This window comes from Apus apus, chromosome 10 (assembly GCF_020740795.1).
Source record: "Apus apus isolate bApuApu2 chromosome 10, bApuApu2.pri.cur, whole genome shotgun sequence".
NCBI classification, from domain to species: domain Eukaryota; kingdom Metazoa; phylum Chordata; class Aves; order Apodiformes; family Apodidae; genus Apus; species Apus apus.
In genome coordinates this window covers 5,454,649-5,576,544 of record NC_067291.1, presented here as the reverse complement: position 1 = coordinate 5,576,544, position 121,896 = coordinate 5,454,649, and the positions used below count along the sequence as shown (strand labels likewise).

General features: G+C 38.6%; 2 protein-coding genes and 1 long non-coding RNA gene across 8 annotated transcripts; 1 reads left to right on the top strand and 2 right to left on the bottom strand.

Annotated features, from left to right (window-relative positions):
- Window positions 1-4,480: 4,480 nt before the first annotated feature.
- GTF2A2 (general transcription factor IIA subunit 2) lies at window positions 4,481-9,351 on the bottom strand. Its single transcript, XM_051628355.1, has 5 exons — window positions 9,247-9,351; window positions 8,693-8,817; window positions 8,063-8,167; window positions 6,484-6,610; window positions 4,481-4,816 (listed from the first exon to the last, which is right to left on the bottom strand). The coding sequence occupies exons 2-5, from the start codon at window positions 8,762-8,764 to the stop codon at window positions 4,791-4,793; spliced, it is 330 nt and encodes a 109-aa protein (XP_051484315.1). The 5' UTR covers window positions 8,765-8,817; window positions 9,247-9,351; the 3' UTR covers window positions 4,481-4,790.
- A 334-nt stretch (window positions 9,352-9,685) lies between these two features.
- BNIP2 (BCL2 interacting protein 2) lies at window positions 9,686-27,608 on the bottom strand. 5 transcript variants are annotated; one of them, XM_051628350.1, is made up of 13 exons: window positions 27,554-27,608; window positions 26,266-26,328; window positions 25,288-25,425; window positions 24,667-24,797; window positions 23,853-23,920; window positions 22,629-22,796; window positions 20,570-20,746; window positions 19,840-19,942; window positions 19,415-19,546; window positions 18,736-18,822; window positions 18,498-18,596; window positions 17,020-17,055; window positions 9,686-14,492 (listed from the first exon to the last, which is right to left on the bottom strand). In XM_051628350.1, the coding sequence occupies exons 4-13, from the start codon at window positions 24,714-24,716 to the stop codon at window positions 14,444-14,446; spliced, it is 969 nt and encodes a 322-aa protein (XP_051484310.1). In that variant the 5' UTR covers window positions 24,717-24,797; window positions 25,288-25,425; window positions 26,266-26,328; window positions 27,554-27,608; the 3' UTR covers window positions 9,686-14,443. The 5 variants fall into 5 exon arrangements, with proteins under 5 accessions (XP_051484310.1, XP_051484308.1, XP_051484311.1 ...); XM_051628348.1 differs by having other exon boundaries at window positions 27,473-27,556; XM_051628351.1 differs by lacking the exon at window positions 27,554-27,608 and adding an exon at window positions 27,032-27,186.
- A 165-nt stretch (window positions 27,609-27,773) lies between these two features.
- Window positions 27,774-97,610, top strand: LOC127388636 (uncharacterized). Of its 2 annotated transcripts, XR_007890421.1 has the most exons (4): window positions 27,774-28,109; window positions 28,234-28,626; window positions 45,818-45,883; window positions 97,408-97,610. It is a non-coding gene; the product is annotated as an uncharacterized LOC127388636 (long non-coding RNA). The 2 variants fall into 2 exon arrangements; XR_007890420.1 differs by having other exon boundaries at window positions 27,774-28,626.
- Window positions 97,611-121,896: the final 24,286 nt, after the last annotated feature.

Sequence of the window (121,896 nt, the reverse complement as noted above, 5' to 3'; positions counted from 1 at the left end):
ATATCCTGTAATAAAGAGTAATTAAGAGATTAATCAATTAAAATAAATTCAGAGGAAACCAAGTAATAAATTCTCAAAAAACTAGAATCATACATGACCTATAGGAACAAAATTCAGTATTTACAGTCATTTGATTCCAGGTACAGAGTTAGGGTGTCCTTTTTCTTCTGATTGCAACAGCAGTGACCATTAAACACTAATTGGACTTTCAGTTATCTCTCTACCACTTCCTTGAAGGGTGCAGGGTTTTTTAGCACAAAGTGAAAACCAAAATACTAATATATCTGTCACTTACTTCCTGATAAGCCATAATGGCTAATTTAAACAGTAAATTTATCTCTGAGAAAAGCTATTTTCCTAACAAAGCTCACCCTCTAAGTTACAGTGAAGGAAACAGCCACAATTCCCAGTACAGTCTTATTAAAGTTAAAACACTTTTTACCATAATCCTACTTTTCTCTCTTTATTTTACCCCAGGAACTTCTAAAGAACAGAAAAGCAAAACCAAGTCAGTAGTACTTAAACTGAAACACTGCCTCTTAAGCTGCTGAGGTCCTTAAAAGCAAAGTTTGGAGTAACTCTCATCTACCTTATTCAACCTGGTCATTGCGTAATACATAATGATCCTGATTAAACTTTTATTCCAGGATTTCCTTGTAAGTTCTTCCTGCTCTGCACTTTAATTTCTGTCTCTCTGATAGCACTTAAAGTCAGGTATTGACAGCCCTGACTGTGCAAGCAGCTGACTTCAGATGACATCCTGTTCTGTGCTCTTAGGAATTTCACAAAATCCTTTCAGAAGCCACAAATAAACACAGGCAGTCACCCACAGCCAATTCTGTATTGGTGTTTATTCTTCCTTTTCTTCCCTTTATTTTAGTTAATTTACATTCTAAATAGAAATATCCATTCCAGCTCAAGGTCTAGGTGCAAAGGTATCTTGTACTTTGTGCTATTGATAGGTGGAAGCAACTGTGACCCTTGTGAAGAAAATCAGCAAAAAAACTAACAGATGCATCAGTCCGTAACACTAAAGGCAAGGCAGAGCCAAACAGGCAGCAGCAAGTATGCTGATGCTGCAGCAAGTGAGATGGTTTGTCTTCCACAGGGTATGAAAATAGCTTAGTATAGCAAAAATGCAGTTAACAGTTTCAGGTGCAAGTTCAACAATTCTTCCAAGATCACAAAGCACAATAATCATATTAACACGCAGGAATTAGATTAAATTCAAACACAAAAAAAGTAGCAAGGGGCAAGTTATGGAGAGTAAGGCAATAAAACCCCTTTATTCGTTTCTTCCATTTTGTTTGGCAACTTCTCTCTTCTGTTGATTGGTATGAAAGGCCTTCTCAGGCTTGAGGCTTGAGAGCAGAAAGGAATGTCAAGATTACAGAAGTGTATGTTATGACTGCCCACCTGTTCCTACTCATTTGCTTGGCCGTTTCACCTAAAATACTCCCTCCCCATTTGTGCTGCTTTCCAGACTTTTGCAGACTAAATGACGCGAATTCCCTTTGCTATCACTGTGCCCAGGAACTGGAGACTTCCTGTCCCCAACAATTCCAGTTGTTCTAAAGATCTTTAAAGTCTGTTGTGCATTTCTTTTAATATTACATTATTATTTGGAATTGGAAGAACCTAGTAGCAGTTCAAAAACATCCATAACATGTAATATATTACTAATCTGCATCACTTTTTGCCACTCACTTATCTCAGGCTAAACAACAAGCTTACCAAGAACATCAATTGCACCTAAGCATTTGCACATTTTTTCAGTACAGTAAGACTTTGGTTCAAGTATTTAAATTAATTTCAGAATGTCCATCTCCTTTTCAAATGCTTTCTTACAAGGCAAGACAATATTAAAATCTCAGTTTTCATGACCAACCCTCGGCATTCTATGATTCTATGACCAATAGCAACCACCGGATAAGTAGGATGTACAAATCAAAGTAGTACTGTTACTCATCAGCACAGGGAGTATTCCATCATCATTTGCTTCCAAAGGACCAAGTCTAAAGCTTCTATGGGACTATTGCTTTTTTTTTTTTAAAGAAGTCTGCAAAGTTGTCCTGAATTATAAACATTATAATTCTGATTCCTGCTCACACTGATGCAAATTTCACTGATTACTAAGAAGCAGACATCTTTGTCAAAATTATTTCTCATTTATAATTTTTCTTTGTATATTTATATTCATTACATTATTTTCTTTTTCAGTTAAATACTGTTTTTCCTTTCAATTAACAACTGCTGTAGCACTAAGCCTGGGAGTGCTGAAGTGCAACTGTTGAACAATGAAAATACAACTGTTAAAGGCAAGTTAAGTCTGACAGAGGAGTATCAGTGAATTGTGAACATAAATCCATTCCAGACAATAGCCTCACATTATCAGTATAATTATGCTTCTCTTATTAAATTTATTTTCAGTGGTAAAATGCTACAGTAAATATACTCATGTACACTTAATTGGAACAAAATCAGATATATAATTATTTGCATTAGGAGGAAGTCCAAAAGCTACAGAGAACTGGAGACTGAGAAGTTTCTGACCAGAGACAGAAGAGACTGCAAAGAGTTGGAGGTAGGAACAGAAAACCTTTATATTTGTAAGGGCTGAAATTCAGTTTGCCACATGATTCTTAGAGAACAAAACCTGTTTAAATCTAGAAGATTGAGTGATTTAGAAAAAGATAAAAACCATGGTATGGATTTACATTTCCACCCTCTAAGATAAATTATCTCAACAGATACTCACTGTGCTGTTCAAATGAGAACAGTCTGATCTACTTTCAAAAATGGTTACTTACCAGTGTGCAGCTTACAACAAATGACATTTAGCACGGATACAAGGAATAAAAGAAAAATTAACAGTCTAGCAAGTAAGTTCATGAACTACTTTCTCACTTACAGTGAGGGAAGCAGAAATTAGCCAAGGCCCAAATATCCAAAGGCAGAATTTAAAGAACTGTAACATCAGTCTGGAAAAGTATTAGAAGAGATACTAAAGCTTTTTTACTTTAATAGACTTGGCCATTGACACATAGCAAAAGGTTTCAACATGTAAATTGTGCTACAGTTTTGGCACAAATTGAATCCTAATAGAATCATGTAATGGTTTGGAAGGGACCTTAAAGATCATTTTATTCCAACCTCCCTGCATGGGCAGGGACACCTCCCACTAGACCCGGTTGCTCCAAGCCCCATCCAGTCTGCCCTTGAAAACTTCCAGGGATGGGGCTTCCACAGCTTCTCTGGGCAACCTGGGCCAGTGTCTCAGTACCCTCACAACGAAGAATGTCTTCCTAATGTCTAACATAAATCTCCCCTTTTCCAGTTTAAAACGATCACCCCTTGTCCTGTCACTCCCTGCTCTTGTCCAAAGTCCCTCCTCAGCTTTTCTGTAGTCCCTTCAGGTACTGGAAGGTGCTCCAAGGTCTCCCCTCCCTGGAGCCTTCTCCTCTCTGGGCTGAACAACCCCAACTCCTTCAGCCTGTCTCCATAGCAGAGCTTCTCCAGCCCTCAGATCACCTTCCCGGCCCTCCTCTGAGCTTCATGTCCTTCTTGTTTTGGCAGCTCAAGGCCTGAGAACAGCAGAGCAGAAGGGGAGAATCCCCTCCCTGGCCCTGCTGGCCTCACTGCTTTTGATGCAGCCCAGGACATGGTTGGTTTCTGGGCTGCCAGCCCACATTGCCAGCTCATGGTTGAGCTTCTCATCAACCAACAGTCCCAAGATTTAGACTGATCTGAAAACAGTGAGCCCCAACTTCTCTTCTGGACACTTTCCGGTTTTTAGTGGTTTGCAAGTAGCCTACTGTCAAAAATAAATGAATTTGACACTCCTGAGGCACCTAGAATTCCTATGACAATACTGCAACAGCCACTGCTGTAAAGTCAGACAAATGAGTCGTCAGTTCTATATTAATATTTCTAGTAAATAAAGTACTTTAAGGGTTTCTTGATGGAAGTTGAGTGGAATATGTAAGTCTAAGAAGAACCAAGTTAACCCTTTGATATCTCAGAATTTATAGTTCAACTCTTTCACTGAAATCCTGTTGGCCAGGTGTCCAATTAAATGTATTCCACATAAATACAAAAACCAATTAGAAAAAGACTAAAACCAGCAGCACTAAACATTTCTTGAGAATGTAGTGCAATCTTTCAAGACTCCATTTCATTATTTCACTTTGATTAGCTGTGCAATGACTTTAATACTTGGGTTAATGTATTATTAGAAGAGGGTACGAAACAGACAAATGTATAGACAAAAAGATGCAGTAACAAAGAGACAAGTATAGTGACCAGCATGAGCTGCTAAGTTTGTCCTTCTCCATCATTCTCAAACAGCCATTTCTTGCAGTACTAATCAGTGCAACCATATTCAGAACCTCTTAACTGAAAGACCTTTGCATTTGCAACATTACTCTAAACACACTTGGACAATCTTGGGAGAATATACTATATTAAGTTTTCCACTCACTTTTTAAGTTTTTAAATAAAAGTTTATTACAGAAATTATTTTGAAAAGGCAACAGTATCTGTCATAATTATTAAAAAAACAAAACCAAAGAAACAAACAAAAAAAAAGACATTGTATTCATGCCCTGTAAGATGAACTGAAGAAATTCTACAGATATTTCTTCCGCTGTCATTCTGTGACGCTTTCTGGTACAGATTAACTCACATTTCTGCATCACAAGAATTAAGTATGAACACAGTCCCTTTCCATGCTTCTCTCCAGAAAGTGCTGCATATTAACAGAAAACATTGCAGACAAACCACAGTCCTATTCATTCTGCAGTATTGGAACCAGTGTCTACGAAAGAAAAAAGAAAGTGTGAGTAATGCATAGCTCCACTACAGTTGAGTATAAATTAAAGAGAACCAATACCATTCTCTAATACCTTCCTCAACCTCAAAAGCATCCCCCAAGCATTTTAGAACATGTTATGTACCTACCCAATTCCCTCCACTGCTATCAGTGTGATGCATGAACTGCTCATGCTGTTTCACTTCAGTTAGCAACATTGAAAAGAGCCAGCACAAAACTTCAAGGTTGCAAACACACATCATTAAGGCTATAAAGGCATTAAAAATACAAGAATTTGCTCCAACTTGTAGTGATTCACAATTTCTTGAGGTCAGCCACAAGAACACCTGGCTAAATCACAGAACCTACTAAGGAGAAAGGGGTTTGCACATTCAGTAGCAGAAGCTCGTATGGAGTGTGGTCTATATACATTTTGAAATAGATGCAAGAATGAGCACGATCTTCATAAAATGGCCGAGAGCAATTCTCTGTTCTGATCTTTTCTTAGAAGCACCAATTAACACCAGTGCAATTTCTGGTATTACTACCAGAACTGCTTTCTTGTTCTTAGAGCTGTGGGAAAAATAGCTAACTTGGAAATGGAGAAAGCCCAGTCAGTGTTTACTACATTCCTTTAGCAAGTCAACTGCCCATGGGAAAAAAAGGCTGTAAAGCTAATAGCAACTTTAAGCCACCCAGTTATTTAAATCTTATCCGTATAGTTTATCAAAAGTGAAAACAGTATTTGGAAAGTAAGGTTCCCTTTTCTAGCTATAATAAGCACACAAAAAATAGAGTGAGATTATATGCGTAGTTAGTAAAAGAAGTTGAGCAAACAATTTGGAATTACAACTTGAAGTGACCACTGTAATCATGCTAGGATCAGGAAGCCATGAAGAACCTGTTTCACAGGTCTAAGATATATTTAAATAAAGCCTTTTCCATTCTCAGTTCTTTCTTTTAGTATCACTCCCCAGGGATGAACCAAGTGGCACAATATCACACATCTTTAGTGATATTCTGACACACTGATGGCTTTAAAAGTTATAAACCAGCTTGCCACAAAAGTCACTACATTACTCTTTCCAGTAAAGAATTTCAAGGAGCATTAACAGAAGTAATCCAGTCAGGCAGATATAGAACACAAACTCCTATAAGCAGTTTACATACAGTAGGCCTGGTGAGCAATATATAAATCATAAGAGTTGCAAATGCTAGCATAAGCTTTTCATGTGCTTGGGTCCCCTGCTAACAAATCCAGCAAACAACTGCTTTGATAGTTGTCTCAGACAGCTGCTTGCTCAGACTGATGAAGCACTCCTATAATTCAGTAACACAGGGTGCTATTCTAACAAACTTGTTAACACTAGAAAGATCACCACACAGAAAATCAATGAAGATTATTTCTGACTTTCCAATTGCCCTAGTAGTGTGTACTTCCCAACAAGGGGTGTACAGCAGTCTCTAATGCATTCCTGTTTCAATGCTAATGAGTTAGGGAAGCATCTAGCTTACTTTTGTTCCATTTCTCATAATATGTAAAAGGGAGTGCCAAGCCCTACTTTTGGCTGAATAATACAATCAATACAACTTTAATCAGACATTTGGTCAAAGCTTTCTACAGACTATCAGGTCTTGTGTTTCAGCTCATTTATATCATATTCCATACTTACTTTTTCCATCACATGCTACAATTTTCACTTTATCCACTTTCACAAGTTCAGTGACCTCCCTAAATTCAACATCATTCAGTACAAATGTCCATACGTTGTCACAGAACCTGTATGTATTCAGAGACCCCTTTAAAAAGACAAGAGACATTTTCTATAGGATGCATCATCCTAAAAGTAACAGAAAATATGATGTTGACTATCTACTGAGCTACATATCTTCTAAAACTAAGTTTGCCATAAAGCCAACTGTGAACCTGAATGCATACAAACTTGGCAACAAGCAATTCTAAGGAAAACTGTAGTTTAAATGCCCTCCAGTGGCTGAAATTTTTAAGACCATGTACTGACATCATAGGCTATCCAAGGGGAAGCTTCACAGGTATTCTAAGATGTTTTATAACTTTTCCAAAGGAAAAGCATTGGATTTCTTAAAACGTGCCATAAGAAAAATCAGTTTCAGCAGTTACCATCACAAGGTGTGAATTCTACAGCAGTTTTAATAGAAAATCATTACAAAACTGACCTATGTGACATAGAAATCTGCCCCTCATGTTAGCTGTATTACTGAGGATGTTGATAAGTAAACCTTTTGGCCTTTACCTTCACATATTTTAAACTGATATATTCTTGAACTTAAGCTCCAAGTAACTTTTTTTTTTAATCCATCCACTAAGCACATTCTGAATGGTTTTCTATATCACGTTACGTACACAAAACAAGTGTGCTAGAGAAAATAAGTTATGCTCTTTTTAATATACTTATATGGTTTAAAAATCTCAAATCTGAAGAGCTTACTTAATAGTTTCTGCATACACTGTAGAGGAAGTATTAAGACATAAGTTAACAGAGCAACTGTTTTCATTGGGTTGTTTGTTTTTTTTTCTCAAAATGACCATTGATTTCACATTTAACAATTTGCTGGCTGTCTGACATTAATATGGGTGAACAGATGGGAAAAAACCCCAAACTTATCTTTCTACAATATCTACAAGAAATAGCTACAAAACTGTCCATAAGTGACTTTACATAAGGGTAGATCTACAACTCTCTAGTCTCTCTTCAGGTTTTAGATGTGTCTGAAAATCTGGTTTCATCTCACTTCTACATCTGCAGAACACTGAGGACAGCAATTATACTGCTCAAAGCATCTCAAGGCCAGACTGGACAGGACTTGTAGCAACCTGGTCTAGTGGGAGGTGTCCCTGCCCATGCAGGGGGGGTTGGAACTAGATTATCTTTTAACGACCCTTCCAACCCAAACCATTCTATGAGTCTATTCTATGATTTCTCTCTTCCCTTTTAACCACCCACCAAATTTGTTTCTGATTCGTGCATTCTTTCAAAAGATCCCTGGCAGAATAAGAAGATAACAAGTCTTACAACTGCATACAGAATATACATGTAACAGCCATTACTTCAGCATGCAAACAGGCCTTCACAAGTTTTTGCTTAAGAGCATGCAGCTTTTAACAACATTCTGCACCAAAGTTTAGTTACTGTACCTCATGAAGAGCTTTTTTATATTGTTATCTTTATTGTTATATTTGTTTATATTGTTATATTTATATTGTTATCTTACCCTGAAATTGACTCTGTTCCTGACTCGTTGTGCCAGTGCTGAATTTATAGCTTTATCAAACTGAAGCAGCACCTGAAGGGCCAGCTGAGGTGTGATTTGCTGTGACTAAAATAGTTAAAAAAAAAAAAAAAGTGTGGAGTTGTTTCAAAGTAAACTCAACAACGCAGTAAAAATTAAAAACATCAAAACAAAGTTCACAGAAAGCAGAGATGTCTAGAAGAACCATTCACAGAAGCTTGACATTCCCGTGCATCCTCCCTTTTTCATGTTTATACTCAGAGAGAAGCAGTAATGTGCCACCAACATGATTTTTTGGTGCTACAACAGAGTTTTCTTCTGATAAATATTAATTGGAAACAACCAGAAAAGCAGGAAGTGGGTTTCAGTGCTGACTGCTCGTTTACTGGGCCACATCGCCAGGGATTACGCTACTTACATGACACGTTTTCCTTTGCCTAGAATGTTAAGGAAAAGGCTTCCCACGCCAACAGAAATACCGACGGCTGGTCATTTCAGTCACTAAGCTTTCCAGACGTTGCAACTAAGTACCCCGAGCATCCACGAAGGCGACTTAAGAACGAACTTTTCTCTTTACGAGCTAATTGCCCGGACCCTAAAGCCCCCACGCACCTGGATCAGCTCGTCCAGGCTCTCCTGGAGGCTGTTGCCCAGCGTGGTGTTCCGGTACAGCTGGTACGCCATGGCTCACCGCGGCCGGACCAGCCACGGCTCCCGGCGCCTGCTGGATCCTCGCTCTCATTTAAAGACAAACAAACATTAAAAAAAAATACATTTTAAAAAAAAAACCCAAAACAACCGCCTAGAAGGCGCACCGGAGCCCTCCCCGCGCAATGCGCAGCCAACGACGCGGAGGCCGTTCCGCAGGCCCTGCGGGGCTCCAGCCCGGGCCGGCACCCCCGGCCCTGCAGCCCCGAGGCGCGCCCGGGCTTTGTTCGCCGCCCACCCGGCTTCAAACGGGTCCCCGTTCCCCCGGGACCGCGCTCGGGAAAGCCTCCGGGGCCGCTCCAGCCCAGCGCCCCGGCCCCAGCGCGGCCACCGGGCCGCCCCGGCCCCACCGCCCCGGGGGCCGCCCCCCCCAGCCCCGGGCAGCCCCAGCCCCGGGCCGGAGCGCCAGGGCTCGCCAGGCCCCGCTCGGGCAGCCCCGGCAGCGGCCCCGGCCTCACCGAGCGGCGGCAGGAAGAGGCCCGGCCCCGCCGCGGCCGCCCTGCCCGGGAAGCGGAAGCGCGATGGCGGCGGCAGGGCCGGGCCTCCCTCCGCCCGCCCCCGGGCCCGGCCCGGGGCTCAGCAGGCGGGAACCAGCGCTGGGAGCGGCTGTGGCTGAGGGTTTATTACTTTATCTCCCGGAGTGACCGACATCCATGCCCTCCTCCAGCTAAGCGCTTACCCCCCCCCCGTCCTGGACCACTGTCCTGCAACCCGCAGCACCTGCCAAAAGCTCTGGAAATACTCAAAACTAGCCTCAAAAATCACTGTTACATTTCACTGCAACTAATAAACTGGCACCTACAATTTACTGGTTTTAAGAGGGAGGAGGTGGTGCATACAATCAAAACAGCCTCTCATATTATCCAGATATTCCTAAGCAGTAAAACAAGACATTCAGGCCTTTTCCAAAGGTATTTATTGCATATAGCATTTATTTATTTTTTTCTAATGGAAAAGTTTCCCTTAAATAGTAACAGCTAGCACATTCAGAAATGTGTGTCCCACATTACTCCATGACACCTTGGAACACAGAAAACAGAAGTATTAAGAAGTATCACGAGGTAGAGGAAGAGTAATTTTATATTAAATGGGCAAAGGAAAACAGTCACATTTGTGAAGAATACTAATAGGCCATTTAAGCCAGTTACATCCCCTATGATTCACAACCTGGTTTTGCCATGACTATTGCAGCTTCATTTTGTTGAACACTGCACATTTCCTGTATCACAAATATTAAAGTTTACTGATAGACAAGGTCTTAATTCTATCTACCCACAGAGCACCCTACTACCCGGGATTTTCTTTTAAATAAAAAGGTTTTGTTCACATCACTAAGAAACACTGCTGAACTGCAGAGCCACTGGGAAAATAAGCATCTGTCTGCCATAAATATTTTTTGTAATTACTAACCTGGAATTTAATGTAATAAATATTAACTAGCAGCTAAGCAAGCTAGAGTAAAAAGAATGGTAAGATAAGGACTTGACTTTCTGAAAACACTCCAGTAGCTTCTCCTCAGATTTTTTTCAATATTGAAAAAAAAAAAATCACTAAGTTTAAATCCAAGTAATCTGGGCAATCCAATTTGCAAAACTGAAAAAATATCTAGTTGAGCAAAGAATAGCTTTAATTTCACTGATTTCAGTTATGCTTAAAAGGGAATGATGAAAAAACTTCACAAATGCCCTTTTTCCCATTAGCTCAACACAGAGAACAGGATGTAATAATGGAAACAATTTAGTTCAACTTACAACTCTGAAGTTAGGAAAGCTGAGAAATGTGTCTTTCAGAATATTAATATTGAAATATTCCTTACATTTCAGAGTGCTACTCTGACTAAAACCAGGTATCCTTAAACAGTATAATTAAAGCATTTATTTCAAATATCGCTGAAACCAGTCAGTGAAACAAATCCTCTAGAGAATGACCTGCACCCACAAGGACTGAGTAAGAATTTTCACTGAAAGCTTTTTAAGACCTCTGTGGTTACAAAGTAATCCCTCTGCCCTCTGTTCCTCGTATGAGATTTTTTCTGAGACTGGAATGACCTGAGGAATCAAAGTCACCTCCAAAGACAAAAGCTTTTGCTAAGAGATGCATTCAAGCCATCCTTCACAGAATAAATACTGTGTAAACCCACAGGATACTCAGACAAAAATTCAACACTGGAAGAAACACTTTTCACCAATAAACATTTTTCTCTCCAGTGGGGTTAGTTGAGAAAGTGCCTGTTCACAATGCAGTTCCACTACTTGCTGTGAAGTACAGACATTTCAGTAGATGACATCAGTGAAGCTGAGGTATGACCAGGCACCACTGCCACCCTCTCCTCCCTGTAACACACTTGAAGGTAATTTGATAAAATATTCCATTACTACCAACATGTAATCTAACCTTGAAGTCTGATACAAACTGACTGTTGAAAGGTTTTAAGCTGCCATTAGAGCATTTAACTGTGTGATGCAAACTTGCTGAAACATGTTAACAAATACAGGCTATATACTAATTGTGTGCAACTGAGAGCAGAACTACTGTTTCTCAGCACAAAGTTTCTCACAGCAAGAAGTACTACTCCTTACTTGTTCACTGAAAATAAAGGGGGGGAAATATGCATTGTTATAAACAAGGTTACATACTATTCTACGCAGTTCTAAGCTTTTGGGAACAAAAAATTCTCCATTTTAACTTCTCAGAACCTCAAAATACTTCAGCTGCTTCGGCACTAAATCCTTTTTACATTCCTCTCCATTACTTTCCAACAGAACGTGACTTTTGCAAACTACAAAGAATGTCAGGACTATTCAAGCAATCTCGAGTCTACTCACATCAGTTTTTAATGACACTTTCTCCAAAATACCTTTTCCACTTCTGAACACTTACCCTGTTGTAGAAAACAATTTATAAAACATCACATCCACACACAGAGAGGCCACTGGCCCAAACGTCTCTATTTCAGTTGCACACAGTAATAACAAAAGATAATTAACAACTTATAACACATATATAAATAAACTAATGAGTCCTCCAAATTAAAGATAAATTAGTGAGTCACGGCATTATCTTTTCTTTACAAGGCTCAAGCTGTATTCTAGCAACCTAAGTTTTACTTTTAGAAAGAAGTGCAATTGAAAGGTGAATTCCCTACAACACTGTATCTTACTACAAAGTGATACAGGTTTTGAAATAGCTTTAATAAAAGGATGACATTTCAAATTTCCACATCCTTAAATAATAAAATATATTAAGTTATTTTATAGATTTTTTAAAAGTTAGGTTTGACAAAAAGTTACCCGTTTGTGTTCTGGATAACTTTGGGACCTTTTCTCTTTATGTAAACATCCACCTCACCATTAAAGGATGAGCTGCAAAAGGTCAGAGGGGAGTAATTCTTCAGTACACCTGCCTCTCAAGCTGCCTGTCTTCAGGGACAGAAGAACCGTTGTGCTGCAATTAATTCACAAGAACTTATACTAGAAAGATAAACCATTAGGTAAGCACATAAACATTTCCCAGAGAACAGTACTACTGCAGCATCAAACTGTAGAATTACTCAGCCACCAGGAATGACAACAGTAACAATCCCATCATGTGGTCACACAGTCTATACAGACTGGCTGCTCCACACTGCACTATACACATAGGAAACAACAGGACATAAAGAACTATAATCCTTCTGCTAAGAATATGATTTTACTGAGAATTTTTTTTAATTAGGAAAAATTTGAAATGAGATTATCAGAATGCTTAGTATCTAGCTTAGGACCCACACAGAATCACTAAATACCAGGAAGGTTTACAGGTTTGCATGTTCATACACACTGCACTGTCAAAGTATCACAAGGAGACAGGCTGGAAGTGTCCAGTTTGCTGACTGAACTCTACATTCATCTGGATCAACACCAAAATTGAAGCAGCAGATAAGACAGCCCCAAAGGAACTGTACACATTTGTGTTCTGCCTTCCAAGCAAGATCTAAATCTGATTAAATGGGTGCAAGGCAACTTGAAATCAGCACTGCCTGTTGAACAGAGAACATCCTGTGGATTCTCTTTGAACCTGTGATACTGAAGCTACTAGAACAAAAATACCTAGACCTTGAGATGAAAGTCCCTGAATTGCAGACTTAAAACTCCCAGAAACAAGGGCAATTTGCATGAATATGCTCTCAGAGCCTATTCATGTCATTAGAAACAGCAGGTGAACTGGTATTAAGTCTTGACCATGTAACTCAACTGCTATTTATCACTGTCAGCTAGTGAGTTGGTTGAACACAACCCTTTATTCTTTTTTAAATAAGAGAACTGTATAACACTAACTTTTTATATAATTGAGAAGTGATATTTTTGGCATTGAGACAAAACTGAGCACAGCAGAAACCAGGAGTGAAGACTCAATATCTGCTACAATACTATAGTGCTCAATTCCTGAACTTATTTGCACAAACCTGTCCTTACAGGGAAATAGCAAAGATCATCTATCAAAAGATGTTACAGACTTCTACAGCATATCAACCAGTGCATTACTGTTGCCCTCAAACATATGAACACTAGTTTTGTGACCAAGAACACGTCTTACAGACACAAGTTTACTACAGCTGAGGGAAAAAAAAAAAAACAACAAATCTTTAAGTCACTTTTTTTGTTAAATTAAATTAGTGCTGGTATCATGTGCCAAACTAAAGGCTTTAGAAATGGACATTTCATCTAGAATGACAAAGGTAGCATAAGACTCCCCATACCTCTGCAAACAATTGATATTTTGGGTAAATTATCTATGTAACTCCCAAGCTTTACTGAGTATGACCAGAGCTCCTACTGGTGACAACTGATATTCATCCAGGAAGAACTGCAATGAACTGATTTCCTACTGGTGGCTGAGATCACCATGATTTACAGAAGCAGAAAGTAAATCCAAAACTTAAAATAAGAAAGGTCTGATATCCTACTAGTCACTCAAATAGTTCACCTTCTGTTGTGGCTTAGGCTTCCATCCTTGGGCCAACAGCCTGGATTTTACAGAACTGCAGTCCTGCATTCTGAACAATGGACTAAATGACACCAAAGCTCAAGGTCAACCCAGTAAGGTAAATGAGTACTGCTTGTATTAGGTATGTGAACACAAATAAGGATCTCCACACTTCTGAAAGGCTACATTGTGTGATTGTTAATATTCAAACAAATTAAGGTTTCTGTGACAACAAAGAAATGCACTTGACCATTTACAGCAAAACAGATTTATACAATAACCTGTAACTTATGGCCTTGTCTACCTGCAAATGAATTCCTACATTCAGCAGGCACACACAATATATTGCTCAGTCATAAAAATATATATTATCTCTTTCCTTTAACATTTAGGTATATAAATATTTTACTGAAGAACATGCATCATTTAGATAAACAATTGCAAGAACATTCTCTGGCAACATAGGGTTCTTTGACATTTAGCAGTATAAAATGATTACATAAACATAGCTATTAAAGTCAAGACAAACCAATACAGCAGTAAGCAGTCCACTGAGTGCTAGTCCAAAGAAATTAAGCACCTTTTGCAACTGGCTATATAAAATATACACACACAGAGAATGCATTGTAAATGGAGCAAAATCAGCATCGTTCCATCTGCATATTCTTCAGTCTTGTTTGGACTGCAAACTTACTGTTCACTTTTCTGCTCTTGTTTTCCATTCAGCTCTTGGTCAACTCTAGTTAGCAAAGAGAGCAGTAAAATTAGAAATACATTAAAAACAGTGTAGTTTGATAGCTCATTTATCAAGCAAAAATTTTTAATCTTAACAGGAAAAAGTTTTAGTAAATAAATATTAAGATTTCTATTGAATGCAGTCCCAACAATGTTTTTTTTTTAAATAAATAAATCTCTCTTCCTACCTCCCCCTAGAAATTAATTAAAATGTTTAAGATATCGCTTAAATAACCAAAGGAAGCATTTGAAAAGAGCAATGAAGCCTGACTACAGAAGAAAAAAAAAGCAGACTCTGTGCTTTTATTAATGAATGCAAGCAGGAATAGAAGTTCACAGGTAACACAAAAATACAGTTGAACACTACCCCTTTGATGAATTCATACACTGTAGAATAAGCACAGAATTACCTTCAATGTTACAGTAAATAAGCCAAGAAATAACAGCACTAGTTGAATCAACAAAAGTTAAGTGGCTCCTTAACTGCAAAATCATTCCTATTAAGTTCTAAGACTCCTGTAATTACCCAGGAAAAATTCATCATCTTGCTGCTGAAACTGTTTGTGGAGTTTGGGGTTTTTGTTGTTGTTTTGGTTTGTTTTTTCCTACCTTGAGACCAGCAAATGTTGCTTTGCAGAAACAAGTGCATGGTTGACAGTGCTACACAAGACATACTTTTCCTCTTTACATTAAGAAAAATCTAGAGGCTTAACCATCTCTTCTAGAAAATAAGTTGTGCATGGAGGTAAATTACTTTTAAAACCAAAGCAGTTCTAAGGAGAGAGAGGCAAAGGTCATGTTGATCTAACAACCTACCTGTCCAGTCTCAAACTATATCCAGCCAGTTTTTCAAAATGATACAACAATGACAGCTCTTCTAAGCCATGACCCCTTAAGAAGGGGAGGCAAGTTCTGGGCTTTTTATGGCTGTTAAGAACTGAACCTAGTACGTAAGGATCCAATAGGTCAGGAGCAGTGTTGTCCAGAAGCAGCAGTCCTAGTGGAATACCCCTTCATCTGCATAGTATGCAGCTGCAATTCATGCCTCTCCTCCCTGTATCCTCTTAGGAAAGCACCTTTTGACATGACTTACAAGACTAATCACAGAAAATGTAAGAAAATATGGTAGGCTAATGCAAACAAGCCACACATAAATATACAGCAGACAATATAAATCCGTAAGTGTATTTTATTCTAAAGTGACTCAAACACATAGCCAAAAAAATCCTAGTGCTATCCTCAACAAAATTAGTAACTAAGCCTCAATATATCCCCTTTCTCCCTGTTATAAATTATGCCTAGAACTGCCTTCAACCTGATTAAAGTCTCAGTATCAACTAGTGCTTGTGATCTCTCCTAAACACACAAGTTTCACTTAGGAACACACTACTTTTACAGAAGTGGTATCAACAGGGACACTAAAATGTGCTTGTTGTACTGGAGATTTTTAAAAGGTTTTTACACTACAGTTTGAATGTCACAGGTTTGTACACTGAATATAATGGGCCTTGCAATAGAATTGGGCCAAATTAAGCAATCTGGGGAAAAAAAATAAAAATGGAGCAGAATAGTATGTATGTACTGAATATGTATTGAAAGGGTTTATTTCATTTGACAGGCTGAGTACTTCAGGTTACACACTGCAAGATTATCACTCGACTGGAATAATTCCTGGAGAATATTCAACACTTGTCTCTAGTTTTACCTGTTAGCTTTCAGAAATAATTTAAATTCCATTTATTTTAATCTCTCTGTGTTCCTCTCTATGTTCAATACCCACTTCAGACAATAAGCTTGCCTCAGTAGTTATGCACATACAAAAAGATTAATTTAAAAAAAGCAGTTAGTAGCAAAACTTTTAAGAACATTTGTTAGTGATAGTGAAAAAATAATATATCCATTAAAAAATTCAATCAGCTGCTGGAATAGCTTGAAAAGTTAGCAGGAGACTGAAAATTAACAAAATGAAAATCCAATGTTTATTAGCAAGGAACACAGGCACTGCAAATACAAACAGCACTAAAAATACTAACTGATATTGCATTTCTGCCAAGTTAATAACTAAACAGGTAGTGAACACCAAAATTACAAAACACGAGATTCAATATTAGAACTTCTAGAGTTGCATCACTGCTGATGCTTAGCTGAAGCTTAGCACCTAAAACCTGCTCTTCCTTCAGATATCACTTTTTAGAAACAGTGACACTTGATTTAATCAATTTATACAAAAGCACTACTTTTGCCTTTTGAAGATTCAGTTGAAAATCCATGTATCCCCTTAAAAGTGAGCATCTCATGTAGAAGAGTAATAGAGACTATTCACAAATAACTGTTTCAACATTCACGCTGAGTTCTTTTAGATTATACACTGTTTGCAGGCAGTACAGTTACTTTGATGCATAAAACCTTGGTCACTAGTGCCTGTTTATATTTACAAATGCTTATTCCTTTATGCAAGCCAATCAACTCCAAGTTAGTTGCAGTGCAAATTGTCTTATCTAGATGCAACCCTAATCAAAATATGAATATACCTTTTCTGTTTCTTTCTAAACTTTTCTTCTTCATACCTTGGTGAGGAAAAGTTTGATTTCATTAAATGTAACATATAAAGGCCAAATTCAACACAAGCTGCAAACTGATATCTGTGTCAATATAGTTTGTAGAAACAACATTTTGAAACTGATATAATTAAGGAAAAATACTGTATCTCCAACATTTATAAGTATTAAATAAGAAGCATTAAGATCTAGTTACTAAGACAACATGAATTCAATGCAACTTCTTTTACAGTATTAATATCCATTGCTAAAATTTAAAATCTGTATTCGTAAACAGTTTGAAGCCAGATATAATAATCCACAGAAGTCAGAATTAATAAACCAACCAACTTTAGCCTTTGTTGAATAGTTCAAGGCTCATTGATACAGAAAGGAGCGATTCAAGACTTGGAATGATGGTCTGAATATTCATAACACATCCTTCAAAAGCCCCAGTAAAAAAATAGGAAGACAGGACAAAGCTGCTTCAGCCTTGCCATATCTTTCCTCCCTGCCCCACAAAAAAAATGCATTTTCTCTATTTTATAAAAAGTTAAATTGTGCAGCTGATACCAGCTGAATGTTTACTGCAATAACCAGCCTGGGGCAGAGGGATTTGTGGACTTGTCCAACATGGATGTGCCCTTCTGTCTGCACAATGAGACCATGCCATCTCTCCACAGGGAGTTCCCAGTTTGAGGTCACTTACTGTGAGGGGTACTCTATCAGTTTTGTATGTTACACCCTCTAATAGGCTGATCAATTTATCAGACTTATTTGTATTTTCATCTGGCTTTTTAAAAACTAAAGTTCATGGTTTCTACTCTATGACTGCACCCACAAATGCTACTGACAAAAGTACCATTATCACATTTGAGAACAGAGCTGTGCTGATGTTAAAATGGCTATTTACAGCTGAAGGGAAGGAAGAGGAGAAAACCAAGAACACTGACGCTGCCTGCACCTCTTCACCAGAGTAGTTTTAGAACTGTTATGGGCAGGAATTCAGCATTTTCCCCCCACAAATCTTTAAATGAAATCCCAACCCAAGTCACATTTCATCACTTGTTCCATATTTTAGCATCAATACTGAAGATATTTATGATAACTTCAGTATCAACATGCCCAGAATTTCTCACTCACCAGCCAGTTCAGTGTATTAAGGGACAGAAGAGCTGGAATGAGGCCTTGCCTCTAGAAGACTAATTCACACACCATACCTTGGTAATTATATACTGCAACATCTGTGAAAATCCCTATACATTCACATTTTGACTATCCATATTACTGCATACCAGACTGCAGTAAGCAATGTGGTCAGATATGGATGCTCCTCCTGGAGATGACAATGATCTGAGTTAAATTAATTTTTAATAAATGCAAATTATTACAGTCAAACCACTACCTGAATACAATATATATTGGTTCTAAAACATGATCAGCATAGAACATGTTTGAATAAGAAAACGTACTGTTTTATGCATTCAGGGATGCCAACGTATTCCATGGGGATGAGCTCAGCTAGTTCTGCCAGGGTAAAGACATACCTAATTTTTTGGCTGAATTTTGAGCTGTGGAAGAACAAATGCAGGGCACAGTTACACATCAAACATTTTTCAGTAGGTCAATATTAAAACAGTTTCTGAATTTAAAGTCAACAGTTGTTAGGACTTCATTTTTTAAAAAAACAAATGGTTTCCAGAATATTACCTAATAAAAGGTTTTGTGATGGCCAGAAGTGTCCTGATGAACCAAGAAGGATGAACAATGATTAATGACTTCAGATTTTTCCTTAACCTGAAGAATTCAAACAGTGGACATAATTACTAGAACAAAAAGGCAGCATGACAGCAAGGGCTTTTTAATATATAAAAGGTATGGTGTTGCAAGCACAACTGTCACATAAATCTAGTATTCAGACATGCCTTTACTTTATTAGCAATTAACATCTGCCAGAAGAAAAAAATACCACACAACTGTACAGTCACAATTTACAGTTTTAGTTTGACAATAACAACCAGGAAATAACAATCCAGAGGGAAGTTTCTTTCAATCTTTTTACGCAACTAATGATGAAGTGGCTCACAAAGGACCACCCCCTATTACTTTATCATATTTACACATGAAGTTTTAAGGATATTCCATATGGTAACAGTAATCTAACACTATTATTTTCATTTTAAAAATGCCAACAACAAAACACCCAGCCATGCCTGTAGCATTATTCCACATTGTCAAGCCTAGGAAGAAGTTTTCAATGCACCAGGTAATGTGCCTAATTAAATCTTAACAAATGGGTACCAGGCACCACATTAAGCAGCAGCTTTTCCTAAATATGTCTATCGTTGAGCATGTGAACATTTTAAGAAAACACTGCAGAGCTTCTTACCTTCTATCTATCTGCTGGTAACATTTCCTAAGCCAGCCTAAACTTGGCATTTTTCTCCGTGTGGTTGCACCATTCAGGTAAACTATCATATAGTTCTCTGCTACTAACAGCTCTAAAGTGCCAATTACATACCTGCAGAGAAAAGCAAAGAAAATATCAAGTGACAATCTGTGAATATGAAAGTAATCCCTAGTAGTGCTCTAATATATTTAAAAGTTAGAAAATTGGCAACTGCCTTGAGCAACACCTAATGATTTTTTTTTCCTTCCCCTGGAGCAGATGTAGTTGTTTGTCTTTGCTACCTTTCCCTCACCTGAAATATAAAAAGCTTCATTACAAAGAGAGAAGTAATTGCCCTTAGATTCAAATGCTAAGCTTCACAATGTGAAATTTAAGACAGTATTCAGAGGCAGATGATGACTTACTTAAATAGATTGTCCATTAGGTATCTGTAGTTAGGCTGGCTGCTTTCAGGCATAAAGCAAACAGCAAACACAACAATTGCATTTAACCCATCACCATAATAACCTAAAAAGAAAGAAAAACAGGAGTAGTCACAAAGGTGATTATACCTTGACTACATTCACACAAAGTCAAGCACGTGTAGTAAGCTTTTTCATTATTTATCTTGAAGAGATTTACAAACATCTATTCTATATGGCTAGATTAATACAATTACAGAAAACATCATGAGGGGTTTTTTTTCCAGGTTTTCTACTTCTAAATAATTAGCTGAAGTTGATGTAAAAAACAACATCTCCATATAGAATCTCAGTATATTTGTTAACATTTTTTAAAGTGAACTTCAAACCTAAGCTCCACAGACTGTTGAGAGTCAAGAAATGGATTTATGCCTTAGCAGATCTACAGTTAATACCTTCAAAACTCTTAAAACAAAAACATATACTGGTAGCTCTGACACTGTAGAACAGATAAGTACATCTTATTACATATGTGCATATTAGTGGCTTCATCTGAATGTGTATATGTTTTGGAACTTTAATAGGGAAAAAGTATTAAATCAACCATATGTCTTAATACTGCAACAAATGAATCATCTGAGTCTTTATGCCAAAAGCAATTCTTTTGCCACCCCAACTCAGCTTACAGAAGTAGTTTCTCAACAGTTCACCTCAGCACATCATTAATCCTTACCACCATGACTGATAACTTTTTTATATGGTTCAATTGCCTTCATATCCACCCTATGGTCCTGTTCTCCAATCCTAAACATTCGCCAACGCCGACCATCATCCTTCTCCTCTGCTGCAGCGTACTCAGTAAGTGATCCTTTCCTAATTACATCAGTAGTTTTTGGTTTTGGAAGATCATCTGCCAAAGTTAAAACATGTTTGAGATGCTTTATGAATACTAGGTATAGTGACAATCATTTACAGCACAGGTTAACCACTTTGCTATCTGCATCTTTATTAATATTTTTAGCCAGTCAGACATATCAACTGACTTAGTTCCTTCAGTCGTTACAAAACAGGATCTCATGGATGTCATATTTTACCAAAATACTGTGTCAGCAGTTATCCCACTGACCAATTTTCTATGTTAAAGTACATGACAAATTTCCATTCATTCAGAGCCTATTTAATTGTAGGCTTTCAGAACAAAGATCTTGATGAATCTCACCAAAACAGACAAAGTGGTTAACTCCAATGATAATTGCACAGGTTGCTTGATCACAGATTTACATAGAAGCATGATTTAGAACATTGACAGTACCTTGCAAGCAGACATGCAGGCAAATCTACTAGAAATTAAATCTAATTCACATGTGCAATCAATAAACATGAAATTTATGCTGACAGCAATCTGTAAAACAATTTGCTCCAATTAAATTATGATTCTTAACTTTGTTGCACAGACCTTACCCAAAGCGAGAAAAACCTACTGCAAGTTAGTTGTCTGCTCCCAAGACAAAGCTGTTAATTGAAACTATCCTTCCAGGAAAATGAAGGCAGCAGCATTAAAGGAAGAAAAGACAGAAACCCTTTTCAGCCACTTTTAAAAACGAGGCACAAACATTGGGAACATTTCCTTTGTATCACTGCAAAACTAACGCTAAATACCAATTTTTCTTCACTAAAATGATGGAAATCTTTGCACAGGTAAACCCAGTCTCCATTTATGAAAACTTCACCTGCAATGTCTTTAGCCATTTAAAAAACCCACCTTATTCTAAAGGGTGTTTCCTTCTCCATTTATAAGCTATCTTGGAATGAAGAACAGGTAGTGTTTCATTCTTAACAATTAAAATCGAGCTTCCTGTTTACTCAAGAATGAAAATTATTTCCAGAATAAATAAAAAAAATAACTGGTTTTACATGCTTACGTATTAGAGACATCCTTAAGCCATGAAGTCTACAAAACTTAATGACTCCCAACTGTTTGACCAACACAACAGTTCTTGGTTTACACAAAAGGGCATTAAAACATAATTAAACTGCAGGTTTAAAACTTCTGCTTTAATTCCTACACAGAGTTGTTTTACCTCAAGTAAAATTTGTTAGAATCTCCCGGTTTTGCCTATAAGATGAAGCATCTATTCATTTATTTAAATTAAGATAATTGGAAGTTTGCTATAGCTACAGCTAAGTTCCTACCAAGTCATTTCAGATTTCCTTGATACAAAACAGGCTTTCTACCACTTCCAATCAATCCAGAAACATGAAAACTCCAAGGCTACTGATCTTTTCCCATTCTCAGCACAGTAACATACATGACCAGTGTTACTCAGTATTTTTTAAAATATCATTCAGTCCTCCCTAAATACAAAAGCTTGCTATTCATCAACTTGGACTAGCTCATCTATAATCGACATCACTTCATATGGTTCACCTCCATTTGAAACTGATCTATAACACATGTAAAATACCTTTAATTTTTTTTTCCCTATGTTGATTCTTAACACACCGTAACAGAAGAGGATTTTCCATAGCTTGGGAGTCTTGCAGGTGTTTAATGACAGTCACCTAAGTTTGTTTGCAGTTACAGTGATTATTCAGTCGACTGTTCAATAATCAGTCAAGGTCTGATTTGTTCTTTAAAAATTCGTATTTCCAACTCCTAATCTAATCACCTCCTTTATATTTTTCCTCTTGTAACACTGAGTCGTAGTTATTCCCACCTTTAAAACTGTTAACCTGCACATAAGAAGACAACAATATTTAAGGGCATCAGACAACAGAAACAAAATACTTACCTTCCCATTCAAACTCGTTGCTGTTCTCTGAAGGAGTATCTAAATCATCCAAGTCAATCTCTCCACTCTCATCCAAGTCGTCAGACATAATAGATTCCTCACTGTGATCCAAAGTTAAGCTGATATCTGGAGCCATTAGTTTCTTCTTCACTTTGGTTCCATTAGCCTCTATTTAAAAAAGCAAATTGTTTATTTTCAAAGCTAAAGCAAGTTTAGATACGCATACTAACAAAACAAAGAGCACAGTGCTTCCTCAGAGTGCATTGAAGAGTTAATGCCTATCATTTAAATTCTCACCTGTGAAATAAGAATTAAACACAGGGTGAAAAGAACAGAACTTGGAGGTCAAAGTTCTCAAGTCCTCAAGACTGTAAGTTACATACACACTATGAGCACAGTCATAGATGACCATACTCCACACACCAGAAAAACTCGAAGTGCTGCCACCACCTGAGCAACTATTGCCCATGCAAAACTACAGCAAACTGTGCCATGAGTTGTTCTACATATTTTACTACATAAATTCTGCAAACAATGCAATCTTCATGTCCCTAGCCCTTGTTTTTGTTGGGTATCAGTAACATGATGACCATCTTTGCTGAAATAAAAAAATAATATGCAAGCAGCAAAAAAAGAAGGCTGACAGACAACAGACAAGAAACTCTTAGCTGAATACCTGGCATGCTTTGAGACACAAGACAAATACTCGTATGATTTTGAAAACAAGGAATTAAATTACTCATCCTGCACTGGAAATGTCACAACTAAAGCAGACAGGCAAGAAAAAAAAAAAAAATGTAAAAATGTTAAAAACCCCTCATCTGTGTTATTTCCCTGTGACCATTCAGGCAGGCCAGGCAGGCCTGAAAGGCCGCAAAGGCCTGAAATTTGGAGCAGAACTAAGGCAGGCCCCTAGGCACAGAAGCCAGATAATGAACCAAGATTAAGACCAGTCAGGAAGTGAGTGCAGCATTTAATTTTTGTCCAGAAATTTCATTTCTAGACATGATGTTTATAGCATCCTTCCCATACAGAAATGTCATTTACAACGCTGCTTCCTCAAGCCTGACTAAAGAAAAAAACAACAAAAGAAAAACAAAACACACACAACCAAAAGAAACCACCACCAAAAAAATCTCCCCAGAACATCCTAAAACAAAAAGAGCTTTAAAACAGCCATCTAAATAGGAAGCAGTCAGCTTGACTGGAGTGGAATGTTCTTACCAGCTTCACTCTCTGTTCCAGCTGCAGCCAATATGTCTGACTCAACAGGATCATCCTCTGGCAGGGGCCTGGTGCACAAAGTAGAAAATACTGTTATAAAACTTTAATTTTCTTTTTTAAATAGCCAGCTAAAAGCCAACTATTTAGTCTTATGCACTGCTAAAACACGCCCTGTGGGACAGTACTGAATTATATTTACTTAGAGCTGAAGTTCAAGGTTTCAACAGACAAAGCACCAAAGTAGCAGAACACTCCTTTACATCATTCAAGCGACCATATGTTGATGTGGCAAATCCCAAAGCACTGGCTGCTACTGGTGTGTGCCATCCTTAAGAAGTTTCTCATATTCTCCCTTGAGTAGTTTCATCATGTTATTACAGAATGCCTCTGAAGTCAGCTGGTTTAGTGTCCCTGTAGGCCCAGCATCACTAGCAGCCTTTATTGTTAGAAGTTTTGCTCAGAAGTGTTGCTTAATGAAATATTTGAGCCTTCAGACTGGCAACACTAATATGCAAACATGCAAATGTAGTTGCAAGATGACCACAGAAAACAACCTGTAGTACTAAAGCTCAGTACTAACTTTAGTAACATTAGACAGTTCAGCAGTGGCATTACTTTGTTACTTAACTTACACACAAACACAGAGTGATCCCTTTTCAGACCATAAACATGCCACAGAACCTTTTCAAGATGACTATCTTAATAGAAATCAGCTCCAGATGGAAGTCTGAGCTCACCACAAAAATAATGCAGTAGCTTATTCTGGATGCTATGCATTTGATTTAAATTATTAAAAAAAAAAAAAAAGTAAAACCTTGGGAAATCTTCATCTTGCCATTCCTCCTTAAACTCAACACCTTCCATTCTCCAGCCAACTTGAAGTGCTAATAGAGACTCCTGATCACCCAGAACCTCTTGTCTTCAGAGCAGTGGGCTAAAGAGGAGCTGCAGGAACACAAGATACTAGTTCAATACTGTTGTAATCCCCACACTTGCAACACATCCTTTAATTTATCACCAAGTTGAGGCACTTATGCAAAAACAACCAAAATAAACCAACCACAAAACAAACACACAGAAAACATTTACTGTTTGTTTCCTTTTTTTCCCCATACAAAATTGTTTATGGAATGTTTGATAATACAATCATTTAGGGTAGAAGGGATTTCATGTAGTCCAATGCCCTGCTTAAGCAGGAGCAGCACTTCAGATAACAAACAAGGCCCTGAGCAACAAGATTATCCTGTAGGATTAACACCAGTTCACTCCAAACGACATGAAACCTGACAGCTCTCTAGATTCTATAGGAGATACTGAATAAGTATATATATTGAGGGGAAAAAACAATCAGATGGTCAGATCTGAAATATAACCCAGTTCTTAAAAAACAAACACTTTAAAGATAACTGCTTCAGAAAGTTTTCAGAGAACTCACCCTGTGATGTGCAAGTCAAGCTGTGTTTTTTCAGGCTCACCCATCACCAGCAACAAGGAATCCCCAATAATGGAACATAATAAACCATTCTGCTGACAGACAAGTCCAAGCCAGCTGAGACTCCTGGCTGCCTTGGCTCTAGATTGGCAGGAACAGGCAAACTTATCAATGAACGTATTAGAAAAATCAACACTAAACAAAATAGGAAACTGAGTTCTATTTTTAAATGGAAGAAAGAGTCAACACAGAACACCAGTAAGACTGGTGGACACAAAGTTTCAATGCAATCATACTGCTAATTAGGCCAGAGAGACAATTTATTTTTTACATGCCTAAAAAAATTAGTCACACTTACTGCACTGTAGGATCACCTTTCACAACAAATCTCAGTTTCTCTTCTGACCCGATTAAAACCACAGACTGATTTTAAAGCATCCTGCAATGCTTAAAGCCAACTATACAAACTGACTGACAGTTTAAAAAAGACTGTTTTTTTGTAAAAATGCAGTACCACAGACAAATTAAACACTAATGACCAAAACTTAAAACTTTTTTTACTGACATGTCCCTGCTTTCCTCACCCAGGAAACTGAAATGAAATTTCTAGAAGGTAGCAACCTATTTCCTCTGAAGGATCAGACTCTCCTTGTTTGAATTGTTCAGCTCCTGCACCTCTCAGCTGCTGACAGAATGTGCCTGTGTGCACAATCTCCAGGAAAGTGCCCCCAGCAATTGTCCTCCCAGCTCTCCCTCTTTATATTTGCCCTTTTTGACTAATATGCTCTATGAGGTAGTTTCTTGCTGCATGAATCATATGACTTTGCTCATGTAACACATCGTCTCTTTCATTAACTTGTTGATACTCTCAGAATGCAGCTTCTCCTGGCACTAACTTGCTGAGTGTTTGCAACAGTTCATTTTAAATATTTTCTTGGCAATAAGATCATATTTTCATCAATAGTAACAGTGAGTACGTACACAGCTCGTTAGGGATTTGTTTCAGGACACTGAGATGAAGCAGGAGAAGTTTCACAAGGTCCCCTACACAGTCAAGAGAATACAGTGGTTAAAGCCAGTATGGAACAGACCATCTGATGCAAATATGCAGTTCATTGTAAACAAACAAACACTAAACTTCAAATAAAACCTAAAATTATTACTTTATTCTTCAGGAACAGATGAAGAAATGAAGGAAGCATGGCAAAAAAAATAATCACCACACAAAGTAATCCCATCCCCGTGCTGGTGGCTCTAAGGTGCCACTCTTGAGCTTGCCTGCACTGCCCTCACAAGTCAGTTTAAACAGGTCAGCTTGACGTAGGGCTTTGAGCCAAGGCTTCCAACAGTCTCCTCACCACACTTCTGAAGATTGCCAACCGTCAAATAACATTTAGCAATTTCAGCTGTACAGCATTTCAGTGTAGAGCACTGAGATTCCTTCAGAAGTAAACATGAACTCATCAGACAACAGTCAAATGGGACTTAAAAGATTTTGAAATACCTAAATCTGCATGCAAACGAACCACAAACAAACAACTGCGACTTATCGGATCACGTTAGTAGCTGCAAAGGAGAAGGAAATCAATGAAGTAATTCTTAACTTCTGCGACACGGCTCTACACTGTGCGGCTGCCAAACCGACATGGGAATAAAGGCGGCCACGTAAAACCAAGGGGGATCAAAAAAAAAGCCTCTGCGAGTGAAGAAAACCCCCCAACCTCATGAGTAAAGACAAGGCCGAAACCTTCATTGCTCCCGTGTGACTGCTCTGCCAGGGCCGGGAAGGGAGTTCCACGCTTGACCCTTAGGGCTGGCAGCAATTCCCTCCCGCGGGGCCGGGAGCCGCGCAGGGCCGGGCAGGGCCCCGGGGAGCCGCGCAGGGCCGGGCAGGGCCCCGGGGAGCCGCGCAGGGCCCCGGGGAGCCGCGCAGGCCGGGCCAGGCGCAGGCAGCCCCGGCCGGGCGAAGCGGCAGCGCAGGCCCAGCCCGCTCCGCGCCCCGCGGGGCAGCAACCGCCCCGCAGCGGCTCCCGCAGCCGAGCGCTGCCCCGGCACGGCCCCCGGCGCTGTTCCCGGAGCCCCGCCGCCCCCCCGCGCACCGCGGGGCTACCAGGCCCCGGCCCCGCCCTCCGCCCGCACAGCCCGGCCGGGCCACAGCTCCCAGCTACCGCCCCCTCCGCGGCCGTACCGGGCAGGACGCGGGCGGCCCGGGGGAACGGGCGGGGGGACCGGGCCGGGCCTCGCCCGCTGCGCCGCGCGCTCCGCTCACCCGGAAGCGCATCCGCCGCCGCGCTCACGTGACAGCCGCGCCTGCCGAGCCGGGCGGGGCTTGGAGCGATCCCGCGCATGCGCAGAACGCATGCGCCGCGGCCGCCCCGCGCGCGAGAACGGGGCGGGAAGGGGGAGCGCGCGCCCAGGGCTGGAGCGTTGTCCCCTCGCGCGCGCGGGCGGGGCGGGCCCGCCCTCAGGCCGCGCCCCTGAGGCGCGGGGGAGCGGGAGCCCCGGGGGCGGCACCGGCACCGGCAGCGGCACCGGCAGCTCCTCCCCCGCCGCCCGGGGCAGCCGCGGGTCGCACGGGAGCGTCATCAGGCCGGGGGCCGAGTCCCGGGCCGCGGTAAACAGGACACGGAAGGGAAAGCAGGAAGCCTGCTCACCCAGCTCTGGGGGCTGACGCGGGGCGCTCGGGATGAGCCTGAGAGACAGGAGCGGGACCTTCTCCCTGAGGAAAAAGAGGGCCCCCCGTACCGGTGTTACATCCTGGGGAGGCCGCGGTAGCGGAATTACCGAGAAAAAAACCTGCATCTCCACATCACGTGCAACCACGGGTGCGTGCACAGGGCACCCAGGGCCTGCAGGGCCTCGCGGCGCAGCGCGGTGGTCACTGCGTGTGCACGGCGGAAGCACAGGGAGTTAAATCAGTCTCGTTTCCATCTTTATCCCATACCTAAGGATGGTAGTGGCAGTCAGCGCTGCTAGGAAGAAGGGGTCGAGCTGGAAGGAAGGCTTTGGCTAAGGGTTAGAGCTGAGCACCAGCACACGGATGCAGTCCACAGACAGCTGCTCACTCCATCGCAGCTCATCACTCGCAGCTGATCTGTTGCCCAAAGGTGAAGGATGCAACAATAAGCAGCAATGTTTGTTTTACTGTATGGTGCTGGAGGAACTTGGAATAAATGTGACAGATGTGGAGATAAAGTGTGGAAATAATTAAAAAGATATAAAAGGGGACACAAAACAGAGGAAACCATGAGAAAGAAAAATAGCACTAAAGAAGAACAGAAAGCACAGCCACTCCCAGCCATCAAACATTAAATCTACAAGTAACAGGGGAAAAATATTAAGGTAAATTAATCAAAGCATTATAAATGTATTTACAAAGAATTAGTATCGTGCATAGCAAACAGCCTGAGGCCTGAAGGCATTACTGTAATGTAAGTTTACCAGATAAACAGTTGGAATTTTTCCAGAATGAGCAGGGTCTAACGATTAAGTGTGTCTGGGATCCCTAGGGGGCACGTTGCATTAGAGGAAAGAGCAGTTTCCTTTTATGGGCTGCTCAGTAAACATGGATCAAAACGTATCTATGAGTTTGATGCCTGAACACCACTTACCAGCAAACTTAAGTTAACAAAGTGTCTGAATACAGAGTTTTAATCCCTAATGTTCTATTTGGTTTAGATAAAGCAGAAAGTAAGATAAAATTATGCTCTAGAGAGTACTTTTATTACCCAATAGATAATCTTTCAACTGAGCAGTGTTAAGTAAAGGGCCACCCTGACTTACTGAGCCAAAAGGTTAAAAACTTCCCGGCAAATTAATGGTTTAGGAAAAATTAAGCCTCGAATTACTTTAATGCTTTCCTAAATGTGTTTCCATTGTTGATAAACTCGAAACTGTCTTAAAAATGCACATACGACATCTGCAGGAAACCAAACACCAAACTCCTGTCACAATGGTCAGCGAAGTTGTGCGATTTCCCATCTCTTACACGGGGTGGCACAATACAGCTGGAAATCTGTCCGGTGTTCAAATGCAGCCTAGAAAACAAGCAAACAAGAGGTCAGAGCCAACTGCCAGGGAATGTTGAATAATTCTATCTTTAAACATCAGACAATTGCAAATATAAGCAGTTTCTCACATGAAAGCTTTACCAAAGAAAGAAGCTTGAAGGAAGAATTCTGTTACATGAATTTTGTCCTGTGCATGGGAAAAAAAATCAAGCATTACACAATTTTGGGTCTGACATAATTAACAATCTAAATAGAAAATAGTCATCAAATGCAACAGAATTTTAAAAACCCTTCCTTTGTGTATGGTCTTTTCCCATTTTACTTATTTGAAAAACATTTTCCAGTAATCTAAAAAACAACCCAATAACTAGATCAAAAATGCCCCTGTTCCAAGTTTTCCAAGCAACAGCTCAGAAATGTTGGCATTTTGAAACATTCATTTGAAAGTCTGTCTCTGTAGGGTTGGATGTAGAGACTGCTGTTGTATATAATTCCTCCTTGCTATTTCCTCTATACATAAAGAACACTGGTCTTTTTCCAACTTTATTTTGCCCTTTTTTTCATGATGAGGGCTTTGGGCTGTAGTTCACCTCTGCTTTTGTAGTCCATGCACCTAACTTAACTCCTGCTTTAGACACCTGTGATACCAAATGGCAAGAGCAACACGACAGAGTAGCAGCTTTCTGATATGTGGACAGGAAGTAGTGTGTAATATTTTGCCTCACTTCTGATACTCCCGTCAGGTACATCATCACCTCTTTAAAGCCATTCTATTGTAATCAGTTGGCATGCTGCTGTAGCTGGCTGAATTTCACAGCTGCATCTCTTTGCACCTCATGGGGTAAATTATTGATCGAAAAGTGACCCTCACCACAGTCTTTCTATGTCCCTGTGTACTTTCTCCCAAACCTCCTTGACTTACTTCAGATAAAACCCATGGTGCTGTAGTGGACTAGTTCTCTTTAGCAGACTTGCACTTCACATCTAGGACTCCTCCCTGATGTTTTGCCTTTTTCTGTATCTGAACACAAACCTCTGCTGAAAAGAAGTCAAGGTCTAAGTCAGGTCTAAGTGCAGGTCTTGTGTTTGGAATTCAGCTAGTGAAGTACAAAGATACAAAGAATGTGTGTCTTTCATAACTCTCAAACCAACCCCAGACCTACTTACAAAAGAAAATCTATTCTTCCTCTGCATGTATGGTTTTCATTTTTGTGAATGTTTGTCCTATCAGCACCAGAGTTTGTTGGGTACAAACAGCCATACCAGTGTAAGAGCAAGCAAGAGCCAGCTTCCTAGCCACGAGAGCCTTTATGTCTCCATTTATACATTGTGGGGGGGCATATAATGATTGTCTTATTTACAGATGTTCTTCATTAGTATTTAAATAGGATTTCTGTATCTGCAAGTGAAAGGTACTAAAGACATTGTTATTAATACCATATTTGCTAACTACTGTGCCCTCCAGAAAAATATATATTAATCCTAAATTTCACTTTGATCGAAAACTACAGGACCTATTTACTGTGGGAATAGTGTAGAAAAATAAAAGCAACAGAAGATCTCTTGCATATGCCTCTTCCAGACAAAATACCATTAGATAATTTCAGTGCATCAGCAGCTTTGCAGACAAACGTGTGGCTGTGTACTGCTAACTCAAATTCCTTACTTTGTACTAGGAAGTCTGCATATCTCAAATAAAGGAGACAGTTAGACATGGGTACAGATAACTTCTGTTTTCTGAGATTATTTTCTGCATAGGTACTTTTGACACGGTAAAATTAATATCTTACTGTGCTTCATAAAAAATGTCTGATCTTTGCCATTTGCAGTATCAGCTGAATGTCTACCGTAATGCTGAGATGATAATATAATTATTATATTGTGGTCTGACTCTGATATCAAGGGTAGATGTATCACACTAGGAAAATATGCATAATCAAAAAATCTGTGATTTTCTTAATATGAAACTGGATTTTTTTTGCAGTTCTGTGGGTTCTGATGGTCAGGCTGTTATTCATACTTGCATGCAGTATGAATTCAGTGATACTTGGTTTAGCACAGTTCTTACTGTATCTGAAAAAAACATGATGTACCCTGTTACATGGACAGAAGATATCTTTGCTGGTTGAGCTTGAGGGGAAAACTGGGTACAATTATATATTCTTTTAATTATTCATGACTTGGGTCTGAAGTGAATGTGTATACGTTTTTCCCTTATTCACTTTATAAAATTCAAAACTAAGCCCAGAAGCAGTTTTATTCTTGGCAGCATGACAAGTTTCCTTTCCTCAACAAACCAGTCAAAGGAATTGTTCCTCAGAGAGTTTGTCATCCTCACGTATCCCAGAGAGGCAGGAGGGGAGCTAGCATTCATTACAGCCCCCATCAGACATATGTGTGTGCACTCACTCCCTCCCTCTCTCTCTTTCTCCCTCTCTACTGTGACAACAAGCCCATCTCAGAGGACTGTGTTTTATCTAGCATGTGGTTTCATTTGTGTAGCTGATGTGCAGTTCATTAATCTAGAAAGCATTGCCCAATCCTGGTAAGGAAAACATATCCATCCATATCCTGCTTATTCCACCTCCTATCCCCGATGCAACACAGTTTAGAGAGAGGGAATTTGCTCTGCTTTGCAGAACAACCAGAGCAAAAGCAGCTCAGGAGCCAAAGCTGATGTAAACATACATTAGGAAATTGTTTTGATCTGGCCTGTCAGGCTTCTGGCAATGCACCGTGCTTCCTTGGGAGACATGCAAATTTATGGGACTCAACTTGACATGATTAAGGCAATGCATACGGAAGAGGTAATTGCCCTTTGGCAAGAGAATGATGTCAAGAACCAATGATTCTTTACGTTCTTGGCAGTGCAGGTAGGATCACGAAATTAGGAGCCACTTGCAGATTCATTATAATTTAGGACTTGGATATTTTTTTAAATATGTTTTTCCAGCTTTTATGGTTGTGTTACTATTAGTTGTTTGTCTTGCAGGGGAACCCAAGGACAACAGACAATTTGTAGTCTTCACATACTGAATCTTTATCTGCTGATAATTATCATAGTTTATGATAGCTTTTTGAGTCTGGAGACAACAACAACAAAAAAGAGAAGTTACAATAATGCCACAGGGAGGCATCAACTTCTGCTATTCAGTCACAGCAGTGGGGTTCTTCACTTTGAAATTTAATTATCAGAGTCACTGACACTCCTTGTTGACAGGCATGTGCTCAGAACTCATCCACATGCCTGAGTGGAGTCAGATTCATCTTGTGCCAGGGTTAATGAGAAATTACTGAAAACTACCTGGGAATTTGGGGGTAAGAACAGCTGAACTTAAGGTGAAAGACTCCATATCCTATTATTACTCCCCTGAGTCACCCTAGCAAATAGCTAACTGTAATATCTTAATTAACTATGTATTAGAATCAACCTTATTCTCCCTTGCAAGCTGTACACATTGCTAATTACATTAGGTAAGCACACAGGAGCACATAGGAAGCAGGCATTAGTGCTGTGGTGGGGCAGTTAGGTCTCCCACTGTACCATGTAGCAAGGCAAGTCTGGTGGCATTGGGGTGATGTTGAGATCACACCCTTTCATTTCATTTAATGGAATCACAAGGATAAAGGAAACCCTGCTCTTTTAACGTTGGAGAATGTTACCTTTCCAACATCCTGGACAAAACAAGCACGATAGACATAGGAGGCTGTATTTGCATTCCTTCCCCTTGTTAAGTTTGTGCTCTTCCTACTAGTTTCTTCTTTTGCCAAAGTGTGTAGCTCTGGAAGGTGTCACCTGGCACATGCCTGCTACACAGAGAGCCATGAGTGCTCCTGAGCCCACCTGTCAGTACAGCCTGGCTGTGCGGGTGCAGTGAGAGGGAAGGGAAGAGGGGCTGGAGTGTGTTGTGTTCTGGCTGTGCACAGCTGGCACATGAATCATCAGGGACTTGTACCATCTGTACAGATGAGAATCTACTGTGTTACAGAGAGTCTTTATCAGAAATAGGGGCTGGGAAGAACATCACAAAGCTATGACTATTCTGCTGGTGTGAATTTAACTTTTGAAAGACAAACCTCATATGGACAGCCTGACCACTTCCAACAATCACATTCTCCAGTTTGTCCAATGCATAGTTGATAAATACTTGATTTTCTAGATTCTGATAGTTGGATAAAACTTTAAAAAGTGTGTAACTTATTATGGTTTTTTAGATCTAACAAAACAGAGTTCCAAAGTCCTTCTCAGAGCTTCAGAATTGCTTTTTCCATCCCTCTTCATCAGTACTCAATTTCTTTGACATTTCCTGCATGGCACCTATCATGTTCTTTACATTCATTTTTGGTTCTCTGTTGCTTTGTGTATTAATTTTTTGAGGTAATTTCCATCTAAGCTTTCTCTGTCAGTCTCTGGCCCTTTCATCTGTAAGCATTTATTCAGTTAGAATACTTAGATTTTATCCTAGCCATTAATTTTCAAACTATTTTTTGAAGATTAGCTAAATTAAATGATTTTTGCAATTAGTGTCAAATTAATCTATAATGGAAGGTAGATAACAGCAGAGATGGAGTCTCTTAGATTTTGACAGATACCCTCATTGGGTTTAATGTTTTGTATAGTATCTCCTTAAGTGAGCAAAGAGCTTACCTTGATGACTTCCTCCTCTCACACCTAGGCTGCTGGCCACGTAGAAATAATCTCTCTGATTATGAGGAAAACTCTCTTTTTACACTCTGTGGAATTTTTCTGGATTCTGAGAGGGAGGAAGGGTTGTTAACTCTGATTATATTAAAAAACATGTTTTGCCATTTTCAAGCCTTATCTCTAGCACTTGAGAGTTAATGGTTGGTGAACTTCCATGGATTGTAACATATAAAGTCTACCACCAAAAAAAAAAAAAAAAAAAAAAAAAAAAAAAAAAAAAAAAGTAGAGTTGATTTTGTAGAGATAGGTGTGAAACAAACCAAATTATCAGTGTAATCAAGTGAAATCTGGAATAGTAATCTCAGTAGGCAGACAAGTGTAGAGAAGGAGGCTGGAAAGGGGATAGATAACAAGACAGCTATCTCAGGATCACTAGCTGGATCAACAAAAGTTTGGTCTAACATACCTTGATATCTTAGCACTTTGTCATTTAGGCTCATTAAAATAAAAGGAAACAAACACACTGGTACATCTATTAGGCTCATTGGCATGTTTGGCTATAGACAAATCTGTGCCCAAAGTGCTTTAATTTGAGGTACCCGATTCTGAGCAGACTTTCCGCTCTGACCTGTGATTGAACTCAGCTTGACTTTCTCTAGTGATTAAATGCTTAATAAGCAGGGACATGGCTTATTCTGGAATCACATGGCACCACTTAAAATTGATTGGGTTAAGACAAAACTTTTTGTGCCTGATCTGGCCCACCTGATCTCAGTAACAGTTTTGTTTAAAGTGATTCAGGAATAGATGAAGAATTTCTAAAAAGTGTATCTGAAGTTAGAGAACACAAGCTGTTCAGCTGTAGTAGACTTAAGTATTTCTTTTGGAGGAGCTTTCCTTGTGTACTCTGTAAACTTACTTTAGACTTGGTCATATCCCACCAGTCTGGCAAAATTCTTACAGAATGCTAGTAGAGCTAGTGAACAAAAAACAAAAAGCCCCAAGAAACCAAACCCCAACCCCTGCTCCAACTCTAAGCATTAGCTTAAGTCATCACAAGTAAACACATAAACTTTGAGATCCTAGGATTAAACACAGAGGATATGCATGGGTAAAGTTAAAGAACTGAAGTCCTTAAACTAGGGGTAGTGAAAACTTCAGCAAGCAAACAAGATCTTACCTTTCTGCATGTATAAGAGCCCCAATTTCTGATGCATTTTGGCTGCTGCTGCACTGGCTGTTCAAGTTACAAGCGTATCTGCACCCTTCTGGCAAAGGATAGCAAGCTGCAGAACAAAACATTCCCTGTTTATTTTCTACTACAGTTTTACAGCCTGTCTTACCACCACAAGTTGAAAGCTGTGGCAATTTAAACTGAAGAATTACATTATTAGGTTAATGAGTAAAGCCTCTTATTGGTGGCTCTACCATGGAACCAGCAACAGAAGCAGTGGTCCTGCTAATGATTCCTCAATTGGAGATAATTAATCAAAACCTTTTGGATGCCTTTGCAATCAAAACTGACATATAGAAAATGTGTGTTATTTTCAGTTCTGCAATTTTCACGACCTTGGCCAAGGAAGATCACAGTCTAAGGTGTGGTTCCTTATTAGTCCCATTCATAAACAAACGACTATAAATTCTTCTGAGCAAGGATGATATTAAGCTGTTAGTTTGCACAGTGAGGCCTTGGCTTTATCTGGAACTACTTAATGTTAGTGTAGTAGAAATCAACAATACCAAACTATCGATGTAGGGATCATTTAAATTCAGTGTTAATGATATTTGTTCAGCTATAGTCAGTGTATGAAGCTCACAAACGAGGCATAGTCCCAAGCCATTGAAACTCCTCTGAATATCCTCTGCAATATTTAAGCCTTTCAATTTACTTAATGTTGAGCTGAATGTGTGAGCTCTGCAACGATTAATGAGATCTCTGAGAATAGGGATCTCTCCCTCAAATACTGTTGCTTTGTCAAGTTTGCACCTAAATGCTTTCAGAGACCTAATTATCATTTGTGGGCATCAGTCTGTTCTCTCACACACTGTGGATCTCAAGTTCAGTAGAAACAGGGTAGATACAAGCACAGCATTTTGCAGCCAAGTGGTGACATATGAAATTAAATCAGACCTATTTGTTGGCTAGAACATTGGGAAGGACGAGATTTTTCCTGAAAATCATTTTCCATCACTACTATTCACCCTAGGTAAGCAGAAATCAATATGTATTTGGCTAGATATGGATTTTCTCAAAGGCATGGTCAAATAAAATGTGAAAAGCAATGTCACACATAAAAGTGTTGGGGCATCACAGGCACTGTAAGAAAATAAAGAGGCAGGAAGAGACATGTCCGTTGTGTCCCACGGTCTTCAGTTTATCCCCCAAGCATGCAAAAAACTAAGCAGCCAGACAGAGCCTTGTACAGTGGAGAAATCTAGAATATTGTCCTCAGTTTCCAGGGCGTTTACAAACTGCTATTACTAAATATGACTCATCAAGATTAAAAAAAGAAAAATAATGTAGTCAGAGCTGTTGTCAAGTCACTATTTAATGTTACTTTCTGTATTTGCTGTGATAAGCACTAAAATTTGCACACTCCTTGATAAATCATTGTTTAGCAGTGTCTAGAGGGTCCAGTAAATGGTTTGAAATTGCTACAATATAATAAATGGTTATTTGATAATGAATGAAATTGTTTGAAAATACTGTTAAAATGTCAAGTTTTAACATATAGAACATTAGTCAAAAGGAGTGCAAACATGGAAACCATAGTGACACTATAAATATACTGCAACAAATGCATTTATTTGTACAGGGCAAATAGTAGGTGCTGTATACAAACCAGTATAAATTGATATATTAAGTTAATTTCAATCTGTGAAAGTAATTGCATTGGTTTAACTTATTTAACTCTGCTTACAATAATATTTATAGCAGAGCAAGAAAGTAAAGAAATAAATTATGATAAATAGATAAAATACATAGGAAATGGGAATTGTTTTCCAGTTTAATTACGCTGTCACATAAAATTATCACAGAAATACACTACGCCAACAAGAAGAATACATTAAAATCCCATTATGCCACACAGAGTTGGCTAGCTTTTGTTGCTGTTTATTCTATAAACAGCTTTTAATCTTTCCAGCTATAATGAAAAGTTAAACTTTGTAAAAAAAATGTAGTGGTGAAAAAAGGAGAATACAGGCTGTGCCAGTTGATGGGTTACCCTGCAGGATGATGCTGGGAAGCGAGAGTGACATACTTTTCACTTCAAGAATAAATCTGGCCACATAGTAAAATGTAAAGGGAAAAAATGCCCACTCTGAATAAGTAATTGTCATTTTTTTTTTCCTCAGACAAAAATCTAACTGGTGAGTTTTTGTGTGGCTGTAGCCTCTACAGAACATGTTCACAGATTGTGGTGATGGGCCCTGCTATAAATATAGTAAGAGCAGGTGCAGCAAGCAGGCAAAATATTATAATAATTGAACTTTTTTTTTTTTTTTTCCAAGCCACATTTTTCTGGTTTCAAACTGCAGTTCATCTTATGATTTCTTTTATATGATGAAGAGCATGAATATGTGTGGAATCTGCTTTCAGTGTCTTGAGCTGAACATCAAATAACTGCCTCACCTGAGGAAGAAAGATGCGTGTATTTTTCTGAAGGGGACTTAATTTTTTTTCTTCTCTATTTTTTTTTTTCCAGAACAGTTGAGGTTTAGTTTGTTTGAAAATAGTAATCTGCTTAGAATACAGGTAAAGAACACTGTACTTAGTGCTAATAATATGGCTGCATTATTTCTTCTCAATTATATAATAAATTATGTTGTGGTTTTAAATTTGCAGCTTCTAAAGCTGTGTGACTAAGTAGGAGCTGGTGCTTTACTTAATTAAAAAAAAAAAAAATATTACTGTTTAGGGTTCTAGTAAAAATCTGGAGAATATAATTCTTCAGAGACTTCAAATTCACAGGAAAAAATTTAATATAGGCTTCATTAATTTTTATATTATTATTTTTAAACCTAGTTAACGAATCTTAACGAATCTTTAGCATCTCTTTGACAAGGTAAGATAAGCAATACACTGAATAGAAGGGAAAGCTCTAGAATATTAAATACCTGTGAAGAGAATACTATGTGCAAACTGAAATCCCTAAAGGTTCCAGCTTCCAGTGTAAGATGAGATTTAGGTCAACAAAGATATTCCTAGTACTTGTCATACCTGAACAAATTAAATGAATGGACTTGCTCCAAAACTTGATTCTAGCTCTTTAAAATTATGCGTATGCTGTAAGAATGATTTTTTAAAGCTGTCTATTGCTATAAAGAAACAGCTATAACTAAAGTAGGCTATCATTAGACTTTGGAAGGGATCGTTTATTATACTCCAAAATGGCCTGTTATTTACAGTTCTTATTAAAAAAATTGAACGTGGAATGCATTCAAGTTTCACCAAAGTTGTAATACTTTTAATGTGCCTTCTATCAGTAGCAAATGATTTTTTGGCTCACAGGAATGATTTATAGCCTTTATACTATCTCATGTGCACTTCAAAAGCACAAACACTGAAAACATAATAGGAATGTTTATGCAAATCAGAGACAACCACCTTAATTCTCTTTTTTTTGTCATGTTCTGATCTTAACCCATAGTATTTCCAGTGACGCATGTACAATTACCTTCCTTCGGGCTTTTTTTAAAGGGGCTGATGACTTTAGCAGTCAAAAATTTATCAGCTAAAGCCTGAATTTTATATATATATATAAAATCTAGCTATGCTGAAAGCTACTGCGCATTTTCAATAGCCCCAGACGTCCCCCTTGAAATATTTTCAGAACTGGAGACAAAAAGTATGACAGCTGTAACTATTTCTCATTAAAGATCTTTAGAATGAGCTGCTATAATTGTTGGAGTTTGCACACTATCATTATGAAGACGTATAAAGAGATATGGAAAATAAATACACCTACTCCTAATTAAAATTTATTTTAGGCTTTGCCCTTTATAAATTGCTCCACTATAATTTTTGCTTGGAGAGTTGCGTTTAAACAAATTCAAAATCAAATTTTACCAGAATCAAATCTCATCTATTTTTAGCAAGAGCCATTAACTTGGCTTTGATTTAGTTGTTGTCTGAGGTTTGCATTGTTGTAAACATTTCATGCAGCAGTACAGGTAATATCCATTCAAAGGGAAGAAAAGAAGAAAAAGCAAGCTAAGTGATCCTGACTTATGAAAAGACAGCCCAGAACTGAGTGATGTCATGAATTACTATTTTCATCTTATTAGTTGAAGTCATTTAATATCTTTGGAATATTATCTTTCTATGGAAGATGGAGGAAATTCAGAATCTTTGCATCAATAATTTCAGACTTGAGACTGATGCACATTCTTACGCACCTTTTCAGAATGAAGTACTGTTCAAGCTAACAATTGACAATAATTAAAATTAGAAGTATCACAGTAATAAACAAGTAACAGTGTTTATTACAAACACAGAGCGGGTAAAAAGAGAACTAATTACATCCATCAGATTCACTTACTGCTATTTTCCTTCATGCAGAATGTTTATCAACAAAACTGTGCAGAAATACTCCACAAAAATGTCCTAAATTCAGAGACATCCTGTAGGGTCGTTTGCACTTCCCCTTAATTATGGCTCCTTGGACTACAGTCTGTTCTCAGTCGAGTCAATAGAAACACAACATGAGCAGAATTCAGGCTCTTGGGCCACGGATGAGAGTCTGAAAGTCACTAAGTTTTGGAATTAAATGGAGGTTTCACTTGAAATTCCAGCAGTGGTGATTTTGTGCCTCTTCAATTGAGCATAACAGAAATAATGCATAACTTGAAAAGCATTTTCTGAGGTCTGCATTTGTCACCCTCATATGGCAGGGCATTAATGCATCTTTCCATCATATTTTAAGTGTTCATACTTTCACCAAGAGCATAGAGACCCTCAAACCAGGACACCCTCTTATCTGTGAACATACTCCTCAAAACACAAAGTACTAAACAGAGGTAAAAATCTGTTTCTCTTGCTAGTTCTTTCATTTTCTAGAAAATTAAACTACGTATGTACAGAATTGAGAATTCCTTAAAAGAAAGGCAGTGTGGGAGTTGGGATTTTTTTTTTGGTCTTGAAAAATCAGGAAATTATCAAATTACCAGGATCACTACAACAAGGGAAAAAAAATTAAATGTATCTTTTTACCTTCAGAAGACAGGGACAGAACTGAGTCTTTATAACTGAGGAACTTGTTCCTAAAACAAGCCTTCCACACTGTCACTGAAGTAGAATATGGAATTCCTGTATGTTTTTCCAGCATGTACCATAAGTTGTACTCAGATCTCCAGCGTTGTCTGTCCTGGACTTGAAAGTGTTTTTACCAAACCTAGGAGAAAACAAAAGAGCCAAGTGAGTCAAGACTGTGTACCAGTTAGTGTGCTGTAAAACTGAAGGGTTTTACTGCTGTTGCTGACTAATAATTTGGGACATCTCTTTGGTAAATGGGACCCAAAGTAGTCCCGTATAAAGGCCTCAACTCAATGTAATATTTAATTGAGAAATCCAGTCAGAAGCAGAAGGGCCATTGCTGTGCCTGGGTCTCCCAGGCTGTGGGCACCTTGCTGAGTTATGGCCAGCACAGTGAGTGACCTGAGTTACATGTGATGTTGTTGTGAAGCCTTTACAGGTTATGTCACTTGGGCTATGGCTGAGCATTTCCAGTCCTGGAAAAGTCTGTAAAGTCTATGGCTTCCTTTTGCCACAGGCTGAGAATATTGTGCCTGTGATACTGTCTTCTGATTTGTCAGCTGTGCATTGATTAAGATAGACATGAGCCATATGCTCCTGAACTAAGCTGTTAAATGGATTTTTGGGGAAGTTCAGCTGTGAGGAATTTTACAAGTGGCAGCTCAGATTTTCCTTTGAACTGCATTAGCCATAAATATGGATTATTCCTGTAGGTTCTATATATGAAGAATTTGATCTGCTTTAAAGGTTCAGCAGCAAAATATGAACATAAATATTTCCCAGCCAGATAAATGAGGAACTTCAGTAGAGACATTTTGATCATGTGACTTAATCAAAGTACACAAATAATTAAATATTTCCACCCGTCTGCTTGAAACTTTTACCATTATATAAATATATACATACATGTAGGTTTACATAATTATATACACCCAAAAAAATACTGCAAATTTTGACAGCTTAACTAGGTCATTTTGTTTGAATAGCAAAGCAGCAAACAGGTTCTTAAGCAAAAGGATAATCCAATTCCATTGCTAAAATCTAAAGTGAATGTAGTGTGCCCTACTATTTGTGAATAACATCTCTCTGAAAATATTAATTTATTAATATTATTGAGCAGGTGACCACTCAGTGCTTAATAGGAGCTAGCAATTAGTGTATGTAAATCAACTAAGACAGCAGCATCTAAATTGCAGTTCTGCATAGGGGAACAGTTAATTTGTAGGAATACATGTTTCCAGCCCAGATTTTAAAAAGTCACGTTTTCCACTGCTGAAAACCTCAATACCTATAATATTTGTTGCACATTTTATGATTATTTTTAATGCCCCTGCAAACACATGTAATAAAATGCTAACAAACCATCATCCATTATTTAATTATGTTTATCTAGACAGATAAAGTGGGGGGGCGGGGGGGAAGCCTGTGGTAAAAAATATTGTTTCCCATTTGGCAAACACAGACTAAATTTACAGCTTAATTATTCCTTGTATTGCTGTAGAAATATTTTCCTGTTAATCATACTCAGATCTAGAGTCAATTTTTATAAAAAATATGTTGTAGAATATTAAAAATATTTTTTGTAGTGAGGTTTAAAAAGTATGTTGACTCCCAATCAAATCAACTTCCCCTCCAGTAAGGGATTGAAGTATTTTCTGAGGTTTCATTGGGAACAACACAGGGAGTTTATCTGACAGTGATGAAACACCTCCTATAAGGCAAGACAAATATCTTGGACAATAATGTTGTAGTTGCCCTCAGAAACTTTGCCTATGGAAAATATCAGAATAATCCATCTTAATTAATAAAAACACCTCTATTTTTCAGCAACCAAGCACAAGAAAAATAGAGGTCATTTCCAGAAACCTTTATTCATGAGAATATCCCACTAAATTCCAAAAGAACACTTGTGTGCACGACATGCCCATGTGATTAAACACTGCAGTTTCTCTCTTGATGTGTTTTTCAATGCTCCATGAGATCTTTTTCATTTTAAATCCTTAAAAAGTGTTTTTTTCAGTACTGTTTTTTTAAACATTAAGAAAAAACTCCTCACTATGAGGGTGGTGAGACACTGGCCCAGGTTGCCCAGAGAAGCTCCAGATGCCTCATTCCTAGAAGTGTTCAAGAGCAGGTTGGATGGGGCTTTGAACAACTGGTATAGTGGGAGGTGTCCCTGCCATGCAGGGGGGTTGAATGTAGATGATCTTTAAAGTCCCTTTCAACCCAAGCCATTCTATGATTCTAAGCTGAATCTGTGCCAATCACCACAGAATCAACTAGAAATGAAAAGCAAAATCAGAAATTGCATCTTGTATCACACTTGACTCTTCTTGCAAAGATATCTTAGGAAGTGCTTACTGAGAAAAATCATCACCCATTCTTCATAGTATGTTCTTTGGCAGTAACTGAACAAAACCAGTTACACTGAACTTGCACAGTAACCCCATGAAAATACTGCCTTTTAATGCTGAAGCTTAGGGTCTTATAAGTTAAATTTGTGCATCAGTTAGCTGCATTTGAACTAGACAGGTTGTCAAAAGATTGTTTGGCATATCTGCCTTGGCTCTAGCCAGCTGTGATTTGATTAACTCCTGTGTTAAGCAGCTAATAAACTGCTTTCTGCTAAGTATTTAGAAGTATACCATGAAGATTTTCTAAATTCCATTTCTCCCAGACTACCTTCCAAACTTGGCACAAAGCCTGCTTTTGTTGCACAAACAAAAAAAACCCCAAAAAACAACCCACATCAACATTTTAAAGGGTGTCTGAATTCTGGATATGCATTAATGAAATACTTCTCTTGATTCTTTTTTTTTTTCCTGAATTTTTCATATTTTTTTCCTGACATGGGAATAAGCTGTAGGTTGTTAAGCACCAGTAAGAAAAATAAGAAAAAAATACTTTATTTAGAAGGGCTGAAAATCTGTTCAGTGATGACACACCATAAGTAGAAAAAGCTTAATCCAAAAAACTTTACACAGATATTGCCATGATCTCATTTATCAGCATCAGTAAAATGCTGAGTTAGTTGTTTTTTTGCATAGATTTGAATCTATACTACCAGGTCATTGATGTAAACTTAGAAATTTACTACTTTACTACTTGCCTTCCGTTTTTGGACATAAGTGTAGTTCTTGGGTAGCCTGTTATGAAATATGAAACAATTACCTATATTAGTAGTTCTTGAAGACATCTCTGTGTTGAAACAGATTATACTCGAAGAAAAACAGCTGAAAAATTTTTTGGTTTTTTCTTCACAAATTATCTGTAAGAAACAAAGCAAATACTTATTTCTATGGTTTTCTACAAATCATCATGTTACAATGAAGAATCTGTAACAGCACAGAAGTAATAATACTGAACAGTCACACCGATGTACTTAAAGAAAAAGGTGTTACTTGGGTTTTTTTCAAAGTTATTATGTCAGCAAAAATTTTGGCATACATGAAGATACAGTTTTTAAAAGGTGCTTTTAAGGACTTAGAAAGACTTGTGTTTCCTTCATGGGAATTAGCTGTATCAGTGTAAAAAAATTAATACTGATGCCTATCAACATGAAGGGCACTTTTTTTGCTTTTCATTAAATCATTATAAAGCAGCAGGAGCTTTTTAATTTATTTTTATTAAGGTAGAGACATGCCCTAAATGAGACCCACTTTTTACATCAGAATTGTTTTAATGCATTTTCTTAAATCTGCAGTAAAAATGGTATTTTATTTATTTTTTTAAATCTGAAAAGTGACCTTTCAGGAGAACTGCTTATATACTGGATGATAGGACACACAAAAAATGAGGAAACATTTGCATTAGGGATGCCATGTATAGACTTAAAGCTTTTGAAACTCAATACAATGTACACTACTGCAAAACACAGATGCCATTTCACAGCCTTAAAAGGATTACTAAAAGATAGCCAACTTTCAGCAAGACAAAAAATATCAAAGTCTTTACTGATCATATGTTCCCTTCAGAGGAAAGCTTTTCCAGACACTGATCAAATATTAAACAGAAGAACAGTCAGAATTGGCTGATAGTAAAATCTGCAATAGCAAAGTCAGAGACCTATAAAACTCAGTGCTTTTTAAACCTGGCCAGGAGGGGAAGAGGAGTTAAAAAGCAGCAGTCCCTGACAAGCTGTTAAAAAATAGCTAAAAATCTTTCTCCTTCTCTGAAGGAGTGAACTTAATATATTAAATGAGGACAATACAAACCTTTAATACATTAATTTGAAAAGCTGAATCTTTTCTCCCCAAGTTAAGTAGGTGTGCAGACATTGCAAACCTGATTTAAGTCATAAGAATGATAATTAGGGTCGCTCTACAGGAAAGCTCTTAATCACACGCTTACAGAAGTCGATCGCTTGAAATACCTGCCTAAGCACCTTCCTGAAATGGGTCTTCCTAGGCTTTAGTTAACTGAAGATGATCATATGAAAAGTATCTGAACAATTTCATGCCTATTTCTAAGTCTAGACAAACATGAACTCTCATTTTTTTACTTAGTTTTCACATGTAAAGGACTTCCTTTAACTGTGGATTTCCTGGTAATAGAATTTTTCAGCTGATGACATCTGCTGAAGCATCAAAAAGCTTATGAAACGTCATTCACTACATGTGATGTCTTAGAAAAGCTGTTTTAAAGGTGCCATGCAAGCCCAAAATACTAGAACATCACATTTAAATAAAAATTAGCTATCCGGAAAAAAAAAAAAATTAAATCCTCTTCTAGTGAATATTGACTAGTTAATAGCATCTAAGACTTAAAAAAGCTTCTTCGACATTTCAGAGTCTCATAAAAATTCTCCTGGCATATTTAAAAGGTAAAATCTGTTATGTTTACATTGATGATACAATTTTCTCTTATGACCCAGATCAGCATTTAGTGAATGTAACAGCTGTATTATGAGTATTGCAGTCTCTGAGCTTAACTCTAGATCTTAAAAATGAAAATGCTACAGAATATAGATTATGTAGCATATTGTGTCAAAAACAAATTTTGCTGTAGACCAGGTAAGTGGTCTTTGTTTGTGTATCTTCTGTGCCCTGAAATACGAAGCAAATCCAGCAGTCTTGGGTTTACAAATTGGTATCTTCTATATACTCTAGTTGTCTACCTTTGAAGAGCCTCTTACTAATGTTATGGGGCACAGGAAAAAAAACACATCAGATGGACAGATGAGCACTCTTTAAAACTATCAAATTAATAATCTTGTGAATAAGGCCTGCTTGTTCAACACCTACTTGGTAAATGCTACCAAAAGGGCATTATTCCACCAGGAAATGTTAGCTCAGTGAAACCACCGTGTTACATGCAGGTCAGCTCGAGCTCTGGCAGTGCAACTGCAGACCCCAAATCCTCCAACAGGCTATTTGAAATGCTGGTGGTCCAGATGCAGATGCTGAGGTGCAGCCAGGAAATAAGGATACGAGATGACCAGTTCATGACCAGTGATTCTACAAAATATATGACACATACAAAAAAATGTATGAAGCACATTTAAAAATACTCTCTAATGGTTCTGTTGGTTCTCAATGGAGTGGACACCAGCCAGGGGCAGGAGATCTGCAATATCCATACTACTATCTGCAGCTGCATGATAGTCTCTCTTCTCACCCACAGGTCAAGTCTGGTATGGAGGTTCTATTCAGATCGGGACGCTCACAAGAATCCAAACTACTGAGAAAGGTAAACATTTTATATTCTGGATCACTGGTTGAGTGCATGTTTTTATTAAGGTTTAGGATAAGACTATCTGCATAGACCCAGCGGTTCATCAAATGTTCTAGGTATCATTGGGTTTGTCAGGTAACTGTATGTGAGTAAACCTCCTGTACTACAGGACAGTCTTCCCACAAGAAATTTTGGTGAGATGGCTAGAGCTGGATTCATTTGGTGTATTGTATAAGTATCCTGTAGGAATATATTGTGTATTTCTTCAAAACTGGAAGTCCTTCACACTTAGAAGTACAATCTTGCTATTTAAGGGCTGTGCTGGAAGAAAAAGTCAAAAGTGGCAGAGAAAAAGGACCCTCACATCTTACTTTACTCCCTCGTTTATCTGGTTAACAGATGATGAAAGCAGATGTAAAAAACAAACAAAACAAATCAAAAAGCCAAACCACACCACAATCCCAGGGTAATGCCAGGAATGGAAAGAGCAGCAGCAGCATGGGCTACTGCTTCTTTCTCCCACTAGCAGTCAGATAACAGATTCATGATGTGTTTGAAAAATGTTACAAACAAATCCAGCTCCAGCCATCATAGGAAACAAAACCGAAAGAACATTTTTCTTTCCTAACCAATATCCCTTCTGGAATGTCTTGGAGAAAAAGGCAGGGTAAAGTCTTCCCTGAGCTGCCAAGGAACTAATGATTCCTGGAGTCTATTAATAACTGCCCTTCCATCCCCAGACTAAAGTTAGGTGCTAAGTTATGCAGATTTAGAATGAGGAAGCAGAATTAAACTGAACAGTGGATGTTGGAGCTTCCAAATTTTGTCCTTAGTAAGATTTGAAACAGGAATGACTGGAGAGACACAGGTATCAAGATGTTTCATGGAGTAGCTGTAGTCAGAATAGCTCAAGTTATTTAATCTGTTCAATTTATATGCTAATACAAATAGAACAGGATTATCCATTTCATAGCCATATTGCCAGTTATCAAAATAACCAATTTGTAAATAAAATGGAGTACATAATAGCAAAACACTTACACACCGACTTGAAACTAAACCACATTTTTAATAAAAATTTCCTTAGGGAAGAAATATGTCTTTTCACACTCTTATGAATGAATTTTTGCCCCTCTCCCATAAAGGTCAGGATTTCCAATGGAAAAAAAATTGCAAAGCTGCTCTGTGGTACTAATATGAATGCTTTGGAAAAAATGACATCTCTCCTTTACCAGTTGAGAGAACCATGACATAGCATGGATCAAAGCTTAATGTCCATTTACTGTATCTACAAATTAGATCACAAAAAATTATCTTTTTACATCCAATAAAGAATATTACTTTTCAAGCATGAATAATAAAAAGGGAAACTTCTTTCTCAAAGACAGAGGCAATGAACAACCTTTTTTCATCTTTCAGTAGTGTTGCATGTCATAAAATACAAGTAATAGGTTTCATGGACTGTTGGAAAGCTGTATTTTTTGCCTACGTTGTAGGTATATTTCCTTTTAATATTAATTTTAAAATATTTATATTACCTATATTTTTAATAAATAGTAGCATTTGGTATTTGAAACTTATCACTAGATGTGCAGGGGAACCTATGATATATTATTTTAAAAGCTGAGTAGTGCATCCTAGCTCTCAAATGCTGCTGAGAGACTTAGCAGAATTTACTGACTAATGTCAATCTACAGTAATGGAAGGCATGATCCAATATTTGCAAATAGATACAAATTCCTCAGCAGTAAGCTTAAGTAAACTTTAATATTATCAGAAAAAAATACAGAAAAAATGTGTCTGATTTTACAGTAAGATTTTAAAGTAAGATTTTAACGCACAGTGTTGTAAGTTCAGAATGTCTGTTTTGGTGTGGTCTTATCTCAGTCTGCTGCCTGGGAGACAGAGCTCACACATGAAAGACGGATTTTCCACTGCTTGGCAGAAGTTGGAATTCTGAGGTCTCCTTACCTTCAAATTTGATTGTTGTGTTCCTGTGAGCAGGATGGGTGAACAGCAGTGGTGTTAATAAGCTGGCATTTTGAACTTGCCAAGGCTCTACGCTGAAGACTGAATGTAATTGGTCACTTCAGGTAGTGATAAATTTAGAATCAAGGCAGGGGAAAAGAATCATCCGCATTTGAGTGATTTGCACAAAACCTAACAGAGAAAAAATGCCCCATCACTGCTGATGGAGTGAATATTCTATCAAAACTGCAGTCACATTCTGTTCTACTGAGATTAAATTTACTTGCTGAATGTTGTGAAATTTATTTCAGTGGCCTATGACCACCATACATCAGCATCCGACTCCTATCTGTATAAAACAATAAGCATGATCTTAAGGCTGTCTTAAAGGCTGTCTGAGAGATCTGTATTTACTGACATATAACCTGACTAAAGCCAAACATCATTACCCCTGTGACTGATTGGAGGGCAGTCATAACTTAACAGTTTTATTTCCCTTCTACAGCTGAGCTCCTTGACCATGCTAGCTGAGCTGACACGGCATTTCAAGTCTTGTTACCAGCTGAATGGTTCTCGTATATAAAAAAAGGAGGGGGAGGGGAAACTAGAGAAGATAAAGGCACCTCTTCATTTAGACTCTCCATCTTGATCATTGCTGATGGGCTATCAATAATTTCAACTTGGTTAAGCAGCTGGCTGAAGGTTAAATAAATTCTGCCTGGTTGTTTGCATGATCATACCTGAATTCAAGAATTTCAATTTGAAGCAGATTTTTTTTTTTGGCTGCTCCTTGGGAAGTTCTTATAGAGTCAAAGTTAGGCTAGAAAAGAAGTTAGTTTGGTGGAGAAGCACAAGAAAAACATTAAAGTCAATGGGACAAAGCAACCATGCTTTGAAATTTCTGAAAGGAAATCTAAAGGGACAGTACAGGCTTTGTATATGTGTATATTTATATACACACAGACACAGAGAACAATTAGATGAGGACAACATGAACAGAGGTCATTAGTAATCCTCCAGTCAGAATAATTTTGCCCAACTGCTCTAATAGATTGTTAAAACCTAAGAACAGTTATCCAGTGATTCATGAATGAATCATAATTTTAAAAGAAAATAAACTGGGTCATGCCATTTTGCCTGCAATGTGTTCAATTATCTTGCAACTACTATTTTGACATCCAGAGAATTATTTATAGTGCACAACTACCTATGTGTCTCAGCCAGTGTGTGTACCAGTACACTGCTAACAATGCATTCTGTGGACTCAGCATTCCTCCTCCTTGCATCAGCTTTATTGTTTACTTAAGTATTTATTCTTGGGAGTATTCCTGTTTTATTTCAGTACAAGAAACTCTCAGCTCAATATGAATCAAATACACATGCTTTCACATGAAGCTGTAGTAGGGTGATTTTGAAACAAACGGTACTTGTTACTGGGACACAAGGAAAATGCACACTGAAATTTGTCTAAAATAATCAGAATAGCTAGTGACTTACATAGCAGGTGGTGTCTTGTCAAAGGAGAAGGAGAATTATGGTTATGTTTTGAAGACTCATATAGCTGCTTAGCCTCCTAAGAGTCTACTTCTAAAAAGAAAACTCTTAACCCAGGAGGCATAAATCAGATTTACTGCAAGAAAACAGTATGTTTCTTCATCAAATTCCATTTTTCTGTAACAGTCTCTCACCTGTCAATTTTATAATGGCTGCTTGATTCTGCACTGACATTAACTGGGGACGACTCCTATTCCAATCTACATTATGTTTATCTGTTAATCTGATGACAGAATTTGTCTCCTTAGGCAACAAATTTGAGGACCAGAGTCTATCCACCAGCAGGTTTCATAACAGTGAAGGGTAAATTAAGGTGAATTTGTAATGTCTTTGTTTATCAAAAAAATTTAAGTACTTTGAAAGAACTTGAAAGGAGATTTAATTTAAGAGAAAAGGCCATTATAAAAACAGCATCAGATCTCATCCACATATGTCACATAAATATCATACTATCAAACAAGAAAGGTAAATTATCATACATACTCTATAATTGAAAAGTGTATTATACATTAGTGAAGTCACCCATTTATCTAATCATAATCAGTTCCAATAAAATCTCATTTAGGAAAGTTGAATGTAGTTCAGGGTGGATGGTTATGAGGGTATCAGTCATGTGAGTATGCACTGAAACAGTTTTGAAAGATAGTTCTTACACATAGAAATCCAATTATTGCATACCTCATATGAAAGAAATTTACACAGTTATATGGGCTGAAATTATGGCATTCAGAACTAGAAAAAAAAAACAACAACAACAACACCACAAGTATACTGAATAACTCTATTTTAAATAATGATTTAGTTTTGGTTTTTTACTCAAAGAAGATTTTACATTTGCAAGAAGTCATTGCAAGACTAGCATGGAGTTGAATGCTAAGAGTTAGTTCAAAATCAGGTGAAAAATTCTGATATATCATTTGATGGTTCTGATGATGTACAGCTTGGATCCAAACCTCCCATGCTTGGTTTTAGGAATCTTGCCTTTCAGGAGGAGAAATTGTGATTGACCAAAGGTATGCAAGTCTGTTACTAAAGGAGGAAAAGTGCAACCATTTTCTATCACTGCTGCCCTTCTACTGTAGCATTTTCATTAAAATAGCCTCCAGACATGAACAATAAGTGGTTTATGCTGAGCTTGTTGACATAAAAAGACATGAAACAGACTAATTTTGCTACTCATACAGTACATCCTTCCACATGAATTGCAGGAACATATACTGTCTTAGTTTCAACAAAAAATGTCAGTAACTTAATCCAACAACAGAGTAACAAAATCTATAACATGACTACAGCTGAAGAAGCGGTTCATGATGAATACTTAATTTGGTAACACTGGCCTCTTCTAAAATGATCATTAATGATTTTTTCTTCTGTTCCTCCATCTACTGTGCACAGCTGCTCACCTAATCACTTGTATAAACTTACCTTAACTATGGATTATTTATTCTATGTCCATCACTCTTCCAGCAGCAGAAACCTGAGCTATACTGATTTTATCTCTTCTACATGTTCCACAATCTTAACATTTATATTGAGAGTCCCCATTCTATTGTGAGTACATGAGTTCATATGTACTGATGGCATTATTTACATGCAGATACAGTCAAATCACTCTTGAATCCTTCAATAGCATGGAGAATAACAATTCAAACTTCTAAATGTTCATCAAAATGGGGTACAAGAAGTGAGAAAACAAGCTTCACAAAAAGAATACCCATGCTCCCTCTTTAAATTTTTTGGTACTTAAGAAGCTCTAGGTGTAATCCTCCATTGTCCCATATGGTTTTAGGATGGCAGACTGGAGTGTATGTACACACAAAGCAGAACTTTGTTATAAATTATAATAATTATGTGATTGGGCTAAAGGACATAAATCAGAATATCTACTACAATGTAGTTGACAATGTAAGTGCTATATCAACTACTTATTAATTGGCATTTACTAGACCTAGAACAATAACCAATGCAATATTTTAAAGCAGTATGTTAGAGCAGTATCTTAAAGACAGCTTAATTATTAAATAGGGATTGATGTTACTTACCCTACCCAGTGACCCTGGGGTAGCTCCATTTCTCTCAGCCTCTGCGGAGTAGCTGTTCAAGGGGTGTCTCTGCTCAAGAGGAAAATATCAAACACATCCTATTTCTCCAAATTGTTTTCATTTCTAGTGCCTCTTAAATTTGATGAGAAGACAACTCCACATGCAACTCTGTAAGAAGCCACTGTACATTCATTCATTTCCATTCTCAGAAGGGTTGTATTGGACTGAATCACTTTGGTCAAACCTCCCTGTGGTTCTCACATCCCAGCCTTCAGAATAGCTAGTGGCTGACACTTCTGGGAGATGACCTTCGCAGCGCTAAGTCTGCAATCAAACCAAAGGAAAGCTAAGAAACACTACATGTTTCTATCTGACTTCAGACATCCCTCTTCTACTTCTGTCATGATGTGTTTGTGGTTCTACTTGCTATTTTCCTTTTCAAACTATAGAAATGCAGACCATGAGTGGAGGCTTGACATGCCCAGCATTTACTAATACTGCCTACAAAACCTCTGAATCTAAGCCACAGCATTCCATGCTGCTGGAGTTAGCTCAGTGAAGATGCACTCAAAAGACACGTACACTGGGGAAAACTATCCCTCATCAGTTCCACTGCACAGGAACAGCATTTAAACATCTCAATAAACATCACATCATTCTAGTCACAAAACAGTGCAAAAAGGAGATCCAGCTGAGTTCTGTAGAAGATACGCTACTGTTACAGAAAGGTCAAAAAGCATAAAGAGCCAGATGGGCTCATGGCAAGAATTTAAGAGAAGATCAAATACTTCAAGTGCAAAGACTTTTACTGCTGGAGAAGTGTGTCTAAAGAGATCAAGAGGTGACAAGGTGCAAGGAGGAATACCACACCCAATATTCTGTAACTAGAATTTAATTCCATTTTCTGACTCTCTCAACTACTTTAAGATATTTTCTTCTTCATCTCAGCCTGTAAAATTTTATAGCTAATATATTGGTGTGAGGATCAACTCTTATAACAATATTCTGAAATCCCACTGTTTAGTATTTTGGTCATGATTCTGGAAGATGCAGCTTGACAAAGACTATGAAAGACCTCACTTAAAATCTGTGGATACTGTTCACTATGAGAACTCTTGACACCCTCACACCCCACAGAGAACATTTATTTGCCATCCCAGCAGAACATGTGAACTTTAAAGTATTTCATTTTGGAAAAATAATTCTATAGTAGAAAACCCTTCTGTGAAGTTACACAGAAGCTAAAACCTGCTTACTGTTCTTCTCTACCAGTTCATACCATCTAACTTAAACTAGCAGTGAAAAAATTTGACATATGCTGGGTTTTAGCCAGCAGTTTAAATGATTATAAGTGATTTAGTTCATATTTCCAGGCCTCTTTATTAAATACCTCCCAGTTCCATCTTTCCTAATATTTGATCCAGCAAATTTAATGACCATTCCTTCATTAAACATTACAAGCTTTTTAAGACCTTGGCAGTGCTGCATTTCATTCAATAACCTAGTGCTGCTACAAAGTCAACACTGAGTGCCAAGTTAATCCCTCGTGTCCACTAATTATGTCCAGTGCTGCAGCTTCTTGGGTGAGCCTGAATCACTGGGGAAGTGCAGGATTTCCAGGCCAATGGATTCAGCGCTCCAGCTATATCTCATGTCTTGACACTAGATGTCAGCGAAGGGTAATTGTTGTCTCAATTTAGAGGCCAGCCCAGGTAGCTCCTAGCAACCTCTGTTAATGTTTTATAGCAAAGGTGAAGTATAGCTTAATACAAGCATCTGACATATATTACAATAAAAAAGGATATAGTTGTCTAGTGTTTTTAAAGTCAGTCGTAAAAGATGAATAATGACACAGTTTAAAACTAAAAGACAGCTGCCAAGCTGAATGGCTGTGATGGATGTCTAAACACCCAGTGTAGAGAAAACCTGCTCCCCAGAGACCACCATCCAAAAAATTAATTACTACGATTCAGCATCTTTAAATGTGCCACTTAATATACTGCCACCATAATTAAATTTCCAGCCCTGTGACCTTGAGACCATTTCCTGAGATAATAAATGAGATCAAGGTTTAATCGAGGCAGATGTAAGTAGAAACTGTTCAAGGAAGCACAAAACCATCACGATGTAGTCAAGGTCAGGAAACAAAAACCAAGTGAAGCTGCGAATCAACACTAATTGCTTTCTTATGATAAAATATGTTTATTTTAATTTGCTTTATTTGCAAACAACTGTTCCATAGCATACTCCCTGACAGCAGCTTTTAAACTCTAGCCACAGACTAAGTCAGCAGAGGGCATATTTGCCTCCTCGTAGGTATCACTTTTTGTAGCAAATGAAGCCATATTCAGTAGTATACTGAGATCTGATAACCAAGCTCATCACACATCAAACAATACAAAGACAAGAAACAACTGACTGCTTCAGGTACACTCCTTCCTCTCTAATGCAAGAAAAAAAAAAAAAAAAAAGGACAGGCTTTGGGTAGAGATACAGGGATGTGAAGGCTATTTTATATCCTTCTGAAGTCTGAATGATGCAAAGGGTATGGTCTGACTTCCACTGTTGTACTTTACTATAAGCAAAATCAGACACCATCTATATGTATGTGTCTGATAAATACATAAAAAAACAAATAGATAACACCACCATCAATACATAACACCACCTAACAGAGGACCTACTATTTCAACAGAAGTAGTTTTTGGGGTTGTCATGCACAATTCAATGAGTTGAAGTGAAAGAGTCTCTGCAGCTAAGTGAAGACTCCTTAATTATATGCTGTCAGAGAAATTAGAACTAGGTGAAAGTAAAGGCACAGTGTGTGTTTCAAAAAAATTAAGATTTTATACCTTTTTGAGACCAACCTTGTGTAGAAGTAGGTGTCCTTTCATTCCAAGAAGCCTGGAGGGAAAAAACCCCATGTGTTCTGATGCTTAAAACCTCAGAATGAAAAGCACAGAAGCCATCAGGAAGAGGACAGAGAAATGAAACTGTGAAACAATGTAGACAATAGATCTTTAAATAATAGTACTTGGACATACTGTTTTGTAAAATAGGTATTAAACAACAATCTCCATCAATCCTGTCAACATCAAATAGGTTAAATTGTGAACCACTACAAATTCCAAGGTTAAAATGCAACTGATATAATAGAAATAACAGCTGTATCTGAAGTAAATCAAGGAGGCTGGGCTGATATACAGAACCCCAGTGTCAGAAAATCTACAATCCTTGTAGAGAGCTCTGAAATCACTCCAGACCAGTAAGATCAAAGTACAAAAATATGTACCAAAACAGAACAAAATAGAACAGTCCACTAAACATCAAGGATTTGAGACTTCCAATGCCAAAGGAGCTCAGAAGACATGGGGTAGGGGCAGGGGGTGTGAGTGGAAATACCTAGGCTGCTACGAAGCAACATTCACTTCACTGAAAGTTTCCAGATGTAACAATCACAGGGCACGTTTTCTGAACATGAGAGTCTCAGGCCTGTGCCACATACACATTTAACATTCATGATAATCCTGGATGCAGACATGTAAAACGTGAAGACACAGTGAGGATGATTAAGACAATTATTTCATGGTCAAAAACTACCAACTACCCTTAAGAAAGGGAAAATACTAGCAAAACAGCTATTAGTAAAATCACCTTGAGGACTCAATCGAGCTGTAGCTCTGAAAGACAGGCAGTAGTAATCTGGAAAAACAAACAAAGAAACCAGAACCCCAAGGTAATACTGTCTCAGAAGAAAGTCTTCTGGGGGATAAACAGTAGAATGTGACTTGACTTCGGCTGAGACAATACTATACTGGAAATTAAAAGCAACATTTGTTGAAACTTACAGCTGGTCTGCCTTCACTCTAACACAGATCAAGTTGGATTAAAAAAATCTACTTAACACTTTAAAACTTCCATAGACTTTTGGCTATATTATTGTGTTTGTAGGTAAGCTGGGAAATCCACACCCCCGGACACAAAACTTTTCCTCCTGTAATTCCATGTGTACCAGTAAAACCTTTAGAGAATGAAAGTAAGGGGAAGCAAAGTCTTTACTCTTATCTGACAGGCTAGTGCTGCAAATAATGCACTGTTCTAACACTGTTCTTAGTAAGTCTCATTGCATGACAAATGCCACAGACTGCCAAGACTGGTAGTTCCCATCCTTTCTTAATGAAAGATCCATTCAGATGCATCAAGACAACCTGAAGGCTACTTCTGAAAGAACAATGGGCAGTTTCAAAGGAGAAGAGGCAACATTTCAATTACAAATTTTTATTTTACATTTTTAGCCTAATTTGGTCTCTTTGTGATAAACAAGATGTTTTACATATGCCTAGTAGGAATAATTGATAGTTTGTGCTTCTGTGTGTTATACTTGTTAAAATATTTGCATTTAAAAGCAAAGTTGGACTTCTAGCTCTAGGGTACTTATGTGTCTTTCCTAAGGAGTCTCAACTAGAAGAAGCATTTTGAATTATAATTGTCTTCCAAATATCAAATTAAGAGAGATGGAACACTGTTAACCCTTCACTTAGATGACTTATCCATGTGAAAACAAATTGTGATTTAGGAAAGTTGAGTAGAGACCTAGCAGACAGGCTGCAGTCACTTGAGTCCTCCTGTATTTAACCAGTAAGATTAGACAGATGAGTGAAGATCAGTTACACTGTCAGTGCCTGGAAGATCAGGCCGTAGGTAATTACAGCATTAGAAGATTGTACTTTATGAAGAGATCAGTTTTACAGTTAAAAGCATTATAGCTTGATTCAGAAAAGCAAATTCCTTGAAATTTTGCAGAAAATAGCAACAGATTAGGAAAGAAGTCATCCTGTGTTCAAAACTCTTGTTGAAAACCTCACACAAGCATTTATTACCTTAAAAAAGGATGTGTTGTATAGGATGCATCCTGTGCTGGACTTTAGAACATATGCACTGCAGATATATGGAATATGGATATACAAATAGAGTGATTTTAAATGAGGAATCTGTAAGATAGAATGACACATTTGAAGGCTAAGATTTTCCAAAGTGACTTCTTACTTTTCCATGTCCCTCATGGGTGATGTGCAAGTGAAAACAGCAAAAATACTCCTTCTCAAGGGGCTGAGGAGACAGAAACAATCAGTTTTTCTGCTTGCAGACTCTTCTAAAATATTTAGAGCTCTGCACCACAAAACTGTAGTATAAAATTATTAGTTCCTTTTCAACACACAACCAATTTTTTTTTTTCATTTGAGCTTCTTGATAGCAGTGAACAAATATGCAAAGTGTCAGAAAAAATGCACAGCTTAACTCATAATTTACATAGCTTTATAATGAAGATGCTCATTGTATATAAAGTCACATCTTACTGTAGCAACCTTTATTTTAAGCATACATATGTGGGCACGTATTGTCTTTGTGTACGACAGAGGTTGTGAACTGCTGAGAAATCTGCACAGTGCTGAGCATGACTTGTCATCCCCAGCTTGGTGGCAGCTGGCTGCATTCCTCACAGCCACATTCCACCCCAGCACTGTTTGTTAAACCTGATTGAACTTGGCTGCAGAGCTGCCCCTCCCCATTCCTTCCCACACTTATGCCATCCTGCAATAAATTTTGTGCCAAATCCCAGCTATATTCATCTCTCCTGTTTCACTGTTTCTTGCTCTAGTGAAAAATAAAAAAAGAGAAGAAGGTGGGGAAACTGGCTAGGGTATTGTCTTCTTCCTAAAGGAACCACCTGCAGAGACAGAGCAGAGGTAACTGTCACATGTTGCAGTTCTGGAGTAGTGGATGCCTTGGGCTGACCATATTCAGCTTCACTATCAGCTGCATATGAGTTTTTATGTCAATCTAGTTAGAGCATACAACCAGCCTCAGTGTTGGAGAAAGTGCATCTAAGGCCAAGGAAAGACAGAGACTTTAATGTCATTCAGTCTTGTCATTTATTTTGTGAATGCAGAGGGATTTACCTCACTAGTTCATATTTTCATTTTTACTAGAACACTCCTGTTATTACTGTGAGATTGCAAATGAAGCCTCTGAGATTAAAAATAATGTAAAGTAAGAGCAGAGTCCAATAGAGTTGGTAAATACATCACCTACAGAAATATAACAGAATGAAGTAATAGCTTGATAGCAGCAATGTCTCAATTCCTTACTTCTGTAGTCATAGAAGTATTTTGTAAGATCATTTTGGGGTACACTGGGGAAAACAGAGTAGATTAAATAGTTTGTAATGTTAGTCTTTGGTCAAGCAAAAAGGTATCATTATATGTATAAGGTATTGTATCCAACTGAGGGACTTGCCCACAGCATCCCAACCAGAAAATGAAGTTTTAATTAGCTTTGAAATGCTTAACTGTCCTTGGCAAATATGAACACCAACATATTTTGTTGGAATTAGAGACTTTTTATTAATAGATTCCTGCTCCATGTTCTACAGTGAAGATGAGAGAACTAAGTGCTTACAGTGAAACAGTAGGGAGGCTTATTAAATCAATACACATCTGTTAGATAATGGGCTCTAAGTCAAGAATGTTATTCTGAAAACCTCTCAGCAAAATGTTGCTTGTTTGGCACTGTTTTCCTACAGCTATTCCCTTGTTGAAGAATCCCCTCCAGAGCTGACCATTCGTTTTGTACTGTTCAGTTCCTAACAAGCGTATCCAAATATCTCTGCCAAATGGAAAGGATTCTCCAAAAATCTCAAATAATATTCTCAAGTATGCCAGCAAGCAACAGCTAGATGCTGTCTAGTTTAAATCTCTTCATCCCATAACAGAAGATTAAGGCCTTAAGAACACTAAGGTAATGGAAGCCAAAAAATCCCTTATACTAGTTGCAGTGTACTAATAACAATTTGTCACAACATCTTGAAGCATCTGCAGAATTATACACAGATACATATCTACACATAAATATAAAAAATAACACTGTATTAAAGCATATCATAAAATGGTTTGAGTTGGAAGAGACCTTAAATATCATCCCTGCATGGACAGGGACACCTCCCACTAGACCATGTTGTTCAGAGCCCCATCCATCCTGGCTGTGAACACTTCTAGGGATGGGGCTTCCACAGCTTCCCTGGGCGACCTGTTCCAGTGTCTATTTTATTTTATGACATATATATAAGACTGTTAGGACTTGTAGCCCTTTCTTGTGTAAGATAGAGTGGTCTCACAGCTCAGCCAGCAGACATGGCATCTCCCTTATAAAGTCACTCTAAGTAAGTCACTTCCTAGTCTGTGTGCACTAAACTTTTGTCTATCTTGATTATTTTTGCTACAAATTGAGTGAGGCAAAAGTTCCCTCTTGTAGTATTTGTGATATGTTCAGCAATTTCAATCTGAGCCCCTGGGTACTACTGTAATAAACATGACTAAGATAATATTTACCTAGTTAGATATGGGTAAATATTTTACCTTTACCACCTTAAACTAAACACATAGCTGGATTCTTAATTATATTCACTCAGAATGTAACAATAAAAAAAGTTTAAAATGAACATAGGTTTAAATAGATGTAATTCTAATAAATAGGAGCCTATGCAAATAAAAAATGGCAGGGAATGCAGAAAGATCAGCTTGTTTTTATGAAACTTCACTTGCCCCTGCTATTTCCATGATATGGAACTGTTTGGTTACTTCTGTAATATTTGAATTCACTCTTTATGGACAAGCAAATGTTTTCTTCTGCAGTGAAAAACGTAAGTGAGAAATGTATATATAAGGCTGTCATCTACTGACTCACAATGGTAATTCCTGATGCAGTGGTTTTCAGCAATAACTCTGAGTATGTGCAGAATAAAAATAAAGGATGGCTGATGTTTGCACACAGTGTGAATCATAACATGGTATCAATATTAATCTATCTCTCATAAAATCTTAAGATCCCTTCATCTAATGACTAAGATGCTGCACAACAATATAATCTGTACTTTTCCAAATTAGCCACAAACCATCTGGTTTCTCTGCAATTACTTGATTTTTTTTTTCTTCTGTATTTCTAAATGTTACTGACCTAAAAAAGATTTCATCAAAGGCTGTTGGAATCTTAACCCCTCCAGCAACTATTAAATTGGTCCACTCCATGTCCTGTGCTGACAAATCTTTATACTCCAGAGCCTTACAATCCATGGTAGTATCTCAATTAGAGATAAAGATGAAGCAACAGTGTTCCACATTCATCCATCCATCTAAATATTACTTCATTCTTAAATAAAATAGAAAAATCTATATAGTGAACTCTAGTCAGTCATGGCTAAGTTCACTGGCAACAAAATACTGTTTCTGCAGGAAGCTAATCAAGTGGTTTCAAATCAACAGTTTAAAGATGTAAAGTGTCCTGCTCAAGTTAAACAGCAGACTCTTCCTTCTTTCTTATGTTTTTTCCCAATTTGCAGCAAGCAAACTGGATTTGTGCACAGCTTTTAATTTAGAGTTTGCCTTGACAAGTACTCTGCTTAATCAGTGAAGACTGGCTCACAGAGGAAACGTACTGAGATTCAGGGTATCCAGAAGATTATACTGAACTGACTGAAAAGTAGATCTGATGAATTGTGTTAATTTGTTAAGTTTTATTAACTGATCGTCCTACTGCAGAGACAAGAGCTCAGCCCTTCCATATGCAATGCTAAAGCTATTCCCAAACATATCATAAGGACCACAGAATTTATTACCTTTGGCACTAAAACACCAATACCATGCACCAGCAGTCCAAGAGATTTCAAGTAAGCATTTAAACGAAATTATATTTTTCTTTTAATAGGCAAATATTATACATCTGACTGACCCACACAGTCATAAGCTGATCAAGAATGACCCAAACAGTAGTAACTTCTCTCCTTCTTATGGACCTTTTAAGTTCTAAATTTCAGTAGACTGAGAGTAGGCTCTCATGTCAGCAGAAGCTACTCTGAAGGAACAGAGCCCTGTTTATGCCATTTCTGTAATGCTGCTTTTTAAACTGTATAAATCCAGTCTATTAAAGGCAGCAGGCACTAAAAGTCAGGAATTACTCTAGCCTCAATTAAGAAAAATAAGCAAGCCCATTTCTTCTCAGAACAGCACTTGAGTTGAATTTTTAATTAAAAAATAAAAATAATAATAAAAAAGAGCACCATTTAACCAGTGGGACCTGTAACCAAGTAATCTCTGTGGAGTTATAATGATCACTGCCAACCTACTACAGATTTTCTAGTATGTTGTGTCACTGGTACAATAGTTTTTTTTCCTTGTGGAACAATCTAGAGGCTGTTAAATACAGCTGTATTTCATTACTACATCATTTGGTGCATACTGGAACCTTCAGGAAACTATCTGGCTATTCTTTTTGTACTCCTTGTTATTAGAGCATGAGACCTTGGAGTACAACTTCTCCTTTAGGCAACAGATTCTAATTTGTCTGTGTATTTGGAATACTGGAAGTCAGGCAATGGAAAGCTATCTCACAATGGCAGCTTCTGCACATGGTTTGGGCATCCTCATCCCCTAATTGACTACTCTAAAATAATCACTATTTTAAGCACAAAGTGGCTCCCTGTATGCGTTCCATAGGCAACTAGACACCCTAACTCCCAGGGTACTCTAAACCTGTTGAGAGGCCCAGTATACTTTGCCAGACTTAGACTCTGTTTTAGATTTTACATCATCCTGAGATCAAATGCTTACAATAAAGTCGTTAATTCGTCTATTTCTTCTTACAGATACCTCAATGAAAGCATGTCTATTGCAAATTAAATTTGAAATAGTCTGTCACTGCTTATGTTTTACCACTGTCTTCAATTTGGTTGTCAATTTTTTGTTTTAACAAACTTAGTGGATGCCACACACACAGTGACTTCACTAGCAAAGTGCTGACCTAATTACTAACTAATCTGATCTAATTACTGACAAGCTGCTGATCTAGGAAGGTTAGTTAACTGTAGGTTAGTTATTTCCACTAGTTCTATCCTTCTGAAATATGAGAGGTTGATGGAAGGTTACCTTTAGATCAGATTCCAATATCAGAATGTAACTAGTTGTCTATATAATCCATCCAGTGGGCCATTTTATGTAGCTGCTAGACAAACATTAAACAATTAATGTCACTGTTTCAAAGTAAAGTAAAATGAGTACAGTAATCACTGAATCATAGAATGGGAGGTTGGAAGGGACCTCAAGGACCATCTGGTCCAACCTTTCTAGTTACTACTATAGTTTATATGAGACAGCTCAGCACCCCGTCATGCTGAGACTTAGAAGTGTCCAATATGGGGGAATCCACCACACCTCTTGGGAGACTATTCCAGTGTTTGATTGTCCTCGTGAAAAATTTACGTTGTGTCCAATCAGAATCTCCCCAGGAGCAACTTGTGTCCATTACCCCTCGTCTTTTCCATGTGATTCCTTGTAAATAGGGAGTCTCCATCTTCTTTGTAGCCACCCTTTAAGTACTGGAACACTGTAATAAGGTCTCCCTGAAGCCTTCTTCTCTCATGGCTGAACAAACCCAGTTTTCTCAGCCTCTCCTCATATGGCAGGTCCTCCAGCCCTCTGATCATCCTCATGGCCCTTCTCTGGATCCTCTCCAGCCTGTCCCCACCCTTTTTGTAGAGCAGGGACCAAAACTGAACACAATACTCCAGGTATGGTCTGACAAGCACCAAGCAGAGCGGGATGATGATGTCTTTATCTCTGCTGGTGATGGCCTTCTTGATGCAGCCCAGCATCCTGTTGGCTTTCTTTGCCACTGCAGTGCACTGTTCAGTCACGATAAGCCTGTTATCCACCAAGACCCTCAGGTCCCTTTCCACAGGGCTACTCTCCTGCCAGGTGGATCCCAGTCTGAACTGCAGTCCTGGGTTACATGTTCCCAGCTGCAAGACCTTACACTTCTCCCCAATGAACTTCATAAGGTTCCTGCTAGCCCACTCCTCCAGCTTGTCTAGGTCATCCTGGAGAGTAGCTTTCCATTTTGGAGTGTCAACCTCTCCACTCATCTTGGTGTCATCGGCAAACTTCATCAGGGTGCTCTTGATCCCAACATCCAGGTCACTTATGAAGATGTTAAACAGGATTGGGCCCAGTATCAATCCCTGGCGGACCCCTTGTCATGACTGGTTGCCAGTTTGAGGAGGAACTATTTACTACCACCTTCTGGGAATAGTCTGCCAGCCAGTTCCTCACCCACTGCAGAGACCACTTATCAAGACCATAACAAGTCAGTTTTTCCAGGAGGCAGCTGTGGAGACCATATCAAAAGCCTTGGAGAAGTCCAGGTAGTAATGCTGACAATTCATCCATTTGGGACAGTGTAGCTTTCATGGTTTACCTCCATCTTTGCCTTTATCTTCAGATGAGATTCCTGTCTGTGGTCTTTATTTGTTCTCTGACAAGGAACAATATAGTTTTAGAACTGGATTTTTTCTTTTATTCTGAATAAGCTTTTCTGAGTCAATGCAGTATCCTATGTATCAAGGGGTCATATTTCATACTGAATTTTAAGTTACCTTCCTGGTAGACATGCACAGTGAAATGCCACATTGGATTCTGGTGCTACGTAACAGGAAGTCTTAGAAGACAGCTGGTCTTCTTTGGATATGGTTTTTTGATTGTAAGACCATTATGCAAATTTTCCCCCTCTGGAGATCAGACTTAGTTGATCTAGTAACACAGTGTTTTGCTGCTATCAGTGTGGGACCAGTGAGTATTTACATTGTAAAATTTTATTGTGAACACACTTCTCTGGCATAACAACTCATCAGCTTCAAAGGCCTTTGGAACAAGTCCTGCTTCTGACTACAAAATTAATTTGAATTCCATCACTGTCTGTAAAGGAACAGCATGATACCTACTGTGAAATCAATATTCCTACCATATCAATCTTTTTTAAATTTAGTATCTTAGTATGACCCATGACTTAAGTCACCTTTTGTACCACTTTCTGTTTGATTATAATTTTATCTATTAATCATGTTAATCCAATAGAATCTGCCTTAATCAAATGCAGGTCAATTACCCACTTTGTCAAATTATATTTTTAATGAAAGACATTTTTTAATATTGAATACCAAGTAGGGACATGTTTAGGGAAGTACGGCTAGCTCTAGACCATGGGAACACGTGGCTCTCCACTGAGAAGGTAGTTTTCATATCCACTTTTAGGTCAAGTAGTTTGAAGAACACTTCTGAGCAGACACTGAACTCACAGCAGACAGTCATTACCTGTGCACTTAGACACTGTCTCACCAAAAAAAAAATCTGCCTGCCTGCTGTCAGAGGGAGGGACTAGGCTAGGTAGACTTTAAAGGACAGATCATGACTTGCCACGTGAGAATTAAAACGAAGGCTACACTAGCTAATGGTTGTAAACCTGGGCTATGACAGTCCAATATACCAGCCCTAAAAAAGCCTTCTTGATATTCAGATCCCTGACCCACAAAGGCTTACTCAGAAAAGGTTCCCTGACCGTAACCAAATATTCGATCCTTTTCCTTCCCCTGCAGTTAAACCTTAGAAGAGCAACCTCTCTATTTCACAAGTTCATTTCTGTCCCCATTGAGCAACTTCCATTAAATCCAAAACTGAAATTCAAGATATAGAACATCATGCAAAAATCAGACATGCTTTCTTTTTGTTTTACCATACGATCACACCTGAAAATGAAGTGATTGATCTGACAGAGGAAAAATGCTACCTGATCAACCTAGTGAATCCAACCTTCTAAATCCAGTGTGTGTAAAGATCTTCACCTCTCTTTGCTTTTTATTCCCACCTCTTCAGTTCTCATTTGCTTGGGTGTCCTGCAGCCTCACATTCCAGACTGGCTTCCCTGACAGCTCCAAGGAATCTTTCTGAGAGCAATGACTTAAATTGCAGGCAGGACCACACACCAGCCTTTTCAGTAGTGTACAATCTGGTCATTCACCCCAATATACCTTTCCACGGCATTTAGGGAGTACAAAATAGTCTACTAAATAAGACACCTCTATTTTAAGTTTCATTTATATTACACCGAGGTCCTAATGGTACCATTATACAAAAGTTCTGCAGGGGAGAAGGGATGATGAATGTTAAAAGACAGACACACAGAAATGCAACATGTGTACATGAACATTCATTGGCAATAACATCACAGATTCGTAAAGCTAACTGAAACAAAGACCAAGTAAGACAATGTTCTGTAGATACTTACACTTATACACGAAGCACATCTAGCATAAGGTAACCTGAGTTTGTTCCCTCAGAAAGAAGGATGGTGCACTCTTAGCATGTATGTCGTTCCTTTAGAGTTGCAAAAGTCTACACAAAGCGCACATTTATCAGTGTATAATCGAGTTTATAATTGAGAAACTGGAAGGAATAAAGGTAAACAGACTTACTTGGTGATACAAACCAAACGAATGTCAGGGAACCTGTCAGACTGATGAGAGAATCCAACCACTTCTGTATTCTAAACAGACTGATGTAGAGCTTGTAGCAATCCCAGTCATGGAGGAATTTTTCATTCACACTGACTGGGTTAGTTTTTTTGAGGAGCAGAAGTGATGAAAACACAACGACCTCTATCGGCAGTTCTTTTTCCCATGTTCTAAAACAGCAGACATAATTCCTTAACAAAAGCTGTCATCACCCTCTCTTGGTGACCTTCACCTCTCCTTTAAGGGACTGTCATCCCTGCAGATCAGAAATATGACTGCAGCTTATCTAAGCACACCTGGACAACTTAATAGACTCACAGAACACCAGGTTGGAAGGGACGTCAAGGATCATCTGGTCCAACCTTCCTTGGCAAAAGCACAGTCTAGACAAGACGGCCGGGCACCCTGGCCAGGTGGATTGTTCTCATTGTGAAAAATTTTCCTCATGATCAACAACAGATCAACTTCACTAGACCTTAAATTAGCCAATGGCCATGATCAAACCTTTTAGGCTCTAAGAAAAATAGCATGGTTGACTGCAGGAGAACCAGGGTTTGCATAAAGACAGACCATCTTGACAGTTGTTCCTCTTTTCTATAAACTTCCTTTCTCCTTCTTACTGGGTGTGTCAAGCTGATCCTTGGTCCTGCCTTAAAATATTTTGGTTTTCAAGGCAAACATTTGTTATACAATGCAATTATTCTGATGTCTAAAGGTGTCACATAACAAAGGTCATTCAACAGCTTTTGAAGGGCATTTTATAAGTCCTAAGACAGTAGGTGCTTTCTTTCTAGGGTGCATTTTAAATCTCTCAGCTTCAATATTTATGCTATTCAGCAGATCAGAAAGGAATCCTATTTGAGAGTGGGGCTGCTTATATCCCTTTAATTACATACAGTGGACTTGGAAGGCAACGGCTTTTCAAAATTTGAATGTACATAGCAAAACAAACACTGAGAATGGAAGTGACTTGGTCTAGTGTGGTAGAATGCTGAATAAAGTAAGGCACAAAATACATTTTGTCTGTAGATACACTGTACATACAAAGAGGAATATTTCAAAGAAACTAACCCTTTTAAATTAAATTTAATCTGTTGCATTTTTACTGACAAATACCTTACTAAAGGAGTAATCTTAAAATATATTATCAATCTCCAATTTGGATTAAGTTCACATTCGTTGGGTATGGCTTTCCTGCATCGACTTTTTAATACAGTAATTTTGTTAATCATCATGTCAATTTAATTATATTATTAGAATTACAACAATGTGAGTTTTAAAACTGTTTTAATGTTCTAAATTCTTTTGCCTAAAAAATGTCATAGTTTTAATTTGCTGTTAATTTAATCAAAATAAATATTAAGCAGCAGAGACATTCAGGGCTTTTGAGAGAAATTATGCTAGTCAGCCAAAGCTCAGGTTTACCCACTGAACTGATTGATGGCATGTGACATAGTAAATAATCTATTTTCTAGCTCCTAACAGCTACATAATGTCCTTGTTTCCTAAAGTAACTGGATTGCCAATACAATATTGACAAAGCATCACCAGGCTGCAGCCAAGCTGACCTCCTATCACCATTTTTCTTTCTGGACAGGTAACATGGCACTGCACTGCTCTGAGAACCAGCATGCCCAGACTTGCAGTTTTCAGAAGCACAAAGATCTCACAGTAGCTTGCTAAATCAAACTTGTGTTGACTGGATAAACAATTGAAAATTCACTTAACAATGAGACTGTTTTGTATCCTTGTTTAGGTGCCAGAAAGACTGTGAGAGCCAGGTATTCTCCTGGTATCCTGCACATACTTTTCTGGATTTGGACTAGAGCTGCACAAGATGTTGGTTACCAAAGCACTCCCAGGCACCATTTGCCAACTCTTGGGCATTGTGGGAGGAATCATAAAGCTTTGCAAGCTTTGCAAAATTTCTAAACAAAAATATTTGCTTTGTCAAAGTTCCAAACAGTAAAAAAAAAAAAAATTAAAAAAATATTACTGCTGAAGACAAATCCTGGTTAATACAAAGCAGGATGAAATAAAGCCATCTTGAACAACTGCAATTCTGTAGAATCTAAATATCCTGAATGTCTTTTGATGAGGTTGCATGAACTTATCCTCTGAAAATCTTCAGATAAAAAGAAATTAAAACTGCTCTGGATACATGAACTCACTGAATTATGCTGTTTTGGAGAAAGCTGTTCTGTACAGCAAAGTCTCACAGAGCTTCCCTTCAAATAAAGTTGAATTTGTAAATATTCTTCAGCTCATTGTGACAGCAATTTCTGTTTATTTTTCAAGTATACATTACATTGAGTGGCTTCATCCTCTATCAGAACTACTGATTGTTCAAGCAGAATAACATTTTTGAAGCAGTAACTAGTGATATATCTGAATTTATATTTTGACATGAAAGATATGGAACAGATGTGTATAGAAAATAAAGACTATTACAGTATATAATTAACACAAAAATATTCTCAGGGTTTAACTGTCCAATACAATGACTAAGCAATATATTTGTCTTTTAATTAGCCATGGTGGTGCTGGTAAAATTAGGTGCAAATTTTTCTAGGATGATCACATACCAAACGAAGGCTGAAATCCAGCTTTCCTATCAGTTTTTAATTTCTAACCAATATTCCACCCCCATGTCCTAATTCCACCCCCCACGTTCTTCACAAGTATTTTGTTCTATCTGAAAGCCTTTTTCTCAGTCAGTTACAATAAGTGAAGAGTGCTGGCACCTGTCTGTGCTCTTGCAACTTATTAGTAGGTTTGGGACACAGCAATTTTATTACTCAGTGCTGCAAAACTTCTAGCCATATTTTTCCTCCTTCTACTCATCTATTACCCTGAATTTTTCACAGGATACAGTTCTAACCTAGTTCCAGTCTTTACAGCTCTGATATTTTCCCCACCACTCCTTTGTTTTGGGGATGGGCAGCCAGTTGATATTACAGGTAGGCATGAAAAATTAGTCTACTTGAATCTTACCTATTAGATTATAAACTACAAACATAATGGAAAATGACAAAACAATACTATGTTTTTATAATGTACTAAATTAAATTTAGGACTGTTAGCAATGTGACATTTTCCTTTAATTTCTACAGAGGACTATCTTTATCCAGCAAATGCGTGTGGTGGAGGCAGACTGAGAGGGAGGGACAAGGAAGAAAATGCAGGGCTAATAATGATATACAGAGATTAAGACTTGAAGGAGTCAGGTCAATTTTCAACCTGATTGATCATAATAAAATACAGTAATTGTCAGCTAAAACATCACTCCAAGAGGTCTCAGTGCTGTAAGCCAGCATCAGAAAAGCTCAGCTTCAGCCATCATCCCAACTGATACTAACAGGGCTACTTCCATAAGCTAAGGCATTGCAAGAAAGGGTCCTAAATCATGAGCAAACAATATGGAAATGGAGAATTACTTCATTAGAACAATCCTGCACCTTACAGCCTGACACTTTTCTGATAGTCCCCATCACTGAGTACTGAGGTTTACCTTTAGTAAGCCCTTATTAAAAGGTGCTGGTGCTTCTTCACAGTTCCTGTGAGCCTGATTGCCTGGCACAAGACTTCCACCTTTGATGTGACAAAACTTTATTGGCTGCACGTCAGTTGCTGTTCTGGCAGTTTTTATACTGGCATTCGAAAATGATCAAATGAGTAGCTCAAGGAAGGAAGGAGAAAGTTGCACCTGTTTCTTTTCAGATTCCTTTTTTTTTGCCAATAGTAGTAAACATATAGCTGGAAATTCAGAACATTTCAGATCTTCACTTCAGATATCCTTACAGATTTTAGGAGAGTCTTGGTGGAACCATAAACAAAATGATAGTTATTGATTGCTGACATTTAAATTCAACTTTTGCCTATTGATCTGCTACACCAATGCCACATAAAATAGTTCAAGTTAGTAACGGTTCATCAGGAAGAAGAAAACCCTCTCTGGTGCATTACCAAGACTTAACAAGTGGAATTTTTTTAGAACAGCAATGCAATTCATCAGTTCAGCACACACGGTACCTGAATGGTGAAGGTACGTGTTTATGATATATTGACATCTATGCAATAAATACCATCATAAATAGTGCCTGATATTCAGTGATTACCAAATACGTACTTCAGAATCACAATTCTAAAATCAATTCCAAACAGTAGTTATTTTTTCATTTGCCTAACTCATATTCAACTTTTTATAAAATCCATTATAATACTTTAAATGTTTTTCTATTTTTATGTTTTGACAATGAAAAATCCGGTATTTCTAATTATTAGATGAAAATGTAAAAATAATTACAGATGTTAATTCATAGTTAGGTATCCATAATTATATCTGTAGCTAAGCATCCCTGTGTGTAGCTAAAAGACCCAAGAAAATGAGCAATGTATAGTTTATCTATACACATAATAACTGCAAAATAAATACAGGGTAGTCATTTTATATTATCCTTTTGATCTACAGGCTACCAGTGGAAGACAATCTTTTGTTTATATTATGTGAGGTAAAATTTTGAAACAGGATTTTCTCTATCTTCCTGCTCACTTCATAATTAAGCCTGTAGGGCTCCATGGTTTATTTTTTAATGCTGTACTTGTCAATTTGTGTTATCACTAATTTAAAGTTCACAGCTCCATATATCATAAAAATATGAGGGCAAAACAATTTATATAAAAAACGTTCTGAGTTGAGGGGATGGCTAAGTTTTCCTGCGTGCTCTTGAAGATTTCATTTCAAACAGTGCTGAATTACAAAGCCAGAAAGAGAGTACAAAGCTCTTGTGCACTTTCCTCTACACCTCCGTATCTTCCCCTGCCATCTTTCACCCTTTATATATATGTATACACACACACACAAATGAGATAATTTTTTCACCTTCATTAGTATGTTAGCCTGTTTAATCTAGCTCCAAACTTGCTAACACAATCAGTCCTACCAAGATCAACTATGACACTCACTATGAAGAAAAGCATCTCTTATTTTACACAAAACATTACAAGGTCAGATCAGTGTCTTTCATCTCTTCCCACCTTCACCAGATTGAACAATAGGCAGCAATAATCCTGTGATATCCACAACTAATTTATCCAACAAGAAGACAGGTAGCACTCTGAACCGCACTGCTGCCTGAATAGGTGCAGTAAATAAGCAGCTTAATGGTAGCCTTTCAGGCAGGAGGGCAACATATCACAGCATGGCATTTTTATAATCTTCTTGGCATGCCTACAGCCAAGAGCACATAGCTGAGCGTATGTTCCCTCTTCTGTCGGGCTTAGGATGCATGTAATCGTTAGATTGTGACACATTGTGCCTTTAAGCAAGTTTAACTGTTTTATAACCCCTCTGATCTACAGCTTTGTACATCTGTTAAGTTGCCTCTTAAACTTCAGTCAGCACATCTATGGATCTGATCTTTCTGAAGTTCATTGCATGGCTTAGGTTTTGCACGGTGCTTCTTTGTATCTGTCCAGTGTTTATTTGCAAGGAATACCTTTTGTATTAGTGTTCTTGCTGAGCTAAAGCAAAAGACCAGAGTTATATCTAAATGGGACATCTTCATCTGACAAAGAATTGAATGGGGCACCAGGAACTCATTCCAATAATTTGAATTATAAATTGGTGGAGTAGGTCCTTTTCTTTATGTCTGAGCAGAAGGAACATCTTCTCCGCACCCAAGAGATATTTTGCTCTAGAGGCATAAAGGAGCCAATTACTGAACTTCTCCCACTAAGTCCCCTAGGAACACTGATGAAATAGCCCCAATTATGGATAGATGCACTAATTTGCGCGTGCACCGACTACCCTCTTAACCTCCTACTGATGCTGGCCAGATTTCAGGTACTTATTACATGTGGACTAGTCTCTCAACATTTTGTCCTCTGGCACAAAGCGGCCCTGTACCCACCAGCAATCCCCAAAACTATGGCACAGCACCTGATTAAAGCAGTGCGGGGTAGAGGATTGAGGCAGCAAAGCAGAAACCCCCTCTGCCTCCTAGAATTACTTGCAGAAGTCCTCCACAAAGGACAAGCCATCACCCATAATGGCAGCCTGAAGATCTCTGCAGGAAGGTAGATAATAAATTTATTTAATAGCACTATTTTGTTGTGTTACACTATGCATTGAAAGCCTTTGTAGAAATTACAGGCATATGGGAAGAACATCCAAATGCTCCCTAGTATAGCAGGACTGAATAATGCAGAGACTGGGCAATGACATTTAAAGATCCCTGTAAGTATAAAAACTCAAAGTCAAAAGGGCCTCAAAGCTTCTACCATGCAGCCACCAAAATGCAGAGATGCTACAGTAAACCTTAGGATAAAATAGTTACCTTTGCACATACTTGCCAGCTTGCTTTCTGCATTATTTTCTTGGGGAGCTTTTCCAAGTATTGGAGGAAATAATGGAAATAAATAATGCAGACAGTTTTGAATCCTTAGATTTATTCCTACATTGTATTGAAAACTGTGAACTATAACTTTGTCAGTGAAAAGTTATAAACCGCTGCCTATAAACTGCTAATTAAATAGAAGCCCATGACAGCCAACAATATCAGTGTATGTGAGTGCAGTTCTTGTCCCACCCAGTGGTCAGTACAGCTCAGCCTCCTCTGACCCTCAGTTCCAGAGAGCACAGCAGAGCTCTCACACCAGCAGAGCGGAGGCTTCCCCAGCCAAAACTACCATGGGCAAAATCTTGCCTACACTGATGTCAAGGACAAAAATTCCCAATTACCTTTTTAGTAAGTTAAGAGAAATTTAGGTATTAAATATCTGCTTTACTGCAATAGAGTTTCTTTAGAGATACTACCCAGATATGGGTACTGTTTTTAGTTACTTTTCTGCCAAAACATCAGTAGAGATCACATATCTATTCACTTAAAAAAAAACCTCCGGAAAACTATGCGAAGCTACAGGAACTGCTTTTTGATTATTCTCACAGCTGGGATTTCACCCACTCTTATAAAAATATCTCCACTTCAAACCTAGAGGCCCTAGAACTGAAATAGAAGCCTTCAGGTTAGGCAAGATCAAACAAGACCAAAAGCAAGTCTACGAGGAAGTTTGTGTTTCTTAGAATTACTCTGATGCAACAGTTCATTGTCTAAAGGTGGAGTGTGCTGCTGGACAGAGTGCTAAAGGACAGGAGAGGCTTCTGCCCAGCTCTCCCCCCTACAATCATTTCATACACTGGCATCCTGATGAATATGAACAATTGATTTGCCAGTCTTACAGGATTACTAAGGGATGTTAAGACTATTTTCTCCCAACACAGGCACTCAGCTGCCAAGTTTGTGTCTTTAAGCAACTCTTACACTGTTGTAATACTTTGTTGCTTGCATGAGTTCCCTCTCTTCCCAGGTGACACTTTACACGCTCTACCTAAACTGATACCCTCTGTTCAAATATGATGAATTTTCCAGAACAGTGAGAACAGACTTCTTAGTGCAGCATCATTACCCCTTTGTTTGGCAGAGAAGTAGAAAAGAGCTTGTCTAAGCTGGCAACCATGGAGCTTTACAGTCTAACAAGTTCCACTACTATAATGAAAATCCAAAGACCTGGAAACAATATATAGAGCTTCCCTGACTAATTTTATTATGCAGACACCCTTAATAGCTCCTGTTACAATCACATTTATAGCAGGAAAACAGTATTGGATTGTGACTATCACACTAAATCGACATGGATTATCAGTCATTAAAAAGGAACAAAATTAGCAGCAAGCAGTAATATTTTACACTTATCAAATCTACAGCTGGTCAAGGTTCATTACAATACTGTGCAATAAAGTCAGGAAGCATTGGCTCATTCTACAGAACATTTAAATCTCTATTGTATTTGTGTAGGATATAATTTCTGATAGCAATAAAGCCTAATAAAAGTTACACCCCGATGAATAAAGTGTTAATAAATTGACCCAAGACATTTAAATGGCTAATTATATTTGAGATAAAGGAGGATTCACTTGTTTCTGTAGATTGTTTGAAGCTGTACTCTAACCAGCTAACTAACTAACTACAAGATTATTTTATATAAATATATCTCTGTGATATAAAATATTAATATTTCTAGCTCCTTTTCCAATAGATTAATAATTAATCAGAATTTCCTAACACATTTCCTATTCATCAAAAGACTCATACCTCTCTTTAAAATGTCCAAGCTTTGCATAACTTAACTTTAACTATTCCCTAGATTTTATTTAAAAGTATTTACACCAACTATGCTTAGCTTTTCCATAGGCCCTTCTAGTAATAAAAGGGGGTACTTCATAATAAAATAATAGTACCTTATTACAATACTAATAATGGTATTACAAAATGCATGTAAAAAGACAGGCCAAACAAGCACACTGACCATGTCAGGATGTTCATGCAGGGTAATTCCTGTGATGGGTCTCCTAAGATCCTGGGCCTGAGTCTAAAAAGCCCTCATCCTTTAAGACTGAATCAAGAGTTACAGTAGACAATACATAGTTCTTTCAACTCATTCCCTATATAAAAATGCCATATACATTTAGGAAAATTTCCATCATCTCCCACCATCATATTATGCAAATGCTCAAATACATCTAAGCCCCACTCCCCAGCCTTTAGGAGGGTTCAGAGCTCAGCTCCACAGATGACACCTGCTTGCACAGGCATCCCGAGAGGCGTGGGGATCAGGAATGATCTGGATAGCATTTAAGTCCACCAAAAAGATTTATGAACAGAAGTTAATGAGCAGTAGGGACCTGGCAGATTCTTGATCTGGTTTACTGCATGACTGCACAAACACATGAGGGACAAAACCAATCTCTTTCTTTCTTTCTGTTCCCTAACCCCTAGGATTGAACTGACTTAAAATTGAAAGGTGCTCCAAGGCACCTTGAAAAACATAAGAAAAAATATTGATTACATATTTTCAAATATTGTAGTTAAGGCTCTGTACTTTGTGTGACATCATAACTACCAGACATAAAATGTAATAACAATATTTGAGTCAAGTCATAAAAAATAACTTCATGTGGACTCCTTACAGAGCTGGTAAATTCTCTCAATGTCCTGCAGTGGTATGAAAGCCCATCTTTGTGATTCTGTTGTGTCCATGTTCTAATACACAGTATTGGCCAGAATACCATCTGTCTGTGTACTGCATCTCTACTGCATGGAAAAATCAGCTCATGTGGAAGCATTCATATATTGAAGGAAAATAACATTAGGTAAACTCACTAAGACCCAAGAAGGCCACTTACCTCAAGAAAACTGCTTTCTTCATTGAAAACCTGTAAAAAAAATCCCTATGTTATTAACCTTGTCTAATTCTGTTAGTAGATACATCAAATCTTTTACTAGTGATCAGGATGAAAAATAGCTGATAAAATTTATCCTAAAAAGATTCTGCATATTTTTCAAAAGTAAACATATAAATCACAGGCAGGTAAAGCTTAATTTGTTACATTGCACTTATACAAACACGTAGAAGTATGAGAACTTCACAAAAAGCATAAGGGACTCTAAGCCTAAGTCAACTTACCAGCTAATGATTGGAGCATCTTGAGTTCCTAGGTCCTACAGTTCTTGTGTAACTGAAGGTTTAACATCTAGGTAAAGGCGAACATTCTGGAACTATAGTTACTGCTGCTGAGATGAGACCAACTTTCCTACATTTTCTACAGTTCAATGCAAAAAGTCTGACTTTACGTTCAAGAACAAACGCTTATCTTGCTAAGGAAATCACACCATGAAACATCTAGCTGATACTGCTGTTGTTAAGTGGAATTTGAAGTGTCAATAGCTGCAAAACCAGTATTTACTTTTCCCCCTTTGATGTTTTTTCAAAATTCTGTACTAAAATCCCAAAAGCCTAAGGGTGTTTGTTCTTATTCAAAATAGCTTCAGTCTCATCAATGTGCTACCTTAAATCTTTGCATGCTCTATTTGCTTCTTAAAAGATATCTACATTGTGTGTTTTTGAAATGGATTACCAAGCAGGTGTTAGATTTGAAAAGCAAGGCAAAGCAGAAGCCAGCAAGAGTAAGGTCCCTGGTGACATCCTGTCTGCTGGGAATGCCTTGGCAGGCAGAGAGGCGGGTTCCTCTCTGGAACCTGCAGGGATGTCTCAGATGTCTCCTCCTCAGTGCTGAACACAAATAGTAGGTTTTAACATAGTTGCCATTACATCCCCTTGATGGTCTGCCTCTGAACCTCAGTATCCCCCATCTGTTTTATAGGTGTGTTATTCCTCAAGAAAAAGAATTTGGGGAGGTCACTAAAAGGGTTTGGGACTTTTTGAGTTCTATATAACTACCTTCTAGAGACAGAGTGGACAAATATTTCCACTTTCCCTCAGGCCATGTAGACATGAAAATTGCACTGTGCCAAGTACCCTGCAGTACCCACCTCATATGGGAAGCCTGAGGGGGTTAGAAAACTGTCTTCTCTACCTTTTGGGAACTTCTCCAGCAGCATTAAACTGTTTGACTTCTAAAGTGCATTACAGATGTTTGATATTATCCAGGTTCATCCCACCTACACATTAAGTATCTCCATTTTCTCATAGAATCCTGTGTAAGTAAGCAGCACCAGATCCTATAATTACTTCAAATCACATGCAGAATCACACAATCTTAAGGGTTGGAAGGAACCTCAAAAGGTCATCTAGTCCAACCCCTCTGACAGCAGGATCGCCTAGAGCACATCACACAGGGACATGTCCAGGCGGGTGTCTTTCACTCTGTTTTCCTTAAGCAGTGGTAGGGTTTCACAGGTTACTCCACTTCCCTAGTGGGGAGGAGGAGTGGAGGTGTATTTATTTCTGTCACATTGACCTAGCTCAAGAAAGTGTAATTTTAGGACTATAAACAGCATTTAAAACATACAAACTTACAAACTCTTGAACAAGCAACTCACTGGGACTGTTCCTAAAGTTTGGAAAAAATGGTTGCACAATGTGTCCTTTTTTTATTGTGCCATTTATAGCCATCAGAGTACAGTGTAAGGGTTAAAAAAAAATTCATGTTCTTGAAGCACAACCCATGAACATGAAGGCAGAGTCCCACAAGAGGTGGATGAATCATCTCTGGGAAGACAGATCATTTCAGTCCTTGAAAGGCAAAATGCAGTAACATTTGTTCAAACAAGACTTTGATCTTTTTGGTTGAAGTTGTGAAGTTTCCCATTTTTTTCCTGAATGTAAAAAGACTCATTGCAGCCTGGTTCCTTGAACATGGAGACTACTGAGAACTCCAGCTTACAAAGACCTGTGGGTACTGAAATTTCAAACCATTCATTTGCACTTAAGTCAATCTCTGGCAAAATCCAGGAGTTTTGCATGCTCAATTCATGCTTAGCCTTATTTATTTATTGTAGCTAGCATTTCTCAGCAAGTCTACTGTGAGAAACACTTGTACTGCTAATAACATAGGCTCAGACAGATTCCTCAGTAAAGCACATTTTATTTACATTTTATATGTTTTAGTGCTGCACAGCTATACCATCAGAATCAAATATGTCCTTCTTAACACCAGTTATTACACACAGCACACTGTAGAATGCTGTGATGTACCTCCATCACCAGTAGTCAAGTCATAAGAGACCTAGAACTACTTATGGGCCTTTAAATTACAGGTTGTTAGGGATGGCCATTAATTTGATGCCAGCTGGGGCTGAAGACACATTATTTCTTTCTAACTTGCTTCAACTCTGGGGAATCATAAGTTGTAGTTGAGAAATACAGAAACAAAAAAAAACAGCAGCAACAAACAGATTAGTGGAAAAGAAAAGGCTCACAAATCAGAAAAATGTGTAACACCTCAGTGGCCTGGTAAGGAGTAAAATGAGAAGAGGTAAAAGAAACATCATGAATCAAACATGCACCAACCAGACAAAAATCACCTTCAAATTAAGCAAATAGATAAGGTACAAAATAAAGGTTTAAATAAAGGTTTAAAAGCAGATGAACTGTTGCAACAGCAAGATTCCATCAGTTGCACCCATCCCATCTCTCCTGTGTTCCATAACACCATATTGGGATTGAAACACTGCCTTGCACAGATCTGTCATGGATACACTACAGGTGCATACTGTAAGAATATACCAGACTTTAGTGACAGTTTTGAGACACATTATTCTTGCAGGTCACTGCTGTGAAATGAAAAAAAAAAAAAAGTTTGCAATTATTCTAATAGTGGCAGAGTATTTGTAATAGCAGAAAGTCTAGCTGAGACGGGGTGATTCTGCATTGGAAAGTTTGCTGTTTCTGACACAGCCTTTCAGTAAGGAAGCAAAAGTTGACGTTTTCTAGGGCACACAGCATATGGCTGTTTGCTCTGTCTGGCCTCTGGGTATAACTAACTAAAAGCTAACTAAAAGTATGTTATAACTAACAAAGCTATCTAAAAGCATGCGTGAGGAACTGGCAGAGCAGCATTGGTACTCCTTGCCATGCTGCTCTGCAAAGACCGAAACAGTGCATTGGAAACATGTACAATGTTTCATCAGCAAGTCTTCAAGTTCAATCACTGTTCAAATACTTTCTTTCCTAATTCATCTAAACCTCAGTAAAAGCAAGACTCGCTCAGTCTCTCTTCAGCATCCCTACTTGCATTTTTCCTTGGGCCTCTGAGCAGGAATCAGACTGTGCAGAGATACAGAAGTAGTTTACTGAATTCTCAAGGACAGACCATTCTCCCAGATTAAACAATATTCATTCTCTGTCAAAATCACAGCTTCAAAACTGCCAAAGCATGAGGAGGAGGAGGTGCTGCTTAGACCTTTCTATGCACGACAGGATAAAACACAAGACTTCTCTGCCTAAAGGAATCCAGATAATGAAATCATCTTTAATCTTTGTCCCTTCAAGGCACTCTCAACACCTGTTATCCTTGATACTGTCACAGGCAAAGAAAGTGTGTGAATTTATCTCAAGGCTGGTAATTATTTCAGCTAATTACTCATTTGGATGTCGGGTGATTACCAATGCTACTTCAGGTGCTACACTGGTCACTTTTCCTCTAGCTGATGCTTCACAAAGCAGGAGAGCTGCAGTTCTCACCTTCTCTGTTCTTTCAGAAAGATCAACTCCCAGGCTATTTAAAACCTGCACTGCAGTGAAACAGCCTGGCCAAGGGGTTAAAAATCGAATCTTCAGCAATTCATTTTGCAGTCAAACATTACTGACTTCATTCAACCTTATTACATGCAGCAATATCTCAGTGTTCAGTTCTTCTGGATGAGGATTTTTATTGCACCCCATTCCCAACCTACCCTTTTCTTAAGCCAGAATCACCTTCACCTCTAGATATACGAACCAGATATCTAACTCATGTCTTGTGATTTGACTTTTTTCTTCCTAAATCACTGGTAGTTGAAAACAACAAATCCTTGTGATGAACAGACAGCAAATACTTGCTGGAATCAGGCATGTTGGTGCAGCTCTGCTACAGCACAAAATGTGGGCAGTTCAGTTTTATGAGCCAAAGATACCAAAACAGTGCCTTTTCTTTGTTAACTTCAAAACTCTTTTTAGACAAAAACTGCTTTCCAGGCTTTTCTTGGGACCATATGCTAAAACCAGCCCCAGCTGTTTCCTTGTTCTGATGAAGAGCTCAGACTTCTCCTCTACTACAAGCTGTCTTCAGTAAGTGCTTTACCTCTAACCAACCCACACAAATACTGAGCAAATGGTTCTCACCCTTCAGCCAGGGAGAAAGTACAGAGCTGTTTTAGTGGGGAGACTGCTCGTTTGTCTCAGCTACTAGTTTCCAATTTGCAGCACTTCAGATGAGTCAGTGGTTGTTATACCCACACCCAAATAGAGGTCAGTCCAACCACAGCAGTATTTATGAGGACTACTACTCATTTCTGAAAGGCCTTGTTTGGTACAGGTCTTGATGGAAGATTTTCTTTTTCCAGTTCTTAAATTCTAGCAGACACAACATTGAATCCAGACTCTGAAATGTAAGAGGAAGAGCACAAGAGTCTTCCCAATTTTCAGACTCTCTGATACTGTAGGACAATTCACAGATCCACCCATGCAACCACAGCAAAAGAGGATCCTCTTCCCTCACCTCATTGCCATGGAACAAAGAATCCTCTCTCTTCCCTCCCTGTGTCCGGGCAGGGCTGTGGAATCTCCAACTCTAGAGATATCCAAAACTTTACCAGACAAGGCCATGAGCAACCTTATCAAGCTCTTAAATCCCCCTTGCTTCCAATGGTTCCTCTCAACTTGAATTATTCAGCACTCTGTTGTGTTTATTGGAGGTATTGGTATTACCAGAGGTACACCTGCCTTTTCTTGAAGCATGGGTATAAATAAGCTACTCAGTTGAAGGTCACTAGCCTCTTTTTCCAGAGCATAATTGCTGGGGGCAGAAGGGACCCGGCCCAAGCAGGGCAACTACCCAACAACCAGCTGTTATTCAGTGAGAACACAGCTAGCATTCAAGAAAGGAAGGCAACAGCAACAGTGGTTCTGCTCGGCTTGAATTTCCATTCATGTGTGTGGACAGCACAGCAGCACAGGTCCTTCAGCATTGCTTCTCTCCACAGTAGGCCACGCTTTTCAAAATTCATACCTCATAAAGAGAAATAAAGGAATAGTATATTCCCCACTTCTGAGAGGAATCACCTTAAAGACTTTTTCAAAATAATAATAAAAATATTTTTAGGTGGAAAGAACAACTTGGAAATAGGAGAAAAGAGACTATTTTTATTTAATTGTCTTTAGTTTTCTAAATGTTAAATTACATAAAAACACAGTACCATAAACCAATCATTTTAATGCACAATACAGCACATTGCTTTGATTTTCCTTTTTAACACTCACCGCTCAGAGACTGCTTCAGGTTCTTAAATAATTGGGAAGACAACTGCAGCCTCTCAGAATCCAGTGGTCATTAGCAGCTAAAGAGTCTAAAGAGCTGCACTGCTCCAAGCAGCAGAGTGGTTGTATACTCTTAAAGAGGCAATTAATACTTCTGTATTGTTTTGTTCTCATCAGTTGGAGAATTGTCTGTGCTTTGGCAGAGGGCATTATTTATGGTCTAGTTTGCTATCAACTGGGATTCTTTGCTGGCTGATGGGTGTCTTCTGACATGTCTCATACAGAAGGGGTACAATATAGGAAAAAGAAAAGTAGAAAATAGTCTGTAGGCTCTAGTTCTGCTCCCCCTAGAAGAAAAAACTCCTTTGAGAGTCATCAATCAGTACCACATTCCCTCATCATTAGCATCAGTGTTACATTCTCTACAGCACCGAGTTTTGCCTGGAAGATAAGTGTACAAGGGTGGGATTCTTTATACTAAATTTAGGCAATTAATACACTTATATTACCACATGGCTCTTCAGGATATGATCTAAAAAATAATCTCTGCTCTCCCCATACTTCCAGCTCATATTCTGACAACACCACAGGAATTCCTCTTTTTTTCCTGCTTACTTTCTACAGTATAGATTCACTGCCTTTTGATCCTCTGGCTAATCTTTCCATAATGCTAAACACATTCATCTCATGGCTTCTAATGGTTCTGATCTTGGTTCTTCATGTTAGCTGGTCAAACTGGAGTGATTTGTGGCCACTGCCATCAGTTTCTGATCCTTTCCTCGGGAAATTCTCTCCAACCTACTAGTGTCTAGAGTATTCCTTAGGGACCCCTAACCTCTTCCTTTCATTGTTATCCTTATTCTGGTCTACTTTCTGCTTATCTGCCCCCTGAAGAAGTATCTTGGTATGTAAAAAGGAAAAGCCTATTTATTCCTTGCCAGGAAACCTGCTTTCTCTTTTCAAATCTCACAACTACAGACATCACAGGCTTGCAGTTCCAGTGCCTTACTGCCTATTCCTTGCTTTCAATTTTTATTAATGACCTGGGAGGATTTTCTGGAATCCAGTCTCCCAGTATAAAGCTTGTATTTTCTCTGTATCACTTCAGATATTGTCCCATTTGTCTTCTTCAGCTATCAAAAGATTTGGTTGGTGTCCTCAGGATTCTTTAACCTGGTCTTTCTTCAGAAGTTACCTACTCTTATTTGGTCAGAGTATTAATCAGATAGCATACTTATCAAAAAAGTAAGGAATCCTTCTCTCTGAATAGGAAGAAGCAGCAGGAACCACCAGCCTGTGAACTGACTCTAAACCCCATCCCCTTGTGCTGCTGGGGAGAAGGAGGGAGAGAAACAGGGAACAAAGTAATTTGGGCCCAGGAAGAAGGGAGGGGTGGGGGTAATGGTGGATAGCACTGCTCTGTTATGTCTGTGTCCTGTGTGCATTTGATTAGTGTGAAATTATTATTTTTCCCCAAGTAGAGTCTGTTTTGCCCATGACCTTTATCCGTGAAGAACCCTCCTTGCCCTTTGTCTCAACCCATAAGCTTCTAGTTGGCCTCTGTCCTGTCCATCCTAATGGGGGGTGGAGGGGGGCAGGCAGAGGAGTGTTGAGTGAGCAGCCACATGTCTGGTTCTTCATTGTCATGTTAGGTCCAAACCACAACACACCTTCCTTGTGTGATATGAAGACAAGGCTAAAGTGAGTCCTATGGGCACAGGGAAGATGGAAGCAAATGTACAATGCTAATCTATAAGATGTCTCAAACAGAGAGTCAGTTCTCTGCTCTATAATCAACAGTATTTCCCAACTGCTGTGTGCAGAAGCACTTGAGCACTGTACTTCAGCTGGAAATATCCCAATTTCCAAATTAATATTCTTCACTGACTGAGTGTCAGAGTCCTTACTACATTAGTTCTCCAACTGCATGGTCACAGGTCCTTATACATCACACAGAAAGATGCCAAGCAAAGTATCAACAGGGGATGAGCCAGATGTGGAAAATAGATATGGTTCAATTGAAGATACAGTTCTATATATTAAAATCTGAATAGTGTGCACATATAAACACATTTTCCTTAGTTGGATTTGATATTATATGAGGATGATAAAATTCTGCTTTGGGTTTATTTTCTGAATAATGGAAGCCAATCTTGAAGAAGGAAAAAAAAAACCATCAAAACTTATTCTAGACTACTACACAAGATCTCAGGTAAAAACTGCAATATTCAACCTGCTAACTAATGCTATTTGTGCTATAGGTTTAAAATGATGAGATTTTACAGAACTGCTTTACTAATTTCCAAATTATTACAGTAGCAGTAAAGTATCAGTATTAGATCAAGCTGATACATGTAAAAATATTAACAGCTACTGGTATTTGCTATTACCAAAGAAATTATATGACAAGTATAAAAGCCCTAATATACAAGTTATAATCCCACAGTCTCTTGAGATGACCTATAACATGCAGGTGCACAAGGTACACTCTTATCAGATGGTACCTGCAATCAGTTGACTTAAATATACAGAAAACACTGCAGCAATATTGCCTGAATATCTCAAGACAACTTTAAAAAGTAGGTATTCTCCATTTCTTGAGTTTAGTAACAACATATTCCTTTTCTACCTATAGTGCTGCTCCTCAGCAGCACTCTGTATCCTTTAACATCAATCAAATACTACCCCCCTCAGGATATTACCTTTAGCACTTAAGTGGAATTTTACTTTCTCTTTCCAGAACTCTCTTCTTGGCTCACTTTTTCAGTCCATTTCTACTCCATTTCAACTGCAATTTAGCAAAAGGGATGGATGAGAAAAAAAACAGGGGTTTAAAAACAAGGATAATTTTTAACTTCCTGCTTAGGACTCAAAATTGTTGATTCCAGTTGTATCACTCAAAATTAAAAGGAATCTTTAAGATATTAATGAAAACTATTGATAAAGTTTTCTCCCCATAAGCCAAGAACCTATAAGTACAAAATGAGTGAAAGCAAAGGTTTTGGCTTCTTTTTAAAATGCACCACTATTCTAATGGCCAAGTGTATCTAACCAGGCCCGTTCTCCTAACACAGCAAAAGGCGTTCTTGGGATCAGGTGTATTTTCAAATGAGTAAAATGAGGTTTTTGACTCATTTTTTGGCTCATAAAAGGCTCTCAAAATCTTGAGAGCACAAGACTGCAAGAAGAAAATGACACTCATCTCAAACAGATCTTTACTTTGGAAGGTGATCCCAGTATCCCACAGTTAAAGGCAGCTGTAAACCCTTGACAGCCCCAGAGCACTGGCACATGAGGACTGCAAGCAAACACCATCATCTCTTTGCTCTTACAGCAAAGTCATAACCATACACTCATGATACCACAGAAATGGCTTAAACAACAGATATTCTACTTTTCTGCCCTCTCTAGTTCTTAGGGAGACAGAGATATAATGTGATGGTGTTAATATTTCAAAACTCTTACACTAACAAGCATAGTAAGATGATTTAAGCAGATATTTTCACAAATTTAATGGGGCATTTTTTACTCAACCTGTCACACTCTCATTATTCAACTTGCAGCTTGCTTAACCTGGGTACCTTTTTTCTTTTCATATATCAAGATGGCCTTTCTGTCCCTGGATATCTCCATTTGTTTTCCTCTCAATCTTTCACTTGAATCCCTTTTTCTGACCAGCATATGAGCAAAAATACCGAGATGCTGATTAGCAATGAGACAACCTATATTACTTTGCTTCTTTTTATTGAATTACTTGAACATGTGGACAAATCTAAGATCATAATTACATAGCAGCACCAGTAAAATAGGCAGTGCCTGATCTGAGTGTATTAATTCAACTAGATAAATGATGTATCTAATTTAGTAATAATTTGAAGGCAAAGTTTACTTTGACTGCCAAACTCATAATCCAGAAGAAAACTGCCCATTTAAAAACATCCATGTCTGATACTTTTGTAAGGCAGAATACTGAAAACCTCATGTACTGCAACTTGTTAATGTGGTGCACTGGTATTACAGATAGAAAATACTTTGACAACTTTAATGTGCCCTTTCCCAGTGTAATGGCTTGGTATATAAAAATGAATGTTTTTCTCCAACATGATCCCTCAGCTCCTTACTGAAGATTTCAACTCATTTTACAACACATGATAAAGCATCTTCCTTGTTATAATGTGACAATGGCACTACTGAGCACAACAATTTGAGTCTGAATGTGCCACTGCAAGACAGAAAAAAATCTGAAGAGGCAATTCCACCTAGAACTGTACAGAAAATGCATAAGAAAGGGGAAGAAGAATGATTAAACATGCATTAGCACAGTCTGAAAAACAATGCTCTCAACAGAAGAACCCTTGGTACCTCTGGTAAAAGGGGAACAGCACCGTGATTAGCTGAATGAAAGACAGACAAAGAATTGGAGCAATTCTGACACAGTCTCTCTAAAATACTTGAGATGTAAATGTCCCTGTTCAAAGTCAACTTTAAATCAGTCTCGCAGTAAATCATTTCCAGAAAAGATTTTTAAATTTAGAGAAAAAACCTCTTCCTAATTAACCAGCTCAAGTATTAAATTTAGCATGTGGAATAACTGAAAATGTATGACCCAGATACTTTTATTTGAATCAAATTAACATCCAACACATTGAACAGCCCCCACACACAACTGCTTTTTTACCCATGTAGTATAGTTGCTCTGAAAATTTGCAGTGCAGTTTTGTAACCTGTTCTGAAATTGTTCACTGCCTCATACCACTTCACAACACATCACTTCTCCTGCAGCTTGTATGTTTCTCTCAACTCCTGATCAAAAAAAATCCCAACTACAAAAATCAGCAGCTAGTGAGTGAGATTTTTATTCAATCCAGGTCACAGCCCTAATAATTACTTGTCTTCAGAAAGAAGCAGGTGTTTGTATCTTTTATTTTGGTATTGATCAATACTAGCTTATGAAGTACCTTTAGAGAGACTGCTCTGAGGAAAATAAGTAGAGCCATATGTGTATTTGACACATTAAACTCCACATTATTTTTTCCCTAGTTCTCACATCCAGTATTTAAAAAAACCCACAAAAAACAAAAAAAGCAACCCATATTAAATCTCCTTTGCTAAACAAAGACTAACAGACCATTCCCTGTATTGCAAACCTGCAGGAGAGCCCATGCACAACCTCATAAAAGGACCAATCCTGTAACTTTTATTCATACCTTTGACAGGAGCCAACCATCACCTGTACCTGCCTCCTCACATCTGGTCCTGCTGTGTTACTGCTTGGCAGCCTTCGCTTGAGTCTCTGGATTTCCAGCAAGGAGTACATTACTGACTGCTGAACCATGTTCACTATTACTTCACAGTCTCAAAATTGAGAGTTTTTAAAGACTCAAATTGTGAAAGACACCTGCTTGTTCTATAAGGATCTAAAATATAAAATTTTGAAAAAAGCACACGTTATAGATTGGATCTGAGGTTTGCAAATTACCTGTGTGGAGACATCACTTGCTTTTGTTCCATGCACGGACCCTTTAGAAGGGTACAAAGCACTTGTATGTACATAATAAGGGAATAATTCTATTTTAAACAGAACCCAGTATTCTTTCAGCTTTTGTAAACCTGAAATTCTTATTCCCACTCCAGATCTGTAGAGTACTTTACCCACAGCCACAGCAAGTACCCTCCGGAGTACAGAGAAGCAGAACCCTGCCCATTCCCGGTCCCATTCATTAGTAAGTTCTGCATCGTTTACTTGTGCCTTTCTACAGAATTAGCTTTCAAAAAGCGTGGGAGATTTCAGGAGTGATGAAACACCGCAGCTATCCTGGTTCTGCTGCAATGTATGAATGCCCAGCACCCTGGTGTGTCTCACAGGGATGCACAGCCCAAAGAAGGCAATCTGAACTGACGAAGATATTCCTGAGGGAACTCTTCATTAAATCCTAGCCATTTATAACACTAACTCATTACAAGAAATAATTACCATAGCAACCACTGCACACCATGCATTTGCTAGCATGAACAACAGTGTCTTCTTGGCAGAAGAAATGGGAGGGAAACAAATAAAACCAGAAACTTCTAGAGAAGTTAACATGGTCACTCACAATTAGCTTACATTTTCCTGTATTTTGTGAAAAGAACATATCCTATACTAAGTATACTGTTTCAAACAAGCAACAAACATTTTGGAATCTGTAAGTACAACAAGGCTTTGTACCAAAGCCTGTTGGTGCTTTTACCTTAAATAGCACTTTACAGACTCCAACTGATTTAATTTAGGATGCAGAGGTAAAGCTAGGCTGGTAGCTGAAGACTTTCCTACAAAGAAATATCAGTAGAATAACTTTTTAGGTTCTGGCCTCTGAAGGCCTGGAACAGTGCTCATCATGAAGAAGTCTTATAATATCAATTACAGATTTCAAAGAGCCATAAAGCAAAAGGTTTTGCCCCCTTCTGAGCTCTTCCCACTTGTCAAGCTTTCTCTTCCTTTCTTCAGAAAAAAAATAAAAAAAATAAAAAAAATCGCTATTACTATACTTTATAGCATTAAAAAAAGCAAGAAAGCAAAACCCTGGGGGCTGGGAGACTTGGACTTTAAAGGACTCTGTAATTAACTGTTTCATGGTAGTTAATCACTTTAATCGTTCTTCCTTTCCTCAATAAAAGTTTCCCTGTCTGTACTCTCCAAGTACTCTCCAATCCTTCTCTAATACAATTCCCAGAGGGCTAGAGTGTGTTCTTGTACTGGAACATTGGCCTTAGACAAAGGGGAAAAATCCCTCACTCTTCTGGCTGATTTTTTCCAAATGCATTCTGGGATTACTACCACATTTTAACTCCAGCACCACACAGAACATGCTTGTCCTAACAATTACAAGAGGATCTTATGGTATTGCTTTTCAGTCACTAGCCTTCCCTTTCCCATCTGGGTTTTTCAGTCCAATTTCACAAATGTAATTCTTTTTTAAAAAACACTGGATGAAATCCTGGACTTCTTTCATGGATGTAACTCTTTGCTTTGGAAAAAAGAAGCTTGGGATAAAAATACATAAAAATGGATTTGAGACCCACTCCAGTGGTTTGGGAAAAGGGGAGAAAGAAAAGAGAAAATGCCAAAAGAGTTTTGATCCTTCTATCTCACTGAAAAAGGAGATGAGATTCCAGTTAGATGCTATGTGCACCTACCCAAATTTGATCATCAGTGCTTTTCTGTAATGGGTAGGAAAGGTTCCTGACAGAAGTCAGGGCTCACTGGCCTGGTTTGGCATTGTCCTGACCTCCCCTTCTGAAGTACTTGGTTTGTACACAATTATAAGGCATGAGCTTTCAAGCATTTCTCAGTATTCACAAATTATCAACACCTCATCTGTTTGTAAGTCAGTGATAATTGGAGGGGTTGCTTTTAACCTCTGCCTGTCTTTGTATTTTGAATTTGACTTTTAGTTTATTATCCCATTGGAACAGTACATCAGTTCACAGCATTAAAAAGAAGCCGTTTCCCCTCAAACACTGCAAAATAACTGTTTGCATAGAAATAAACATTGAAACTTACAGCAATGGTTTATGCTGCCACAACCCCTTCCTCCCCCACCTTTGCTTCTTGCCAACTGCTAACAATAAATGTGAAAGTAATCCTAGTTTTTATTTGAAGCTATCTCAGCTTTAAAAGAACCTTCCAAAAATGATTGATGCTATGATTTAAACCCATAGGTAACCCCTGAAATCTGCTTTGAATAGCAACAAATGCCTAACAATATCTTGAGCGCTTGTAGCAAAGAAATCTAATCTCTGAACTCCTAAAGGTCAAGATTTACTGCCTGGTAACATGGCTCAAGTGTAAATGCTCTGTAATGCTACACTAGGTGATTGCTTTGCTCTCTAGACAATGTCAATTTTGTCCAAGTAGCAGCAGATGTGTCTAGCATTAAGTCAGAATGGTGTCAAGGGCCCTTCTTGAGCAGTGCTGCTTCTCAGAGAAACTGGTCCTAAAGCCCCAGTCTATTAAGACCATACCCAAAAGACAGACATTTAAAACTTAAAGGAGGCTGGAGAATCAAAGTGCATTAAAGCTCTAATGTTTCACAGTCAGAAAGCCCAGGAGAAAAAATTCTCTTTTGATCCCAATGCACATCCTCAAATCACACAAGCCTCCCTAGCTTCTCCATTACCACTGCAGCTAAAGTAACTGACACCAGAAGAGTATTTGGCTCCAAATCTTCTCTCCAAACTTTTTGCTCTTGAGTCTCAGTAAGGTGCTGCCATGGTGTCACCCTTCAGTCTGCTCCCACACAGGGTACCTCTGCACCCCCTGTCTCCTATACTCAACCCATTTATGCCCAAAACCCACGGAAACTACAAAATCCTACCCTAAAAACTACTTACTTGAAACCACTTATCATTGTTCTAACCTCTCCAAGCTACAGACACACCCTAATAAAAAACTTCATTACATTAAATACTGCCTATTTTATTATATGTCCAAGATTTAGAAGACAGGGAAAACACATCCTATATGCAAATAGCTGTAACAGCCCTTTGGTTCTATTTCTGTGAAAGAACCATCTCTTCTTTCACTTTGCTGAGAATTCTTCTAACTTGACCATAATGCATAGTTTCCCAGATGGGGCTCCTTTGTGCTGCAGTTCCTTTCTGGGGGGCTTTGTGCTGCCTTAGCATACACCTTCATCACACCTGTAAGATATTTAGGATACCTAGTAGGCTTTTACACACCAGTTATACATGCAATTCGTTATTATAGTGACAGAGGTCTTTAGAGAAACATTGTTTCTGTAGTGCCAATGATTGTACCTCAGGCTTCCCCAAGAACAGAAAACATTCTGTCTCTCAAAGCAAACTTTTCATGGAGGGCAGTAAGCAGCTTTTTGAAAACATTCTTGACAGAATCAGCCTCTTTATGTGCAAAAATTACACTGGGGTAACTAAAACGAGCAGTGTAAAATGCTAGTGCAAACAACAGAGTTTAACATTCATTACGCTGGCTGAGTTTCTGGCTTTAAATCACACGAGTAATTTCACCAGTACTACTAGAGTAGGCATTACTGCCAGACCTCACTGTGAGCTCACTCACCTATATCATTTGAAGTAATCCTTTTGAAGTCTTATTTATGGCTGCGTGAAACACAAAATGCCATACAGCCTCATGCTGGGCATGCTGTCATTAAGCTCTGAATGGCAGCAAATGTGATTTAACTTCTCTGAACAGCATCATTTGGAATAGGCCCAGGAAAACCTAGTACAAAACTAATTTCTAGCAGCATCAGATATGTAAGTATTTACAGAGCTCTTTGTAAACATACTGCAATTAAAAACATTTAATAGAGAGCAAATCCACTTTACCATATGGCAAATCATCTTCAGTTAAGGCAAGAGAGCCTCAGTGTCTGCCAAAGAGGGCAAGGGAGACAGACTGTAAATCCCAAAGACCTGACAGAGAAGGGGCCCCCAAAATAGCTTATCTATGTTGGAATTACAACAATGACATAGAATAAGTAGCTCCAGGCTTCAAATCTTTGCCATGGGATCCAAAGACACCTGTAAAAATTCCCTGTCTAGGACCAACTTACCTTCCATGAAAAATAATTGCTTCAAGCAGCAGGAAGTATGAGATACAGCCTTATCCTAGAACATCCCAGCCTGTTAGCCCTATCAAGAACTGCAGTAGGAGATTAATCTCCATCTATGCAAGGCTTTCTCTTGAGTTAAAATTTCACATGCAAAGTCAGCATGGAGGGGAAAAGCCAACAGTGAAATGAAAGCTATAGCTGATACCTGCAGCAAAACTCTTGGAATCCTCCTTCAGGACCCATTTAAGATAAAGAAAAGGGCACACAGCAGATTTAACCAAACTTTTGCAATTGCTCAGAAGTACAGATTTTTTCCAAACAAAATATACATTTGATTTATGTTTTTTTAAGATAGAAATTTTATATGGTGGCTTAAGGAAAAGAAATATTCCTCTTCCTTTGTTACCAAGTAATTTGCTGGAGTCTTGCCTGCTGAGCCCCCAAGAGACTGAGCTTTTCAGATTAGGCCTCATGGAAGTTAAACACAGAAGAGGTTTTCAAGGAGAAGGTGAGATACTTATCCTTCCCTGAAAACTGCCAATGAACAGAAGCATCTAGAATGATAGCAATCCTGTGTCCTTCATTCCCACAGTACAAGGAGCTGGTGAACCAGAGTAACTGCATCTCCAGCAGCCCAGTGCTGGGACAGCTCTCCCTCTGCACAATGAAAAGCAAACACCTGCTGCACTGGAAGGTATCAATGAGAGTAACACATGATAAAGACAACTCCCTGCAGCAAAAATTCAGATTATTACCTCCGTAAGATCCAACTATGTACTGACAATGCAGATGGGGAACATACTGTAAAATACAGCAGAGAGAACAAGAACCAGTCTCCTTGGCACAGGCAGATCATAAGTCATCAAAGAAGCTGCCCTCCTTCATGCAAATGCCAGCCTGCTATGATGGAATTTTTGCACTGGCAGGAAAGCACACCTGAACATGCTCTAAGCAAGGCCTGGCACAGCAAAAAAACACAACTCCAGAAGCCCAGTTTAGAATCTGAGGTGATCCTGGTGATAGGAAGTGTCTGGACTGAGTCCTTATTTTATGTAGCTTTTACAGGATATCAGACACTATAGTTGTCAAATGGCTCAGAAACACCTGAGTAGTCTTCAGTGGGTTAAATGCTTTCATAACAAGTCAAAGTTGAGTGACATTTTTAAGCTTCCACTTGTCCTAAGTGAACCAATATGCAAAACTAATGAGGTCATAAATTTTTCCTCCAGTTAATGTGCTAGGTGGAGGATGGAGAGCAGGGAGAAACAGGAAGATGAGAGGCTGCCCAAACTCATGAACTTGATTAAACTAATTTACCCTGCAACAAAGAAGACGACCCATAAAAGCAGATACATTATTCACTGGGATAAGATATTCCCACATGATGGCTTCAGCTGCTTTGCCTGCCCAGGATTCAGAATAACCTAGCCCTTTTAAAGTTACAGCAAGAAACTAAAACACAAGGTTGTTCAATAAGAAAGCCACATGGGTTTACAATTATTGTTTTTTTAAGGTTCAGTATAATAACGTGCTTCTGTCACAAGCCAAGAGCTGTGATTTTCTTAATGTATCATCTCTCTAAAACCATAGGCACGGTCTAGCAATGGCTCTCCCTGCATGAAGTCTGACAAGCTACACGTGTATACATCAACTGAATTTGTACTCGACAACTACAGCAAAAATAAAATACAGAAAGCATCATTTTACCTTAAAGCAACATAATCTCATACCTTATTAGTAGATACCATACATCAACAGACACAGAGGAAGACTGAAGAAACAGCAAGTAGATATAGAAGAAACCCATTCAGAGAGCAATGCTCCTGCTTACCATATTAGTTACAGTCATTGCATAACAAAGTGTGAGACTGTCTCTGCCAAAATTCCTGGGGTATTTGTATTTTTCATCCTTACAGCTCTCATTTGAAATTAATCTGATTGGCATTTTCCAGCCAAAAGTTGTTTTGATTATAGATACATCTAGACACACACAAATCTCCAAAATTAAACCCTATGCATATTAAAATACTTATTTTGAAAATATTTTTAAATGTACCTTACTGTAGTAAAAAAACCAGGTAATTATACACTAATAGTTTATTTTAAAATTCAAGTTCATTATATTAGCAAATAGTTGTGAAAATCAAAATTACACAATCAGATCTTTTGTAAACTACATTCCTACTTTATTTTGCTTGAATTTGCGAGTTGATATTAAACACATCAAATGTATATGGACTCAAAACTGGATAACAGGAATATTATGCAATCTAAACTTATAAGCATTGCTACAGTAAGCCCAAATCTGGTTGTGTCTGACAAGACTGTACATCCCTCCAGCATCCACCAAAATTCTACCTTGTGAGGGCAGAAGTACCACGAACTGCCACAAGAGTCCAAGCCTGACAACACAGGGAAGAGGCTGGCTTTGTGAAAGGGCCACTGCAGCTGCTGTGAGACAGGTATAGGCAGACTTGGGATGATCCAGCTGTCTTATACGTCAGCTTGGAAATGCAACAGCCCCTGGAAACTTAGACTGTGCAGGCTGGGACACACTTTACCTGTTTTGGGGTTTCTCCAGTCTGATCAGTCATGGGCTAGAATAAATCTTAAGCACGGTGTAATTCCAGTGTTATTCAGGTGTTACCTGAGGAGGATGATCAGCTTGTGGGTTCATCAGAACTCTGGATATGTGTAAGATAAATACAAGATGAAAAAATTCCATGCTTGTTTGAAAGTTAATCCGGTTTCCCCAAATGCTCCAGTATGGGTTCTTGTCCATTAACGTGGAAACAGGCTTGTTTACTCACTGCAACATCATAATTTTGTACTTTTCCCTTAGAGACAGCCAAGGTAACAAGTCACAAGGAATTTCCAACCAGCCCAAATTGAATACTGAAATCTGTAAATCTGATAATGAGAATTGCTTTTGAATTCCATTCAGCAGATATATTAAACCTCCTATGTTTCTCTTATTTCCTTACTAATGTCTTATTTACTTTTCACAGTTCAGGACTGTGAGTATTACACAGCATTCTCTTTATTTGCTGCTTCTTTCCCTGTTAGTTAACATTGGCTGGAGTTTCCTTCCTCAACAAGGTTTGTGTGCCTCAAATTCCTAACAAAGAAAGGGAGAGCAAAGTCCACTACCTGGCATGCAAACTCAGGGCATGGGAAACCAGATCAGTCCCAGGTTCTTTCATTAATTCTGGTAAATTGGATACAGCAAGATTTTCAAAATCTAAGCTACAGATTCTGTGTCTCAGCTATTTTTTCTTTTAAAAACCACAACACTTTCCCTTTTTTGTAGTGGGGATGGTTTTCTGAAGATTACAAAGAGTGCAAGGTCCTCAAGCCTTTAGCAATGTGGGCAAAGTACTCAAGTGACAAAGTTAAGGCAGTAAGACCTTCCAGGAAATAAAGCCAGAATATGTATTTGGTAGCCATCACTTCCCCCATCACCCAACTCACATGATTTCACATTCTTCACTTTGACCCAAATCTTACCTTAAACATACTTTTTTCCCTAATAATGCCTAAATTCTCCCATTGCCTAACTGCAAATCATTTATTTGCTTTGTGCTGTGCACCACTGGCAATTAAGCACTGAAAGAAGACCAACCCATTTCTCTTATACCCTTGGATTTGAATCACAAAAGTGTTATAACTCCCAGCATGTGATCACAACTGAAATGAGCTAGTCCTTAATTAAACAGAGGTTGAAACTCATTGTTTAATTAAACAGATGTAAGTGCCTAATCATTCAACTATTCTGAGCATACACGGCGTATCATTTAATCTCACCACCCACACACTGAAGGCACAGCTCTAAGACTTTGCTGCAACTAAACTATTTCAAGTAAGCCAGCCTATGCTTTTTACAGAAGAATTTTTCCAATGACTGGATAAGCAGGTAAAAGAAGAGTGAATGTGAATTTATTAAGAGAGCTGCTTCCAGTAAAGTGTGTGTGAAATGAGGATCTCCATATGGAGCAGGAAATAGCCCTGCAGCACACCCACACCTCTTGCTTTTTCTGAAAGGCTTTTTAACACCATGTATGCCTTTCAAACAACACTCCTGCCACGTGTAGGACACTGCATAGATCCTTATTTTGGCAAAGAGGGTAAATTTTACTTAGGACACTTTAAGAAAGCCTGAGCTGTATGTTCATACATACAGTCAACAATTCAAAGAGCTACAAGGTCAATGTCCCTGCAATGCTGCACAAACTCTTAGATGTTCAAAGCAAGGTTCCTGACAACAGAGGAGGCAAATACTTTTCTGTATATCCTTTTTGAGTAGCAGTCCTAAGATAGTTACTTTCTGGAGCAAAATAGTTTATCTGAAAGGATTTTGCTGCATGAAGGATGAATAAAGACTGATAGGTTATGCAGTCAGCTTTCTATCCATACCTGATAGATCCAATTGTTTACAAGGAGAGTCAGGGGGGGGTGGAAAGACACTGACAGATTTGTCAAGCCACCCGGTAAAACCTGAATGGATCCCAGCATGGACTAGAAAACATGGACAGGAGTATGAATTATAATACTTAGCAGTGAAACAAGCTTAAGACAAAGGCAGAGAAGCTGTAGGTGTGGTTCCATGTTTGACACGATAGTCACCACAGAAGGATCTTGTTGACTTTCTGTCTCCAACCACTTGTTTTTATCCCTTGTGCCACTGTTCCCTTAGACTGCACAGCAGCATACACTGTGGGTGACAGTGTGACAGAAAGACCAGCCCCTTGTCTCCCTCATCCAGTGAATCCAATGTTAAACCGGGGTTGCCAGCTGATATCCCAGCACAAGAGTGCTTGATTCCTGGATCAGGAGCAAGGTTGGCTGAAAAAACCCCCTCACCCAAAAATAAAGGTCTCTGGCCTTGGCTGCAGAAATGACTATACCAGTAAAACACAGGGAAGATGAGGAAGGTGTTGGGAGTCGGTTTGGATTCTTGCTTTTGTGAGATACATCCATGCAGACTTCAGAATGCACATCAAATGATGGACTTAGTTTTGTCCATTCCACTGCTTGTTAGCTGCAGCTACACAATAAAAAATATTTTAGTGTTATTATTATTTTAAACAGCAGTTAAAGTTATTTGAAAGAAAAGTTAATTTCTGCAGTGTGGTTCAGAGGACAGAGGAGATGGCAGCCTCAGCATAGCAGGAACAAGAGGCAAGAGTAGGAAAGCAAGAACTCCTCAGGTTAGCTTTACCAGAGGCTTCATAATGCAGAGATGCCTGTGCCTGCCACAGACTAACACCTTGACCTCAAGACTCAGGTACTTGTGGCCAGAGAACTTCATTACGTTTTTAAAATGAGTTAAATATGCTGACTGTGCTGATTTTTTACAGGGGAAGCTGGATTGTACCTTTTTAAGGCAGTAGTCACTTAGCAAGTATGAAGCTAGTAGCCTGACACATAGCCTGGTGGTGCTTAGTCCAGTAGTGAGCAGAGCAAACAATGCTACTACACAGAAATAATGTGCAAAGATTAAGCACACCAGGAAGGAGTGGGTCCTTTATGCTCTTACTGCCAAGCTAAGCAGTGCAGACTTTGGCCCTTCCAAACATCTACAAATTGTCTAAACTTTTACAGATACCCAGCTATGAAGCTGATAACTGAAAAAGCACAAGACTGCAGCCACTGGTTTTCTGAAACCACACATCAGATGGAAAATAAAAATATGGGAATTGTTACAAGGGGGAGAACCAAAGACATTTGGAAATGAGCTCTCTGAGCTCAGCTTTTCTGCCCCTCATGACAGCAAGGTTACTTTTGCTGGGATAAGTCTCTCCACAACAATCCAAATTATTGTGAAAAGGTTTCAAAGCAGTTACCACCACAGTGCAATCATATTATTTTGCTCCCCATAAGTATAGCCTTCATCGGGAGAAAAATGTGCCAGTGAAGAATTATTCCACCATGTTAAGTCTGCAGTGTTATTGTTGGGTATTTTGCAAACTGTAAAGTAAAAAGGAAAACAGAAATTTAAACTTCCCCTTGGCCGTTGCTAACAAATTACCCTGTGCTGCCAGTAATGTCACCGAGCTACAGGATTCCTGTTGTTAAACTGGATGATCAGCAGCATCGCAAAAGAACACGTAACAGCCAGTGAACTTTCCACAAAGACAGTTTGCTTCCCATAGATCTCCATACATAACCTTTACTGGTCTCAATAGGATCATTACATCCATTAGACTGTGGACTCAGCACTGCTTTAGCTCTTAAGTTAATACAACTGAGACTTTTTTTTTTTTTTTTTACTTTCCTATTGGGAAGGAGCATGTGCAATTTTAGTGATTTCTTAGATCATTCCATAAGTAAATCAAATATTCTTTCAAGCCCAGTTATCAAAATTGTGTCCTTTGATACTACATCCTCCATCAAACTGCAGTAATCCAGATCAACGCATTTTAAACCTCCACTATCTCTCCTAATATCATTCTAGCAGATAGAGTAATTAAATTTGTACTTTTTTTTTTAAGTCCTACTCAATAAATCTGAATAAATTAACAACGCATTACTAAGGCTGCTACATTAAATTTGCATAGTGCATTTAATGAATATGCAACTGCAAGTGAAAAGGTCTGCTACTGTGAACCTTCCACATTAGCATAACTACTTCCAGCATGTTTCTTAAATAATGCACTCATTTGCACATCACTGACTTGGCTAATTCTGACTTCAGTCAGGGTAGCCTTGTAATTAAGACTCTTGCTTTAATTTTTAATGAAGTTTATGTTACATCAATCCTGACAGTAATGAGGGGACATGGAAACAAAAAGGCTGCTAATAATTAAATTCACAAACCAGTTTGAGGGATAATAATTCCTGAGGAGAAATTACATGACTAATTATTAATTAAATATTCATACTATTGCAGGGCCATCTCCCTTAACTGCTCCTTCTTGTTGGTAATAATGCTGAGATGTGGATGCCTTCCTGCAACCATTCTGATTTTAAGGTCTTTGGTTAATTTTAGTGCACCATTAATCAATATGACACAAAAAATAAAATTGCTTTAATTGGTATCATTTTATTGTTTCTAAATATTACTACAGTTGGTTTAGTTGTGTAGAATTAATCTAGTTAGTCGGTGCCCCTTTTATGGGAACATAAATCCAGTTTATATCCATAAACTTCTAATGGCAGGACAACTTGACCTTTTTTTGTAACATTACTGTTTACAGATAATTACACCAACTCTTTAAAAGGTTGTTTAATAGCTTTGCATTCATCATAGTAAAATGAAAAACATGCAATATTATTTAACTCCAGACTGTTCTAAGGAGGTCTCCAAGACCCTAATTTACCCCTGCTGAAAAGTAAGCAATATTAATTTGTGTGTTTTAAAGAATTCTATGAGAGCTTTTCCTGAAATGCATACAAACATATTGAAAGTGTTTGTGTATGGATCTCTATTGATCTTTTACACAATTCAGATTATGTATATAACAAAAATAACTGCACTGCAATGACATCTCTCACAGAAAGAAAGGCTTCCTGTACGACACAGGTCTCTGAAATTATAGTTTTCCAATCTCTTGTACACAAATACCATAAATTCACAGAGGAATTAGCTGGATGAATCCTAATTTATGTCGACATTTATATCAGAAAGGATTCTGCTTACTGAAACAGTCTTCAAAAAACCTTTAGGATTACATGTTTATTAAAAGAAGTCGCGTTTGCAGGAAAGTTTAGCAAGAGGAAATAATTATTTAAATGAAGCTTATTAATCACCAAACTCAGTTGCACTATGAATTTGTTTTCAAATTTAAGTTAGTGCTTTAAAAAGAGAACATTTTTCATAGCATAAAATTGATTCTCAAATTATTAAAAAGACATAACGCATGTCCTTTTATCCTGAAGGGGAATTTGGAAATTCTGAACCACGGCAAACATTTCATTTTTCTAATAATTCAAACCAGTTGATTCATCAAAGTGAAACAAGTCCATCACCATACATGGGGCAATGATTCCCTTTAGCTAGTGCTTGTCACATTACTACAATCTGACAGGTTTGTAGGGCATTATTACTAGGTCTGATTTGTACCACTCTATCCCTTTTACTAAATCTTAAAAATCTTTTTAACTTTTCTTTTTTCCTCTACTCTCTTAAACTAACACCTGAAGGCAATTTAAATATACCACATAATGAAATACCACTTTCATTCTCTCTAGAATTAAGATGTCATTAACAGCCATCTGTTCCTGGTCCTGCTCTCTGTTTCTTCCATCAAAGAAATAATTCCAGGCATGAAACACCTCATTGGAGCAACAATCACCTGAAACCAACAGGGCGCTGCAATACGAGGGTGGGCCTGGCTTGCAGGGGGCACAGCAACGGAAGAAACTTTAGCACAGAACTTGGTGTCCACTGTATGCAGCAGGTGAGGAGACATCCTCCTTTCACTTTGTTCCCTCCTGCCTGTTTCTAGAAGCAGTATCTCTTCCTTGCTGTAATTGTTCCCCCTGAAGTACAATATTGTGTCTACAGGACAAAAGGCATCTGAAGTGTTCTCAGGTTAAGGATCAAAGTGTCAGGTTAAGAGCCAAAGCTACATGGACCATCCTGCTGCACCTCAATGCAGCTCAGTGGATGCTGTACTAGGGTTTGATGCTAGCAGTCAGTAAAGAGCAACTCCAGCTGTGCTGCTCCCAACATCCCCAGCAGTTTTACACACAGACAAGCTGTAGCAACAGCACACAGGCTTTGATTCTTAACCACATCTCCACAAGCAATGCAAGCTTTTTCTGACCAGGAGTTCAAAAGGGGCAGAGAAGAAGGGGGGGGGGCTGGGAAGTGCAGGATGTTATTGCAGGGCCCAGAGGTGACTACCCAACAGGGACCCTTCCCTCAGAAATGAGCCACCAGGCAGCATGTGACCAGAGGCTTTAGGCCTCCTGTGTTATGACCAGAGATTTTTCAGGCAGCTGCATGAGTTGTGTGAGCACACACAGCAAAATGCGATGCACGTGGCTTATAAAATGTATTATATCTGCTTGCCTACTGAGATGGTCTGCACCTTGGCAGTGGTGTTCTCTTCCCCACTGCAGCAGGTAGCATGCTGAGCACGAATGAGGCAAGGCTGGAGGGTGGATATGATACAGAGGACACACCAGACCTGTGCACATCTACTAATGTCTAAGCCATTGCAGAATCTAGTTTGAATTATACTGTTGTCCTAACTGGATATAAAGACATATAGAAATTCTAATAAAAAGTGTTCAAATTCCTTAAATCCTACCTGCATAAGATTCCCAGGAAGGAAAACAGGGTTTGTCTGGTAAAACCTTGCCAAAAGCCAGCCCTATTAAACAATTCCCACTAGATTAAACTAAAACCAAACTAACTGGAAGGTTAAATTTGTGTTTTCTCTCTGGTAGCATTTTATGTGCATTTTCACTTCCCTGGCTCTCCAAGTCATCCTGCCCCCCCACACCATTACTTTCCATTCACTGCCTCCCTACTACACCTAATGTTGCCCACCTAATGTTTATTTTCAGTCTGGGAAATTTCCTGACAGACCTTTTGGCTGTATCAGTATGCCTGTTTAATCATTCCCAGTACTCACTTTTCCATGAAATTCCTGATAGTAGCATCACTGCTGGATTTTACTTCTCTTCAGATGCAAACATAATTTAAAAAAAAAAAAAAGTTAATGAAACATTAGAAACTACCTCAAAGTCTAAAATTATTATAAAGGAGAAGGTGAGCACATGAAGTTTCTGTATTAAAAGGATAGACCTGAGAATTACAGACCAGTGCATCTTACTTTACTGCCCAAGAAATAAGGCAACAGATAAGGATGAGAAAGTAACAGAGTACCAGTAATACCAATCAGACATGATTTGCTTTTCAAAAATCTAACATCCTTCTGCAAGACAATATTCAGTCTTCTGGGTGGATATCCTAAGTCTTTAATTTGGTAAGGTACATAATTTCTTATGGCGTTCTCATCAGTGAAATGCAAAAATATCCATTTAAGTGTGAACTCAAAGAAGAAACCTGTTCTATGGGACAAACACACCCCCAGTCTCTTCAGTTTTACACAGTGGGACTTAATTGCTCTGATGTTATGTCCTCTCTGATTGTACTTCTCTGGGCTTACGTCTATTTAGTCTATATCTTTTTTATCTGGCAAGTTTACTTTGAATTCTGTTGTTATCATTGAGAATATTCATAATCCTTCCCATCTTGTAACAGATTCATAGATGCTGTATTCTGCCCTTCAGGTCAGTAGTGAAAGTACTGATTAATATAATGCAGGATCAAACCATGCAGAGCCCAATCGGACAACTTACCAGTTTGACATTGGAACACTAGTAATTGCTCATTAGGATGGCCTTCTACCTGCTTTTGAGTTCACACTTTAATGAATTTTTTTTATATTGTACTGATGAGAATGCCAGGCTACTACTCAGGAAATTATTTTTCCCTACGTCCATGATGATGGTGAGAAGAAAAAGTAGTAATGTATTCCAGCAGGAAAGGTAAATATTAGCAATGGCGCTGGAACATGTTGTCCATCTTAATTATCCAGGTTTAAGAACAGTGTAGACAAACATCAGTCAGGAATGGCTTCTGTGTTGCTGATCCAGACTTAGGAGAGGAGACAGACTATGTAGCAAGTTCTTGGGGTTATTCCAGTCTGATTCTAAAATTAAATCAATTTATGCAAAGGCTGTGGTTGTGCATGTACCTGCACAGTACATGTACAAAGGAATCAGTGTGACTAGATAACTATTAGTGGAAACTTGAGGTCAGTTTTGGGGATTCAGAGGAATTACAATGTTTGAATGAGACATTCATCTCCTTAAGATAAAATTATGGGTGCTGAGTAGAAGAACATAGGTCATCCCCATTAGACACTGAAGCGAAAAGGATGTGAAATGAATGGGAATTGAAGGAAGAGACTGAGGGGGGCTAAGAAGCAAATCTATCTTCCTTGAGAAAAGGACACAGAGGGCTAAGGATTGCTTGATTTCTCTCTTCTCCTTTGTTATTGTGCCAGTTCCCTCAGTGCACCTCTTACTGAGTTGCAGAGAAAGTAAAATTCTTCCATTTCCTAAAAAAAAAAAAAAAGCTCCTATCTTGCTTTCCCAAAGTTTAGGTGTAGACTCCAGTGGCTCAGTCCTCCCTGTGACAGAAATCATTACTGCAGAGGCAGAGATACATCTTTACATCCAGTCTTGATCTAAGCACTAGTGCTCAGGTTTCTAAGCCCTGGAGTCTGGACTCTTTCCTGGGTTTGCCAACAGCAATAATGCCTGAGATGGCATTGTTGAAACTCAGCAGCACTTCCCCCCAACCCGGATCATAAGATAACAGTATTTCTGCAGCATTTACCTGGGAAAGATTTCAGCCACATCTGAAAAGCCCTGAGCCATCTAATGTAAACCCATTTCCTGACAATGCACATTTTAGTTATTATCACTGTAGTCTACCATGGTAGAAGCACTGAGAGGTAAACTAAACTCAACTGCTTGGCATTACTACACAAAATATGTCAACTATAGATGGATCCAGGTGAGGCTTTGAATCTACACTTTGAGTTTGGAATTGCAATTATTCAAACTCTACTAAATAGGGAGAAAACCTACCATTTCTACTTCGGAATTTTTGTACAAATTTCAAAGTATATGCTTATTCCCAACAGGAACAAAATACGTATGATTCCAAATATTCAGGTTTGACTCAAAGTGTTTTAATTCATGTAAAAAGGGAAGTTTCAACTACTACTTCATTCTCCAGCTTATATTTTGTTGACATGAAAGGAAATATTTTTAAATAAGGAATCTTAAGTATTCCCCTTCAACGGGGGTTTTTTGTTGTTGTTTTGTTTTTTTGTTTGTATGGTTGTATTTTTTTACTTGGAGCTCTTTTCTCCCAAGCATACTTTCATTAAAAATAACACACTTTTTGAGAAAACATTTCCACAAAAATATTTTCCAACACATTGAACATTTACCAGAAGTTTTTTACTGCTTTGCACTAAGATTAGTAATACTTCATTTTGCACAAAAGAATACTGTAACTGCAATCTACTCTTAATTTAATAATGAATTCATTCCTAGATGTGGAACCATGATGAGTTCTCCCAGCGTGAGAAGAGACTGGCCTGATCCTATGTGAAAGCAACAGCAAGAATCAATATATGATCCTCTAAAAAATCTTTGGCAAGTACACAGTTATTTTAATGTATTTCTTTTAAAAAACAATGAAATATTTTAGTAGCTGAAAATATTTTGTTAATTGGAAGACAGTCTCTAACCAGCTATTTTTATGCACAAATCTGCACAGTTTTCATAAAAGGCAGAAAATAGAGCTGCCTGCCAGCACTGATGTGCACAACTGGAGTGTAAACAGTATGAACTGCAGAGTGAAAAGCAGGACAAACATCTTACTGAAAGAAACAGCACATGGTACAGAAAATCAGTATCCAAACAGCTACAATCACTTACGCAATCAGTCCCCCCAAACACTATCCTTCCTTGAATAACTCCATGTAAAATAACTTTTTGATACATTCATTTTTTCAGCAGCTGCTATGTCAGTTAAGCTATCTAGTGTTCAATCCTGCAGCCTGTCAATATTTCCTAGAGTAATAGCATTGGGCACTGCTAACCATCAGCAGCTACAGCCTGCTGGCCAATCTGGAAGCAAGGGCTCCAAGTCAGTGAGCCCAGGAGTACCTGGAACAATCAATTTTAATCTGAGGGCTCACTAATAGACTTCCCCTCTGAAGCTTCTGAATTTTGATACTGCCATAAAAAGCATAAGAGGATGCAAGGGAATAAACATACTTGAAAACTTGTGCAAAGCTTTTTTAGGAGTATACAGATTCAAATTTAACATATGCACCAAATAGTCTGCAAAAAGAGGTGGCTTTTTAGCACATTGATTTCAGTATCATTTCCTAGCCATGTATACTGCAATGCCTAAATACTGCTTGTTTTCCTGCACACCACACCTGCAAAAGCCTGCAGAGTTCATCAGACTGAGCACGCTGCCCAATTTTAGTTTTTTAATACACACAAGTAATTCTGGAGATGCTTGAACTATGAATGTGCAATGATCTATATGAAGAATCTGTAAGCCACCAACTAAAATGAAAATGTTTAGGCAAAAATGCCTTTGCTGGTTTTCCTCCACTGCTCAGCAAAAGCTGGGTGCATTCAGCATAGGCAGATTTCAAGTTAACCCTCTGCTCTGTTTTTAAGCAGTGAGAATATTAAGAAGCTGTGCTGGGGCTTCACTTCGCAGTACTGAGTGAGCCTTATAAAAAATCATTTCCTCCATACCACTTTCTCAGCCATAAACAATAGCCAGAATGCCAAGGGACTCCAACAATGTAGGACAGCACTGACCATGTCCCCATATCACAGTTGCACTGGTTTTGGCTGGGATAGAGTTAATTTTCTTCATAGCAGCCCATACGGTGCCGTTCCGGATTTGCGTGGCTAACACTGACATTTCAGTGCTTACCCAGCATCAGGGCTTTCCCTGTTGCCCACTCTTTTTCCTCAGTGAGTAGGCTAGGGGTGACCCAGAGGCTGGGAGGGGACACAGCCAGGACAGCTGGCCCCAGCTGACCGAAGGGATATTCCCTGCCACATAACATGATGCCCAGAAACAAAAGCTGAGGGAAAGGAAGCAGCAGTGAGGACCTTCAGAGTGATCGTGGGTGTCTGCCCAGGTAACAGTTCCACGTGATGAAGCCTCCTGCTTTCCTGGAAACAGCGAACATCTGCCTGCTGATGGGAAGTGAATGAATTCCTTGTTTTGCTTTGCTTGCATACACATCTTTTGCTTTACCTATTCAGCTGTCAACCCGTGAGTTTCCTCACTTTCGCCCTTCCAGTTGTCCCCCCACCCTGCCGGGGGCAGGAAGCGAGCGGCTGCCGGGTTCCTGCTGCCGACTGGGGCTGGATCACAGCAGCAGTCAGTACCAAACGATAGGTGCACCTTTATACTTTTGGTACTGAACAAGCCTACATTTGGCCTGTCCAGATTACAGTTGGTTGATGAAGTTTTTGAGTCTGCATTTACAGGAACTGCAGTCCATCCTTCCATGCAAAACTGCTAAGACATAACCTCAAACACACCAACCTCAGATGCCACTGCATCCCTCCCACACTTACTACCAGAGGCATCCCAATCTCACAGCAGTTCACTTTCTCCCCCTACAACACAGTAGGGAAGGCACAATAAGTCCCAAACTCCTCTTCTGCCAGGATTTAGGTCCTTTGTAAAAATAAATTGGTACTCTCTGACAATCTCTTCTCTGCTCTCCTCAGACTCTGGTAATGTTAAATTTCAAAAGCTCTGCAATCTTACAAGGAACAAGTAATAACTTCCTGACATTTCATAACCACTAGTTCCAGTAGCTCCATGTTCAGTGATGCCAAAATCCCAGCTGGTTGTTCAAATTATCTTATCCAGAAAATCTGCACACATAGGGAAACTTCAATTATCCAGGTTTAGTGTGGAGTTACTTACAGAAAATGTTATCCTCAGAAACTGGGTAACACCCAATCCCATTTGCTTCTGTAAAGCCTGGAAATTTCACTACTTTCTCAAAAACTGAAGAAATATTTTCCCAAAAGGTGACAAGATTGAGCAGACACTCGTCCATGCCAATGGTTGTGCACCAATAGCTAATACTCAGTCTCATCTACAATGAGCCATTCAAAAGCAGGTTATTAGAGGTACTTTTAGGAAACCAGACAGAACAAAAGGAAATCAGCTATGGTAAAGTCCTTCTGAATTCTCAATGGCATTACAAAAGGTAAAAATGCCATTTAAAAAATATTTTTAAGCCTGAATTCAAATACAAAGGTAATTCAGCAAATACTAAGTGCAACAGGTGTCTGGCTAAACTACAGGAGGAACTCCAGTGCCCAGGTATCTCCACAGAACTGTATAATTAGTAACAGAACAAAAGTTAAATAAGTGTTGCTCTCTCATTCAGGTTGTCTAGCTTCTATGAATGACTGACCCCACAGCACTTTGTTGTCAGGATTCAATAATCAAACACTGGAAATCTATGCCATTTTGACAGGATGTTTTAAATACTCTACACAATTTGGTGGGTTTTTTTAAGCTCCGGTGACACCAAGACTTCATCAACGAGCAAGACACCTAATGACAATGAATGCAGATTTACTCACATAGTCCCTTGGCATTGTTTACAACCTTCAATTTCAGTGGGCTTTCCTGCTAAAATCTTTCCCAAAAGGGAACAAACCAAAGATCCCAGGGTCAAGTGTAATGAGACCTCTAAACCCACACAAGAAATTCCTGGTTTCCAAGGGGTTCTACATTAGTACAGAAACTTGTTTGTAGCCTGCAAGAGGCAGATACTAACAAAGAACTTATTTCATAAATACAGTTTGATCTTGGCTTTTTCCATCAGTAAAACAGAATTTTCACCATATTTTATATTAACCTAATCTCGACTTACATTTTTTATAATTACAGTAACAAAGCAATAATGGGAATTTCTTTTACCCTTCAACATCATGAGCTAGTAAGATGAGAACTTTGTATTGCATAATACATGATGCCCTGCTTTACATGTGATATGCTGCACAAAAATCTTGGTCTAATTGTGAAAGACTACTGTTACAAAACATTCTCATCACTGGCATGTTTAATTGAGCTCCTGAGAGGCAGTATCAGTAAGACTTAGGGATAAATAACCACTAGTCCCATTGGTCTCACCAAGAATCCATTGATGTTTCATAAATCCTAGTCAGTACAAATCTAATTGAGTTACCATGCTGAATTAGCTTACATCTAAATGGCATTCATGTCTACAAATGGAATAATTAGAGTCTAGAAAATGGGATATATCAAGTGCTATCCCAAGTGACAACAGCAAGACATTTGTATTCATTCAATCAACTGCTTTAAAAAAAGCAGATGTAATACTTGATTTGGGGTTGATGACAAGACAGTGTTATTGAGCCTAGCAACAACATTAGACAAAGAATATTAACTACTTCTTCATATCTATCTATTTATATTTATTCTAAGAGATTCTTTGCTTTGATTCTTTCCAATTTTGCTTTAGGATACAAAGTCATTACATGACTACATACTCCCTATTTTATATCTAGGGTAATGAAATCAGCTATACTCATTAGTGCTCTTCTTTCCACTACTAGGATTCTAAGATGAATCGCAAATAAATCAATAAATAACAGGCTTTGCAACAGAACTTTCAAAGCTACTAATATTTCTAGCCTCAGTGCTGAAGGAGTCTTTTTAGACAGAATAGAGCAAATAGGACTGTTCATTTACTCACCTTGGTTAACCCCTTTCTTCTATGTACTAAATAAAATAAAGTACAGTTACAGTCTTGCTGGAATGCAGTGACATCCTGCACTGCAGACTGAAATTGATCGGATATCACTAGTTGGCTGGTTCAGGTTTAGTTAAATACCATCTGTTTTGTTCAGGACAAACATAAAACATGGCTTCTCAAACTGTATATAAGACCCCTATTAAATTAGAATGAGTCTTTGCAATGCTGGGTAACAGATTCCTTTAATTCAGAAAGTAGTCTAATTTGCATGCATATTTTATTTATTACACCAATTAAGTTTTGCAAATAGTTTGCAATGAGGTCCCTATGACCTAATAATTCACAATTACTCCTGGGATATCCTGCCCACTTTAGCACGTTTTGAATAATATTGCTATCTCCTTGAGAAAAATAATGCATTTTTTACATGATGGATTTATTGAGAGTGTGCACACCTCTTTCTTAACCAATTTTACTCTAGGCAGGGTTACTGAAGCTACTTCATTGGCCTTTGTCATGTTGGTTAATGTATGCTTCCCTTCAGCTTCCTGTCTTTTCAGATACTTGTCTTCTAAGCTCTTGTGGAAATCCCAGGTATATACAATTTAGATGAGCACTCCGGGTGGGAACACAATATAAATGAACAATAACAATTTGAAACTGCCAGAATGATATTGTGTTTCTGCTGTAGCAATAAATAACAGAGCACAGCTGAAAATGGACGATGTGGAGCAAACTTAACACACTCAAATCTACTCAAGTCTGGTAAACTTGCTTCAGATTTATACTGCAGGATTTAACCTCCAAAGAACTGCATTAGAAAAAAATGTTTTAGAGTCTCTTGGATCTATTCAAATAATGACAAGTTGTATTGAGTTATTTTATAATAAGAAACCACTATATAGTTTGCTCTGCTTTAGTCAGCTTTATAAGGAATTTAAATGAGCTCAGAGAAAATGCTTTCTTTCTAGTACAGTGTTGAAAGCAAGACTGGCATTTCCTTGTACCTCACATGCACAGCTTCCTCCCTTAAAGTACTCAAGCTAGTAATCTGCATTTCTAAATTTATTTTTCATTTTGTAACAAACTAAAAAACTCCCTCTTTATAAGAAAGAAAATGTCAAGCTTGCAAAAACAGTTAGGGAAGATGAGATATTTGCTAAAAAATTGTAACATCAAAAATCAGTCATCATATATTTTGCATGTGACTCACATACAGGCTTAAATATCTGCCTATGTTTTTGGAGAAGGTGATTCCTATGGGAATAGAAACCTGCCCAAGAAACTGGGCAAAAGAAAGTAATTTTATTTTTTAAACACGTTTTTAAATAGTGATATGAAGCATTTTGGTATGACTACATCTTTTCTCAGAAAACATACGTGGACATACTCAGATAAAAACCCTAAAACTGATATATTGTAGTGAAACCCTCCCTTCCTATGTCCTTCCAGTGCTTTTACTACCTGCTGTGTTTTCCAGCACTGGGCCAGAGCACAGGGAGAACACTACAGGCCTCAGCTTTCCCACCAGAGAGGCTGGCAGCTCCCCTGCTTGCCCACAGGGTCCATCACTGCCCAACAGGCTCTTTTCTGAGAAAGCCTCTCTGGATATTCCCATTGGTTTGATGTTCTCTGCTATTCCATGCTACTGAAGTACAACACTTCTTTCTCAGTGCTAAGAGCTGCTAAATATTTGTGAACATCTCAGCTTCAATCTTCATAGTACACAGTCCTTTTGTCAAAGTTCACATACCTCATCCTGTAGGTCATAGTTCTCTCCCTGCAGCCATCTTTGTCTCCCTCCACTGCTTTCTCATTTGACACTGTCTTTTGACAATGAAGTACCAAGCACTATTCTCCCAGTAGAGCCAGATCCTACCTTCATACAGGGAAACTAGCCCTGGTGCACTTTGCACACAAATGGCAACATCTGCCCAACTTAACTCACCAGATCCTAGCCAAAAAGCAACAGAAATCCTTCCCACCGCTAACTTCCATCCACTAGCTCATGCTGAGCCTTTGCAGTGGCCTACAAAGTTTCCCGTCCCATCACTCCTGGCAAACCATCACCTTTTCCTCACTCCTTCCCAAAATCTCATTTCATATTATTTTCCCCAGAGGATTTGATCTGCTCCTATTTTGCCCAGCAAAAGTGATTCATTGGTACTTTCTACCTTTTCTAACACCTTTAGATTCTTTTCCTGTCCATCTGAACTTCCTTTTGGTAAAATGCACCTAGCAATGAAGACCAAAAAGAAAAAAAAAAGGGGAGGGGAGAGAGCAATTCCTGAATAGACAGAAAAAATTACTATGTTTTAAATTATTTTTTTTTAAAGTAGCTGTTTCCTTATCACCATAAGGATATTCGGAAGGGAATGCTGCCAGCCCTACATCATGCCTTTGCTTATAGTGGTGCACATGCTTTTTGATAGCAAAATCAAGAAATCAAGTCATGAGTTCTGCATTTTGTTCTATGGAAATCTGGTTAAGCAACTGGGAGCTGTACTCATGTGTGTGAGAAAATAACCCAAACTAGCAAAAAAAATGCAAAATAAAAGCCAGTTACACAAAGTAAATCTCAAGTGGCTGCATTAATTGGAGCAATGACAACTAAAACCAACCCACTCACCAATTGAGGTAACAGAACATCTTAGAAAATAAGCTTATAACAAAGCATCTCGACAATATTCATAAGTCTAATATGGAATAGTCACAAACTACATAATTTTCCAGCTCTTTGAGGTTTTCCTGTTTTAATTCTGTGCAATTTCATTAACCTCCTTGCAAGGAGATGTGCTTGAAGGAACTGTATAATATAGGTCATTTTTAGTAGACATTTATATTCCGTTGTTAATTGGCAATGCAAGGAGGAATGAAACAGCCTGGGAAGTACACCACAGGGAACAGCTGGCATTGGCAAACAAAATGAGCGAGTAATCTAGCAGATCTGTTTCCTTTTCTAGAATCCTTCCATGGCACTGCTTCTCCAAGTGAGAGCGTGAAATGCAACACATTAGGACTAGTACAAATCATTTTGTGCTATGTTGAGTGATGTGCAGGGCAAATGAACCAAATCCCGTTTCTTCTGCACACCAAACTAGCAACCAAACAGAGATGAAGACATCAACCCAGAAAATGCTGTAGTGACCACATGAAGCTAGAACACTGTTTCCTCGTGATGAAGATGGATTTAGTTGGACTACACTTCCCATCATGCAATGTGTAGGAATTTGATTGACAGTTTAAGTAACTACATTTTCATAAAACAGAATTGTGACTCAGCTACAAGAAAAAATACTGTGCAAATTTGCTTGGTGTTATTTAAAACGACACAGACTAAATGATTGTTTATCAGTATACAAAATACTGAGTGAAATTTTCCCACAGGAGTAGCAGCCTGAATAGTATTAACAGTGCTTTAAACTGTAATGAATTCCCAGTCTAATTCACGATGAGGTTTCAATTTATACCACATTTAGAGTACTCCAGGTTCAAGTAATCACTGCAGTAATTAGCGTACTTCCAGTCCTCCAAAATAAACCCACTAATTTTTGCAATCAGCCTTCATTTGGTTAATCACCAGTTTAATTGATTTAATTAGTTTGATCTGCAAAATTAGTCAAGTGTAAATACTGTTTTGTAAACAGAGTTTAGCTCCAAGCTGTAATATGGGGAATTCTAATTCAAAGCTAGAGTTAATAATAAAAACCAACACACACAATTTTGTTGCAGTATCCAGCAGTTTTAAGTCTGCAAGACACAAATTCACACTTTTAATAGATAACACTATTTTATATTAGTGACAAAACTAAGCACATTGCCTCTCAAAATGTTTTACTAGACTAATGTGACAACTGGCACCAAAACAGGGGGTTTGCTTTCTCTAGCTTAAGAGCAGGATTTTTCCTTTTTTTGTTTTGCTTTTGGTTTCAGAAGATGCTAAGCGACATTTATTAATGAGCTAGACCAAAGGAAAAAAAATATATGAGGACAACTCCAGTTACTCCTAAACAAACATTATTTTAGAACATTTTAGAAGACATGAGAATAAAAGAAGCAAGCCAAGCTGTGAATCTGGGCAGTTACATACAAGGCAGAGGGGATATCTAAACAGAAATAATGCCCTGAAATTTTAACTACAATAAAATTTAAAATAGCACTGGAATAAACCATTGGCTATTCTAGCACAGCTCCATCAGTTATTGATACTAGTCATCATAAAAGTACATTTGATAATCTGAAAAAATGCTTTTTATTTAATGACAAATACCCAAATTCACCATGTCCACATTAAGCTCTAAAGTTAGCCCAGAAGCTGCAGAGGATGCCTCCAGAACAAGGCAAGTACCTTCATGGTGGGCAGACTAGCTGATACCTAGAAGGCAAGAAAAACTGGAAAACTGGAAACAGAAACCAGCCCTCCACTGAATAGCATTCAGAGAAAGGAAGTGTCTGGGATTCAGCATCTAAAACAGAAAGACAGTAAGAGATTTAAAGAGGGAAAAAAAAAAAAAGGGAAAATTGAAACAAAAAATAGGGGATTGTGCAATTAAAAAAGAAAGTGGAGATAGGGGATCTGGTTTTGTTGTCATGGTCAAGTCACTCAGATTTTCTGAATCCCTCTTCAAGCTGAAAATGTAAGTAGTATTTGTTCCTAACTCATGCAGGGATTGCATAAACCCATTATAGAGAAGGGGGGAAAAGACCCCATCTATTGAAAAATAAGGTTCTAGCAACAAAACATCAAAAAGTTCTCAGATTATTTCTCTCCCTAAAGAAATTATTTATATTTCAAATTGCTGTAAATGAAATTTTTATTCTATTTTAAATATTTATAATTTTTTTTGTACCAAGTTTTACCCTTGCTCTCACCTCATTCTTGTCCCTGAATATAAAAGTATGCATGAAATTCCCTTTTCTCCCATATTCCCCCACCTCCTTTTTCCAGCTGAACTTTTAAGAATTATTTCAAATTTAAGAAACTTAACCACCATACTCAAACTTCAAGATTTCCTTCATTGTCTGAAAAATAATTTCCTGACAGCAGGATATTTTTCTGGCTGCAGAGATTGCTACTTCAGAAAAGAAAAAGGAAAGAGGGAAGAAAGAAAAAAGATAAATCCAACTGTCATTTTTTTCAGTTCTCTCACTGTAAGGAATTGAAAACATCTAAGAAAGACATATTTAGTAAAAAAAAAAAAGAAAAAGTTAAATCAAGTTTCTCTTCATTTTGATTTGAATTTCTCTCACACAAAATGTTTCCAACTTTGTATCAAATACTTTGTTCTAAGTATTTCACAAGGAAGCTTTTTTGTTTCTTTGATTAGCCACTTGGAAAAAAGACAAAAAACCCAAGGGCAACTCATCTGAGCCTTTCAAGCTTTAGAAAAACCTTCATGCAGCTCTGGCCAGGACCAGGAGCCAGCCAGGAGAGCTGCGGGGAAGCAGTTTGCACCCAGTCACGTGTGGAATCTCCGTGCCAGCCCGTTCCACCCGCTGCACCACTGCTCAGCCCACACTCCATCGCAGAAGGACAGTGAAAACTTGCAAGATCTAATCTAAGAAGGAACTGCCACGTCTGCACCAGTTCTTTCCTATCATTTCGAAGCCTTATTTTTCATATTTTATGATGTATTAATTTGTGCATTTGCAAAAACAACTGTGAATTCTGTTTTGTACATGCAGTGGTGTTACCGCTAAGGAGGATTTGGGGATTCGCATTAAACTGAGTCCCAGATGTTTTTGTCCTTGTGATTTGCATTGATCTGTTCTTTGTCAGTGCTAATTATCAATCAAAATGACTGAATTAAGTCAACCACTCTGCAGAAGACCTATTTATGCACATGATCAAAAGCACAGCAATTGTACAAAGCCTAAAGAGGTTCCCAAATGCTCCATGGAACTTCAGTGATAGGTCTCTTCATAGAAGACACAACCCTACCCCTGCCCCATCTCCTGTGCTAACACAGCCTGTGTAAGTCTCTCAATCTCTCTGCAGGACTTTTGTGTGAATAAATAACATTTGCTGGATGAAAATAAAACCTCTAATCACCAAGCCCTTGAAGAACAGCACCCTGTGGAATAGATTACAATATTTTAGCATGTTCGTTTCATTTTGTGTTTCCACTAGTGCTCTTTTAACAATGATACAAACTGCACGTTGGGTACTCATTACACCACACTGGAGGGAGTAGGATAGCTTGTAAATATGCATTAAACTGGGGCTGGATTTTCCTTCCCTGCCTGCTGTGCCTGAGCTGAGGCACACACACGTATACTTGAGAGCAATGGTTGGGGTATATTGCTGGCATGCTGCCACTGTCAGTGAAATATGTCCCTTTTACAGATGTTTCTTACACTATTGGGAACAAATTGCTCATCCATACACACAAAGACACACAGATAGAAATAAAGTACTACCAAAAAAATACCATGTTTATTTAGCCAAGGAAAAACGGGTTTAAACAAGTTCAGTTTGGAGAGTACCAAGTGTGTGCACCTTAATGCAATGGACAGTTGCCACTTTCTTCAACACAGGTCAGAGATAACAGCACGTTACATTTTATAGGTGGGATTAGGAATGCAGATCATTATGATTACCCAAATGCAAAGCACAATTGAAGCTTACTAGTTTTGTTGGTAGAGATAAGCAACACATTAACTAGTTTTACAAATAAACTGCACTTTGTACTTTTGCATACTGTTGCTTTGAAACAGATCGGTCACATGACTATGTACACTGGGAAAATTCCAGATTTCCTGAAGCCATTTCATGCAGAAGCTACAGCAGGTTTCATTCTTCTGAGAAGTGAAAGGTATCCCCAGGTTGTTCAGATACAGAAAGATCTGCTTGATAAATCAGTTGGATAAGAACTTCAGATTGCACAGATAACTTGACAACCAAGAGCCCTGCAGGCAGGACAGCTTACTAGCAGGGACCTTTAAGACTTATAACAGGGTTTTAGCTTTTACATGCATATAATAGGAACACTTCTACAAGTTTAAAGGCTGGGAATCTGTTTAATTTCATAGTCAGTTCTACTATCACCAGGGCTGGATCTCTGCATTTGCATATTGTAAGAATCTCCATCACCACATTTCTGCCAAAGGTGGTAGAATATATGAGATGTTTAGACAGGATTCATGCTCTTAGTTTTATGCTGTTTATGGGAAGATCCTGCATAAGCCTGGGGTACTGAGAATGTATGATTTCTGGTCCAGAATAAAACTGCTGACACAAAGTTGTATCATCATTATTCTTAACAGAATCAGACCAGTAGAATGAGTTTAATGTTGGATTAACAACAGGTATTGTGTAGAAACACTTTTTTTGCTTTAATAATTAGAAAGCCTAAAAGAACATTTACTTTTATCATTGAGGTGTGGCTCCAAAATCCTATACACCCTGCCCACATTTTAACTGGCCTGCAATTATTTTATTTTCATAGGCAGCCCTGTTAGCTTTCCTCTCACAGAAACAAGAAATTGATAGACTGAAATACTTTCTGTATTCTTCTTTTTATATATTATTCAAATTCCTGTTTTGTAAGACAATGATGGATTTTCTAATTGGTAAGATTTCTTAGGCAATCAAGAGTAACTGAAACAATGATGAATGCAAAATGATCGTATTTGCTGTATTTGATTTAATGCACTTGTCTAGGGTTAACCTAGTTGTGTTTGTTTCCTTCAACCATGCCTTAGCAAAGTTTAATTAACATGAGAGTTGTACATATTCCCACAAAGCATACTACACCTTCTCCAGCAGTTTTTAGACCAGGTTATTTCCCTTATATTTACTCTTGGCAATTACATCAGCTTGCATTACACAGCCCTAACCATGAATGCTCCAAGAACTGCTTGAGATCAGTCCGTAAATATAACACATGGAAAAATAGAGCTAAACTTAGTAAGTAATTCTTGTTAGTTACAGCAAATATCCTCCCCACCCTTAGATACTTGTTATCCCTTTTCCTCTCTTTCCATATAATGTGGCTTGTTGCCAGAGGGAATGACAACAAATCACAGAAAATATATAGCATTACAGGCCACATATATACAGGAATAAAAGACAGCTACTTTATATACATTTTGGCTGTTGTCAGAATTTTGGGCAGTGGCAGAAGAATTTAAGTGACTTCAAGCACAACCTGGTCACACACAATTGCATAATGACCACCAAAAAAGTTAATAGAGCCACAGGCATAGGCTCACTCTCAGGTATACACCCTAGTTTGAATTACATTAATTCCAAAATGAAGTTACTCACCCTCTGCATCTGATCTAGGCCTCAAAGTTCTCACAAAAGAAGTTTCTTCTTAGAAATGAGGACTGGATCAATACAAGCATTTCTGTACAGATGCTAGCTGCTTCCCTCACGAGCCAGGCAGATTTTATTTCTAGACCACACATTCTGCGTCAGATGTTTTCTCCAGGAAGGCAAGCAAACTCTCCTGCTACCACAGCACACTGACTTCAGAGAGCCCACAGACTCACCCCTGCCACATACACCCGTGTAAACTCCCACCAGCTGTATCCTACAACAGTGATTGCACAATAATGCCATCCCCTTATCACCATCACTAAAAAGAAGACTGTTCCAAGTCACTGCACTGCTTAAGTTGATGGGTCCAGGGTCAAGAAAAGTTGTGGGGTTTGGTTGTGTTTTGTTTGTTTAATTTAAAATGGAATAGTGGAAAGAGGAATAGTGAAGAGAGAAAAACTTAGAAGTCTCTAGAATATTTTTTTTAATTACTGCTAATTAAAACCACCTAACTCCTCTACATGCCTTTATGGTCACACCTCCACAGCAGCCTTCACACATGCTGACAATCACTTGCAAAAGGAATCAGCAGCCCTCTGCACAAGCATTCTCCTGAGCTACCTGGGCATCAGGTGTCAGTCCTTATTTTTCAGATACCAAGGGCACAGCAGGAACCTGAAACAGAACTTACCCTTGGCACTTAAGCAGGTTTTTAAACAAGTGAACATCACCTCAATTGTTATGATCTATAGCATCCCTATACACATACCTTATTGTCCTGACTTATTCCTCCTACTTCATGTGTCATCCTTCACTGATCTGTTTCTGTGGCTGCAAGAGTGTTAATTTGCTGTGCAACACGTGAGTATATGGGGTGACATAACAGCCAAAAGGGACAACGAAACAGTTCTGAGGATACTCCATGATACTTTGTGTTACGGACGTTAGCGAGAACACAGTTTTCAATTATTAATCTATACCTAAACCTCTCCCCTCAGGGTTTTTTAATAACTAGGTAATATCACATGACTATCATAATCTTCACGTGGAAACCATTATACTGAGATAAATAAGCCACAAGGAGAAAATACTGATATTTTAAAGATTATTAATAGAATCAAGGCCTGGAAACTGCAGGAGTCAGACTCTTATAGGAGTAATGTAATCCACATTAACAGCAACAGGTTGATGTAACTGTATCTGAAGACAGAAAATGTCACTCAATAAGGAAAACGCTGTCAGAATAAATTTGTTATAAGTAATGAGAATAAATTAAGGTGTAAAACCTACCTGGAGGTTAGCACTTTGCCTATTCCTCTACCTTCAGTCTGCACCACACAATGCAAGTCAGCTGGTTTCATAAACCCCCAGAATTTATTTCCTTTTTGTGGGTTCCCTTATTCATCTTCTAAGGATACTAAAATGTAACCATTTAAGGTGATCAACTGGTCAAAATTCACCTAAAATGCACACAGCATTACTCAAGGTCTGTAACCAGAATTAAGGAATGAATCCACAAGAAAATCTAACAAGCTCCATTACCATTGATACCTTGGGACTCAACAGCATTTTCAAAACTACACTGCAGATACTTAAACAACTGTCATACCATTGTCAGCTTCCCCGTTTTCACACACTGTGTGAACAAACATTCTGCACAACTGTGGCACGTGCCTCCTGTTTCATAACCCCGTGATGGATTATTTGTCACATTTTCTTTAACCTGCTCCACAGAACTTGGAAGCCCAAGTCCTACTTTCAAAAGCAAAGGAAGTACCTCAAACCTAAGCTGCATGACTTTGAATGAGGCTGCAGGTGCCAACCTGATGGACATGCAGACAGGCAGAATAGTCCATGATTGTAAACAAGCACTGAAGTGGTATTTAAGGACAGCAATCGAGGCCTAATTCCTACTGAAATCAAAGCACTGGGCTCCTAAGCACACTGACAAACCCTTCCTGAAGCATATCAACATTTTAAGGTGTAGCCACACCTCTACAAATCTGGATTGAAAACACACACTCAGAAGGGATACTCTGATCCTCCACATACTACAAAATAACATGTATGCATTTCTATGAATACACATATATACACATACCTGGTACTTTGGTAACACATGGAAGAAGCTACAGACATGTCATAGGCCTTGGCCCTCCCCATCAACCTTCCTGCACCAGAGGTCCAGGGTTACTCAGCAGAAGATCTCACTCACTTCCTCCACCAGCTGCAGCTTTAGACCACCTGCAAACCCTGCTGTGACATGTGTGGGCAGCCCATATATGAAAAACACCATTAAACTGATCACAACTGATTGTCTCCCCTGCTCTGTTGGCACACACCACAGCACACCTTACACCTTGCACCATCCCTTGGCTGGGTGACTCTCCTGTTATCACTGCTTCCTAAACTCCAGGAGCCTTCCTGGTCACAAAGGTCTTCACTGTCTCTGGGAATAGTTTTGCCATTCTATCCTCTAGCTCCTTAATCTCTCTAGTGAGGCAGTTATGCCAAATAAACATGTTTTACAAACACTGGTGTTCATTTAATGCTGAGCTACCACGACCACTTGAAACACTAAACTCCAGTCAACCTTTGTAAGGCCTTTTTTTTTTTCTTTCTTGTTTTTTCCTGGCAACATTACACATCCTTGTATAGCTACTGTGAATATTCAAATACTGTAATTGGAAATGATTTACTTTGTTTTGAATTAACTAAAATTCCATTGTTAAGCACAAATACTGCTTCACTAAATCATCAAGCTTTTAATAGGTCCACATGAGCAGGTTACTGAGTGTGTTAGGATTTATAATGCTCCTGGGGAGCTGACCACTGTATTATGCTTCCTGCTGCTAGGTAATATGCATGACACATTTCTGGACACTAATTCATTTATTTAATAGTAACAGTATGCAAAAACAGAGTTCAAAATGAAGCTGACAAAGAAGGTATAAAAGTTTTATTAATCCATAGCTAATCAAAGGCCAGAGGAAGGCATATAATGGTGGCATTTACAGACCATAGCGAATGCGAATAAATTAAATTTTTGTTTCCTAAAATCTTACTAATAGGATGTATTCAGCTTGAAACATTTATACTTTTAATTACAGTGGCAGCCAATTTAGAGCAGGTATCTGGTTGTACTGTACTTAAAACTTTGCCTCAAGGATCTCTACAAATCCTCCCATCGGCTATTTTTTGAATCTGATTTGTTACCGTTGCACTGTGTCCATGCTCAGAAATAACAACATTATTTACTTTCTCATTTAATTATACAGTGATAGATTACTTGAAGAGGGAAAGGGCACTGAGGGAAAGGATTTTTTTCATTGTGAGAGAAACTCCCCTGAAAGCCTCACCATCATGTACATACAATATAACTTCATGGCTCTATCCTTCAAATGTTTCTGTATAGGAGTAAACTGATAGAATTGCTTATATGGAAACAGTCATTTCTCCAGGCAAAAATTTTCATAGCATCACCCCCTAATTCCTAACAATTACCAAACACTTGAATGAAATTGCAAATTTAATTTTTAAAAAATATAATAGTCAGTTACTAATAAACATAAGTAATAGCTGACTCAAAAATATAAAGAAATTAAACTACAAGGAAAAGGAATAGGAAAACTGGCAGCCATACTTATTTGATATATATTTTTAAATACTCTTGAAATTTTAGATTTCCGTTTGATCTTGATCCTCCAGAAGGCAGTACTCTGATTTAGAAAGGACAGGAAAAAAAAAAGTCACATCCTGGGAAAGGCCTTCTTCTGTGCCTTTAAGATTTCCTCCTTGATTCTTACCTACAAACACTCAGCATTGTCATTCACAACATTAAGTTCTAGGCATTCAAATCCATCCCTAAGGTAGAGGACCACCCCACAACCTCTCCTTCCTTGCCTATCCCTTCTGAAAAGGGGGCAGCCATCAATGGCAGCCCTCCAGTTGTGCAAGTCTTCCCACCACATTTCTGTGATGGCAACCACATCATAGCTTTCTGGCTGTACAGTGACCTCCAGCTCCTCCTGTCTGTTGCCCATGCTGCTGTATGATAGATGCACTTCAGCTGGGTTAATTGTCCTGCCACCTTTTTGGGGGGACAAGCCCTAGTTGCCACCTGACTGCTCAAACAATTCCCTCATCACCAACCTATCCCTACCAGTCATGTCTTTGCCACCACATGGATCACCATCCCCTACTTCCACTGAGCTAACAGACTGTAAGACCTTCCTAGCACTCATGCCACACATCAAACTGAAAGGATGCAAACCTTTCAAAGGATGCTGGGTTCATGTGACACAAACTATCTGGGCTTTTCTCTTGCTGTTCATACTGCTGTAGAAACCTCAAGCAACAAGTCTTTTATCAGCAGAAAAACTGCACCCAATAGACATTATACAAATCAGTCTGGGTCATGTGAGCTCTGAATGACCAGGGACACTGGATAAGCTGGGGCCTGACATACTCAAAGAAAATGCTGGTTTGCTATACGCATACACAGGCATATATATTATTTTTAATATACATATGTATGTGATTTAATGTACTGACAAACAGACAGTACACTCATCCTGCATGTGCCTTCCACAGCTAACTGGCTGCACTTCCTTCTATCTCTGCTATTTGCAACCAGGACAGCTAGAGGCCAGGGATAAGCTCTTACGAAGTTCTGACGAAACCCAAAGGACTGCAAGATGAGTCCTCAGGAGTGACAGTGCTTGAGCAAAGGCTCCAGCTCTACACCAGTGCAATGCAGTTTCAAGACCTAGGGTAATCATGCATGTTTGCACTCTTAGCTGGTGGTGGCAGTGAGGTAAGATCTGTCATAAGAGTATGAATTAATATTTAAGCAAACAAGACTTACTTTGCATTAGTGACAGATATAAAGAGTACAAAAACTTGTTACCTTGGCTAAACACCTAAACCATTGCTTACAAAGCTGCAGTAACTCAGCTGTGGGTCTAAGGCAATAAATCTACACCTCTGTTGGTGGAGGAGAGGAGGAAGTAGTGTAATGTACACTGACAATTCGCTGTTTTGTGATAGTGGATGAGAGCTCTAAACACTCCCACACTTCATCTCCTGTAATTTCATGAAACAGTGAGAGTGGTGGGTCTCCTCCACTGAAGTAAAATCTAAACTGAAGTCAGCTTTGCAGAAATTTTAGACATTGCACTTTATACATTTATCCTCTGAAGACAGGAAAGAACCACCCATGTTAGAACAGCAGGAACACAGTAAAAGTCAGAGAATACCCTAAATCTATTTGCAGGAGTGCTGCTGATACACTGGGATTCCTCATTCAGTGACCCTTCCACAGGGACAGGTCTGATCTTGCTGCATAAAATCAGATTAAACTTTTTTCACTTTGCTTCAGGGGGACAGTAATTCTTTGAAATGGGATACAAGGTTCTTGTTTGCACAACAATGCTAAATATAGGTCTGATTTTAGCTTTCATATAAGAGAGGCTAATTTCAATTGCCAATTAAATGTTTCCATTTAGACTTTAGTGGATAGTATGGATCACTTTGTAAAAATCTTTACTCTTCTCTTAACTGAGCTATGCTTGCTGCTAAATGAATTCTGCTTTTATTTCTTATTTGATTTCGTTCTTTAAAACAAATTAATCATTATTTGTGCCACCAAATAAGCACAAGTCTGCTGACAAAGGCTGAAGGCCATACAGGTTATTTTTATTTTAATATCCATTAATGGAGTTAAAATAATACAGTGATATTAATGGTTCACAGTATAGATACTATTGGCTTGTGTTCAGAGCAGCTGGGCTGTGGATGTATGAGGAGCAGGAATTGCTGCAGGCTGTCCCAGGAAAACCCAGGCAGTATTCACAATGGATTTGTACAACATCCAAATGCAGCTGCAGTGAATGAGAGATCAAGTTATCCCTGCCTTAAATCCCCAATCATGTTAACATACACTTCATAAACCAACTGGACAAGGAGACAACATGGAAAGTCTAAAGGTTAAGTACACATTATTGACCTTAAGGAAGTTGTGTTCTACAGATCATTAAATTTGTTGTGCTCTTCTGTTTCAGCTGGTCACACTGAAAAGTGCCCTGGGAACATTATTTAATGCTTAGATGTTCTACCTACATTTGTGTGACATAAAATCAATACCTTTTCCCTAACCTTTCTTGCTTAGATTATTCTCAGCTATTAGGTGCTTTTTAAACCACAAGGAGTTCCATCATTTGCATTAAAATGTGTGTGTCCATTCATACATTTCAATGACACAGAGGGCACTCATCTTGCCTATGTCAGGGTGGCAAGCCTACTTAACCCACGAAACAGTGGACATGTTGGAACAAGGATGGTTTTTTTGTTTTAATGCTTTTTTAGCTGGTGGAAACCCTGCTCACGGAGGACCTCCATGCAGGTGCAGCACACCTCTAACAAGTGAGCTGTCTGTGCTTGCTGCAGGCAGGAGGTGAGACTCAAAATTAGAAGATTATAGAGTTCTACTCGGGCTGGACCTCACAGCCCCCATGTCACTGGTCACAAGAGACACTTCTACCTAACTCCTACAGGATGCAGTGAGCCCCATCCTGCAGACACCTCGTGGCAGAAGGCTAACAGTGCCCTTCCTGATCCACACTCTGGCCACACATATCAGATCTGTCACCCACAAGCCTCAACTCAATGCTGGGATTTATGCCAGGACACATGCCAAATCATCAGCCTAAGAGCTGTCTGAGAAGCCATCGCATTATCTTGGTAACTCCAATTTGAGCTCTAGTCCACCTTCTCTTTCTTGGAATTCTAATCCTAGTCTGAGACTAGGGGACACTCCTGATACCCAAGCTATGGAGTGCTTGGGGGAAAAATACTTCACTTTTCTTTGGTAATACTTTCTGAGCCTTTCTTAATGTCTAGAACTCTTCATTCTCAGGGCTTCAATCCTAATCTTGGCCTTAACTCTTGACTGAACACTAGCCAGGAATGTGGCCACATGCCAGGGTTGCCTAGTGCCGAGGGGAATATCGCACTGGTGTTACTCGATTTACTTTGGCAGCTCTTTCTCAGTGCTATTACCCATTTCATAGACTCATAGAATGGTTTGGGTTGGAAGGAACCTTAAAGATCATCTAGTTCCAAGCCCCCTGCATGGGCAAAGACACCTCCCACTAGATCAGGTTGCTCAAAGCCCCATCCAACCTGACCTTGAACACTTGCAGAGATGAGGCATCCACAGCTTCGCTGGGCAACCTGGGCCAGTGTCTCACCCACCCTCATAGTGAAGAATTTCTTCCTAATGCCTAACCTAAATCTCCCCTCTTACACTTTAAAGCCATTACCCCTTGTCCTATCATTCCATGCCCTTGTACCAAGTCACTCCCCATCCTTTCTGTAGTCCCTTCAGGTACTAGAAGATGCTCTAAGGTCTCCCCAGAGCCTTCTCTTCTCCAGGCTGAACAACCCCAGCTCTCTCAGCCTGTCTTTGCAGGAGAGGTGCTCCAGCCCTCTGATCATCTTTGTGGCCCCCCTATGGACTTGCTCCAACTGCCTCATGTCCTTCCTGTGTAATATTAGTCACAACAAAGCAAAGCAACTAACACAGGGTTATGGCTACACATTTCTGAGACAAGTCCAGGTGAGGAGGAGGAAAATCATGATGCTGAATTAACTAACTAGTTAGAAACACCATGCTGTTGACCAACAAATGGCCTGGGAAGCACAAGGATATCAGGGTAAGCTTAACGCAGGCTCAGCAAATTGCTACATTTAAAGGTCTAATAACCAAACCTGAAGTATTTCAAATCTAGTTCTATTCCTTTGGCATTAACTGTACTTTCCTTAAGGTGAGTCATTTTGATGTCTTTGGAGTCTCTAAATACTCAGGGAGAATTTCACTGATATTAAAAAAATAAGCTGAAGTCACTAATTCCTCAAATCACTTCTGTTTCTAACTATCAGACAGAAAATTAACAATACTCATTTGATGTCAGAAACAGAAAGACATTGAGATTAGCATTGAAACTACCTTGAGTCAGTACATTGCTCTGAAGATTAACATATGAAATCAAAAGCTCCCCGTGCAACTAACTGTATAAATGGAACTGCCTGAAT

Excerpts from the sequence above, each read along its gene's own strand:
- GTF2A2 (XM_051628355.1), bottom strand. The coding sequence starts at position 8,764 with ATGGCGTACCAGCTGTACCGGAACACCACGCTGGGCAACAGCCTCCAG. Across the intron at positions 6,611-8,062 it reads GGAACAGAGTCAATTTCAGG|GGGTCTCTGAATACATACAG; the intron begins GTAAGATAACAA and ends GTCTTTTTAAAG. Across the intron at positions 4,817-6,483 it reads TGTAGCATGTGATGGAAAAA|ACACTGGTTCCAATACTGCA; the intron begins GTAAGTATGGAA and ends TTTCTTTCGTAG.
- BNIP2 (XM_051628350.1), bottom strand. The coding sequence starts at position 24,716 with ATGGAAGGTGTTGAGTTTAAGGAGGAATGGCAAGATGAAGATTTCCCA. Across the intron at positions 19,943-20,569 it reads AAAAGTTATCAGTCATGGTG|GTTATTATGGTGATGGGTTA; the intron begins GTAAGGATTAAT and ends CTTTCTTTTTAG. Across the intron at positions 19,547-19,839 it reads CTAATGGACAATCTATTTAA|GTATGTAATTGGCACTTTAG; the intron begins GTAAGTCATCAT and ends TTTTCTCTGCAG.